The sequence below is a fragment of the Nyctibius grandis genome, chromosome 16, assembly GCF_013368605.1.
Source record: "Nyctibius grandis isolate bNycGra1 chromosome 16, bNycGra1.pri, whole genome shotgun sequence".
Lineage (NCBI taxonomy): Eukaryota > Metazoa > Chordata > Aves > Nyctibiiformes > Nyctibiidae > Nyctibius > Nyctibius grandis.
In genome coordinates, this window is record NC_090673.1 from 2,580,526 (window position 1) to 2,713,098 (window position 132,573).

The 132,573-nt window shown below is 49.7% G+C and overlaps 3 protein-coding genes across 7 annotated transcripts in view; all 3 read right to left on the minus strand.

Annotated features, from left to right (window-relative positions):
- The window catches only part of UBAC1 (UBA domain containing 1), a 22,701-nt gene extending 20,096 nt beyond the window's left edge, over positions 1 to 2,605 (minus strand). The window contains exon 1 of one of the 2 annotated variants that reach the window (XM_068413697.1): positions 2,238 to 2,605. In XM_068413697.1, coding sequence (XP_068269798.1) covers positions 2,238 to 2,375 — 138 coding nt within the window. In that variant the 5' untranslated portion in view covers positions 2,376 to 2,605. The remainder of the gene's footprint in view (positions 1 to 2,237) is intronic. The other variant, XM_068413698.1, reaches the window with a different exon arrangement.
- Positions 2,606 to 18,871: 16,266 nt separating this feature from the next.
- Positions 18,872 to 73,685, minus strand: NACC2 (NACC family member 2). Of its 3 annotated transcripts, none has more exons than XM_068413981.1 (7): positions 73,511 to 73,685; positions 65,557 to 65,637; positions 37,162 to 38,088; positions 29,313 to 29,480; positions 26,736 to 26,841; positions 26,358 to 26,455; positions 18,872 to 24,306 (listed from the first exon to the last, which is right to left on the minus strand). In XM_068413981.1, exons 3-7 carry the CDS (start codon positions 38,024 to 38,026, stop codon positions 23,807 to 23,809), a joined length of 1,737 nt encoding a protein of 578 aa, XP_068270082.1. In that variant the 5' UTR covers positions 38,027 to 38,088; positions 65,557 to 65,637; positions 73,511 to 73,685; the 3' UTR covers positions 18,872 to 23,806. The 3 variants fall into 3 exon arrangements, with proteins under 3 accessions (XP_068270082.1, XP_068270081.1, XP_068270080.1); XM_068413980.1 differs by having other exon boundaries at positions 65,557 to 65,640; XM_068413979.1 differs by lacking the exon at positions 65,557 to 65,637.
- A 16,774-nt stretch (positions 73,686 to 90,459) lies between these two features.
- On the minus strand, positions 90,460 to 94,844 carry TMEM250 (transmembrane protein 250). Of its 2 annotated transcripts, none has more exons than XM_068414078.1 (3): positions 94,676 to 94,844; positions 93,148 to 93,261; positions 90,460 to 91,033 (listed from the first exon to the last, which is right to left on the minus strand). In XM_068414078.1, the coding sequence occupies exon 3, from the start codon at positions 90,904 to 90,906 to the stop codon at positions 90,487 to 90,489; it is 420 nt and encodes a 139-aa protein (XP_068270179.1). In that variant the 5' UTR covers positions 90,907 to 91,033; positions 93,148 to 93,261; positions 94,676 to 94,844; the 3' UTR covers positions 90,460 to 90,486. The 2 variants fall into 2 exon arrangements, with proteins under 2 accessions (XP_068270179.1, XP_068270177.1); XM_068414076.1 differs by having other exon boundaries at positions 93,148 to 93,327.
- Between the last annotated feature and the right edge of the window lie 37,729 nt (positions 94,845 to 132,573).

Sequence of the window (132,573 nt, forward strand, 5' to 3'; positions counted from 1 at the left end):
ACCACTAAATTGTTACAGGTCAAGAGACAAAACTAGTGGGAAGGGGTTTTTTTTTTTGCTTTATTTGTAACAAAACCACCCATAAAATTCAGGGGAAAAAAAAAAAAAAGACATCAAAAGTGACACTTCAGAGATCAGTACACATTTGAATGTTACGGAGGGAGAAGTGGCCACCTTCCTAGTTCAAAACTGTTACAAATATCATCTTCCTCTGCTTCCTGAAAGAAGGATTTCAAAGACCTTAGGGAACATAATAACCAGCATCTTACAAGAGATGGCTGCATAAATTATCTCAAGGTGCTATCAAGATTCAGTGCCACGTACCCATGATCAGGAGTCATGATTTTTCCATTTCTATTTTTCCTCTCCATAAGACTACATATTATCCATAATGGTTATGCAAATCCAAACCATTAGCACAAAGCAGCAGAAGAGAATGAAATCAAACATCATGCCAAGTTATCAATTGTCTTCTGCCCTGACTCGCACTGCAATGCAAGCATCCATTCAATTAAGCTTCCTGATAATTAAAGGCCTTTCAGCTCTGCACATACGCATGTAATCATTACCCCACCCTGTTTTGGTAGTCTTTGTGCCACTCTTCTGCGCCGAAGGGGGCCACGAGGGGAGCACTAGGCTTCTTCCAGGAATGCAGCAGTGTGGGGAGCCCTGTGCCCCACTGCTTTCAGCCAGGCACCCCCAGTTTCCCTCAAGAAGGGTCACACCTACCCCAGATGAAGAAAACCCAAATGCAGCCCTTCTCATCCCTAAATCCAAAAGCACTTACAAAGACTATGGGGCAAGAAAACCAACATGTGCTGTGACCTGCAGCTCCTGGGGGTTCTAGCTGAAAGCAAACAACCAGCAGGCCTGAGGCAGAGGGCACGCGGGCTGCTGGCCACCCCTACTTCACAGCGTGCTCATTCCGAAAACAAAACCTTTTACCCTTCAAACAGGGGTGAAGTAATTACATATTAGAGGTATGTTCTCCTATTGCAAGTGTGTTTTACAAAAAAAAAAAGTCTTTGCAAGGCTTTGAAGACAAAACCCACTATTAAATCTGCTTTAGTAAATTGTGCTCCCAGGGATGGGAGCAGAGGCTCTTGCTTTGCCGCTCCAAAGTTACACATCTCTCAGCAAGAAATCAGCAGGTTGTGACTCAAGCTGCCAGACCACGTCGTGTTCGTTCCAGAATGACAGACTTTAGGCCAGTCCTGCTCTTGGGTCTCAACCTTACACGCTCTTGCTGTCAACCATGTTTTTGCTTTAAAGTAAAACACTGTCACGGCAGATCTTCAAAATTCAGTCCAATAGTTTTGAAACCGCTAGTTTTGGCATTTAACACCCACAAACACACCAGTGGTAACTGGGCACGTGAGTACAAAAAGCCTGTGTTGTCCAGCTCAACTTCTACAGACAGTGCCTGGGCATTTTTACACGTTTTCTCTTCCAGAAAGTGATCACAGACACGTCCATTAAGACCTTACTGCTTAGAGCACAGGGAGAGACCTGGAAGAGCCTATTATCTCCCCACGGAATATCCCGCTAGCTACTGTGCCAAGACAGAGTGAGGCTGCACCAAGACTTTTTCAAAAATGGGAAGTTCTCCCCTCACAGTTACTACTTTCCTTGTTTGTTCTTAAATAGACACCAGAAACAAACCAGGCTATAATTTCTGAGGGGAAGTCATCAGAAGCCAGTTCACCAGTCTCTTGCAACACGTGATCAGTTCATAACATGCACAAAGGAGCTGGTGGTCTCTAACTCTACCGCAAAATATACACGAAATTCTGCAACTAAAGGTTGCAGAGTATCTTCCCCCCAAATCCTCCTTTCCCAACACACAAAACTCCTGGAACAGGCATTTTTTTTCTATATGGAAGTTTCACATAATTCGGTGGGGTGGCAGATATGGCAAACCAGGAAACCAGAACACAGAAACACTTGTTTACTTGAGCTACTTTCTTATTTTTTTTTTTAAAAAAAAACGTTTACAGGGCGTTGGAAAAATCTGTTTTCTCCACACGGGACCTGCCTGCCCTCCGCCCCGACCGTGACTCTGAGCCCCAGCCCGGGACAGACAGCGCAGAGGTGCCGGCGGTCTCCGAGCCTCCCACCGTCCCGGGCTCGCCACTCCCTCCCAGTGCACCGCACGACCCAACACACCCGAGGGTTTCCCGGGAGCCCGCCGGGGGAGCCGCGAGTCGCGGGGGACGGGACGGGACCCCGCTCCTTACGTGCTTCAGGCATCGCTCCTTCAGCTTCTCCACCGTGGTGTCCTCGGGGACCTCCTCCAGCCACTCGGCGCCCTCCATGGTGCACACATGGAGCCTCAGCACCTTCCCCGCAAAGATCTTCTCCTCCTGCACGAACATCGCCCCGGGCCCCACCGCCGCCTCCGGCCCCCGCTCTGCCCCGGCGACACCTCACCAGGCCCCGGGCACCGCCGGGCCCCGCGCTACCGCCCGCCCATGAAGGTGACCCCGCCAGGCCCGAGGGGAGCGGCGAGCCCGCTCGGGCCGCGCTGGGAGCGGGGGAGCTCGGTGTGCCGCCGGCCGCGCTGCCCCGGCCCCGCCGCTCCTGTCCCCGCCTCGGCCCGGCCGTCCCTCCGAGGGGACGGGGGCGCGCCCGCGGCCGCCGGAACCGGAAGGGCGGGGCGGGGAGGTGCATGCTGGGAGATGCAGTTTACTGCGGCGGCGCCGGAAGTGAAGGCCGCGAAGGCCGCGATGGCGCCGGGCGGGGCCCCCTCCGCCTGGGCGCGCACGGGGGTTTTTCCGACGTTAATTAACGGCTCCGCGCCAGCGGGGCGGCCTGGTCTGAAAAAAATAAAAATAATTTTTAAAAAGTGTTTTCCCAGTGCATTGTGGGAAGCGCGGTCTCCCGCCCCGGAGCACTGTGGGAAGTGTAGTCCTCCCCTCCCGGTGCACGCCGGGAGCTGTAGTCCGCGGCGCTGAGGCGTCCCCGCCGGCCTCGGCCAGGCCGCTGCGGCCTCCCGGGGAGCGCCGGGGCAGCGGGAGCCCCGGGGACACCCGGCAGCCCCGGGGACACCCGGCCGCGGGGCGCCGGGGAGGCGGGGCGGGCGCTGCCCTCCGCGCCGGGCGGGACGGGAGGGCCGGGGGCACACGGCGTTCTCCCGGCCACCGTTAGAGGGGGACCGCGAGCTGCCGGCGGGGCCGCCGAGCCGCGTCCCGGCTGCCGGGCGGGGGAGGTTTTTCCTCCGCGGGGACCCGGGCCCAGCCCCGGTGGCTCCCGGGGGGCGGAAAGTGGCTAAACCCGCCCTGGGGATCGTACCGAGCGGGGCGGGCCCACGGCCACGGAGGAGCGGCCGCAGACAGCCGAGCCGATGGTGGGCAGCAGCACCGGGGCCTGTCTGTGTGTCCCGGGCCTGCCTGTCCACGTCCTGTCTGTCTGTCCCGGGCCTGTCTGTCTGTCCCGGGTCTGGCCTGTCTGTCCGGGCCCGTCTGTCCGGGCCCAGCCTGGTCTGCCCGTCTCCCACCCTTTCCAAGTGCCCGCGGGTGCTGCAGGATGGGGAGATTCATTTCCCAGGGAAAAAGTGGTATTTAAGACAAATCTAGAGTAAACCGCTGGCCGCACGCTTTCTGCCCGCTCAGTATGCTTTGTTTTCCATGCCCAGATTATTGCCCGCAGCCTGATGGGCTGTGGGGGTTTTTATGGTGTTAAATACACTGTTAAAGGGAGCTTGAAATGAAAAAAAGGGCACTGCAGCTATAGCTGCTGGATTTTTATGTATGTATTAAACGGAGCTGTGCTTGTCTAGAAAATATGAGGAATATGTCATCGTTCCGTCCCTGAGAGCGAGCGCTGTAATATTCATGTTACACGCTCAGTCTGGAGTTGGTTGAATAGCAGCTAAAGCTCTCTGGAAGAAATAAATCCAGATAGAATTAGCAGACCCAGAGACAATAAAGGCAATAAAGTGTTATGTGAGAAGGAGCTGAGAGCTGTGGAGAGCCAAAATTCAAGCCCATCAAAAAGCAGATTTAGTTTTGGGTTGTCTAAAGCAGTCGGCATTGCTGAAGCCCCGACCCAGAAGGGCGTCTCTGGGGGTCTTTAGGCTTATATCGCGCTGTGCCAGCAACTCCCAGGGGTCAAGCTGGTGATTTTCTTTCCTGTTTTCCAAGATGCGAAGGAATCCCATCCCTTTCTGCAACCATGGCTGGTGTGCAGGGCTAGGACAGCAGCTCCCGGAGCCCACGAGAGGGAGCAAATCCCCCCCTCAGCAAATTCCCTGCCACCAGCAGCTCAGCTCCCTTTGGGGACAGCCTGGACGACTTTCCCTGCTCCACCAGCTTGGCCCTGGAGCCGTGGGGTGTCCACCAGGGGAAGGCGCAGGTCCCAGGGGCAGCAGTGGGGTGGGTAACCCCAAGCCCTGCCCTTGCGAGGGGCCGAGCAGAAAACCCTGGCTCCAGCCAGCCGCTGCTCGAGGCCAAGCTCCAGCTGCCCAACACATCCCAGCCACCGAAACTACCCTGCATGGGTCTAGGAGCTGGCATGGTGCTGGGCACCTTGCCCAGGGAGAACCTCTCTTTTCTTCTGGTTACTGGTGTTATTTACTCGTTGCAACTTTTCATGCTTCACAGGGGGAGCTGGAAGTCAGGACACCGACTCGGGAAGACGACTCTTGGTGACCCCGGCAGCCACTCTCTCTGTGGGAGAGAGCAACGATAACGTTTTGGTTGGAGATATTTTAAAACAGCGAAGGAACATCAGGTGATTTCACGGCAGGCTAAATTCAGTTGTGAGCTCTTCACGTGGGGAGGCTGCGTGGATGCTACACAGCCATAAAGGGGGCTCATAGCAGTCACTGCTGCAAGTAGAAGCAATATTTGGAGATGAATCTGGAGCTGAGGCAGAAAAAAAAGGAGATTTCTGCTTTCTGGCCATATCTTGTGTTGAAACAGTGCTTGCCTAACAAGTGGAATACTTTATTTTCATGCTTTGAATGCAGCTCCTGTGTGCTTGATAAAATGTACCCATAAAATTGCAAATACAAAGCAATTTGACTACTGATGGCTAATGCATCATAACGGCTAAGGAAATGTGAGCATTTAAAAATACCCCATTTAAACGCTGGGCACTACCTCCTTTACTTGCACTATAGCAGAATAAATAAACAATATGTGTGTATTATGTTAATGTTGTCCAAAGCCAAAAGAACGAGCGCACAATGTGTTACTTGCTTTTTATGACCGATCCATTATGCCCAGAGACCGACGTGTGAATGAGAAGAGGGGGAAATCAACAGCCCTTTTCTGTTCAGAAATGGCTCCTTGGGTTTTATATCTCCAAGTGAATTATTTTCTGTGATTGCATCTAGCAGCAGGAACCTCCTGCATTACTGAGAGTGATACAACGGTGGCCCAGGGGCTACCTCGCATTATAGGGGGGGAAGACAGACCAGGGGAGGGGGGATGGAGCCCACCTACAGTGAAACACCCCGTGTAGCGCGGGGTGGTACTTGAGGAGCAGAGTAGCATTTGGGTTGACTCCTGCAGGAACCGAAGAGGAGGGGTGTGGGAGCAGGCGCTGCTGCCTCAGGTCTCCTTTGGTGCAAATTGGAGCAGTTTTGGGACTGCTCTAATGTCTACAAGTCATCTGTTACCCTTTAGGGAGGACAGGGGTCCGAGGACTCCTCGGCATGCCCAGGGCACTGGCTGTACCTCTCCTGGCCTGAGTTCTTCTCTTGCAAGGACTCTAAGGAGCTCGTTCCAGACCAAGCAGTGCTGGCGGAGCAGGGACATCCAGCTCAGGGAAATCCACACCAGCAAACCCGTGATCTCTTTTAGATTGTCTGAGAGTGGGAGGAATAAAAGAGAGTGAAAATTACACACACACACACCCCCCCCAGCTTTTCCTGGGCAATCTCAGAATTTATTGAGGCAGCTCCTATGGGATGCTACATCATGTCATCCACGACTTGTGTATCGACTCTCTTCTCCTGCTGCTGTGGAGTGAAGAAATATGATAGCAGGAGGGATAATGAAGCAGACATGTTTTCTTCAAATCAAACAGATTCTCTCTTAAGATGGGATAAAAGGGTAAAGAACTTTCCCTTCGCGATATTTTTCTCAGTAATGTGTTTTGACAATTTAATTTAGAAGTCATAGAGTAGCGAAGACAAAGTCACCCAGTGGGTGGACATCGGAGAGTTCAGTTGCCTTTGTGATGAATTGGTGATAGTACAGAGATGACAAAACAACACAGGGGGACAAGCAGGAGGCTGGCAGCACTGTCGGCAACGTGCACAGGATAAATTGAACACTACACTTCATCCAGGGTCTTCAATAGTCCCAGGCATCCCGACATAATTTATGAATTGCAATTAACGTTTTATTATGGCTCGGGCTCGAGCTGCGTACCTATTGCTTGGGTTCAGGTTTTGCTAGAGTTGTAGAGCAAAGTTTTCGTAAGTTTAAAGTACCTGTTTATTTAAATTAAAGCAATAAACATGCTCAAGAGGTTGCTTTCCTGTTTTTAAGCTGCAGAGGTTGAGAGTGTGGATTTCTTGCAGAGGCTTCTCGGGGCGCTGGCTCACGTGGCTCTCCTCCTGCTTGTGTCTGACAGCCTGTCCCAGGAGTGCCGCGGAGCCCGGGCGGGATCGCCAGCGAAGCAGCGAGGGAAGCACCAAGGTCTGTCTGTGCCCAGCAGTCCCGCTATGGGATCTTGGCTGTGCTCATCATGGCCAAGCCGGTGCCTCGCCACACCGCAGAGGAGCCCCCGCTCTCACCCGCTCTCTGAGCCCTCCTGTGTGCCGCTCCGAAGCCCTACGGGAGCCCCGTCCCGATGCTTCGAGGCCGCTGGGTCCCAGATTTATTTCTCTCTTTCTGAGACATGGAAACTCCTGGCTCTTGCCCCTTAGCAACTTCCCCAGGCAGATGGAGGAGGAGCAAGCGCTCCTGCCCTGCAAACAGAGGATCATCTTAAAAACTTCCTGAAAAGAATGTCTTAAGTTGGAAACTGGAAGAACTTGTGGGCAATATTGGTCAGGCTGTAGCTGCCAGCACTGGTTCAGGACCCACAGCACCCCGGGGCCGTGGCTGGGCAGGAGGGTGCCCTGCTTCCCCCTGCAGCACCCCGGGACGTCTCTGCCCCATCCAGCTTCACCTGCAGCAGCTGTGGCTGATACCCCAGTGCAGAGACACGCAGATCTGTTGTACAATTTAACTCTGGAATCGCACTGAAAGGCCCCTGACTGTGCTCAAAACGACTCTGCAGGTTGTTATAAATATACAAAGCTTTTTGTGGGGATATTCATGAAATTCTATCACCGCTTACCCCGGCTGGTAATGGCCTTGTTTATGTATGGGCTCTCTACCTGGCTTTGCAGCCTCTCCAAACACAATTCTATTACCTTGTTTAACTGCTCTATCAGGGTAGTACTTAGCGCTCGCTGCTCCCCAGCACAGCTCCTTAATGGCCAGGGAAGGTATCAGGCACTGCAGTTTGTGGGTATTCAAAAGAAAGTTCAAATCTCACAATGTCTTTATTTTAAAATTCATGGAATTTCTAAGTACCAACTTCTAAGCCATGACCAAATAGTCATTTCTTTCTTCAACAGCCTTTTATTTTCCCCTCTTTCCCACCGCCAGTTAACTTGCTCTCGCCAGCTTTGTGGGACCTGCAGCTCTGCGGATGCCCGTCCCTGCCTGTCCCACTGCGGGGGCCCCCCGCCACCCTCTGGGTTCCCACCAGCTCTTCTTTCCCCTGGGAGCAGCTCACAGTGAGCCCCACGCGGGGACAAGCCCAGCCATCCCGGGGGGCATCACTACAGGGGGGTTACTTGGGGGGTTTGCAGGCGGCGTGGGGCGGAGGAGCAGAGGAGTGCCAGGGTGGGCAGCAGCCTGGGGAGCAGAGACAATTAGAAATCAGGGAATATTTAAAAGGATGTGACAGTACCTGCGTGGGAAGGGCAGCAGAATGACACCGCTGGCGGGGCTGGGGGCAGCACTGGTGGAAATCATCCTTCGAGTCCTGCTGTATAATCAGAGTTTTGCTTTTCGGTACCGCATGGATCCAGCTCACAGGTTTCTTTCCTAAAAGGAGAAGAAAAACCTTTCAACTTCATATTTAAAGTCCCGCTTCCCACGCATGCCAGCAGAGAACGATGAACACCCACATCTGCCCGCCACTCCCTCATCCTTCAGGTGCCGTTTTACCCGCGACCGTCACCGCTGCGTCTGGGTGGCAGGAGGCAGCCGGGAGGATTTGCCTCCTCTTTCCAGCTGATCGAGAGCATTTTCTAGTTTCCTCGTTTGTTTTGGCAGAATGTCACAATTTAATTGTTGGAAACAAGAGCAGGAAATATTAGCATCACCATCACAATAGGATTTTAATTTAGCTTCAGGACAGAAATGGGTCTCTAGCAGAGTGCCAGGCTCCAGGATTGCCTGCGAGCACGAGGAGCCTGGAGTTCGCCTAATAGTTTGCACGACTGGGGTAATTCTGTAGGGATGCGAGGGACTTAATTGGGCTCGTGCTTAAACATCCTCGTAATGCGAGGCACGCTGCGTGCTCTCGGCGTTATTATTAAACAGCCCATTTCACTTTTTAATGATCATCTTGGATCACCGTAACAGTGATCAGCAAATAATCCTGGACAAATAAACATCTGTCTTCAGCGTTTCCACAGCCGGGGCCACTGCTGGGCTCTGAGCCTGGCTGGGGGGCTCATGCCCCCAGCCCCACAGGAGCCCCACGTGCCCCCACCTCTGCCCAGCGCCCTTCATCGGGCTGGAGGCTCAGAGGTCGGGGTTAGTCCTCAGCACCATGTACCCCTTGGGACACCAACGCCTGCCCCGAATGCCACCGGGCTGCACATGCAGGAGGCGTGTCACCGCTGGCCTTGACATTGAGGTAAAATATGGGGCATCACTAAATTATTCAGTTGGTGAGAGGGGCTCTCAGGATGGTGCGTTGCTCTTCTGCAGTGTAATTAATAGTCTTTAGATTAAATATGAAATCATTTCTAGTCATTAATAATTTAGCCGCAGCGTGGCGATCTTTAGAGAGCGGCAGCACTTCATATTCTTCTCGAGTATGTTGCCTGAACCGCTTTGGGGGACGCCGGCCACCCTTTCATCCATCTCAATTACAATTGCTGGCTCCTCATTTCCTTCTTGAATGTTGTTTTGCAAAGGTGTAAAACTCTTCCACTCCCTCTTCTCCAAAGTTGGTGCTTGACAGCAGCAGCGTGTCCTGGAGAGGAGGGGCTGGAGCTGCCGTAGCGGGGAGGTGCAGATCCAGCGCTTCCCAAGGTGTCCGTGCTGGAGCCCTGGCAGGCACCCTGAGAGCTTCTGGGTTGGATTTAGCTCGAACGCAGCTTCCACCATCCTCACCGTGGGACGGACCAGCCGCGGGCCCCAGGAGGGGTCTGAGTGTGCCACCAGTCCTTGCCGACGTTACGGAGGGAGGTGGAGGGGTGGAGAAGAGCTTCTTGTGGCTGAGGTGCCTGCGCCGCTGCCGTGCCATGGCTTTTGCCATGGTGCTGGTGACCTTGGCCATGGCCGACCTGCCAGCACCAGTCCCAGCTCTGTGTTGTGGCCAGGCGCACTAACCTGGTCCCTGTTGTTTCCAGAAAACAGGAGCTGACCCAACTCTCCTCCATCCCTTCCAGCCCCCAGAAAAAATCCGTGTCCTGGGACATCTGTGACACGGTTGTGGCTGACGGCGGATTTATGTGCAGCCCCAGTGGCTCCCAGCAAGGAAAGCTCCCCGGCACACACAGAGAGGGGTAACAGCCCCGCTCCTCTGCCCCTGAACCGGCTCCAACCCTGTGGGTGAAACACATGAGATGAGCCATCCCCATGGGGACAACCCCCTGCCTTGCCTTAGCTCAGCGCAGTCAATGGGAAAGGGGGAGGAAAGCCCTCTCTGCACCCCTCTGCAACGCTGGTGGGCTCCAGCGGGCGTGCGCGGTCCCGCTGCGCTGGTGCGGTGGGGTGAGGATGCCCCGGAGAGAGCGGGGATGCTCAAAAGCAGGGAAAATCGGTGATCTGGGTGGCTAAATGCCCCCGCAGCTGGGTGCCCGCTCCCTGGCTCTGCTGCCGAGGGCCACCCATAGCAGGAGGAACACTTTGGGGTGCCAGGCTGGGGCTGTGCCAGCTGCCGGCGGCAGCCCCGGCGGGACCTTGCCTTTCACCGAGCGCCGTAATTCCTGTTTCCAAACAGCAAACAAACGTTAGACAGCTGCTGCAGCAAACCGGGAAATCAAAGCCAAGTCCCCCGGGGTGCCGGCAGTGGCGAGCAGGGGCGAAGGGGCAGGATGCGGCCGACCCCGGCGCGGGGCAGGGAGGTGCAGCCCTGGGCTCGGCGGGGCGAAGGCAGCAGCTTGGGGGTCCCGGCGAGTCCCACCGCCCTGGAAAACGCCGGCGCTAAATGTCACATCTCCCAGGGAGCCCTAAATAACGGCGCGGCTGCTGTAACCTTTCCGGAGCCCTCCTGATTCACACTTAGCTGCTACAGTAGGATAAACTTGTTTGCGCACCTGGCTGTGTTTTAAATAGGTTTAATTCCTTTGTGCCTCCCCGCAGCTCCCTCCGATGACTAAATGACTTGTCAGCTGTCGGAGGCTGAACGCTGCCGGCTCCAGCTTGCCCCCGCGCTGGTCCCCCCTCGGCAGCATCCCCTGGAGCCGCTTGGGTGCGGAGGGGCTTGGCCAGATTGCAGTGCTGGCCCCAAAGCGCTGCTTTCCATGGGGTGGGAGGACGTAGGGTGATGGGGTGAAGGGGCAGCCAGAGGCCAGGGACACCTCAGGGGGTCAAACAGCCTCCGGCAGAGCCCCACAGTAGCGGGCACCCTCCCAGGAGGGGCTGGCCCCCAAATCCCCCATCCATCCCTCTGCCGAGTAACAGGATCCCCACATCCTACAGGGAGAGCGGCCGGGGCGATGGGTGAAGGGCTGTTCTGGTGCTGGCAAGGAGGGGATGATGCTGGGGCTGGATCCATCCCCAAATCACCCCAAAGATGCTGGTGTCCCCCCCGCTGCTGCCCGGGGTGCAGGGGGGTGCTGGGGTGGTGAGACCCCGGCATCCTCCCCGCCGGGGCTGTGGGGTGGTACCAGGGTGGGGATTCCTTGTTAAACCAGACACAAAACCAGGCAGGGATCACCAAGACCTGCTTCATTTTGGGGAACAAGTTGGTGCTGGCCCTTCTGCACGGCTCAGCGGGATGGGAGAACAGGCCCATAAGGGAGCGTGTTAATGAGTCTGGAAACCTTCTTTTCTGGTATTGCACACTCATAAATGAATCCACTTTATAGAGCCATAGCAGAGAGGAAATGACTATTCGGAGCCTGATTTATCTGCTCAAATGCTTTGTAGTACTTCAGATTAATAAAAATATTTAATAAAGAATCAAGATGGTTTATCTGTAATGCAAAGAGAATCACATCCCCTGTATTGTTATTACTGAAAAATTGGAAGCAGGAAGAAATAATGATATAAGCTACTGTATAAATGACAAAAATACCCATTCTAGTTACATGCATTGCTGTACAATCTTTTTCTATCCTATAAACATAATATATTCTTATGCCTATTTCAACTGATTCAGTAGTCATATGCTGCATTGTGCAGTTTAATACCATCCCATCCTCAACAGCTCTGGCAAGTGATTAAATAAGAAATAAATTTTGCTGTCATTGCATTTAAAATCAAATCAAGGATCATTTGTTACCCCAAACGAACCAGTTATCCTTCTCTGCTCGTAAGCAGGCTGCTGTTTGCTGAAGCATTTAGAAATGTATATATAGTAAACTCTTTGCATAATGGCTTGTACTGTAATGTGATCTTTATGAGCCTGCCGCTCCGGAGCCACTCGGAAGAACCAATAAACAGCACATTGCTTTTTTAATTTAAACTTATAGGTATGAGACATTTCATATTCCCCTTATATTTGTCTGAGCCTCCTTGGCTGTGCCTTGGGGCTGGGGCCAAAACTTTGCCTTCTAAAGCTGCTTTAACTGTGGCTGAAACAAAACCTTGCTAATAATCACAGAATCAATGAGGTTGGAAGAGCCCTCTGGGCTCATCGAGTCCAACCATTGCCCTGACACCACCCTGTCAACTAGACCAGGGCACTAAGTGCCATGTCCAGTCTTTTCTTAAACCCCTCCAGAGATGGTGACTCCACCACCTCCCTGGGCAGCCCCTTCCAATGTCCAATGACCCTTGCTGAGAAGAAATTCTTCCTACTGTCCAACCTGACCCTCCCCTGGCCAAGCTTGAGGCTGTGTCCTCTTGTCCTATCGCTGGTTGCCTGGGAGAAGAGGCCAACTCCCACTGCGCTACAACCTCCCTTCAGGTAGTTGTAGACTGCAAATAACCGTAATTTTAAAGTCCGTTCTTATTAGGAGATTGTGTCTGACCAAATTTCTTTTGCTGGCTCATTATTTTAATTTCCCTCCTTCCCCCCAGAGTTGCCGTTTTTCCACCACCTCCACGCCGTGATCGGGATTTACCAGGGAGCAGCTGCTCCTCATGGGCCTCCTCGCTGGTGGATGAGCCTACAAAGCTTCAACAAACAACCTGCCTCGTGCTCCAGGTGTGAGAAAAAGCCTGCGGTGGGAACCTCTTCCCTTAGAAAGAAAGAAAATGAAAGAATTTTCATTAAAAAAATGAGCATTGTAAGAAAAAGGGGGTTGCCTGGGGTGCCCTGCACAGGATCAGGCATCGCCGCTGGCTCCCGGCCCCTCGCCGTCAGCCCCGTGTCTGCCACAGACCCCGCCAAATCCGGTGGGTAAATTATTTGTTGCAAATTATTTGCTCAGCTTTAATTATCAAGTTTTGGCACCCATTAGTTAAACCGGTTAATTTTATTACAGAGAAAACAACAAATCACAAGGCTGACAATAATGAGGATGAACAGGCATTTAATTATCCTTGTTCTAGACAGAACAATTATTAATTTTAAATTGCAAAAACTCATTTGAAAAGTTTGGAGTCTGGAGAATTATCGCGGGCAGCGTAATATTGCTGCGGGAGATCTACGGTCAGCTGTTTCATTAATACCGGTAAATCAAGCAAATCAATTCCTTCACCAGCCTCTTCCTCCCCGTTGTAAAACTCAGGAATAAAACTAATAAACTTTCGTGGTGGGTCTTTGTTCAAAGAGGTCTGGTGGCTCCAGAGCAAGGCTGGCCCAGAGTCCCCCTCCCAGCTGCTGGTATGATGTCCCCAGGTGAGGATGAGGAAGGTGTGATGTCCCTAGGTATGATGTCCCCAGGTGAGGATGAGGAAGGTGAGGTGTCCCTAGGTATGCTGTCCCTAGGTGGGGATGAAGAAGGTGTGATGTCCCTAGGTATGATGTCCCCAGGTGAGGATGAGGAAGGTGAGGTGTCCCTAGGTATGATGTCCCCAGGTGAGGATGAGGAAGGTGAGGTGTCCCTAGGTATGCTGTCCCTAGGTGGGGATGAAGAAGGTGTGATGTCCCTAGGTATGATGTCCCCAGGTGAGGATGAGGAAGGTGTGATGTCCCTAGATATGATGTGCCCTGGTGGGGATGAAGAAGGTGTGATGTCCCTAGATATGATGTGCCCTGGTGGGGATGAGGAAGGTGTGGTGTCCCTAGGCATGATGTCCCCAGGTGAGGATGAAGAATGTGTGATGTCCCTAGGTATGGTGTCCCCAGGTGAGGATGAGGAAGGTGCGGTGTACCCAGATGGGATGGGAGCAGAGGGATGGCACTTGCACTCACCAAGGCACAGCGTGGAGGATCCCCATGACTTTGGGACACTGACGTTCCCTTCCCTCAGGTCCTGCCCTGAGCAGCTCAGCGTTGAGGCAACCTATAGGCAAAAGGAGGAGGAAAAAAAAACCCAACAAAAAAAAAGTTGGGAAAAAGAATCTGAAGTTTGAAGAAACAAATGAAATCTCATCATTTATCCCCAGTGGTCAGTGGCACAGATAACATTTTTCAAAGTGTAATTGCAGTCAATTGTACTTTCCCCCCAGTGCCCGTCAGCTCGTCTTAGCTGGCGTGATAAATGTTAGCTTTTAAGCAAGAATGGATTGATTATTAATAGCTTAGATACCAGTTACAGGAACTGCAATAAAACTAGATTTTAATTTCCCTCTCTATTAAGGAATCTCATGTTTCATTCAACGCAGAGAGAAAATAGGGGTTTTTTGCAAAGATATTAGATTTACTGCTGCTATAAAAGATCATTGATGCACCTAATGCTGGGGGTCTGTCTGATGGGTTTTTTCACCAAAAGGCAGCGTGGGGGGTCCTTTGGTGGAAGGGGGTCGGGAGGGGATGCTCTGGGCAGCGTCCAGGCGTTACCTTTAAAATAAACATTGCTTCAGGTGTCCATAGCTCGAGTGTCTTTGATGGCAGCAGAGCCCAGTGCCGGCTCCTGATCCTCCCACCTCCCTCCCGTGTGCTCCTCAAAAAAAAAAATCCCTGCAGAAAAATCACTTAATCACGTTTGGGCTGTGATTTGTGTCTAAATCAGGAGAAAAAGCATAAAAGCTGCCTCGACTGAAGAACATAGTTGTGCATTTTAATCTCTTATAACTTACTTTTATGATGTAATTCTGAATTATGTTATTGCATTTGTATTTAGAGAGCACACCAGATGGTGCATGCAGTAACACTTTGAATTAGGGTTTCCCAAATACACATTAAATTTAGATTTAATAAGACAGTTATCACATGGGAATTAAATACCAATTGATTATTTATAAAATATCACAGCTCAGCAAAGCGCGCGGCTCAGCTGTCTCCTTGCGCTGCAGCTGACGTGGGGAAATGCACCTTTGGGGAGGGACGGGGGCTCCTGCCCGGCTCCGATGGCCACTGGCCTCCCCGGCTCCTTGCCACCTTGTCCACCTCCTTGGCAGCGATCACAGCTCAGTCACTGCTCGAGCGGCCCCGTTCCGTGAAAACATTTAAGATTCTTTCCTGTCACTGATTTATTTCTTTTTATTATTATTATTATTATTATTCAGAACCGCAGTATGCTGCTCATATACTCTGGGTAATTTACTTTTCTAATCAAATTGATTTCCATTCAAATGAATTCTCTTGTCCATCTCTATTCCAGTAATGTTATTTTAAGCATAAGCTGTGTCTCGGTACAAATGTATAATCACCCGGGTAGATGCAGAGGGTATCGTCGTACTTTACGGCGAATCAAATAGAAGTGAAATTATAGAAGCTTTTAGGCGCAATAATTTATGTGTTGTAACTTCTGGTTGGGCCCAGCGAGTGAGATTACATCCCCCTCCTGGATTTATCTGTCCTCTTGGTTTGTGGCTCGGCATTTCTGCCTGTTTTTTTTTTTCTTTTTGTCCTTGCATCGAATTAGACTGAGCTAATTCCTCTCCCAGAGGGAGCAGAGCCCTGGTGGGGCAAGGGCTGGGCGAGGGACCCTGCCCCAACCCGGCAAGGACCGGACCCCCCACCGAGGGTCTGGGGTCCCACCCTGCTGCCATCGCCCCATCCCAGACAGCGTCAGCCGGGGCCAGAAGTCAAGTGTCCAGCTCCCTTGGCCGCCCTCCTCCAGCGCATCCCCCTGGTAGCTGCCTGGTCATTACCCGCACACCGGTTGCAGCTTTCCTGCAGGAACATGTTAATTGCCACCATCGCTGGCTGTCACCCTCCCAGCGTGACCCCGAGGAAGTGGCCGGCCACCACGCTCACACCCCACCCCATCCCTGCCACCCCCTCCCCATCCCTGCTACCCCCTCCCCTTCCCTTCCCCAAACCCAGGGCGTTATCATGACTATTTTTATTACCACTCCTAAGCTATGCTACAGTAACACCCCAAAGCCCCCCCTGCAGCCCTGCTTGCCAGCACTGATTTACGTGCCGGTGGCAACCTGAAGCGCCCAAGTCAGCGCCGCAGAGCAGGGCAGGCACGGCGGGAGCGATGCAGTTCCTACCCTTCACCCTTTATTTGTATTTTCTGTCCTGCACGATATATATCAGCCCTCGCCGGTGCTGGAGAGCCGCTCCACAGTCTATTATAAAACGGCTCGGTGCAAAGGATGCATATAAATAAGAGAAGCCGTGAAGTGTTCCTCAGCCGCTGGTGCAGGGAGCGCTCGTGGCTGTGATTTATAGCACCTGCTCCGTGGGCCTCCCTGACATAAATCTCACGCTTCATGAGAGTATGGAGTTAGGGAGAGGGAGCGGTGGCACCCACAGGCACACGCCATCCGCGCCGTCCCCCCCGTGCCACCCTCCCGGGCAGCGGTCTCAGGGAAAGGGAGGTGAGCCGGGACAGATCCAGCTGTACCCGGTGTCTTGGCTCCAACCAGGTGCAGCTCTTGCTCTCTCCTCTTTCCCATGGGGCTGAGGGCAGTGATGGTGCTGGGGTCATGCAGGACCTCAGGGCTGGGGTATCCCAGCAGTGCAGTGCTGGGATACTGCAGCCCCCAGCATCTGCTGGCCACCCCAGCTGCAAAGGCAAGGACCAACACCTTCTGCAACAACCAACATCTGCACTGGCCAACGCCATCTGCAGTGGCCAACGCCTTCTGCAGTGGCCAATGCAATTTGGAATGGCCAACACCTTTTGCACCAGCCAACATGGGTGTGCCTGCCCAGGGCTGTGCCGATCTCTGGCCGTCATGGACAGAGTCCTGGCCAGCTGCCTTCCAGAGCCTCCTGCTTTCCCCTATCTACAGCTCACATTTCAGGACCCCTCCAGGCACCCAGGAGCAAGTTCTTGGCCTTTTTGGCTTGGCTGGGTTTGGTTGCAGCTGGGTGGCCTCACCTCCTCCGCCGTGGTGGGTGATGAGCTCCCCTCCGCCCTCCTGGGGTGATACATCAGCAGGAGGATGCCCATACAGAGCAGTGCTGGAAAAGAGGAACTATTAAAAAACCAAAAAGCGGCCTAAATCCGCAGCCCAGAGGGGACTGCAGCGGACAGAACATCTCTCACTCCATTTGTGCCGCTCCTCCCGGAGCAGGAGGGAGCCGCTGGGCACTGCGAGAGACCTGGGTGTATTTCTCCCCCGCCGTGCAGGGTGGTGCGGTGCCCCTGCTGCCCTGGGGCTGGTGGTCCCTGACCCCAGCACCATCCTGGCCGTGTCTCTGGGAGCCCACGGTGGGGACAACCCGCACCCAGGGCAGCCCTGTAACACCCTGGGGCCAAAAACCGGCAGGGTGGAGGTGAAGAGCCAAATTCAGAGAGCCTGAGGAGGTGCAGCGCTCTGGTGTCTCTCCCTCCGGAGCAGATCCTGAGAAAATAAAGACCCGTCGAGGCTTTACAACCCAGGGCTGCCTCCCAGGAACCAGCTGTGATCCAACAGCATCAAAAAATAATCATTATTTAACGCCCCAGGGAAGAGCGCGCCCATGGGTGCACCCACCGCCCCGCAGCCTCCTGCCCCTCACCCGGAGGGTGCTGCCAGGTGGGGGGGGACCAGTAGCAATAATATACAACAATAGCAATAAAAATAACATCATCAACGTGACGAGGACCCTTCCTGAATCCGCCCCGCGCGCGCTCCCCCCCGTTTCCCTCCCGGCTGCCGCAGTGCGAGGCACGGTACAGCCCGTCCTGCCAACCCCCCCACACGCCTTCCCCACGCCGCACATTTCTACGGCAACGTCGTTTACTCGGTTAAATAACTCATTTATCTTTTTATACTCTCTGCAGATCATAATACACCCACTCTGACAATACCGCACACCAAAGACCTAATTTTAGAAATGGTGTTTATAAGTAATCAGTTTGAAATATTGGAGCGGGCGTATGATGGGGTTTGGTTTTTTTTTTTTCCTCTGAAATACTGACGTTTGCAAGAAAGCTGCTCGTAAGGAAAATTCTGATTATAACAACTCATTTAGAATAAATCAGTTTGAAATGGTTTATATAACAGGGCGGTATGTGCCGTACACGAGCATCCAAGTTTCTGCGTTTTTCCTTTCAGTGAGATGAGATTAAATGAAACCCCAAATGCAAGTGGTTTGGGGCACTTGTGGGTTTGTTGTGTTTTTTTTTTTTTTTGCTAAGCAGAGGAAATGCAGCTTCTCAGCAATTTTATGGCCAATTGGGTTGGGGAAAAAAAGAAGACAAAAATTACAGAGAGCAGAATTACCACCCTTGTAGCTCCCAGTCGCCCCAACACCCCCAGCCCTCCCTTCCAGCTTGGGGGTCCCTCGCACGGGCATCTCAGCCTCTTGGGCTTTGCTGGGGGCTTTGCAACCCTTTTCCCCCCTCCCCACCCCAAAGACATCATCATCCCCCACAACATCCCCATTGCCTGGGCAGAGCCTGAGCCAGGAGCCCCGGGGCAGGGCTTGGACCTCCTGGAGCAGCTTCCACATCTCACGGAGCATCCCCACCCGCTGCCCGAGGCCTGGCAAACTCCACACACGTGTCTGTGGGGAGGCAGCCGGCAGAGCTGCCCCTGCAACAATAACTTACCTGGCTGTATTTTGGGAGCCCCGCTGAGGTTTTCCCTCGGTGAGCAGGCAGGAGAGGCTCAGCGGAGCAGGGAAGCGGCGGGTTGGGCTGACGCTGCATCCTCCGACCTGGGCCCCGCTCCCTGGCCAAGCACCCGCGCGCCGGTCCGGGGGCTGTGAAGGCACTTTTAAAAAATACTAATAAATAAATAGAGACGGGAGGGAGGGAGCGGGATGTGTCCAGAAAAAAAAGCCAACAGATGCCCAAGCCAGCTCAGGTGAGGAGGGGAAGAGCCCAGGGCAGGGACCTCCGAAAACCCCCAAAATTGGGTAAAAAACCATCCAGTTGGCCAAGGCCGGGGTTTGTTTCACACCTTGAAGTGGAGCCTGGTCCCTTGGGGCAGCCCAGGGATGTGGAGCCCCGTCAGCACCTACTGACCCTTCTGATCACCAACATCCACCACCCAGAAAGAGAGAAACCAGAGCAAAGAAAAGCTTTTAATTGTAATTTACTTTATTATTTTGTAAATGTGAATTTTACAAAGCGTTTTACAATTAATGATCACATTGGGGTTTGGTTTTTTTTTTTTTTAAATGGATTTTTCATCATATGAAAACAGCTATGAGCACAGATCCAACTCGGGGGGGGGGGTCTTAATCTTTTCTCTGTTTTTTTTTTTTTTTAGTTACTGATATATCGTGTCAGCCATGGCTACAAAATAACAGTCTTAACTATACAGAGTAAGAGCACATAAATACTAGTGAATAATGCACGATTAAAAAAAAAATAAAACAAAACCCAAAGAAGCTAGCATCGTTCGTGGCTGAGACAGTCGAGGAACATAATTCAGTGGTACTGTGAGATTTCCTTACAGCACAGAAAGTATTTTTAACAGTCATGAATTACAGTACTACTTAATACCCTATGAAGACGCTTTAAAAACAACCTTGTACTTTAAGTCCTTTTTTTTTTTTTTCTTTTCCCCAAACATTCTGTCCAAAGGATTAATGTTCTATTTGAATCAAGTGCCATCCAAATGTTCAAGTCAAAAATATTTATACATTTATACTCAGTCGTTTTATTTATTTATTTATTAATTTTTTTAATTGTCTGCTAAAAATAGTATTGCAAGTTTTGGCTTTTACCTTGACATAAAAATGACAATTTTTTTTTTTTTTGTGTGCAAAACGCTTAACAGTGGAAGAAACTCACCGGAGGAGCGGAGGGGTTTCCAATGTGAGTGCGTTAGAGCTGAGCCCCCCCGGGGGGAGCGGGGCCGGGGGCTCCCCGACGGCGCGGGACGGTTCGGACAGCGGGAATGCCCCGAACAGCGGCTGAAGGCCGGGGGGGCTGCGGACCCAGTGCCCCCCTCCACCCGCAGCCCGTTATTTCCAGAAAAACAAGCGATCTGAGCAAAACCCCGGGGGCTGAGGATGCTCCAGCTGAGCCACGGGCAGTTCCAGTTGTGGGCGGTGGGTCGGGCTGGACCCCTCGCCCAGCCGCGGGAGAGGAGCCCCGGTGCGTGCCGCCCCCCGGCCGGGCTCCCCACCACCGGCCCCGCAGCCCCCCGGGGGGGGAATTTCTGGGGTGAAAACACAGTTAGAAGAATTAAACCATGGAGGTGGCACGAAGGACCCGCTCCCCATCCTCGGCCCCATCGCTCCCACCGGGCGTCCCGTGGGGCACCGGGGGGTTCGCCGCGACCCCCGGCCAAAGCGGGACCCGCCGCGGGCCGGGGGGAGGCCGAAGGTCATGCAGCCCTTCTGCGAAGCGGGACGGTGCTGTTAATTGGCGCTAACGAGGAGAGGGGCTGGCTCCTACACTATATGGCAGCTGCAGGTAACTCGGATGCTTACACTCCGTTTTCTTTAAAGGTGCTTGGTATAACTTTAGATATATAATATACACGTAATATTGCTAATAGTCAAGCATAAGAATAAAGGTGCAGACATACCATAAATACTGTTGATTTTAACACTACCAGACCTAGATGAATGCAGTTTCCTATTCACATTACAAAGCAGCCCCGAATTCTATAATTTAAAATAGTGTCGTAAACAAAGAGGAGGAAGGAGTCGGTCATGATCTGATCTTAAATCTGTTTTTCCTTGGAAAAAAAATGATCAAAAAATTCTAAGGCACTCAGGAAAGCCGCATACAATCGATGGACTGCTCTGTTCTCACCGTACATTCAGTATTTGAAAGGGGTTACTGGTTTTTTTTTGTCTTTTTTTTTTTTTTTCGGACGAATACAATCATTACCATATAACATTTTCAAACATATTCATTAATCCTCCACACACAGGAAACATTAGTGCAAAATGCTTGCCCTCATCTACCAGATAAGGAAAAAAACCCAACGCCCTTCACATTTGAGAAGTTTGCCTTCCTAATAATAATAATTAATAAAATAAACAAACCCAAATTAAAAAAAAAAAAAAAGGAAAGAAAAAAAAAAGAAAGAAAAAAACCCCAAAACTATACAGGAAGTTGTGCTAGGTATAAAAATATATTTTTTCACTGTGCAACTTGACTCTCTTCAGACTCTCTGTCCCAAGCCATTCAAGTACTGCTGCTGCTGCCCCGCCGGCCGGGGCTGGGCGTGGGTTTGGTCCAGAATTAATCCCTACGGCCAAGTGCAAACCCCAGCTGGGGGGCTCGGCCTCTCACCAAACCCCAGCAAGTGCCAAAAAGGAGGAGGAATCCTCTGCGATATCTTTAAAATATATATATATATGCGCACACACACACAGAAGGGACGACTTTTGATCTCCGACACCCGGATCCGCTCCCAGCTTGCCTCAAACTTTTGGCAAACCCAAACTTTTGGGGAGGCGATGGGGGATCGGGGGGGTCCTCAGCCAAACCTGACCCCCCCGAGGCGCACCAACCTGGCCAAGCTGCCCAAGGCTGGACCCCTGCAGCCGCTCCCGGGGGGACGGGGACATCCCCAGGGCCGAGGAACTGGACCCTCCATCTCCTCGGGGATGGCTGCGGAAGAAGCCCACCCCGAGCTGAGCTCTCTGGTCCCCCTGCTCAGGTTTGTCCTCCTCCCGCGGCGCTGCCGGGCGGGGGACGAGCTGCTCCGGCTCCGGGCTTCGGCGAGAGCGTGGGTTTTGTTTGCCGACGTGGGTAAAGTGCAAATGGAGCCCCCGGCCGCGCTCGTCCCCGCTCCCCTGCAGCGTCGCACACCTCCGCACCGTGCCACCACCCGCACCGGCCCCGGGCATCGCGGTACCCAAGCCAAGCCGTGCCAAACACTGAGATCTGGGCCAGACGTGAGGCACAAACCACCCCAGCACTGATTTCTTTTTCTGAGGGCCAGGAGCAGTGGCACAGGCTAAGCGCCGGACAGCTTTGTTATTAGGATGCAAAAAACTGCTTCAAGTATCGAAGAACACAAAACAAATGGCCAAAAGTTGGGTTATCCTCTCCCCCCCTGCCCCCTTTCCCCGTGGAAATACAAAGAAGGAAGAAAACCCTGAGCAAAGCCATCTGCATTCAGGAGCAAAGCAGGGAAGGACAGAGGAGCGCAGCCACAGCAGCCTTCAGCGGGACGCTCCGTGCACCTCGCACGTGTTCATAGTCCCAAACGTGTTAAAGAACGAGCTGCAAACACCATTAAAGCAGGTTGTTTAGTCACAGTAAAAATAATAATTAAAAAAGAAAAAGAAAAAAGCCATACGCGGCTCTCACGTCGCTGTCCCCATCCCTCGGGGGCACCCCGGCCCTGGCATCCCCGCGGGTGCCCAGCATCCCTCTGCCCAGCCGCAGCCCGGTGGCAGCACCCGGGCGAAGCTGCAGCGACCACAGAGGGACCGCGGTCCCTGGGGGGGTTTGAAGGGCGAGCGGGCAGAGCCGGCGCAGGCACGAGGCAGCGAGCGGGGGGTGAGCTGGGACCCACTGCCCAGGCTCCAGGGGCGTCCGCGGGTCCCATCCCAGGGCCCGCACCACCAAGCCAAGGCCAGCCGGGGCCACCAAAGCCAGCACAGCCTGGGGACATCAGCTTTCAACAAAAAAACCCAACTAATAACTCACATGGGGCTTCTCCCCAGCAAGGCCTGTCTGGAGGACGAGCAAGAGGCGAAACTCTTCCTCCTCCCCAAAACCTCTGCAGAGAAGGGCACAAAGCTAATTTTCTTTTTTTTTTAAACCTTTCTGCATCCAATACACTCCAAATTATTACCCAGTGAGAGCCTGCCTGGCGCGGGGCAGAGGGGAGGGGGCGGTGGGTGAGCCCCACGCACGGGTGGCTGCACCGCGCTCTGCCTCTGGTGCGGATGCTGCCAGGAGCCGACACCAAGAGCCCCTGGCTCCAAGAGCACCCGCCTCCAAGAGCACCCGCCTCCATGCCCTTTGGAGCAAGAACAACGTGCTTTCCGTGCTTAGGTTCCTCTCCAGAGCCCATCGCAGGCAGCTGAGGGGGGCTACTCCCCCCAGCAGGAGGTGGCCCCGGGACTTGGTCCGCCTGCCCGCGCGCCCCGTTGCCCCGAGGCGATGGGGTGCAGCGGGGTGACACGAGCCCCTTTGCCCAAGAAGCGGGGGGACGTGAAGGTGCAAGCAAGAAGCAAATGAAAAGGAGTCACTGGGAGGGAGGGAGAGAGAAACCAAACCCAAAACCCAGCCGTATCGGGGAAAAAAACCGACAACAACCACTACACCGGCCAGGGTCTCCACCTGCATCCCACGCAGTCCTCCCGGCACGTGCAAGCCTGAACTCCCGTGGAACCATCCCTGCTCCGGGGAACCAGGTAAAACTCCCCGAGACAACGACACCGAGCCCCCGCCAGCCTCCGGCAGCGGCTGGGCACCGTGGCACCCTGCCCCGCAGCACCCACGGCAAGGGGCTCCCTCCGACACCTGAAGCCTTTAACGATTTCCCCCACCCTGTCCCACTTGGCTAGAGCCCTTCTGCTCGAGACAAACATCGCCAGTCACAGCACTTGTACCCTAACACACCTCGCTTTCCTGGTAAGTGACGGTAAAACTTGCTTGAGAGGACAAGGTTAACGATGGCTTTACTTCTGAGCTGAGTAATGGATGGGGTGGTGATGACAGGGGGTGGTGGTGGTTGGGGGGGGTGGCTAGCTTTTCTCCTCCCCTTCTTAAAATAAAGGAAAAAAAAAAAAAAGAAAAAAAAAAGAAAAAGCTACAATCTTATAGACTAACCTCAGGAATATCAAAAAAGGAGCCCAATTTTTTTTTTAAGTAGGTCGCCACAGACCTAGTCGTTTACAGTATAACGAATGCGATTATTTCCTTCATAAATTTTAAATACAAGCAGAATAAAAATCACATTTTTTTCAGGCAACAGTAGCAGTTCAGTAGGTAAGTGGCTTGATCACATTTTTTTGTTTTGTATTAGTAATGCATGCAAGCAGCTTTAGTATTACAGATCCCTTATAGGTCATGAAACGTTTGCTCTCTCTATAAAGTCCCTCCGTAAGTACCATCTTGTCTTCTCACGGGAGTTTCGGGCCGGCTGGAGGAGCCCGAACCTTGTTCAAAAGGTTGCGGAGTGCTTTGGGTATCCGATGCCGCAGCATCTGTGGCAGCTGCCTCCTGTATGACGGAGCCGGCGCCTTCGGCATCCTCGCTCTGTTCGAAGGACTGGTTGGATCCGTTGCTCAGCTCTACGTTCACCGTGTTAGTTCTCAAGGCTACTATAGTTCCCGAATCGCTCCTCCTTTCTGCATAGATGCGCTGCTCAAAGACCTGAGCAGTGTTGGGCTGGAACTCGGGATCCAGGGGGACACTGTTTGTGGTGGAGCCCATGACCGTGCGGTACATCTCCATCCCCTCTGGCAGCATGGACTTAATCTTCGGCAGCCAGCGCTTGCGGACCCGGCGGGCGTTGGTGCACATATCGGCTGCTATAACATTCATCTCGCTTTCCTTAAAGCTCGGGGCAAAATTCTGACAATACACTGCAAAGACAGGGATACACAGAGCTGAGGATTCAGAGGAAGCAACACAAAGGTGGCTGCACGGTCGCAGCCTCTGCCCTGTCCTAGAGACCTGCTGCAAGGCTCCGCGTGGGCACGTGCCACAGAGTGGAGGTTCACCCAGGGGCCAGAGCTCTCGCAAGGGGAGACTCACAGACGTGGACTCCTCAGCTCGAGACAGACACAACCAAGAAGAGAGAAAACCAGAAAAGGCATAAAAATCACAGGTGGCACAGGGAAGGGGGCTGGAGAAGGACCACATGCTCCCCGGGGACCCAGCGAGCCCCAGAGTTCCCAGGCTCCTGCCTGCAGGACCAGCCTCCTGCCGGAGCACGGCACCCACAAGCAGAGGTGAACACAGCAAAGGTCAACACGACCTCCTCAAGAGCAGATCCATTAATGGCTCTTAAAACCACGGTGGTGCAGGCACAGCTGCGGGGCTGGAAAGGGTCAGAGCTGCTCTTGAGCGAGCAGAGGAGATTGCCTGAAGGACCGTCCTCCGCCTGTCCTGCACCTCGCACCAGCCACCGCAAGGCCACCCAGCACTGCACGGACCTCCAGCCCGAGTAGGGCGGCTGCTCCAACATCCACCACCAGCACGTCAGCTGGCACGTATCCTGCAGAAGCCCAGCAATGCCTCGGCTGCAGCCCTGCTCCTCCACGGGGACCAGGCACCTGACGTTATGGAGCAACATCATCACGCTGCCACAGTGAGCAATTATCAACTAAACCTCGTGCACAGGGTGCTTCTCTGCAGAATTCAGGCAGTAAGAAGTCATCTTACGCCCTGGCACATGGCACCGTGTCGTGGGCACTGTCACAGCGATGCCTTTCCAACCTCTGAAACTCTTTGCAAGCCTCAGCAGGGGCCAAGGGTGGAAGGTCCGGACCCAGGGCTCTCCAGGGTGAAGCTGCTAACAGGGAGGCTGCCTTGGGAGAGCACCACGCACAAGCTACGTGCAAGCACCAACAGCACAGTTCAGCGATTTTGTCTCTATGTATTGAACATTTGCCATTTTATCCCTTTTCTCTACGTGCTACAGATCTCAGAGGGTGGCTGGAAGGCCCCTGGAGTTCAGTAGCACAGCAACAATTAGGGAGAGGAAAGATATATCTTCCAAATCTTAAAAATAATAAAAAAAAATTGCTTAGAGTTTCATTTTCCAGCACAATAATATTTACATGAAGATTTACTATCCAGAACCCAGCGAGGGTGAGAGAACACATTGTATGTCAAGCCCACAGCAAATGGGCTTTGCTGCACCGACCCATCAGCGTTTCCTGCACCACCCAGGTCCTCACTCACCAGCAGGCACCTTTTGTCCCACGGCACGCTCCTTGTATTAACCGTTTCTTTCTGGCACCTGCCATAAATAACTGAACTACCTTGATGGAAGTAAGAAAACTCTCCTTTTCTTGTACAAACACCAGGCGCTGGGCACAAATACGCACAGTGGAGCCGGTAGCCCTGCACATCCCAGCCCTGGCTAACATCAGGGTGCTGGGTACTCATGCAAACACAGAGGATCTTCCCTGCAGGAGGGCAGAAGGGGTGTTAAAGAGCTGAGCCTTTTGTACCCCCAGCTCTGAGACAGAGATCTGGCAGAGCCCTGCACTCAGAGGGACCTGAAAGCGAGCTAGAACCTGGAGGCATAAAAGCCAGCACATAGAGACAGCCTGTTTCAGCAGCATCAAGCTCCGGATGTTGCCCAAAACATAATTTTGATTTCCTTCTTAGAGCACCTATCAATAAAACAATTAACTGCGAAATTAGTGCTTTAAAATATAGCAAAACAGTCAAGTATCAATAAAGTTTTATATCAAGATACTGCCAAACAAATTAAAAAAAAAAATATATTCACTTCAGCCCCTCAAAAAATGACGCAAAATAAAACCAAATTAATTTTCCTATAAGCTAATGTCACCACATATAGTTCCCACGTCACGCAGCAGAGATGCCCTTCCCTGCTTAGGTTTCGGCTTTGCTCTCGGCCCGCTGTTCCCACAGAGCAGCAGCAAATCTCTCTCCTTACATTTGACTGCGTTCAGGACCCTGCTGTCCAGGGGCTTCCTGCTGGGATCGCTCGTGGAGGACCGGATTCCAGTGCCGCAGCTGTTGGCAAGCGTGTTCCTGCAAGAAAGACAGAGGGAGATCCTTACAGCGGGGTCTGCAGGGGACAGCCGCCGCCCCCTCTTCCCTTCGGGTTCTTACGGAGGGATCACCACGCTACATGATTTTAAGGCAAAGAATTGGAAAACCCGGTGCTCAGGTTCAAGCATCGTTGAGAAAAAGCACAGAAATCAGCGCAGCGCACACAGAGGACGAAGCACTCACGACACATTATCTATTCATGTGGTTAAAACACCAGAAAATAAACCGAATCCCTCGGGAGAGCGCAGAGAGCACGTACCGATCAAAGAAGGTGGCCAGAAGACGTCTCAGAAGGACCTTGTGTTTGACACCAGCACATAAGTGGCAATTCATCAGCTGCCCCCGGGTGATGTAAACACCTGAGCCTGGAAGGGTGGGAGAGGGAGAACCCAGAATTAAGCCCCCGCCTCGCTGACAGCACCGCCTCCGAGCCACGACACCGTGCTTGGTGCTCCTCCTGCGCCAGCCATCCAGGAGTGGTGGGACACTGGAGGGAGCGGGCTCGTCACACGCTGCTACAGAAGCCCAACAAGGACGGCAGGGCTTTGGGAAAAGCCCAGCAGTCCCCTGGGGCCTTGGCAAGCCCCAGGGATTAATAATTCTTAATTTTATCCGTACAGAAAGGAAGTCTATGGAAACCAAATAAAAGGACACTCTTTTTTTTTCTTTTTTTTTTTGCAAAGACACACAGTGCGAGGCTTTATTCTGTGATTTTATATGCACAGATCAGATTATTTATTATTTCTGAAGGAAGAAAGCCCCAATCCATTTGGCCTTTTCCCAAGTGAAAGATTGTAGAACATATAACTAGAAAGAAGGGAAAAAACCCGCTCTAGCACAGGAAAGGCACCCGGTTACCCCACAGATCTAACAGCTTTCAAAAATCCCAGCCCATCACCTCTTGATACTTCTGGTGAGGAGGGGATTTTCCTTCCAATGCAGAGGAACTGCTGACTCCGAAACACCCTGCCTTGTTCTCTGGAAGAAAAAGGAGCCCCGGCCAAAGCAGCTTCCCACGTCCAGGGGTCTGGCAGTGCTTTCCAGCAGGTTTCTTAGCAGACACTTTCACCTTGCATGCAGCTCACTCAAACCTCAGTATCAGTTGACTGTTACCCTATTTTTTAAGCATACTGTTATACGAGAGGGTTTTGGTATTTGCTTTTAATTAAGACTAAATAATGGGTCGTATCTCCTCGCCACGCTCCGCATCTGTCCATCAGATGTACAGCGACGACTGCGAGGCTCGTTGAGACCCTCTCGGAGAGAGCTGCTGCAGTTTGCAGAATCAATCGTGGCGTGAAAAATCAGGGACAAAAGGAGAATACTCCGAAGGGAGAGCGGAGGAAAACTTTCTCTGCAGGATCCTCCTGCATGCTCCGGGGTCGAGCGCCCCACCACGTCTCACCAGGTTTGAGACAGCAATCAGCTGCAGAGCCTTTCTTCAGCAGCACTCTTTTGAGAGATAAGCCATCAGAAGGGGAACTTCACTCTAACACACAAAACATAACCGAGGCAGCCACTATCGGTTACAGATATTAATCTACTTTTTTTTTTTCCAGATTGAAAAATGTAAATCAAGCAGAGCTGCCTCGAGCCAATTTGCAGCTTTCACTGTGAAAATAACCTGCACCACTTGATGGTTTTACGAAGTCTCACATAAAATGTAAATGGGCACAAAATGAATATTCCAGATACCAAATAAATACTTGTGGTTGTACGCTGTGCTGCGGCGTGCGCGTTTTACTCCTGCCTTCCACCAAAGACCCGTCCTCCATCAGATGGAAACCTTTCTGGGCATCCTCTGAAATCCTTCTACAGACTGAAAATAAAATCATGCTACTCAGCAAGAGATAAATGACCAGAAAGAAAGGAGAACTGATTTGGATTGATCGCACTGCCACACGTCCTTTTTGTGCAAAGGGCTTTACAGGTGTGAATTAAAGCTCCTCGCCTGGGCAGCAGGTAGGGGCTGGCGTGCAAAGATTGCTTCAGCTGAACATCACTATGGCCAAGGGAAAAAGCTATAAGCTGAGAGGACCACTGCAGCAAAGGGAAGCCAGGGGGAACGTATAAAAGCAGAATATAATTATTTAAACTGGTATTTGATGTGGACACCACAGCTGAGCAGCGCTGGGGGTACGCGGGCTGCAGGCTGGCACGGCCACTGTTTCATGGCTACTGGATTTCACTCCTCATCCAGCTCTACACCACCAGCATCACTGAAAGCCAAAGAGCACCATCTTCCACCTCAAGTTGGCCATAAATCCTTTATGGAGTAGTGAATCCTTCTGATATTGTAAATACCCCAAAAACTGAAAATAAAGATCAACAAAAGGACCAAAACCGATTCCTTCTCTTCCATCCTACTGCAGCATTTCACAGGTCAGTAACACACCCAATTTTTAAAAAAACTTTTACAGGTTTTTTCAAAGCTTGTTCACTGACACAAATTTTACCTCCATTGCTTTGTAAATCTTATAATGCGATGGGTTTTTTGGTTGGTTTTATTTTAGATCTGTGCATCTAAATCAAAATACAATTGCGATGCAGCCCACACCAATCAGGAAGAACACAAGCTGGAGAATTCAATTAAAATGCTAAATTAATTCAATTGAATAAATCCTGTTAATGACACATTTTTCTATCAGCAAATTAAAGGAAACTTAGAACTTTTTAAAAGATGATTGGTGATGAATAATCCAGAAAGACACATCAAGGGCACACAAGTTGCACAACTCCAGTAATGGTGCAAGCAAGATGAAGAACACATTTCAAGAAGGACAATATCAGTAATCTCCAGGCATTGTCAAGCAAAGAAAAGTTACCCCCTCGTTACCTGCAACGAGCTCAAGTTTTTCTCCAGGATCTCCCTCTGAGTAGAGTTTTGGGTGGCAACGGTATCCGATTTGACTGATAAGACTGGCTGGGAGAGCAACTAGATCCCGTCGTATGAGGACACAGGAGCGATTCTCCAGTGGGATCTGCTCTGGCTTCTCTTGAGCAACTTAAAAATTAAAAGGGAAAACCATTAAAACAGTTTATTATGCAGGCACAACACTAACAGAAAGTCAGGTTTTGACTTTTTCAGGTAGCTCTGGGAAACGTTCCTCCCTCCAGCAGTACAACCGTTCGCCAGGGCTATCAGCTGCAGGGCAGATGCCACCTGACAGCGTGGAAAGGTCCCCTGGTCTCCCCCACCATCTACTGCAGCAGTCTCGAATGTGCATTCGGGTGCTGCGAGAGGGATTCTTGGAATCTAATTATGCTTTAACTTTTGCTAAGTTAATCACTTATGAAAACAGGCAGCTCTGCAGAGCTGGCATCGTTCTGGAAGCACAGCATACGGAGCTGGCTTCCCCCAAACACCCCCAGAAGAACGGCAGGTTACTTCACCGGGGGTTTCTAAAACAGGCGATAAATTGCCTGGGTTTGAGAAATACCTGCATCAGTACCATAACTACTTCTCTTGATGTTTTTTTTTCCTGCTGAAGTTAAAAGCCAGACTGTGCAGATACCCCCTGCACCGAGAAAGGTCACCATAATCTCTGCCGAGGATAGCACCCACCAGCCACCTTCTGCAAACTCCAACTCACCTCCCAAAGCGCCTTCTCTTACTCTGCCTTTTCCAGGCTAACGTTTCCTCTCAGTAACAAGAGAGACCCCAACCAACAAGCCAAAAGATGTTATTAAGCAGTGGCTTCAAAACCAAGTTACTGGGTTTTGCCAGGACGCAGCTGTGACTTGTCCCAACACACCATCCCTGGAGCCCACCACCGCCCATTAGCAACCGTCAACGTCGGGGTCTCGTGGGCATACAGAGAATTTGCTTTCTAAAGCACATTTACAGTGTAAGTCCACAGGTTTGCTTAAAGTTACAATTTTTGACAGCAAAAGAGGGCTGACACAGGTGTGCATCAACTCCAGCTGCACTGGGACACGGTGGGAGAAGTTAAAAATCCCGAGTTGCAGCCCAGCTCTGCAATATTCCATCTCTTTCCCCAAAAATGTTGGATAACACGGCAAGTGCCATGCATAAAATCAAACCCAGCTCTGTGCTTCGATATCTACGAACACAGAGAGAAGAAAAAAACCCCTGCAATTAGCGTTTCTGAACTCAAAATATCTCCTGCTCGAGAGGTGTCTTTTCCTGCAATTATCTCGGCGTTCTGGGGGCCGCTTTTCCTCTCTCTAGATAAAATAACAAGTTTTGCAGACTTGTTGCTGCAGTAACCGAAGGGCGACAGCTCCCGTACAAAGGGAGCAGTGTTCTAACTAGGCCATGCCCCGCGACGCCGTGCTGTGCCGTGGCATCCCAGCGCAGGCCCGACGCTGGAGCCACCCCCTCCCTCGTCGCTCCCGGAACACCGGGAGGATGTCCCTTGCTCGGGGAGCTGCACCCCAGCATTCCCTGCAGTGATTAAGGACCAAAAAGCAGCAGAACAACTCACACGATGTTTTTAAACGAACCTCTCTTGCCACCACGGCCCGATTATCTACGCAAAGTGCTTCGCAGTGCTGGTGTGCAGTCCCATTGAACGGCCGCCAGCCATGCCCTCCTCCTGCCCGCTGTCACTGAAGAAATTAAACACCTACGACATCCAAGTGGCAAACAGCTACAAACCCACCTGCTCTACCACTTTCCACAGGCAAACATTCAATAAAAAAATATTTTTGGCCCAAAGAGATCCTAAGGGGGCAATAATGAGGCAGGGAAGAACAAGATCAGCACGAGCACTGTGTTCATGCTGCCTTCCTGGGGAAATTCTGAAGGATTTGGTGTCAAACCCATTTCCAGAAAGAAAAGGAGCTTTTCAGGAAGTCAACGCTGCCGCGCTGGCTGGTGACAATCCTGCCTTGAAGAAATTCTTTGCTTTTGAAGACATTTCACTTCCGACACACGGAGCCATCGAGAAGTTTACATTTCATCCTGTGAAATCAAATACTTCAGAAAACTTGGGCTAAAAAGACCAAGGGTAACTCAATCCACTCGTCTATTTTGGTTACATCTGTCCTGGCTCGCTGTCTATAAATCTCTTATTAAACATGGGCATGAATCATTTTTTGGACTTTGTTTCCATTAAAGCATTTGCACAAATTCAATGACACTAAACAAAAACGACTGAAGATTTAGGCCTTTCAGTGCCACCTCGATTCAGCAGATAGCAATCGGTTATGTAAAGGAGCAGGAGACAAGAGACACTTTGGTCCCATGTTTCCAAAGAAAGCCAGTCTGTTTGGCCTTTGTGCTCTGAAGAACAGGATAGTATTTGCTTCTAATTAATTTGTATCTTCAGAGGGCAGCAGCTCCTTCCCTTTCAATGAAAGGGCAAACAATGTGAAGTATTGTTTAATACAGTTTTGTTCTCGACCAAGAAAGGAGCCTACCAGCCAGGAGAGAGGGGCAGGAAATCATTACAGAGGAAGCAGTGAGAGCTGCCAGCCAAACACTGGTATATTTTATTTATTCAGATATATGCTTTCATCTCAAACTTATGTGGATGCTGCTGCTGGCAACAAGTGGTCCAGAATGGGAAATATCACGGGCTTTCTGGCTGAAGAAGCAACCTCAAACCAACTCACCGGTCCATGCTCAGAGGAAAGCTGGAGTCGTGGGAATTGCTGGTGCTCTGTGGCTCCAGGCTGTGCATGATGCCAGGGGCACGCGTCCTCCTCGTCCCTAAAACGCACCATCTGGCTCAGAGGTCCGTCACACCACCTTCTTGCTGAGCCTACGATGGTTTTGGTGACACCAGGACGGTTGCACGTCCTGCCCGAGGTGCCTGGGACCAGAGATGCTGAGCCCACACAGCTCCCATTGACCCTCATGGTGATGGGCAACAAGCTGCTCGGGCGAGTGCCCCAGGTCTGGCAGCGCTGGGAATTGCTGGTCGCACGCATGGCACCAGTAGTCACTAATTTCCTTAGTTCCTGACAATCCAAACACCAGGGCTTCAAAATTATTCATGAAACCCCAATCCCCACCAGCCTGCGTTCTCCTCTTGACCATTTACTGGATATAAACTTCAATATACTCCCGTGGGTAAGAAACAACTATTTCCGTTTTAGAAATGGGGTTCTGAGATACAGAAATATCCGAGTGATGGATTCTCACCCAAATGTTGATGTTTACAGAGCCCCAACACGGAACCACAAGTCACAAGTCCTGGTCCACCACAAGAGCTACAAAACCATCTCCATCTGCTCCACCACGTATGCAACCACGGGGCTAATTCTCCCCTGTTCTCCACACGGTGAGAAGTTTCTTTTCCAACAGCAGTATTTTACGTTTTGATCCCATTAGCCTATTTTCCACTGGCAGTGGGACTACCCCAAAAATAGCATCGCCAGCATCTGCCTGCGTACGTAAACCTGTGCCACAGAGGACACACGCACGCACCACGGGACAGATATATGATATAGTCCCAACCGGGATAGTTTATATTTTACAAACAGCACATTTATAACAACGCACTGGAATGCAGAGATTTGATTTGTGACCTATTTATACAGGGAGGTAATCTGGAATTAGCATAGGAAAAATATTACTGGTTTATAAATACCCCTATCTTGCCTCCGCTTCAGATCTCAGCCAGGAGTGAAACATCTGCCAGCCTAAAATTAAACATCTGTGTTTTATGGTGAGGAAACCGGGACTAGAAGTTTTAACGCCAAAAAAGGCCCGAGGCTGCGTGGCCCTGGCGCGGGGCTCTGCCCAGCACCCCGCTCTCCGTGCCGGGATGGGTGATGCTGGAGCCCCTCATTGTGGATTCTGGGCTGTTTCTTGCCCTCTTTCCTTACTGTCAGGAATCAGAGGCCAGGAGAGAAAACTATTCTCTCAGCTAATTACCACAACTATTCTATAATGGCTATTTTAGATGAATTTTTAATGAAGTGCGCTCTTGTCAGTTCGGGATTTCATAACTTTCAAGTCCAGCCTTTACATTCCAGCCATTTGCTGCACAAAGATTTTTCCTCTGCCCTGCGAAGGAGGAGGACGGACCCTCGCGCAACTTCTCTTGTGCCTGTCAAAAATCAAATTAACGGCATCTGCTAAGCAGCGAGCTGACTGACAGGAACGCGGCTCCGCGCAGAGAAACGCTGAGCATCTGCAAGTCCTGCTGAAACCCACTTCAGATCAGGCCCACGACGCTGTAATTAACGAGGATAAAAATACTTCGCTTTTGTTTAATATTTTCTGGAGTTGTGCGCTCCTCAGATCAGATGCTAGAAACCTCATTAAGTCTCGCTCGTGTCCTCGAGGCCCGCACGTTCTCCATAACCAGACCTAGTTACAGAATAAGGAGCCATTTTACCACGATGCTCCCACACTGCCACAGCAGCAGGCGGGCGTGGGGATGGCAACGGTGACACCAAGGCCACCGAACGTGGCCAGAGGCTGGTGGGAGCTGAGGCACCTTTTCCTACATCCCTCTGCAAGCTGCCACCCTGTCTACCAACACCTAAACCTAACCCTCCCATCGGCCGTGCTTAAGACCGGACTTATCATTTATCTGCCACTCATTTTGCGGGTCTGACGCTTTTCCTGCTCCATCACATCAGTGCCACCACTGCAAGAGGCACATCGCTCAACAAGACCTTCTCCTCACTCCCTCTGCCACCACCAAACCCTTGGCCAAGGTGACGATGTGCTCCTTGGCTCTCTGATCCCAGGTTTGGAGATTCAGCATCGTTCTGACTATAAAAAGGGATGAACAAAAATCAATAAAAAACCCCCAGCCTTGAGGCAAGGAGAGCCTTCGTGACCCCCTGAGCTCAGCGGGGTCCTGCCGAGCGCCTGCCCCTGCCCTGCACTGCCTCGGCCTCGGGAGTGGTGGGTGATGCTCAAGGTGAGCGATGCTCAAGGGAAGCGAGGAGCATCAGCCACCAGCATCCCACCACGCGCTCGCCAGCATTAGCTCAGTCAACGCTTCAACTGGGGAAGGAAAAAGTGGAGAAAAAGGAAGGAAAAAAAAAACCAAACCCTCTCTGAAATTCAGGGCTTCATCTGCTGTGCTCTTCTTTGGCTTTGTTTTTGTTTTTACAAGCGGGGCTCTTGGAAACCTTGGCAATCGCTGTTTTAGAGGGCTCCCCCCTCCCCCAGGCCTTTGTAAGGCTGTCGGGATCTACATGCCAGCAGCAGGATTAGCTGGCTTCTCTCTTCCATCTTATGGTTTTATTATTCTGCACCTTTTGAGGGTACAGTTTATCCTGAGTAATTAAAACACAGTTAGCTGTACAAGTCCAAACCATAATGGAATAGCTTAGGGTTTTTTTTTTCTTTTTAATCTCTTTTTTTGTGTGCCCTCTTTTCCAGGAAGCCCGACACTGTAGCTGGCTTATTTAAAACAGGAAACTCCCTTGAAATGTGCCGGTGCAGAAGGGATATTTTAGCAGAAATGTGGTATATTAGAGCCTTACAGCGGGGCCAGGCAGCACCTGCCTCCTCCTCGCATGGCCCCTGCCTCGGCATCACGACGCGGTTCGAGTCTTCCCCCTACAGAAACCAAGCAGGAAAACTTCGCTGTGGGATGCCCGGCTCCGACGGTTGCAGCGTCTCCAGTGACACCTGAAAAAGCTGCTCCTATTTTCCCTTTTCCAACTGGGATGGCTCCTGCACCGCAAGAACGAGGTACAGCCTGAGAGCTGCTGCCTGCACCGTCCGGGGCTGGTCCTGCCCTCGCCTTCGGAACTGGTTTTTGTTCTGTCACTGCATGAACTGGCCCCGTGACAGGGGAGGAAAATACCGTGTCCAAGGGTATAATCCCACTGCTCTGAAGAATAATGCTGCGAGCCCCGGCGCTGAAGGCAAACCCCCATCACTCACCGCACGCTCTGCAGCGGGGAAGTGCAAAGCGAAATAAAAACAAAACCAGTGTGAGGGAAAACAGCCCGATTTCTGCTCGGTCTGACTCTAACAGCAGCCGGGGCATGGGGCCCTGCTCCTGCTGGGTGGGCGGCTGTGGTGGAGACCCCAACCTTGTCCCCATCCCCTGATCCCACTCCACCCACCCGCTACCAACCGCTGGGACTTGAAGCACAGCAGAGAGAGCAGACAGGCTTTCGAGGCTCATTTTCTACCACTGGCTTGTCCACTTTTCTCAGCAAATATTTCTAATATTAAAATAGTAACGTGGCTACCAGTATGCTTTCCCCTTTTTGCACGTGGCTTGGTAAAAATGCTTGGGAAATATTGCTTATCTACTCGCTACCTGGCAGGGGGACGTAGCAAGGGGACGCTGGGCTCCTGCTCTTTGAGATGGGATGGGACAGCGTGTGGGGATGAGCCCGTTCTCAGTCCTAGGAAAAGCCTGGCTTTAGGTAACAGAAATGGTCATATTTGTCAAATCTTCTCCCTTGCTTAAGAACAAAATCAAACAGCTTTGAGGAAAGCATGCCAGCTCTTCAACAAACGAGAGTTAAATATTTACAAAAAAAAATTCCAGCAATTTCAGCGCAGAACCGCAGCGGGGAACGCGGCTCCCAGCGAGAGGATGCTCCGTGCGGCCGGAGCAGGTGGGAAGATGTCCCTCCCCGGGGAGTGCCCGCGGATCAAAGCTGCTGCCACAAACACCTGCAGCTCCGACGGGGAGGCTGAGCCTGTGTGGGATGCTGCAAGCTCCACGCTCGCAGGATGCTGTGAGCTCCACGCTCGCGGGATGCAGGCACACCACCGACCCACCCGGGCATCTCCCGCTCCGGTCCTGAGCCCCGGCTCCACACCCCTCACCTGCCCCTGCTCCCCAACAGGGTCCGAGCCCTGCAAGGTGCCCGGGGCAGGGGTGCACGCCCGAGGAAGCCCTCTCCTGTGCGGGAAGTGAGAGGGAAGGGGCCTTGTGCCCCTGCACCAGCCCTGGGGCTGAGCCGGCAGCTCCCGGCTGAGCACCACCAAAGTGAAGCCACATCCTCCAAGGCACGCCCAGGGACTCACCTACAGAGAAATAAAACAGCATCGAGAGGCCCCCCGATTGCTTTTCCCTTGGTGACAGCGATGCGCTGGGCAAGGCTGGCAAAGGAAAGGGGGGGTTGCTTCAGGCAGTGGGGATAAAAGTCCTTCTTTTCTACTTTTTGCAGATACTCCTAATTAACAACATCTATGAAAATGATGGATTTCATGTTTTTCTCCCTTCCTCCAAATGTCATCTGTTCACCACTTTTATAAAAATTTTATTCTAAAACACCAGGGCAGAGGGAACGTGCCCTGCACCTCGGTGGAGACGAACTCCCAGACTGACCGTCTAACCTCTACTGGGTTGGCAAGGGCTGGTGCTTCCCTTCTCGTGGATGGCCATCCATCTCGGAGGGCCCACAGCGGGTGAGCTCAGTCATCGCCATGGGATGGGTGTCACCACCACACGGCTCACGTAACCACCAGGCCACTTGTCAACAGCCTCAGCCAAACACCAAAGGGCTAAGCTGACCATGGGGGATGATGTAGCCTCTCTTATCTGAAGAGCCTCTCAGCAGGGGACACAGCCCATGAGTGGTGGCATGGGGGGACCTGCCCATGCCACACCTGGACGCCAGCACCAGGCCTACCACGTGCACCGCGCTATGTAAATAAACAAACGAAGCCCCCAAAAACAAAAGCCTGATGAACAAGCCCAAAACCACCCATGCTGGCTGGAGAAGGACCAACCAAGCCCTGAAGGAGAGCAGAAAACCCAAGGAGAGAGACTGTCCATTACCAGAGTAGCCTCCCGAGGACTTGATGTACATCTGCCCGTACTGCTCCTCCACCATGGTGTCATACGCCTCGTCGTCCTCCTCGTCCTCCTCGTTGTGGTAGGAGGTGGGGCTGTCGGTGGTGGGAATGCTGCTGGCGCCGGGGCTCGTCCGCTCCCCCTGCGAGTACTGGACCTGCTGGACGTTGGGAATGAGGGTGGCCAGGTTGGGCATCCCATAGTAGGAGACGCGGGAGAGCTTCAGGGGACCGGCGTTGGGGCCGCCGCCGCCTGTCCCCTCCCGGGCGCCGGGCTCGAGGGGCCGCTTGCCGGGCAGGCCGGGCAGGGCAGCCGCCTGCAGCTCGAGGTTCTCGTGTTTGACACGCGTGAGGAGCGGGATGGGCATGGAGGGGGACATGACGTAGGGCGCCGAGGCCGACTGCAGCTGGTTGCAGGGACTCTGCGGCTCCGAGCTGGGGTCTTCGATCATGGTGGTCTGAGAGTCACAGTGGGGAGAGCTGACCTTGAACATCAAGTCCGTCCCTTTCTCCACGATGTGCTGGATCTGGAGGAAGCCCGCTGTGTACATCACCACCAGCTGCTCGCTCGCCGCCATGGTCAGCTTCCCGGTGTAGCAGAAGGAGAGGATCTGCTGGAAGCACGCGGCGGGGACGGTGCCCGGCAGCTCAAAGGCATTTTTGCTGTTCCCACTGAACAAGTCTCGGAAGTAGAGGCTGCTGGCGGCCAGGACCGCCCGGTGCGCCTTGAAGGCTTGGCCCTTCACCACGATGGAGACGTCGCAGTAGAGCCCCAGCAGCCGCTGCTCGTTCAGGCAGCCCAGAACGGTGTTCCCAAAGTTGGGAATCTCTATGTGCAACATCTGCGACATGGCTCAGGATCGGCTGGAGCTCCTCAGACATTCAATGCAGGAAGATCCAAAGTAGGGCACATCTGAAAGACAGAGAAAACAGGGAGAGAGGCACAGCGTCTTTAGACAGTTCACCAAAGCAGGCAGAAGCAGAGGAACCCACCTCACCCGACATCAAAGGCTCAAAGCTCCGAGAGGCGACGCGGAGAAGCAATCGCTCATAAAAATTACTTATCGATGTTTTCAAACGACGTCGGAAATGCTGTTGGTGGATGGCAAAGGATATTCCAAAAATACAAGTATTTTCTTCAAGTCGTGGTCTGTTTAAATAAGCACCACCGACTTATATCCCCCGGGGGGTTTTACTTTATGCAGGAAAATCTGAACGGTAAATGGGAGAGGAGCGAACAGCGAAGCACACGTAAGACAGTCAGACAGATCTCGGGTACCGTTATGTAAGAAACACAACAACCAGCAGCTATGTTGAAACTACAGAAAAGATATTTATAAAACAATATGCCATTCTGCCTGAAATAAATACAGGATTCTGCCCGAGCGACAGCTCCCAGGGAAAAGCACTTTGAAAAGCAATCTTCCCATTTGCGCCAGAAAGAGGGAGCGTTTCAACAGTTAAACCCCTTCTCAACAGATTTATCCTCCAACAAAACGAGGCTTATCTCCAAATTAAGCCAGATATTTGAGCCCCAATAAAACAAACCAACGTGCCGCAGCGAGCCGCCGACCAAGTTGTCTTCTTGTTTTTCTCCCCTCGATGCGAAGCGGGGCAGGGGGAGCCCCAGCCCAGCCCCGACCCCCCCCAGCCCAGCTGCATCGAGGACCCTCCGAGCAGCCTCACACGAAACGGGCTCGAGGCGACGGCTCCGGTTTCGCATCCCACCACGGGCAGCGGTACCTTTTGGCCGTGAGGATAAATCCTCCTTCCACCGACCTAAGAACCGGAGCGCGGCGTTGGAGGGGAGCTCCCGCGCAGCCCCCGGGCGCTGGAACTCCAGCGAAGCAAATCACTGCGGATTCACCGGCACCAGCCGGAGCCCAAACCCCCCCGCAAGCTCCACGCAAGAGTCCAGGAGATTTAAAATCCTTTTTGCCTTCAATACTACTGAAGAAAAACTATGGTTAACTAGCACTGAAAGCTCATAGAACAATACTTTAAAAAAAAAAAAGAGAGAGAAGTTTATCTAAAAGATTTTTAAAAACCTCCTCCAAAAAGAAAATAATAACCTACAAAGAGCTGCTCTGTTCCCACTGCTGGGGGAAAAAAAAAAAAAGAAGTCCTATCTGCAAGGCCACGGGGTAACAGGAAGAAAAGGGAACACACTCGGAGCCAATTTAATTGTATCTGCACGGTTTAAAAAAAATTCTTCCAAGCGAGGAAGTTCCCGGTCCCCTCGCCTGGCCGGGAGCAAACGTACCTTGGGCAGCCCCGTCCCCAAGGGGCTCCGCGTCCCCCCGGCTCTCCCCGCTGTCCGCAGTAACGCTGATCGCTCAGGGGAGGGGAAAGGAAAAAAAGCAATATATACTCTCAAACCCTGGGTTTGTATCTGCTGTAGCTCAAGCTTTTACCAAGTCAGATCTCCCCGGCAGCGCACAGCATCTAAATGAATAGGCCGGATGCAGATTAACATTCAGGCTGCTCTCTGCGATGAATAGAGCCCTTTGATTAGGGACCTGAAGTAAATGCCAGTTTCAAACCGAAGCTTTAAAAACAGAGAAATATCAGTGCCAGAGGAATGCTCCCAGTGTTGGTACAAGACAGACTTTTGATGAGTCACTGCAATGCAAACAAAGATGGCAGAAATACTGTACTGTATGCTGATGAAATGCTTAGTGGTGCCACGGCAACTGAGACAGGTTTTAAATTTATAGTGCAGTTTTGCATATGAATTACGCTGTAAACTGCCTCCCCTGCCATCTAGTACATCCAGAGTGTCAAAGCATTTAAACTATTCCAAACAGTCTGCAGAGCTGGCACTGCTGCTGGTTAACTCCTGCGGTCGGAGGAAGGCACGGTGAGCATCCCCCAGCACTCCCCAGCATCCCCCCAGCATCCCCCCAGCATCCCCCCAGCATCCCCCCAGCATCCCCCCAGCACCCCCCATCATCCACCCAGCACCCCCCCAGTATCCACCCAGCATCCCCCAGCACCCCCCCAGTATCTACCCAGCACCCCCCCAGTATCCACCCAGCACCCCCCCAGTATCCACCCAGCACCCCCCCAGTATCCACCCAGCACCCCCCCAGTATCCACCCAGCATCTCCCCACCCCACCCCAGGGGCTCCCCAAAACCACCTGCCCAAAAGGACGGCTTTGGGAATGCCCAAATCTGCCTAAAATAAAGGTGCTCCGTGGGCAGCCACAGTCCTGATCCGCCCCCCTCAACCACCCCCCCATCCAAGAAAGCCTTTCAAATGCAGGAAAAATGTTTACCCCTTGGGGAAAGCTTCTTTCAGTCTGTGGCTGAATCCACTAAAAGCAAATCCATTTGCTTAAGTAATGAAATCCTAGTCACATTGTCTCCTGGATTCAGATTTTAAATTACCTTCGCATTTATTGAGCATGTTTGGTGCTTTTTGCTGGGAAAGAGGGTGGGGCCTCACTTTGCTTACTTCTCTCTTGCCCAGAGCGTTTTTCTTGCTGCCGTTGCTCTCGGATTTGTTGCAAGGGCTCTGCTCAGAGGGTCACACACAGTTAAAATTTAAGAGATGAGAGGTGAAGCCATCCTTAGAGGAGGATAACTGTAGGGAGTGCAGACGGGTGCTCCGGCACAACCCCTCCCTGCTGCCACCATCCACACAGATGTTTGGTGCATTAAGTTCAACTCCACAGCAGCAATGCTGCCGCTCCCGAGCGCCCAGGGGCTGGCTGCCTTCCCCTGCTCTTCCAGCAAATGGCACTAACACGTCTGCTCTGCATCGCGCAGGACCCGCAGCCTCCCTGCCCTTGGCAGAGCTGCGACGCTCCCAGCTGAGGGTCTCCAGGAGCTCCATGTGTCAGGAACGCTCAACGGGTTCATCCAAACCCAGTGTGAGGTCAACGAGATCTCTGCCTGGTGTTGATGAGGAGGCTAAGCCACCGAGAGGGAACCAAGGTGACATCCTGCGAGGAGGTCAGAGAAGACACCATGACAGCCAAGCCCAAGAGCCCGAGACCTCTTTCAACCACAACACCGTCAACCTCTGTTGGAGAAGGAAAGGAGTCTGCTCTGGCAAAAGCAGATCCACTCTGGATCTGTGAAAATTACTGAAAAACAATGTGCTTCACAGAAACAAAACTTCACCACTCAGGCACCTGAAGGAAGCCTCCTCCATGGTGACAGCAGACCACGGGTGGAGAAGGATCTCCTCTTGTCTTCCAGCAAGATCTCCCTTAGAGCTGGAGGGACCAGGCAGGTGCCAGGTGGGACCTCCTTGGACCCGCTCACAACCCCCTGCCTCGGAGAAACCCAACAGGGCAGGATGAGTGGGACCAGCCAAGGACAGCTTGGTAGCACAGAAGAAACCAACTTAAAATAGTTATCAATTATTAATATTGCTGCGAATCTGCTCTATAAACAAGCCAGGCATGCCAGGAGGAACCCACGTGTCTCTCTAAAAACACCAAAACTGTGCCGGTTCAGGATACATTTAAGCCAGTGAGAAGCACCAGCGTGCCCCAGCCTAGCAAATTGTTGGCAGATTTCGTGCAAAACCTCCCACGAGACATCCCAGTTTGAACCAAGATGCTCCACACAATGGATCCCTCCTGAGGTACACCTTCCACTGGCCTGACCACCCCGAAGGGATCCCACCCCAAAATCACATCACTCAGGCTCCCGGTGGCCTTTTCTCCAATTCCAGCAGATTTCGTGCCTGCTGGTCACAAAGCAGAAGAGCGAGCAGGCGAGGTTGCCGCTGGCACTCGGTGACGGTCTAAACCTGCAGTTTTCCTGTAGAAAAAAGGTCCTGAAATGATGAAAAAAGTAACCGTGTCTGGTCTAGAAACAGCACTGAGGAGCACAGGTAAAGCCGTACCAGCAAGCGGCAAAAGCCCAAACCACTTCAGCAAACCACAGGCCAGGACTGCTGGATTTTTGTTTCTTCCTCCCTCTTCTGCCCCTTGCCTTTTTATGACCAGAATATAGAAAAACAAACCAACTCAAAACCACCAACAACTCCAAACCCCCTGAAAATCCAAGAAATAAAAGGCGGCAGTCTTGAAAGCCAAGGAGAACCTGCTCACCACCAGACCTCACATCCCCCAAAAACAACAGCAACAAAATATTGCTGTGACTAGAGAGCGAATGCAATAACGCTTGATAATGTCTAACTTAAAAATCTCTGCTATTAAATATGATTTTTTTTTTTTTTAACCAGAGCACATGGTTTGAAATGGCTTCAGCCCATTTGACAGGGGAAGAGCTGTGCTGCAGGAAAAATGACCTTAGCAATTACCGATGTAAACTGTATTTTGCAATCTTGTCTCTCGGGCTGAGCTGTGCCCCAGGGTGCAGGAGGAGCCCCCAGCGCCATCGCCACCCAAAAATATCCAAGTCCCCTTTGGGCTGCCATGACCTACAGGTGACAGATGATGAGATGGACCGTCCTACCAAATGGGAAAACTTGGACAAAGCTGGATTAAAACCAGCCAACCCCCCGGTCATTTAAGATACATGACTGTTCAAGCAAAACATCATTTTGTTTTCTACTGGCAGCCTCTTTTTGCAGCTCTTGGATGTACCAGGACAATTTGTCTGCATGATTTTTGTAAAGTCATAGCCTTTGTCACAAGATGTTCATAAAAAATGCAGCTGTTATTTGATACAGCTTCCAGGAGAGTTTGAGAATTCTCAGTTTCTGCATTCATGTGCTTTGAGGGGGGGAAAAAAAATAAAGCAGGTTTGCTCTTTTCTAAGCTATTTTCCTGCTCCGAGGCCTGAAAGGTCGGGGTGAGACAAGAACAGCAAAGGAAAAAAGCATCGACCTAGAATAAGATGCTGGCATCAGAGCTCCCCCAGGAGTAATCAGAAATAATTAGATAATGTATTTAGATTGCCTTTTCCTTAGCCAATGTACAGACTCAGAGACTTCATCCCCACCCCAAAACCCCCCCAAAACCTGCCAGGTCCCAAGTTTCCCGCAGGAAGGTGCGTGGGGCAGCAGCTGGGACAGGGACAAAGGCGGGGGACAAACCTCCGGGGGTGGGAGACAAAGCGGCTGAGGGCTTTCACCCCCACGCAGCCAAAGCCCCTCAAAAGAAAAGAGCTGAAGAGTCCTGCCCTCGAAGGCCCCAAAGGGTCAAAAGAAACTTCCCTTTCTTCTGTAAATGAGGAGAGAGGGGAAAAAATCCCACCCTTGGATTTGAGGTTGGCAGGGGGACGTCACCCACACCCCTCAAAGCCACCCACCACCCTGATATACCCCCAGTCCCCTCCAGGCGCAGGGGTGCCACCCGCCCAGCCCTTCCTCCAGGGTTTTGGGGTTCCCCTCCCCTTTAATGAAAAGGAAATGCACTTTTACATAAGCCCGAAGGAAAATACGCAACAGCTAACTGCAAAACTCGGTGGCCAAGTACCATTCCCCGAGCGCGGAGCTGCTGTAACGCCTCAAACACAATAAATAGTTAAATAAAGTCAAATACAACGCACTTGAGGTCTATGCTGTGCATAACCCCCCCCACCATGCACCACAGGCTGCTGTGTCGGGGGACCAAGAAGCAAAAAAGAAAAGTCTTTGCACCCCCCAACCCCAAAAACGTCGGGATTTGGGGTGAGAAACCCTGGGGAGGGGAAGGGAGAGGGACTGGGGCACAAAGGCGAAGCGCCGCGAATGCCTGCGCAGTTTAATGCCCGTCTTTGGCAGGGGAAAGAAAACAAGGTTAAGTTTGGTAATCAAATGACAGTCATGCCGAGACTGCTTTTCTCTTCTGCAGCATTTGTTCCTGCAGCTCCAAAGTCTTTATTTTTGAACTGCTGCAAGTGGCAAGGAGCGAGCAGTGCTAATGCACCTGATTATTATTGCAGCAGCCAGTGGCAATGGGTGAAAGAAGATTATTTCTGCCTTATTAAGACAGCACAAACTGAATTTGCAAATATTACTGAGTAACACGCAGCGGACACGCAGCACGGAGCCACCTTTGCTTTATCACCCTAAAAGTTCGCACGAGAAGTAAAGACGCGGAGGCTCGGGCAGAGGAATGGGGGGAAAAAGGGAAAAGTGAATTAAATTAATGAATTAAATGACTGCTGCTGCTGCAGCCCAGCTGGGCACAGGCAGCCCCTCTGCCAGGGCAATCCCTGGGGACCCTGCACAGCCCCGGGCTCCATCCTGCTGCAAGGTGAGTCTGGGGCAGCCTGGGCACAGCACCGGGCACCCACCCGGCCGGGCTGCTGCCTCCCAAAGGTGCCGTCACTCAGCCAAGGCGAACCGTGGTATTGCCAGTATTTTTTAATTAGTTGGTTTTTTTTTTTTCCTATCTATCGCTGATTTTAAGAGCTCTCAAAGCAAGGAGAAGCAAAAATAGAAAATGCAACATTTTAGGGTTTTTTTTTTTTTGCAGATTGCTGTAAGGAAAAGGAGAAGGGAGAGAAATGGATTAAAAAAATACAATTACTCTGCAGAATTTAATTTTTTACAATCTAATAAAAGCTCAAGACCCCGACTAAGTTACGTCCACCAGAAAGCATAGAGCACCCCATTCCCGTGCCTGCTGCAGAGCGTGCACTGCCTGCATCCCATCGCAAACATTAATTCACATCCGTAACACATCAAAAAGACAAGTGCCATGCTGAATTGTATTCTCCTCACTCCTAGCACAGAACAGCAGAGCTAGCAATATATAACATGCATGACTCAGTCCTACCATCGTGCCACTACGGAACAGAAAGCCTTAAAATAAAGTAAATATCTTAAAAAGGTCAATTAAAAAAGCTTACAAAACATCAGACGCGGCTTCTTGCTAGAGCTCATTACCTAGTATGGTGGAGCTGCCTGTGTGTTTTTTTTCTTGTGCAAGTTAGTCTGTGAGTCAGCATTAACACACATGAGAACATCAGGAATACTGCCTAGTTCTGATGCAATGGAGGTTGTAAAAAAAAAAAAGAAGAAGAAGAAGAAATCGCGCTCCGTTTGGACAGGAGCCTGTAATTCAATTGCCTTTACTTTTCAATTACTGCATAGCCTACCCTGACCAACCTGCAGAGGGGAAGGAAACTTTGCTTACATCTCTGTCTTTAAATTAATGACTTTTACTTTTGGCTACAGCTTATTCTCCCTGCTTTAAAAAAAAAAAAAAATAGGCATAATATAATTAACCCTTCAAGGGCAGCTGAGCCCTTGCAGCCAGCAGGATCCTCATGTTTTTGTTGAAATTTCAGCACTGGGAAACAACACTGCCAAAAAGTTCTGGCGAAGGAAGACATTTTTACATTAAACTTTTAATACTCTCTAAAGCGAAGCTACAATTGCATCTGAGCTTGATCCTTAATAGAAATATAAGCTTGCAGATAAGGAAAGTTATAGACTGCACAAATTTAACTCTGTACTTCCAGGTCTGTACAAGCAAATACTAGATTGCACGGGGTGTTTTTCAAAACTGAGGTTTCTGGTCATTGAGCAAAAAACCTGAGAAAGCTAAAATTTGTGAGATGAGGTGGTCACCTCAACCCGATGCCCACCTTCCCCAGGCTGATGGGGACAGCAAATTTTGCCCAAAGCTTTGGAATGTGACTATTTCTGTAACACACCCTACGACACCCCCAGCCAGCACTGCAGCCCAGGATATTTTTTTAATACATATATATATGGTCAAGTACGTCTTCAGAGCCAACACCAACATCTCACAAGCTCTGTGCTGCTGTGCCACAGCTGAACAGCCAACATCCCCAGGGAGCCCTGCTGATGCACAGCTCTAAAGCACATACATTGCTTAAATTTGGGGGTTTTATGGAGCCCCAAGCCTCACGCAGCAGAGGTTGGAGGTGAGAAAGCCTCCCCAACGTTCAGGACATGCTGCAGACGCAGGCTGCAAACTCGGAGCTGATCCCACGCCAACGAACTCCGATTGACCCACCAAAATAAATAGGTACAGCTGATGCATACGGATTAACAACCCAGTGGATCACAAGCAGATTCTAAATCCCAGTTCAGTTTGCTGGTTGTTTTTATGAGTAGACACAAGCACTATAAATATTTTTTTTTAAATACACAAGTATAACTAGTTATTAATGTTCATTAACCGTCAAGGAAACCCCCTAGTATTAGAGATCAACCACTTTGCAGCTTCCCTCGCACGCAAGGGTCTGTCTCAAACCAGTATGAGACTGGTGGTTTTTTTTTATTAAGCATGTGGGATACTTGAATACAGATGAATTGAGTTTTAAAGGAAAAAAAAAAAACAAAAACCCAAGCAGCAGCTTCTGGGCCAAGTTCTCGTGTGCCAAACTTTTCAACTGCCACAGCACAGCTCGACAGTGTTTCAAAAGAATTTAAGCACTGTTTTGAATACTGCTGACAATCTTCCTCATCAAAATTTGTAATTTAAATACCTCAAATCTGAAAAGCACGCTCCCTGGGGCATGCTTCATTCTCCCTCCCCAAGCCCCACTCAGCACAAAACCTGTCTCTCTCCATAGCTGGCTGGTCTCTCCCCCACCTCCGGCAGCCCCGATCCCCCCGGCATCCCCTCGCCGCGTCCCAAGCAGAAGTTTGTTCTTCGGATTACCCGTGGATGAAATCTCTGCACGCGCTGCACCGCCCAAAACCACCGATACTTTCCTCTTTTATAACTACGACGCTGGGTTAGAGATAAAACCGTTCCCTGGTTTAGAGATAAACCCGCGCTAACCGTGCCCAGACTCCTGCGGCAAGAAAGGGTTAACGCGAGGAGCCCCACTTCCCAGCCCTCTGCTACCCAGGAGATAAGATGTTCCTTCAAATGTGTCAATAAACCCCCAAAATAATTCTGTGTCAGTAAATCTAACGGGTGGGGAACGGCAAAATGAATTTCTCGGGGTCTGTGCGATGCCACAGGCAGCAGCTCCATTTTGGCAGGAGCGTGTTTAAGATTCCCTCCCAGTGCTGCAAAGCACCTTGAAAGGTCGACGAGCGCTTTCACATTCTCGGATCCATCCACAACGCTGCAGCAGATGAAACGGACTGACCTAGACGAGAACTAAACAGGCTCTGTGAAATAATCCATCACCACCCTTGGCCGCAGCCGCCTTTGTCACGGGCACGCCTGGAAATCGCACGGATCCTGCGGCCGATCCGGGGCTCAGGGGGGTTTAAATCACGGCCCCGCTCTCCTGGGATGCAACCAAACCCGGCACCGATAGCTGCAGAGCTGCGGAGACGGCACACGACATAAACCACCCCCCTATTAAAGTGTGTGCAAAGCCCCGTGCCCATTACCGAACTCATTAAAGACGGCGATACTTTGTAACATACTCTAATCTTTAATATTCATAGCTCGCTTCATTTGCATACCATGCCATAAATAGTTGAAGCAGAGGTAAAACACAAAGCGCTCTACTTGCATTTCTAATTATGCCTAAAATCAAATGTAAATCACAACACAGCCGAGACACAGAAAATATTAAATTTGCTGTCTCGCAGTTAAAAATTTTTAAAAAAAAAACAACACAAAAAACAAACTAAAAACCACACGCACAAACACGATTATTTTTAAAAAGAAAAATCAAAGGGGCTCATAGGCTTGTGTAGCGGGGATGGCACCGGTTTAAGAGGGGAGCTCACACGTCCCAGCCCTGGCGCTGGACCCCAGCAGCAGCCCTGGCCGCGACCCCTCGGGCCAGTGCTGGCCCCAGCTCATCGCCCCAGCCCTGGAAACACCGTGGTCACCACCACGCTGGGCTGCAGCCGCTTGTTTAACCTTGGTCTCTGAAGAAACAACAGGAGCCCTTTCCTCTGGGGCAGCTGGGAAAGCTGATCTCCAGCAAAGGAGGCAAATTTGAAGAATCAGCTTGAATTTAAACTTGTGCTGCAGCGTTGGGCTGGCTGGAGGTTGGTGCTTTGGCATCGCGTGGGAGGGGGCTGGAAACTCCTAAACCCTGAGGTTTAATGAGAAAAGAGGTGTCTCGGGGTGCTTGCATGCAGCAGCTCCCAGTCCATGAGAAACACATAATTTCTGTTCACAACCTCCCGAAACCGCTGGCACCCACCGGCGTCAGCCCCACAGAAAGGGCTCACGATGCCATTGAAGTGCCGGTGGCACGGTCCAACTTGGCCCTACAGAGCCGGGTGCCCTCCAGGCGCATCCCAGCCATCACCCCTTGTCACAAGAGCTACAGCAAACACACTTGCCTCCTCCAGAAAGGGCACTGGGGTGGCACGGTTAGTGGCTTGTGGGACTTCAGTCCCCAGCCACCGCGATCCCAGAGGGTCAGTTCTCACGACAACTCTCAAGTTACCAGTTTTTAAGGAAAAGTGTGGTCCTGGTGCAGCACAGGACGAGGAGCCGGGCTGTGCTCGGGGAGGGCAGAGCTGAGGCTTGGTGCCCTCACCTGTACAATCAAATTAATCACACTTCCCCCACCTCACAGAGGCTCCAGAACCCTTAATATCTGTAAAACAACTCGATATCTTCAGATGAAGAGTGTTATTAGCAGATTACTGCCAATGGCATAAATAATTTCCCTTTAACAAGCTTGCTTCTGCATCAGGCACCAGGGTCCTCTTGATTTTATGGAAGCCCATCACCACCAACACGTGAAAACGCACGTTTTTAGCTCAAGAGTGCTGGCAGGGGCACGGCGTGAGCTCGCACCCGTGGCCGCTCCCCATGAGGTGGGTTCCTCGTGGCTGTGACCACAGGACCTGCTGCAGCCCCAGCCCAACCCTGGCCCTGCTGCCACACTCCTGCCCTTCCCCACACTGATCTGACACACCGCTGCTGCTCCCAGGAGGCCCAAAACCTTCCTCCTCTTCATCCATCTCCCTGTTCCTCCTCTTCATCCATCTCCCCAGAAGCTACTCACAACAGAGAGACACAGCATCCACAGCACTCAAAATAAAATAAAGTTTTACAGATTTATGTCCAAACAACTTAATTAAAATAATTTTTTGTGAAAGCAGGATGAAACCCGCGCGTTTTGGGAAGGCGCGAGGCAGAGGAACGCGGAGCGAGGCGGCGCGGCCGGCGTCCTTCCCCACTTACCTTCCCTTTACCGCTGGGACTCCAGCTGCATCAACCCACTACATCTTAATGAAAGGCTTTTGCGGGTGGCTGTCCCCAGGGAAAAATGCATTTTTAAGTCACTTGAACCGAGACTGATTCTGAAGAAAGAGCCAGCTAAATATCACCGAAGGGAGCCGGGCACCCGGCAGTCGCCCGGCCGGGAGTGCGGCTCCGAGCCATAGCCTCTCCCTTATTAGATTTTTCCCATCTTACAAAAGGCTTAAAGAGGCTTCTGAGAATGAAAAGCTGAAGGAAAAAAAAAAATATGTGTATCATCACCACGTCCTGCTCATACGCTGGGTCCTCAAATGCCACCAGTGAGCGGGTTCGGGGACCCGTGTGAGGGTCTCCCCTGCGTCCCCCCACACTCTTGTCCTCCCCTGGCACTACAGATCATCCTGCTCCCTCCCCAGACTTGTGTCCAGCTCTACAACAATATTGCACTGGTTCTATTAAAGAGTTAAAAGGATCTTTTCTGCAATATCGAATTCCAAAGAATTCCAGAGACGTCACTACATTTAACCCCAAAAGGTGAGCGTTTGCTCCGTCCCCCCAGCCTGCGCCGAGGGAGAAGTGAAAGCGAGCTGCTCGCAGCCTGCAAAGCTTTTTTGCTGTTCATATGTACCCTGGCATCTTGCCCGGACCTATTTTTAAGCCCATTTACTAGAAATCCCACAAATTAAAGGAAATACGGATAATGTTGTAAGAATCCTTTGGGCCAAATAAAAGCTACACATAATTTTCCTTGTGCATCAGAGTAAGATCCTTAACCACAAAAACCAGATTTCCCCAAAGCTCTTTTGCAACAGCGAGAGAATCTTGTTTTGTAAAAAGTTGCTTTGATTCACTCCTGGATTACAGGGAGCGCGGCAGACACCGCTGCCTCCCGGCCAAACCCGGAGAGGTGATTACTGTTATGAAACACAAAGGTGTTAGGAGAACACAAATAAATTAAACATCTCTAGCTCCTGAATGGTGACTATTAATGACAGCAAAGCGTGCAGAAAGTGCTCCTGGAGAGAAGCTGTAGGATGGTTATTGTTTTTTTTTTTTTCTCTGCATAGGAGACTGGTGTGTGTTCTTATTTTCTAGGTTCTTTTAAACCATATGTTCATGATGCTCATGAAGGGCCAACATGCTGAAAAGCCTCCTCCAGCACACCGCTGTCCTGGGCAAATTCCTGCTTGGCACACCCCAACCTCACCTTATCCCAGCTCCGAGAAACCCCTGATAACCTTGTTCAATCAATCAATCAGGTTGGAAGAACCCTCTGGGATCATCGAGTCCAACCATTGCCCTGACACCACCATGTCAACTAGACCAGGGCACTAAGTGCCATGTCCAGGCTTTTCTTAAACCCCTCCAGAGATGGTGACTCCACCACCTCCCTGGGCAGCCCCTTCCAATGGCTAATGACCCTAGACCTGTTTTGACAATCCATCTAATAAGGAGACCACCAAACTCATTTCACTTGTCCTCATGCCCAAACCTGACCTGTTCCAGTCAGGCCAGTCACCACAGACCTGCTTCTCCATCCCCATCCCCATCCCTCACTGCATCCCAGTGCCACGGCGGGGCTGTGGGGCTGCTCCCGCCGCTGCCCACCTGCACCTCCAGGACAGGGATGGGATGACACCAACATAAGCCGCCCATCATGCCAGCGGTGATGGGTCTCCACAGCATCTCCTCAGGGATTTGATGCAAAACAGTGATTTTAGACACAAATAAATCCATGCTCTGTATCTCTGTATTTCTGTAGTTACAGAGGGGTCTCTCGTGGGGTGAGCACGAGGGAGGGGCAGTGCTGGGAATAACTGATGGATCTTTCTGCAGAAACCTCACCCACCGCTCTGGAAATCTCCATCCTGGACGAGTGGTGCGGGTGGCTGGAGGCACCCGTTGGGTGTCAGCCCCCTGTTTCCCACGGGCACCCAGCAAAGGGAAAAGGGGAGAATGGCACCGACTGCTCTTCCCCTCGGTGCCCTGCCCTGGCTGGAGGAGGCTGCTCCCTTCTCCTTCACCCCTTGCCCACACCGGAGCATCCGACTGCAGTGTCTCCTGTTCCACAGCCATCGGGAAGGAAGGAGAACACCCGTGTTTTATACAGCATCCGCAATTTTAACTATACAAAGACTCCATCACGTTAAATAAACTCAAGTAACAGCCCTTGTATTTTGGTAGGATTAAAAAGAAACCAGCAACCAGACACATGCTTCAATAAAACTCATAAGACAAGCAGAAACAGCCCCAAAACACAACGGTAGTGGCTAATCCTTGCGGGGAGGGGATGAGGAGAAGGTGCTTCATCTCCAACAGCGATAAAGCAAAGCGAAGCAATCATCATTAAACCCGACTCTCCCTTCGCTCTTGTTCATCCCCAGCAGCCGCTCAGAATGTCTTCTTCGCAAATATTACAGCTTCCTCTTAAAAAGAAAAATAATTATGCAGGGGAATAACCACTTCTGTTCTACAAAGGCACAGATCTGAACAGTTAAACACGCAACTTCGGGAACTTTTCCAAGATTTATATGTTTTGCATGGAAAGCAAATGTGTTTTTTTCCTGCCTGGGAAAATATTTAAGCGCTAAGTTTATGAAGCCAAGTCCGTTTATTCCTGGTTTATGTTGCTGCTCGGATGGAATCTAATTAGTGATTTAACCAGCAGCGTGGGGATGCGGCGCTGGCCGATGCCGCGAGCCCCCGGCTGTGCTGGTACCCGGCCCCGGGGACCCTGGCCCAGAAATAGGATTTCTCCACGGCTCAGGACGGCGGGATGGAATGAAGGACGGCACCACAGCACAGGCTGAAGGATGGCACCGCGGCCACCCTTCCCTGGAGCATCCCAGGGAGGTGCCCAGGAGAGCTTGGCCCCAAACTGGGGAACTCAGAGAACAAGCCTTGGTCCCTCATCACGGGCCAACGTAGGAGCAGGTGAGGGAAAAAAGCCCCAAAGGGGTTGGGCACCACGTGCATGTGAGAACGGGGTGACCCCGAAGAGCAACCCCAGCTCGGCAGCATCATCCCCAACATGCAGTGCTGGGAGAACGGGACGAGAGCAGCCCCCGGGCGCTCACCTCCCAGGACAACACGAGGGAATATGGCCCACTAGGGCTTTCCACGCTGAGAAAGAGCGGCCACGTCAGAGCTGGGACCCGCCACCTCCTGAGGTCCCTGCCCTGGGAGCAGAGGATGGTTTGCACGCCGGCAGCCTTCCCCCCCCTCGCCCAACAACCCTTTTCCCATTTCCAGGGAATTGGGAATGACAAACATCCCTGTTCTGCCAGGGAACTCTTAGCCTGGGAATTGCTCCTTATTTCTAAGAGGGGCTCGTTCCCGCCTGCCCCACAGCAACATCAATTAAAACATGATAAAGCTCTGAGATCTGTTCAGACCCGAGACTCAATTACTTGCTCAGACACCTGGAGACTTTTCACCCCAGACTTAAAGTCCTTCATTTTTTCACAGCACTACGGCGAGTGATTTGCCTCTATTTTTCCATTTATTTCTGTATTTTTGAAAATCTTTCTGGCCAGTTAAACCAGAACCCTGCCGATTGCGAAACCCAGGAAATTTGCTGCAACGCTCTGTAACACTTGCGAGGCAATTAGCCAAAACCTCGCACAAATAAGCTTTTTTGCCACACCGTTCTAACCACCAAGCATTAACCCATTTTCTTAGGAAACAACATCTGCTGAAATAACTTCCTAATCTAGGAGCAGGCGTGGAAAAAGAGCCGCTGCAAGCAACTCTTCTCCATGGTAAACAAAATTTTCAGGCAGAGTTGTTCCACTCGGAGGGGCTCCAAGGACCAGGGCTGGTTACACAGACCCTCTCCCCAGAATATTTATTACCTGGTCAGGAAAACTGACTCAGATAGGGTCGAAGCTTTCCCTGCAGCACTGATATGCTTAAGAGACGGCGCTTCCCTGGCGTAGCCCACGGCAGAGGCGATGGTACAGCACCCTGGGGCTTTGGGACAGGGATTTGCACCCCTGAACCCAATTGTTGTGGGGTCTGAAATCCTTGGAGCGATAGGAGCCGCGTCCTATCGCTGCAGGAATAAATCACAGCACAGGCAGGACAGCTCCTGGGTGATCCTTGGTAAGAATAAAGAAACCACTGGGCAATAAAGCAACCGTTTCCATTTCCTACCCCTGCTTTTACATGGCTTTTCTTCCTGGGAAGATGTCAACATACAGTGAAAATTAGGCTTCATGATTTGCCCTAGGAAACAGTTATCACATACGGATAAACTGAGGCAGAGCACAGTAACGTAACCAACACGACACAGCGAACCCGCGCTCGCCGGCACCAAGACAAACATCACGCTCGATACTTTTCCTTATTTCAGATTAAAACAGCAGCTACGCTTCTGTGCTATTTGTTATAACTCATCCCCTCCCTTATTCTCCATCCCTGCGTTCTCCCCCATCCTGAAAAACCAATAAAATAAAATAAAAAGCTTCCTTTTGGGAACGCGGCGGTAATAATGCTGCTACCATCTGTTGCTAAGTCCAAGGACCTGCACAGGGAGCAAAGAGGCTGCAAAGCTGAAAGGGAGTCAAGTGTGTGCGTGGTTTTATGGAGAAATGAAATCCAGCTTTAAACACGGTAAATCGGAGACTATTCTGAATCACCTCTTGAATTTTTTAATGCTACTCCTGGGAGCGCTGAAGGTAAATATGTTAATTTGACTTCAATCATGGTGCAGGGTAAGAAAAAAAAAGCACACTGTGTTAGTTTAGGGTACCAAGTCTTAAAACTATTCATGCATTCCTGCATATTTTATACTCAGCAAATAAAGTTCCAAGGTTCTATAAGGAGGCTGCGAAATTATTCTGAGTAAGCAATAATGAGGTGTGCATTATATAAGGCCGATCCTAATGGTGATCTATTATTAAAATTGGAGAGTTACAGCAGCTACATTTCAAACCGTCCCGCAGCAGTTCGTCTTCTCCAGGCAGGGAAAGCAGCGCCTGGGGAGGGAGGCTGGCGAGACAGCGCGTTTCATGCGTGGTTTACGGGGTAACGGCTTCGTTCGAGTCATACCCCAGGTCCTTGGGGTAAATCTCTCCAATATTTCTCTAATTAACTCTTTCACGCAGCCTTGTCCAGCCGCTCAGGCACAGTCACGAGCCACGGCGGGTTCATATTCCCAGCGTGTTTAATTCTCTGCCTGACGTTTCAGCGTAACGGATCTCCCCAAACACACCAGGCATTAAAAAATTAACAGGGTTTCACGTTTGTACATCTTGGCGATCCTCGGGGCTATCTTGACCCTTGGTTTCTGCTGCGATACCCCGCTTTGGTTGCAAGGAGGATGGGAACACGACCAGTAAAACCCGACGTGCTTTTCCTACCTGTGCCTACACTCCTGCCAAATCACCTCCAGGACCTCGAGAAAAGCAGCGTCACGACATCCACGCCGGACACACGGACCACGTCGGCATCCAACCGCGCCAAGGGCAGAGCGCAGCATCACATCCCAGCGATGCTCCTCAGGCTCAAGCCTAACTTCGCTTGGTGCTGGTGGGGGCTGGACCTGCTCTGCCCCTCTCCCAGCCCCACTCCTTCCCGGGGTCAGATGCTTTCCAGAGACCCAGAGAAGAGCCCCATGGTCAAACCTTGGCACAGGGCTGGGGACTGGCCCCTCACCTCCATGGGGAATCACCAGGCGCTGCAGGACCCGTCCCAGTGAGCAGCGTGGATTATAAAAACACACCATCACCCCTCAGCTGCTAGAGAAACAAACAAAAAAAAAAAAAACAAACCCAGAGTTTGGCTCATTTTGCTCCTTCCTACATCTTTTGGTGAGAATCAAAAGGAGCCTCTGGGGGCTGTAAATCTGTATCTGACAAACCCCTACAGAAACAGGCACATCAGGGAGCGACCAGGCGCTGCAGCAACGCCGGCGTCTCCACGTTTGACCTGTCACAGCTCCATCTCGCAGGGCTCACAGACCCCGAGCCCGCGCTGGGAATGCAGTGGTCTCACCTCATCTCCTGTCCCTTGGAGGAAAATTCCCCCTCGGTTTGCACGAAACGCAAAATTAAATTTCCACTGCGTTTCAGAGCGCCTTGCCAGTGTGCAGCCAAGTGCTTTTTTTTTAAATGAAATTTTTCAGTAAGTTTCGATCCCAAAGGCAACGTTCTGCCCAAACCAAAGGATAATGAAGCATGATAATTTCAGGAGAAACAAACTTAGTCTGAGACCTTTCTGTGCTGAAAAAGCATCTTAAATAGTGAGGAGGTCTTTGCTCTCCAGGCTGGACGAGGCGCTGGGAAGCACACGAAGGCAGACGGGATGGAGGGGCACAATTGCCGGGTGTTCATGGCATCCACCTGCTCTGTCTGCCCATCCCCTGCTGTACCACCACCCACCTGGGCCGAAGGAGTTAACAACCCTTCTGGGACACGGCGTAACAGGAGACAGGAGTTAGTCATCTGGGCATGTCCGGATCGGTATGAACCCGGAGCTGCCGTATGAATGAAGTTGCCTTGGAGATGCAGCCAAAACCAATGACCAGATATTAACTTTTCACAACGGGCTGCCAAGAGAGGCAGAACACGCAAAACCAGCAGGACGACAGCTTCCAGCGCTGGCAGGAGTATCCAGATACGATGGGAGGGTCCCCTGAGCCCCCCCGGAGAAGTAAAACCCTGCACGTTTTTGCTCAAGAGGCAGGAGAAATTTCCCCTTGTAAAGCCAAGCAGGCCAAGGGCTACCAACGAAACCCTGGTCCTGGACCTCACGGGGTGGGTAAATGATGCGTGGATGCAAGATGCTGTCTTCCCTTGGTCTAATTTTACAGTTGATATTAAAAGATACCAACACCCAGCTCCTTCCTTCTTTCTGGAACCAGCTTCATAAGCAGAAAAAACAGCTACGGGCACCTTACACAATGCAGCCGAAACGAGATGTCATGAAACAAAAACATTCACAAGGAATTCAAAGGATGGGCTGGTGAAGGATTACACATCAGCAAACATCTGCCTGCCTAACCCCAGCCCTTCCCCTCCACTTCCAAGGGCAGTTTAGGAGGTGGGTGAGCAGGAAGGAGCAGCTGCCCCGGCCGTCTGCTGGGCTCCTCCGCTGGCACCCAGGGTGGTAATTTGCCAGGAGGAAACCCACCTTCAAGCAGAGGTTTCCCCATCTCAGCTCAGAGCAAGGTAGCTTCCAACGGGGCATTTCTCCCACCCTGATGAGGTGGTTGTCCTGGTTCTCAAGGGCACTGTGCGAGGGGGCCAGCGGGTGACCAACTAGAAGGCACCAGGTTGCCCCAGCAGGAAGAGCATCTGCTAGAGCCCATGGGTGAAGACCACGGGCAAAGCTCAGCTCCCCTGGACCTCACCTCCCTCCAATCCCACCGGAGCACTGACCCATGGAAAGAAACAGCTTTTCAACCATGACAAGGCTTGCATTGCATGAGGTACATGGGTGCATCGTTCCCTCCACCCCGGCCAGGCAATCACCGCCCGCCGCTGAAGGACACACGCTGTCAAAGGGCCACACCACGACCCCCGGTTCCTGACCCAAAGTCTCACCTCTGAAGGGGGAGATGCCTTTCAGGCCCTGCAACGTACCTCACCAGCTCACACTGGGAATGACTTACAGGGGAGGGTGGGATGCGGGAGAGCCACGATCCCCCCACCACGGCTGCGCTGGACACGAGACCCAGCCCCACCACCACCTCCACCGCCCGCCCGGCCCATGGACGTGCTGCAAAGCTGCCCTCCAGGTTAGTCAGGACATCACAGGGCTGAGCAGCGCTCGCCATCGCTCTCGTTAGGAGAGCGTGAGATGAAACAGACAGATTCATATTAGAGCCTGAAACACAGGCAGCTCCCGTTCCCACCCGCACGCCAGCCCCTTGATATTTTTTTTTTCCCAGAAGGAAAAACAGAAGATGCTTTCCATAAGCAGACGATTTCAGCAGCTAATTTTACCATCACTTATGGTCGACTAAGATTTCATGCTGACTATATTAATCCTGTCAAATTTCAGAGTGAGAGAGAAATGATACTGTATATTTTATGGCTGCAATAACTTCTAAGCCATTAGACATGCATGCTGACATGAAAGTAATCAAATTGATTTTTTTCCCTACTACAATGAAGAATTTTGCATGAGCAAATAGTCTCTCTGGCACAGGAATGAAGCCCCAAGAAGCCTGCCCTCGCTCAGGAAATTAGGAAATCGCCATAAGCCATCGTTCAGAAATTTGGGTATTCTGCTTACTCACATGTTATTGTCACCAGAGCTGAAAGGAACGTGTCAGTCAACCAAACGATCGACTAAAGCCAACGTGAGGGATAACTGGAGGCTTTTGAAGCAACATTAACTACTGCAGAAGTCGCAGTTAATTGCTTTCCCAGCATCGAAGGCTCCACCGCAACTTTTTTAACCTCATCAGACACACCGAGCCCCTCACACAGGACAGGGGCTTGCTGGCCACTTCTCCAGTGTTGGGTATACAAGCCAGAAGAGATCAGAAGTTGTTCTTTAGAGGGCTCCCCAGCAAGCCCTGAGGACCTGGAAGTATTAACGGCTACACCGCAGGTGCCAAGAGGAAGGGCTGAAGCCCTCTGTGCACACGTGTGCACGCCAAGGCAGGGGTCAATGAGAGAGCCTGTGTGTCAGAAGGTCACCTGAGAAAACCAGCTTCGTTTTCAGCCTGGCCCCTGCTCCATCCCTCTGCAGAAAGCAGGGAGACAGATCATTTAAAATAGTTCTTTAAATGTAAATAGGCTTTTAATTATAAATTCCACTCGCTTTGTGTTTTGTTGTTTTTTTTAAACCCAACTCATCTCCACACTCGAAACCAGGAAGCCCTTCTTTGACTTACAGCAACTACCTAAAATTCTAATTTAAAAACCTTTCATCCAACACATTTGTAAAGTTCTAGAGAAAGACGGGTCACAACGGAGCCCGCGATGAGCGGACAAGGCGCAGGGCAGAGGTGAGGGTGCGGGGTGTCCCCCACTGCGTGCGGGACCCCCCGTGCCAGGGCACCCCACGGCCACGGCTCCAGCTAGCGTCACCTCCTGAAATTAAGAAAGTAGAGCTGGTTTTGGGGTTTCTTTTGGTTTGGGATTTTTTGGGGGGGTTTGTTTGTTTTTTTAAATTGCATACACGCAAACCCTTTCCCAACAAACCCCAAGCCAGAGCCCGTCCCAGCGCACTGAGCACCGTTAACCAGCGCCCACCAAAGGGGCCCCCTCCGCTGCCCCGGTGGTTTATAAGGACGCCAGGTCCTGGGGCAAGCCTGGATCTGGTGAGCTGCAGCTCCCAGAGGAAGGTGACTAGTCAGCACATGAGACATGAGCCACAGCCCGCAACCGGCTTCACCTAAACCGCAGCGCCTGCAGCTGCCCGGTAGGAAACGGAGAACCCTTTGAGCCAAATCCTTACAAAATTGTGCTCTGAAGTTATTACCCAAATCCATAGTTTCGCAAAGGTAGGAGAGGTCTCCCGGGAGAGGCGGCGAACAATATCCATGAGTTTCTCATGACCTTACGGAGATTGCCATGACAACACCGCTCCGCTCCTCCAAACACGGATATATTCATTTGCACTAGTGTGATGGAGAATAATTAGAGCGAGATTCCCCGAGCCGGGGAGCCCGGGAGTCACAACCGCACGGCGGCTCACGGCAGCGGAGCCCGAGTTTCGAGGGAAGCAGCCTCAAATTTAAATGTAAAAGAGAAAACCCACAACACTCTTTGGAGCCGCGTGACCTAATTCGTTATAAAGAATGTCAGTTAGCAAACCTTTTAAATAAAACATTAAGCCAGAGGTAATTTGAAGCCTTGTGGATTTTGTTTTACTCAATTATTTTCTAATGCTTCAAGTTCAAGAATAAATATGCAAAAATAAGAAAAAAAAAATACCAAGGGTTTCATTTAATTCTTTTTCAAAAGAAATTAAGACATCCATACTAAACCAAAATACCCTCAACCAAGCCAGATTTTTAATTAAAACTTTTACGTCCTACAAGATTCTTCAAGGTTGTAATATCTGCTTCCACACCCGTGAGCTAGCATCACGCTCCCAGAAGGGCGAGCCCGTAATTCACGTTAGAATAACCCGTGCTATACATTAGTATAACTTATTTCCAAGACATATACTCAAAAATTAAACCAGGTTTGAATATTTTTTTTCCTTGCCCACAATTTACATAACCAGTTGCAATTTTCACTCTGTTGGGAAAAGTTTCCCTCCAGCAGACACAGAGACAGCAGAAGATCACGCTGGCCTCTGCTTTGGTTTTATGAATGTACAATGATAAGAATGTGGTTGGGGTGAGGCAAGTAGGAACTTAAAACCTGGTGAAGAGCAGCAGAGGATAAAAGCCACTGTTGATAGGCACAGTCTAATATGAGGTTAATTGGGCAAGGGGGGGAAACAAAGGGAAGGAGCTCGATGAGTAGCGCTGCAAATGCTCTTCTAAGAAGTATAAAACCCCAAGAAATTCTATTTCTTCACACTGGAGCCCTGCTTACCTACAGAAAGCATAATTGAGAGTCTAGAAAATTTCACCTGTATTTTAAAAGACTCTGAGGTCTTCCTTCAGGCTGGCCAAGCTTTTCCAAGCATTTTGCCCCACTCCTTGCAGCAGTTCAAGGGAACAAAATTCACTCTACCCCATTGTTAGGGAATACTCGCAGATATATTTCCAACTGGAAATACGAGGGGAACACGGGAAGAGAGAAATCAGTTGTCCAGCGTGAGAGATAACGCTGCTGCCCTGGCTAAACCCAGCCCAGGCACGCAGGCAGCAGGACAGGCAGAGCCAAGGACAGGCAGCCCCGCAGCGCAGCCCACCTCGGGGACGGAGCCCACCTCGGGGACGGAGCCCACCTCGGGGACGGAGCCCACCCGGGACAACCCGAGGAGCGGCCACGGCAAGTCCCGGGACCTGCAGGGACAGAGGCTCTCGGCGGGACGGCTGCTGGTTGTTCCTCAGCCTGTATTCTGGGATAAGCAAATACAGCCAAAAGAAGGAGTCCTTGGGAGCCAAAATAAAGAAAGTTTAGCACTAAATATTTGATTTTCATTTGGCAGCATCACCGTTTTCAAGAGGATACCAGAAAGAGATTTGCAGAAACATGCTTAACGTTGCTCTGCTAGCAAATCTGCTTTACAAAACATTGGGGAAACGAAGCAACCCAGAAGATACAAAGATTCCTTTCTGCCACCACGCTTAGAGTAAAACACCTCACTACTTTGATTCATCCTTCCACGCAATCTTTTAAAAAAATAAAAAGCCGTCCTTCCCCAGTAATTCGTTAAGTGTGTTACAGTGTCTGTCTCCACACTCAACCAGCAGCTCGTTACGGGGGTGAGTGGGGTACTGGGGGATGCCCAGAGCAGTGCCAACTCTTGTCATCACTCACTGCCACAATTATCACATCACCACCACACCCTGGGGCCGCTTTTGGGGTATTAAAAGTTCTCTGTGCCACCGAAATATGGTATTTCGTGTTGGCATAAGGTACAAACAGTGGTACCCAGCTGGGCACCATCGTGCACGTCGCACAGATACATCCACCCGCCCAGGGCACTCCAGCCCGGCTCTCACCAAGGGCTGCTCCTAACGATCAGAAGCTACGGATGAATCTATTTCTCTGCAGCAGAGAATAAACAAGGATCAGTATTCACCCGATCCTAACAGGGAAACCCTGCAGCTAGAGGTGGAGTCAGTCAATGCCTGAACGTCCAGCCTAACTTGCTGGACGAATGCTAACTACGTCTTCCAGCTTATTTATCTAATTTGCGTTGATTTTAAAATATTGAGTTATCTAACCAGAGACAAAAAAAAGTCTGAAAATTTCCCATGCTAGTGAAAATCTCTCTGCCATTTTATGATGCTAGAATTCGATATATATCTCTGAATATTACTGACTTTGCTCAATTCCATTTGTATTGAGAAACGCCTAAAAGCAATTCAGGACAAAGGCCACAGTTTTTCAAAATGATCTTAAGGGCTTGAAAAATGGGGTTCTACAGTGCACAAGCCTTTCCAACCCTGACTGCGATCTGCAGCCTGGAAGTATTTTAGTCACTTAAGCTGGTTACAGTATTTATTAGGGTCTATTTTTGTCAATCAGTCTATAACAAGAGAGAACAGCCGATGCCTATCAAACAATCCTCTCGACTTTAGTTAGCAGTCTGGTTTCTGTATTAGAAAGGGGCAGCTCTGAACTGATGCAGCCAGTTTGTAACAAAAAAAAAAAATATATGGAGGAGGGATGAAGGCAGTGGCAAAACCCACGACCAGGATCTCCTCCAGGAGCAGGGTGATGCTCAGAGAAGCCCAAAGAAGACCCCAAGGCTGGAGCACCTCAGGGCAGGAGCACCCGTCCCTCCATGGGTGTCCCTGATCCAACCCACCACCCAGGCAGTGCCCCTCGTTCAGGACGGTCTCGCTGGTACCCACAACACGGAGCCTTAGAGCGCAATAAATGCCTGATGTTGGACGCGTGGGCAGCGTGACACGGTTAAGTGCACTTCAGTCAGGGACCTACAAGCTGGAGCTGTGCACCCCTGCGCGCTGGAAATACCAGAGACACCACCAAAGAATTTCAGAGAGCAGCGAATAGCTGAAAATTAACACAGCCCATAACAACGAGCAGTATGGATTTGAAACAATGATCTAAACACTAAAAACCTCCCTGCCTTTTCCTGAACCCACGAGGTACAATATTCTCCCTGCTAACCCAGCCCTCATTTTAAAATTCATCTTTTATCAGCTTGAGTTGAGAAAATCCAGCAGAAAGGCACAAATGGATTGTGCTAGTAAGCAGAAAAACTGTTACATCTTCTGAATGTAATTTTGCCAAAAGCCTCTGCACAATTTTTTTTTGTCACGCTTTGCATTATGAAGGAAATTTCTTTTTAGAAGAACAGGAGAATGATTTGCATAATATTCTTTGCAAGTTAATATCAGCCTCTGATAATGATCTCTGCATAATGCAAAAACGTTTGAGAAGACTGTTACAACACTAAGTAATCATATTTTAAATTATGTTTCCCTTTATAGAAAGGTGTTGCAAAAACACACAGACATGAAATCTGTCTGTTGAAGTCCCAAGAACCACCTGACCATCTTCCCACTATTCTACTGTTACAGATTGCAACACTGCCTTTCAAAACCTTACAAAACAAATTACACTGCAACAGTCTGGCTTCACAGAAGGCAGAGCTTTTTCCTGTGCCGATGCTCCAGCACATCCCATTTCACAAGAGCTCCTGGTGCACCGCACGAGTTAAGCAAGGCCCTAGGAATGGAGATGTAACACAATTAGATGCACCGCAGCAATTAAAGCGGGTCCTCCCGCCACACCATGCCATGCCGCCGAGCCACAGGGTACTGGGGCATACCCCAGTTGCCACCAGGTACTGGTGATACTGGTTTACCTGGGTTTCTTCGTTTGCAGCGCGCTGGGAATTAAGGCCGTGCCACCACTGCCACGTCCCCGCTGCGCAAGAAGGTGTCCCCGCCGGCAGCCAGCGATCTTCCCGAAACCTCCCCGAGGGATGAGGTGTTGTCACAAGATCTCCGCTAACGCCATCGTTCATGCCTAATTAGGTCAGGAACCGAACATAAAAAGCAGAGGTCTGGGAGGAAGCCATTGACCCAGGCATGCCGAGCAGCATCTTACTAGATGTGGGCATCAACTATTTCCCTCAACCCATCTCCAGCGGGGGATGTGGGTGGGAAGCTAATGCACTCGGATATTAAGTGCTTAATATGTCACTAAGACTTAACGACCACAACCAAGTGGTTTAAACCCGAGCTAGCCTTCCCTGAGCTAAAATAAAACTGCGAAAGGAATTCAGAGAGGTTCTTGGGACAGCCCTCGCACGACGCAACAGCACACAGGAGTTGGACACTTCGGTGAAGCAAAGACAGATGACGCTTTCAGACCGATCTATTCCTCATCACACAAATGATGTAACGGTCTTAAGGTTTGGAAGAAAGCACGAGGCGGGATCCACGGCGTAGGTTGCGCTCCCGAGAGCGAGTGTCCCAGCCTCTGCCCATGGCGTCCTCAGGGCCAGAGGGAAGCACATATAGTCCAGCTCGCGCTACCCACGTCTCTCACACACACAACAGGGCATCATTCAGCCTTGAGGGTGGGTGGGTTTTTTTCCCCACCTACAAAACTAAGTCTAAAATTCAAATACCAGATCTGTGCAGTCAAGGCACGGAGAAAATAGCCTCTTGCAAGTCAGAGCGAGCTCGGCAAGGCAGTTGTCTCTGCTCCACTGCTGCACTTGGTATAGAAACCATAATAGAGACCTGTGATCGTTCCTCTTCCCAACAAGTCCTGGTAACTTGCAGAATTTGTCCAACAGCGACAGGCGGGAGAAGAACAACCAGGGTAAGCTCTCAGACCACAGACCAGCTAGGAAGTGTTCAGGGGAGCGTGTTCGCAGGCTCTCCTTCCTTGGTGGCGTCGGCTGTCGCAGTGTCATCAGCCTGTGTACACGCTCAGGTGATTTTGCTGGTCCTGCAGCACATCAAGTCTTCACACACCTCCAAAACTCGTGTAATGGTGACGGGGTCAGGGCGCAGATCGGCTGCTGGAGCCGCAGATCTGGTGCTGGGCACAGAACTCGTTACAACTCTTTAATGAGCAGATTTAAAATCAGCTGACTGGGTTTGTGGAGACGCAAGCTGTGACCATGGCAAGGAAGCCTGGCCACCGGCTTGCAGGGGTGCAATTGCACAGAGAGCCCACGAAGAGGCGGCCACCCCGCGCATGAAGCCACCACCACCTCCAGCCACATCCAGCCGTGTCTCCAGCGAACAGCAGAAGAGTCTCCATGAACAACAGCGTGGGCATGAATTTCCCACCTCTCCGAGTACCAGATCAAAACTGATCCTTCTTCAGGATGCTGCAGTACGGTGCGTCCTGGGGTGAAGCCCCTAACGCCCTGACCGCTCAGGGACACCGAGCGATGCCAGCACCACTGGGAACTTGTTTTTCTTTCAAAAATTACAAGCAAATCTCTCCCTTCCTTCCCCAAACTGACATATCCATCCATATCGGTGGGTGGTACCACCAAATGCAATTCATATGCCCCCTACCCACCTCCTGCGTGCCTGACGGCCATCACCTGCACACCAAGAGAGAAAGGTGCTCTGAAGTCCCAGCAAACACCGCAGCTGTCAGCATCCGTGCTTGGGAGATCACAAGGGTGTGGGAACCGCCTCAACCAAATATTTCTGCTGCTAATGCTGCACGTTGTGTTTTACATAACACATCTGAGACACAGAGGAGGAGGTCAGGAGCAGGCTGGAGGGTGGGGAGCGGACAGCCAGCTCACCGACTGCCTGCGAGACACCCGAGTCATCTCAACAGCACGAACCCGTGCTGCACAGTGGAGGGAGGCTGCGAGAGCAGGGCTCATTCGTGTTGCTTTATGAATATATTGCAATGGAACTGTATCGAAACCGCTTTAAGAATCTGGGGGTAAATACCAGTTTGGAGGTGTGAGGCCTGCATTTGATTTCAAGGTGGTATAAAATCATGACTTCCACGATATAAAACCTTACAAAACAGTAGTAAAGGCTACTGGAATATTTTTGTTCTTCAAAAATCACTTAAAAAGCAACACGACGCACTGTGGACATCACCAGTGGACACACGTGCCACTGTAGTGGTCCTCTGTGTTTTGTTGGTGGCCAAGCAGGAAAAGCATCTTTCTAAACAGCATCCATTGGACTTTGGTAAAAAAACATGATCAGTGGCGTTGGTAAGATCTGTGAGGCTCGGTGACACCCAAGCAGCTCTGGTCGACCTGCAGAAAACCATCCGTGGAGTGCGAGTGCTGCCAGGGCTGCTCAGCTCCAAGCCCTGCCCTGCACGTGACTGCTGCCTCCGAGGACACGCAGCGATTTCATCGCTTGGTTCCCCCACCCTCTCCGAGCTGCACTGCCGTCCCGTCCCACCCGCACCAGCCTCAGCTCCCTCCCAAAGAGCAAAAAAGTTAAGTCCTCCCTTCTGCATCGTTTCTTGTACAGAATCCAGATCAGTCAGCAAGTACTGCAGGATACACCTCCCCGAAGGCCACTCACAAACAAGATAACAGCCTGTTTGTGATCTTAAGGGGAAGATAAATGAGGAAACTTCCTAAATTTGATTGTAAAAATATTCATGAAGACACCAAGCAGCTCAGGTACGTGCAGCTGCTCGCTGCAGAAGCACCCACTGACTCCCAAGGAAACACATGGGCGCTTGTCCAAGTTGGTGAAGGGTCTCAAGTGGGGACGTCAGCAGCCTGCGTAAGCCCAGGGAGAGGGATGGACACTAACACACGTATTAGTGACAGTGGGACATCAACTGACCTTACTCACAGCTGTGAGGGGCTCTGAGAAGGCAACGGCTCGAGATGCGCCCGGCTCTCGTGCTCCTCTCCAGGCTGGTGTCTGCTGGGGAGCAGAACGGGACAGCGTGTTATGGGCTCTTCCCCAAACCTGTTCATGAATCTCCAAGGGTACAGGGCTAGAAACCTCAAGCATCCTGTGCAAGGATATAAAAGCAGCCTGCGTGCTGAAATCAGCATCGCAACCTGGAAGCAGAAGCATCGCCACCGTTAGTGGATCTGAAAACCCACGCAGAGCCAAGCCACCCCAGCTGGCAACGCGGGGTCTCCAGCCCTCGCTGCCCAACCCCAGGGTAAACCAGCCCTGGGCTCGACGCTTACACTGCAGAACCAGAGCACTACACGGACATTGGGCTCAATCTACATTTTTACAGTTGCACAATGAAAAACACCAATAAAAAAAAAAAAAGAAGAAGAAACAAACCACCCAAGAGCCATCTGAAAGACCGGTTATTAGATTGCTCGAAATGACTTGAAATGAAATTCCCACAGATTTTATTGGACTACTCAGCTATTGATTCTGGTGTGCTTCTTGCTCAGTCTGCAACACAGAAATTCACCTTGCTAGAAATCCCACCTGCACGCTCTGTGCTTCACGGCTCGCTTCACAAGGCATGAACCCGGCCCCAGGAAACTGCCATCGTCAACAGCAGCTGGAAGATGACAGCTCCACAACTTCCAAATTTCTATTTAGCCTTTTTCTTTTTTTTTTTAAATTCACACTTGCAGCATAAACACAAGCTGGGCTCCTACTCCGCTCCTGCCTCATCGGGACGTGCTCATCCTTCAAGTTGCAGCTCATCCACTCGTGAGGTGCATCGCTGCCTCGTTAGCAGCACCCCCGCCCTGTTAACAAGCCAGTGCTCCCCCCCATGCTGGGAAGGCCAGCTGCGTCCTTCACTGAAGGACCTGCCCTTCCCCATTTCTCCAGCATCCCAGCGGAGGTGCGGGAGATGGGAAGCTCTGGGACAGCCCAAGGCTCAGCTCTGGAGAAGGCATCGTGAAGCCAGGCAAGTTTAAGCCTCGGGCCGACCAGCACGGGGTGTTGTGGATGGGCTGGGGGGTTGGCGAGGCGGAGTGCAGCCCATGGCCCCGACGGAGCCGTGGCACAGGTCCTGGGAGCTGTCTGATGAGTCAAGAAGTCCTGTTGTTCGATTCACTACACAGCCTGTGAGTTAGTCAATCCTCCTCTTTCGCCTACCCCGCAGGGAGGGGGGGGCTGGCCCCCATCCAAACACTGCACAAGCTGCAAAGAAAATATTTTTTAAAAAAATCCCCAAACAGTTAATCTGTAGAAATACTATTTTGGAGGGACGGGGGAAAGCTGACGCCGTAACAACTGATTACTTGCTCTTCTCCCACTCCCTTCCTCCGAGAGCCCTAAAAGGGCTTCCCACCGCCCCGCTCCGGCCCTTCTCGCGTTACGCTCCGGCAAACCCAAGAGCAGCGCGGTGCTCGCGGCCTGCCCAAGGTCACGGGCACGGCCACAGCATGCCGTGGCTCCCAGGGCTCTGCCCCGGCCACCAACCCCAGCACTCTGCCCCGGCCACCGACCCCAGCGCTCCCGGCTGCGGAGCACCGGTTCACGGACACGACCTGCGCAGGACGCAGGGCAGCGATGGGGCTGGGAGGGGGGTTTCTCTCACCTCCATCTCCACGGACACCCACGCAGAAGCTAACACAAGCTTCCCCACTTCTACTTTCTTAAAAGGCTTTTCTCTTTCCCTCCTTTTCTTCCCCCCAGTTTTTAAAATCCAATTATAGCTCAGCGCTCTCAGCAGGGGTCAGTGTGGAATAAGAATCGCCCGAGTTAATGGACGTAAGACCAAGAAAGATTAATGCTTAAATGGTTTCAAAAGTTGTATGATGCCAATTTCATTAACATTTTAATTGTAATGTATCTTTTTAATCTTCTTTCACACTAACGGTTTTATATGCTTCAAAAAAGAAAAAAAAAACTGCTGACAACAAAAATATCAACATACCAAAATTAACAGACAGAACTGAGCGCTGTAATGGGAACTGAATGAAATGCAGAAAACCGTGTTAATGATGCATTAAGAGCAGGGGTTGTACTCAGACAAGAGTCAAAAATTCAGCACTACAGTTGCATGCCCTGTCTGTGCCTTCCCCAGGTATCCAGCACGACCCCAGATACGCGTCTTTTAGCGGGGCTGTGCAGAAGCAATGACCCAGGCAGCATCATCAAATGCATGCACAGATCTATCAAAAAAGTGTGCTTTGAATCTGGCAATTCACCTAATTTAATCACAGCGATACACCGGAGCAGCAGATTCGGAGGACGCTTCTGCTGTGGTCATTTTAACCACCTTCAAAGGTATAAATCCTCACTCCCCGCGTCTCTTGGGCACCTGGCCATTGCCTTCTGCATGGCTCACCTTGAAATGCCAACCCTTTATTTATACACCTGCACGTTACACCTCTATCCAGCATAATCCCTTCAAAGCTTAGTGCCCTGGAAAGCACTGAGCACCAAAACATCAGCACTCCTTCGCCGTGTCATCACCGAGCAGTGTCTCCTACAACACCTCTGCGAGGAATTATGTAATTTCCAAGCCTAACCCTTGTTTTCCTAATGCTTCACATAACTGGAGCGTAAATGTTTGTCCTATGACAGGGAGAACTGGCATGTAAAACACGTACCCCCACACAATGTATATATATAACCCAGGCTGCCATATGCTGCCCCAGTGGGCACCACGACAGGAGCCGAGCCAGCGCTGGCACCCGAACACAGGACCCTTTCCACGCAGCCGCTCTGCCACCGAGCCCACGAGCCCCACTCAGCCCAAGCTCGGTCATATTTAGCTTGCAATTCTTCACACACCCTACTCTTCATCGCGCTGCCGAAATTCGGTCTCCAGACACCCAGGGATGAAACACATCTGGCTCCTCTCCCCAGATCGATAGATCCAGAAGAGCCCTGATGGCTACAAATGAGATGCTGCAAAGAAAAGGGGATCTGTCTTCTCCTGTTTTTGCAAGTGATTAATAGATCCTGATATTGGCTTTATTGCTGTGGGGATGACACCGGGAGGTGAAGGATTTAATCTCATCCCAGTGACTATATATGGTCACTCTGATGGAGTCACCTCCCTCCCCACACGCTCCGCTGCCCTTCGCTCCTGGCACTGGCCGCCGAAGCAGACCGGCAGTGCTTGGGCACGGCGCCGGCAAGCCAGCGCTCAGCACACTCCCCACGTTACTGTGCTCTCTCTCCCCCTTTCCCAATTTTTTTTGGCTTTTAAAAAGCTTAAATTGGGAGAAAAAGAGAGAGAACACAAACACTCTGGGGAAAAAAAAACCAAAACATTTTAAGAGTACTTTATAGAGAATTGTTGCACGGGGAAAAAACAACCCTATCAAGTTACTTATGTACAGTTCTTAACCACTTAGAAGTTTTTTTTAAAAAAAAAAAAAAATCAACCTTTTTGTGAAAAGTGTATCGATTTATTCAGCCCACACACCCCGGGTTGTCACTGGAGGGTAGCTTGTGGCTGCCGAAGCAGTCGCAGTGATTTCTGCCCCCCCATCCACCCACCTAGGGGAAAAAATGCACTGAAATATTTGTCTTCATAGGAAACGGAACACAAAAATGTACTTGACGTGCAATTTTTTTTTTTTAAAGTCTGATGGGAGGACCTCCTAAAAGACCGAAGCCAAACTGCGACGCCTGCGAGCACATACAGCACGAAACACGTGCCAAGGGCTATTTATCTTCATTTTATCCCACCAAGCTGCCAGCTTTTGAGGGGGTCTAGGTCAATACACCGAACAACTAATCGCTCTCATCACCACCGACCCCAAGGCCTCCTCCTCAGAGGAAGAGCTGGCGTCGTGCAGATCCCAGTAGCCCCCCGTCCCTCCTGCCCTCGCCCGTCCGTCGGTCCATCTGCAGGGCAGCCCTTGCCCCAGCTGAATCTGGAGATGAGGAAGAGTGTGGTACCTTCCCAGGGCTGAAACCCCCCGCCAGGGAAAAGCAGGAGGGAGCTCTGCCTGCTCCTTCCGTCACCCAGGGCTCTACGTGGCAGGCTCCGTCCCAGCAGTCCCATTTTTATTACCTCCGTCCCCACTTAGGAGGAACCACATGACACAACCGAGCGCAATCCTGCACAGCGGAGCTCGCCCGGGGATTGCGTCTCCCTCCCTGGGACTGCAGCGTTTTAGCAAGTTTTCCAGCATTTATGGATACAAAGACCGTAAGATGCAATATTTTTTTAAATCTCTGTTCTGCCTCCAAACATTTGCTTAAAAACAAGTTGAACTTAAAAAAAAAAACAACCCAAAAAAATCGCTAATGAATCACAGCTCCTAGCAAATGAGCAATTGCAGTTGACACAATGAATTATGCCTGAAGCAAGCTGGGAAACATATTTTGCAAATGATCTCATCCACAGGCAAACCTGGCATGACACTTGATTTGCTAAAAAAGACACAAAGCCTGTCAAAATTCCTGTCACTTCGCAAATAAAGTCAGGTAGAGAAAACCAACGGCCTCACCCTCTTTTAAGCACGCTTCACCTATTTCTCAATCGCTCTGCAGGCTTGATTTAAAAAACCAACCCAAACCCACAGACCAGCCCTTGGAGGTGTGCCCATCCCAGGTGGGTGCTGAGGGCTATCAGACGAAGCGTAGATGGGCTGGGAGGCTGCTCTTCAGGTGGCAAACACGGGCTCGATTCGAAGGCTAATTGCAGCAGAGACAATGCTCTCTCTGGCCATTAGGTACGGCCGGGAACTTAAAATTCAGTTTAATTTCCTCCAGCTGAATGCCTGTATTTTACTTCTTTCATTGCATTCAACTAAGCTCAAAGAAATGTAGGAAAAGGAAAAAAAAAAGGCAATTAAAGCGCAGCCCCCCCTGCTCCTCAGCATCCCTGGAGCCCTCTAGGACCCTCTCCAGGACCCTTCAACCCCGCACAGCCCATCCCATTTCCCCACCTAAAAAACCGCCTGGCTCAGAAAACCTGGCAAAATCCAAACCCATGGCTGGAGCCTCCTTCTAACCCCATTTTGTCAGGCCCGGGTATTTTTAAACACAGGGATGGCACAGAGCAGAGCACGAGCAGAGTCACGTCACCCTTTCGTGGTGTTTGTCCCCAATCCCCGCCAGCCTCCGCCACGCGCCCCAGAGCCACGTACCAGCTTAAGAGCTCGACGCCAACAGAGCCAGCCCTCAGATCCAGCCCCGCAGCCTGCCAGGGAAATGGGGCTTTAGGAGAAGATAGGCTAAAATAAATATTTCCATTCCGAGGCGAGATGGTTTGTGTCCCCCGTTGGGGAAGCACACGCCGGTCTAGAGGTTCCTCTGAAGCAAACCCAGATCTGAGCGGGCTCTCGCAGGGGATTTCTTGGCACTTCTCCCCCAAGTGCCGACCAGCAATGCCGCCTCGCACCTCCCAGCACCTCGGCTTGGGATTTGAACCAAAACCCAGTCCGAAAAGGACTCACCTGGACTTTGCAAGCAGGCTCCTGCAAGTTCAAGGAGAGGGGATTTTTCTTTCCTGGACTAACTAGCAGTGAGGATGCTCTACACCTCCCCAGACCCGCAGCACGACCGCCCCGTGGTGATGCCCACGGGGATGGGGACCTGTTGCCAGCACTCGTTGAGAGGAGTCAAAACCTGGTCCCCTGCTCCAAATCCAAGGAGACTCCCTTGGGAAAGCACGGAAAAGGCTTCCACATGACAAAAGGGCACTGAAAACACTGCTTCCAAAGTAACAAGATACAGCATCAACACACCCATCTTATCTAATGGTGTCCATCTCCAAGGAACAAAGGAGGAGTCTGGGAAAACCTCGAGGAGACCTGAACAACCCAAACCAAGGGGTGCCGATGGTGAGCCCATGGGTGATGCCAACAGCGTGCCCAGGCCAGAGCGTGGGCAGGAGGGGCCGAAAGGAAACATTTCCCCCTGGGCCAGTTCTTCATCAGCGGAGAGAGCGCGGCCCAGCCCGACGGGTGAGCGCCCAGGGATGGGGACAGAGCCTGGGAGCCCAAGGTGTCCCGGGGAAGCTGGCCCTGCCCCAGAGCACAGCCTGCAGGTTTGACCCCCGCGGGGCCCTTCAGATGACGCGGAGCCCTTCCTCCTCCTCGTGCACTGACTGACGTCCCACTTGGACCCCACTACTCGTATTATTCAGCAAGATTTGGAAGTTTTATTTGACAAATTTTAAGTTCTAGAAATCCATCCCCCCCATTAATGTTCAACTATTACCACTTTTTGCCCATGAAGCCTTAATCACAAGGCCTCTGCAGGAGGAAAAACCCCAAACCCCCGTAGCTGTAGCTATGGAAGGACATTTATTCTCAGGAGGAGAAGGAGAAGATCCCTAATTATTTTATATTTGCTGCTGACTTCAGATCAAACTATTATTACCTCCATTATCCACACCTTGAGGTCACAGACTTATTGTCCTAGGCTGGGCAAACAACATCAATTCAGGTAATCAGGAAAAGCTCAGCTTTATTCTTTTTAGTTGAAGGGCTTTATTTAATAGCAGGCTATGAATAAGGCAGGTAATTCGGGTTTAGCCGTGCTTTTGAGCAGGACGGGTCCTCTCAGCCCCCCTGGCACCTGGCGGGCACCGGGGACCCCGCGGGGTTTGCAGAGCCGCTGCCGGAGCCACCCCAGCCCCGCCGCCGCTATCACCGCCGAGGAGCCAAGGTGCCGCGATCATTCCCGTTTGTTTACCGATTTCAGCTTCTCCTCCTGTTTAATATTTCAGCTGGAGAAGGTAAACCGGCACGCCAGCCCCTCAATTACACGGGGCGACGAGGCAAACATTTGGCAGGCACGAAGCGCGTCAAGCTGCCCGCAACCTCGCAAATGCCTCCTGAAAGGAGGAAAGAGAAAAAAAAAAAAGTGAATATTCAAATTAATGACCCAGCGGGTAATGGAGCCTTGGCTGGAAGCGATCCTGCGCTTGGCTGCTGGTGGGGCCGGGTGAGCCCGGCGGAGCGCAGCACGCGATGCGCTGCTGCCCGTTTATTTTCCTACAGCAGGGAAGATGTTTGGCGAAGTCCTTGAGCACAGCAAACCGCGCTTCAACTACAGCACGCTGCAGACTGCAGCAGGCAGGGCAACGCGCTGGCGCTCGCCCAAGAAAACCCCAACCACCGACCCCAATTTCTCCCCACTCAGGCACCAACAAGCAGGTTGACACTCCGATGGGTCTCAGGTGCTGGGATGGGGGGGAAGAGCCGCCCGTCCCACCGCAAGCCCCCAGCCCCAGTCATGCGAGGAGGGCACTGGGCACCCCAATGACCTCGGGGATCTTTCCCGAACTCCAAATTCAGGCGTTCGGCCCGGTTTTGGTTTTTAATATCTCCCCTTTCACAGCGTTTCCCTCCCCCCTGGGGAGAGAAAGTCCGAGCCTGCGCCTGCATTTAGCCATTAAAAAAAAATAAATAAAACATCCAGGCAGCCCCGCAGCCTCTTCAGAAAGGTATTTCTAATAATAACCCGATTTTCCACGTTCACGCAAGACTCGAAAACACGGCAGGAACTGACCCCCTTCACCCCCAAACCCCGCTCCGCCCGGGCAGGGGGGACCCGGCACCCTTGGGTCACCCCTTCCTCCTCCCAACACCCCAAAAATATCCCTTCGCCCCCCCGGGTTGGCTGAGCCGAGCCCCCCCCGTGGGTAACGGCAGCGGGAGAGCGAAGGGTTAAGGTTAAAGGCGCGTCTCCCACCCCCCTAAAAGAAGCGGGGCGGGGGGGGTGCGTGTTGCAGCTTTCCCCGAGTTTTACCATGGGGGGGGGGGGTTATAGTTATTAAAATATAACGGGGGGGATGCTGGGTGCGTGCGGAGTTGCGGGTAACGCACCGGCCCCCCCCTCCCCGCTGCCCCCCCGCCCCGCCCGGGGGTCCCGGGGTGCGGGCGGCTCTCACCTGCGGGGCGCCGGCCCCATGGACGCTGCCCTGGGCCTACGGCGGCGGGAGCCGCGGTGCCGGCGGCGGCAGGAAGTGATTCCGGCCGCTCCTCACATGGACTTTCCCTGACCTCGCCCAGCAGCGCCGGCACCGCGGCCGCGCACCACTGCCGGCCCCGGCGGCACCGGGACGCCCCCGCGGCGGGGGCGGGGGGAGAGGGGCGGAGGCGGGAGGTGGGACCGGGCCGGGGGGGGGCTCGGGGGGGGCCGGTCCCACCTCCCGCCGCCACCGCCCCTCTCCCCCCGCCCCTCCCCGGGATGCCCCCGCGCGGGGGGAGGGACCGCGGGGGGCGGGACCCGCGCACGGACACCCCCCCCCACCGCCCCCGGGGCAGCGCTACGGGCACGGGGGTCACAGGGGGCGAAATCTTTCTATTTTATTTTATTTTATTTTATTTTATTTTATTTTATTTTATTTTATTTTTTTATTTTTATTTTATTTTTTTATTTTTATTTCTGTTTATTTTATTTATTTTTAGTTTATTTTTATTTTATTTCAGTTTATTTTATTTATTTTATTTATCTTATTTTTATTTTATTTTTATTTTCATTCTATTTTTTATTTCAGTCTATTTTTTATTTCATTTTTTCCTTTATGTTTTATTTTATTCCATTTTATTGTTTTTACTGTTTTATATTTTATTTCATTTTTTATTTCTTTTTTCTTTTTTACATTCCTTTTTCAATTTCATTTTATTATTTTTCATTTAATTTTATTATTTTTATTTATTTTTATTTACCTTTATTACTTTATTTTATTTTTATTTTTTAATTTAATTTTTTCTTTTTTGTTTGTTTCATTTTTTTCTTTTTTGTTTAATTTTATTATTTCAATTTTTCCATTTTATTATTTCTTTTTTGCTTCCTTTTTTATTTCATTTTACAGACCTGTGCTGACCCACAGCTCCGCAGACCTCCCGGGCTGCCTCCAGCTCCGCTCTCCTCTCCCGTACCCTTTTCCATAAAAAGCCTTTCAAGCCCTACAGACAAAAGCCGAGTCACCTGAGGTGGGACCGCCCGAGACTTGTGGGCAAATTTCCACTCCAAATTTCATCCTACAAAAAAGTCATTCTGCTTTGTTGCTTCTCTAAGCCCAAAATATTAAAATCAGCAAAGCTATTTGCATGATGAAAGCGCAGCGTTAGCCCTACGCCTTCTAAATAAATTTCAAAGGAACAGCAAAACCCTCTTTAAAGCCCGAGCCTCTCTCTGTCTGCTTTGCATGCAAGATCGTGTCAGAACTTCTTTGAATCTGGAAGTTTCTGTTCTCGCACGCTCTCGAACATTTATCATTTCGAGGCTGCCTTAAAAATCCGCAGCAGAATATCCCCATATTTTAAAAATCAGCGCTGGATGCCTAGAACTGCTCAAGGCTGAGGAATTTCATTAGCACTTGACACTTTAAAAAACAGTGTCAGGTCAGGACAAACACATTTTCTTTGCTGCGCAAGATAAAAAAATCTTATTTTTTTATTTTTTTTTAGAAATGATGCATGAGAAATGTGTCCCCAAACTGTGTTTGGAGACAGAGCAATCACATACCCTTAAACTGCGACGTTCCCTGCTCCCCTCCCTTGTTTTTCATTGACGCATCTCAACACGATGCTGCAAACGCTCCAGCACCCGCGTGGCCACCTGCTCGCAAGGAAATGGGGACAGTGGTGGCCCATGTGGCCGCTTTCCAGACAGAGCGGAGCCGATAAGTTTCATTCCAGCAGCAATATGTAAAATATCCCCTGTCAGAGCTCCCCGACCGCAGGAGATGCCCTGGGTGTGCCCAACTGGGCCACCGCGACCACCTCCTGGGGCTGTGGCACTGCTCCTCGGGGGCAAACATCCCCTTGTCCCCGTGGAGGCACCACAGCTCGCGTTGGAGCATCCCCGTGTCGCAGAGGGCACAGGGACACCGTTGCCCCCCGACGCTCCGTTGATGGGCGACGTTTTCCCGCAGGGATGGGTCAGTGACGTGGATTTCGGAAGCGCCCTGCACCTCGTCGAGCTTCCAGCCACGTCCACGGCGAGCTGGAAAGCTCCTGCCCTTCCCTAAGTGCTCGAGCGGGACAGAAAACCCGAGCTCGGCGGCTCGCCCAGGGCCTCCCCCGGCGCTGAGCGCGCGGAGCGCCTGCTCATGCCTCAGCCACGAGAGCATCTTCCCTCCCTGCGGCCACGGACATCTTAAAAATGTTCTGCGACGGAGAAAGAAACATTTCTTAAGTACCATTCGATGTCTCGGAATGGCTCCAGGGCTAGAGGAAACATGTTTATTTACTACTACGCTGATGTTAATGCAGAACATTGGTTCAGCGACTGGAGGAAACAAAACAGGCAGCATTTTCCATAATGTCTGCAAAGTGTTCTCGGGCTGACGAAAATATTTTCTTTCTTTCTCTCTCTTCTCTGCATTTTTTTTTTAATCTAGCATTTCAAATTGAAGAATGGCTTGAGGGCTGAAGAAATCACTTGATAAAATACCCAACATTTACATTCTTGCAGAAGAAAAGCTAACTTTTTTTTTCCCCATCTGAACAGTAGTTTAGTGAGGCAGAAGAAATAATCCCGCAGTATCCCGCGTCCATTTAACCCTTCCTGGCTGCAGAGCTTCAAACATTCTCTGATTTTGTCCCTTCTCCAAATCCTGGGCTCCAAGGACACCGAGAATGGTTAAAATACACTTTGCATCCTGCTCCCCCGTTGTGTTTCTGACTGCTGGTGTGAGGGAGCCGGCCTGGCTGGGGACCCGGCTCAGAGCCACCCAGGAGCCCACGTAAAGCACCAACCTCTGACCGAACCAGGGAGCAGAGGACAGATTTGTTTTGTGCAGAGATGTGACTTTCCACCAAACTCGGTAATAAAGACCTGCAAGATCTTCCCAATCTTCCCACCTCCAGACCAGCTGCCACGGGGATGGCCACCGAGGCGTGCCACGGCCCGGGGCTGAGCTGCTCCCCACTGCTTTGCCGCTTTGGGAATCACCACGAGCGCCCAGCGGAGCGGCCCCGGGCTGGAAGGGAAATGCAAACACTAAGAGGTCTGAGAGACTCATTTTCCTGCAGCAACCCTTCAGAGGGCTTCGCAAAGCAGATCAGTCGTCATATTACGACAAATTTTTGTAACTGGGACAGAAGTTTTCTCTGTAGGTAGAAACAGTCTTATCTACCCAGCCCAACACACGCAGCCGATATCGGCGTTGTGCTGCGAGCTACAAGGCAACCTCGTAGGGAGAGAAAATGACCTGCTACCAGAAACCTGTGCTTCGATGGTACATTTATCTGACCCCTCAGCGAGGAACTGGTGTGCAGAGGAGCGAGGAGAGGACACCACAGCTGTGTTACAGCCATATAAAGTTCCTTGGGATTATTAATGTTATTAATTTTATTAATTTTATTATTAATGTTACACCATCATGTAACAGCAAATGACAAAACAAAATGTATCAGAAACCCTTGTTTACATCCTGTATTTATTTATGGCAGAGGGATTTGCCTTTCCCTCTCCCCATCATACCAGACGATGAGTTTTGCTTGTTGTGCTCCAGCCTGCAAGAACAGAGACGTTCAATGTCCTTGTACACAACTAAAACACTCTGAGTGAGGAAAGAGTTGGGTCCTGGGGGGATTTGTTGCAATCGGTGTAGTAGAGCTGAGTGGTGTGGGAGGATACGTAGGTTCTGGCCATATAGAGCAGTCAATAGGTACACACCTCTCGGCCCCAAACGCAGGTGTTACACCTGCCATTCCAATTGGAAAATGGAGATAAAGCGGTTAAATGACAACCTGTGGCCATCCCAGGAATTTATCTGCTGGCTCTGCCTCGTTATTCTCCTGCTCCTTGACCGCTTTGTGGTGTCTTCATTTCACTTCCCACTCCAGAATTACACTCTGCTCCCATTAGGGAGCCTTGCTGGCGTGTATTTCACTGGGAAAGCTTTAACCCTGCTGCAGTAAATCTCTCCTGGGTCACGGGGGGTCTCATTCCAGCCCAGCAATGTTTTCGTGTCAGCCCCGCAGAGATCTCCCGGGAGGCCCAGGGCTCCGAATTGGCATTTTGACGGTGTCTGAGCTCTCTGAACCAGACCGTGACCCTGGGAGATAACTGCCATCGCCGCCCACTTGTAACATCCGTAATTGCGATTGCCAGCCGCGATCAGCCCTGATGGACAAATCTTTGCTCAGCCAAAGCTGCAGAACACAGGGACACAATTTCTTACCCAAGAAAGCCTTTCTTTTGTTGTCTTTGGTGGCTGTTCAGCTCAGTTTTTTCCTCCACCGAGTATTCTCCTTTCCAGCTTTGAACATGGTGTGATGGCCCCAGCCATCCCAACCCTCTGTCTGCTCCAGCTCATGTGATGCCAACCAGAAAATGGGAAACACCGCTCGCAGGCTCTGCCACCTCGCTCTGGGCAGGGCTTTCGCGCAGCAGCATCCCCAGTAACGTGATGAAGTCACTCTTGGCAGAACACAACCCATGGCTGACTGGCAGTTCCAAGCAAGGTTTTGCCCATTTTTTAAACTCAGGCTATTTTTGTATCTCTTTTGGCAGAAATCAGGAAGGGAAAAAAGTAAAAGAAAAAAAGTATTGCGTTTGATGCCTCCCTCTGCTACAGAGGAAAAATGTAAATTTCTTTGGGTGACAATCGGGCCTATTAGTGTTATCTGCGCAAATATGTATAGTTACAATCAAACCAACTTCTCCCCAGGATAAAGGCTCCACGTAATTTGTTCTCCAGAGCTGATGGAGGATTTTAATATGGCAGCTACAGCAAAAAGCAGATCCTGAAGAACTCTTACAAGGTTGGTGCATCGCGCACAAAAGATTTCCAAAGCGACTCCTGGTGCTGAAGTCAAGCCAAAAGTCTTCATATTTCCCACACAACCAAAGTGTGATCTTATCACGGGAGGGCAGTCAAAGCCTGTGCACTGGCACAGCTCCTTCGCTATTGTTGAGAGTCTCCATTCGAGAAAATGTAGTGTAATACTGATCCCTCCCAAAGCGTGTTGTTACTCTTTATTCTGTATTTGCCACCATTAAAAATGGAGAGGACAACCCAAGAAAAGCCATCACTTCAACTCCCTCAGGACAGTGCTCTAAGTGATGAGCGAGAGCTTCGCCAGCCAAAGATCTATTGGAAAGAAGACTTCAGCCTATTAATTTTCCAGGTTTCCCACAACAGTTTTGAGAGCTTTTGTTTCCCATTGTTATAAGACAAATTTCTAATCCACTCTCCATTAGGAGCTCTGCAGCGATGTGACGTCCCACCCGGCCCCCAGACTCATCCATCGTCGCGGGATGTCTTGTACCTGCCCCACGGTGCTCCTGCTCCCGGCTGGGCTGGGCTGGGCTGGGCTCACTGGCACCAGGCAGAAGGAGGAACTGGAGCACCAGTTAATGCACCCAAAGGCATGGAAAAAAAACCTGCTGTGATTTACCCACACGGAGTTCAATAAACATTAGATCTGATGGCATTCATCGTTTTTTCATAGCATGCTCAATTACTGCTTCAGTTATTGCTGAAATGACATCATCCCTGGCACAGGAATTGATTGATTTTTTAATGAATATTCATATGGCATTTCAGCCAGGAGTAGGCATTAATATTCTAAGAAAGAAGAATGAAACGTACATCCTAATTTAATGAATGATTGTAAACATGTATCTGATGGATAATGTGACAATGAGCATTCAAAAAGGCATCCACAGCCACCTCGGGTGCTTTTCGTAGGGACAAAGGGGCAGCCGAGAGGCAGGCAGGGCAAACGGGGCGAGGGAAGAGGTGGGACAGGGCCACCGTGCCAGGATGCTTCTGCCCAGCTTGTCACGACACAGGTCTCCTGTCGCTCGGGTCGGGATTCTGCACACAGCCCAGCCTGCACCTTAAATGTCCTGAGATAAATCACTTAATTATTACTATTAAATAGACAACGGTTCCTGACCCCAGGTGATACTGGGGCTGCGATGTGGTAAGCGCTGGAAAACACTGATGAGAGCGAGCTGCAAAGCTCTCCCTGAAGAGGCAGGAGATGAACAAGGGAGACAGGAGCCAGCACCCATCCCCTCTGTGCCTGCTGGGTGCTGGGCACCCGTCCCATCCCCCCGCCAGTGCCTGCCGTCCCACCCCCCAGATCCCGAGGGGCTTGTTCGAGCTGGTCCTGCTGCGAGAGCGTCGGCTCTGCGCTCTGTGGAGCTCTGTCATGTTCAATACCCTTCACCGTCCCACCAATTCAAGGCTGGCGGTCCCCGAATGCACGTATATATGTCAGACACTCTTAAGATGTCTCCCTGTTCTGAGCACTGATCCTTTGTGAAGGCAACAGTTGTAGAGCTTAAACAGCGACAAGGGGCTCAGCTCTCCCCCGCCTCGTGCCAGTCCCAGCTCTGGAAAGCACTAAAACGTGGGCTCAGTGCATCACTGCTTAGAGCCTCCTAAACAGGCGTTTAATTTAAACGCGCGTTCGGTCCCGTGGGGAGGGCGCACACCTGAGGCATCCTCTGGAAGCCGGGCTTAAATCAGGGCATCGCCATTAAAGTCACCGAGGTGACAGGCATGAAAGGCTATTTATACCCAGCGGCTTTCTGTTGTGCAAGGGAGAGAACAGGCCCTTCTGCTGACAAAGCAGAAACGCGCCTCATCCCCACGTGAAATGCAAAAAGTAACCCCCTAAATTCACCGCAACCTTCGCAGGATCGCAGCCACGACCGCGCTGAAATCCCCCCTTGTACTGAGAGCGAGGAGCAGGGACCCCAGTGGGTACTGAGCTTAATTTTCCCTTCCCTCTCCAATCAAATCAACCACTTGCTATTCCTCTTAGCAGCTGGCAGGGGAAAAAAAAAACACCTTTGCAGGCCAGCTCGTGCAACTCTGACTTCAGAAAACAGGGGATGAAACCAGCTCCATTCCCTCCAGCGCCCGGGAAGAGCAGCCCTGCAGCCAGGGCTCTTGTTTGCGCATCGAGATGCGTGGGACCGAGTTTGCAGATAAAAATATATACAAAGTTATGCTTGGTATGGAACAAGCAGGCAGTAGCTTCTGAAGGCTTCCCAACATCCTGCTCTTGGCTCGCCGCCAAAATACCAAAACAAAACAAAATTCAGTTGGCATCTCTGCAGATTGAAGCAAGTTTTCTTTCCGCAGCGATTGCTGAACAAACGTTTCGATGCCGTGCCGCCGCCCCCGCCCCTGCGCTCTCCCCCGAATCATGCGCTGGAAGGATGGAAAAGATGTTCAAGGTCACGGGCAGGCTGTGAACAAGCCCAGCCGTTGCCCACCTCTGTCCTCTGTGGTTTCACTGCACCGTGTCAACCAGTGCAGAGCACAAGCCGAGGGTGATGGGGGCATTCACCCAGTGGGACCTCCAGCAGTGGGGTGGTTTCTCCAAAGGGGATGAGCCACAGGGTTTGGCCCCACTCACTTCTTGTTATGCTGGGGGCTTTCAGACCCCCCCAGGGAGGTGCAGCTTGCACACCTGGGCTGAATTCAACCCCTTGCGCTTGCTGTTCGCATAGGAAAAGCAAAACCATCTTCCTGATGGTCCCAACCACGTGCTGCTCTCAAAGGCAGCGGGTGGTTCTGTGCAAGCCAGGAAGCCCGGCAGCGACATGGGAGCTACAACGGCAGCAAAGTCAGAGAAAAAAAACCCAGCAAAGGCCTGAAATGAAGGACTTCAGCATTTGGCCTCATATTTCTCGTGCTACACACCGACACAAAGCAACATACATCTTCTGCATGTACACACATTGCAACTTGACCCTATGAGCACCTCTTTCGAATGTTTTATTTATTTCCCCACGAACAGGCAGTTTTGTTTGAGCCGAAGACAAGGTGAAGTCCTGACCTCACTGAAAGCAGTGAGTTTGCCATTGACTCCAGCAGAACGAGACGTTTATCCAGAGCTATAACCAGGTTTCAGGTCTCGGTTCTTGCTTCAGTTCCTTGTTGGTGCTTGATGCTTTAAAGAGGGAGACCAAGAACCCTATAGCCCTTTCCTGCATGCCCAACATGCCCAAAGAACGGAAAAAGCAGCATCAGTCCCCTCCTGCCCTCTTTGGTAAGCAGTTACAGTCCTTGAAGCATGGAATTTGCTTGCCCTTATTGTGGTACATTGCTATCATGTCCTTATTGATCATAAAAATTATCCCGTTTTCTCCAAACCAGGCACCGCACTCACCCCTTTGGGAAGGCATTCACCACGTGTGAACATAGGTACCATTTAAACAATCTCTGTGGAAACCACCCCCCTGCTATGGCAAAGAGACATGCACTCCCCTGGCTCTGGACTGCCAGATTTCAGAAATACCTGTATTTCGGTGACTCTGACCTGCCTAGTGCTGCAAAGCCCCAAGCACAGCCCCCTTGGGCACAGCGAGAGCTGCTTTGCAACCCAGCCTTCACGTGCACCTGGAGGAGCTCTCTTTGTGTAGCGTCTTAATCAGCACATAAAATGCTTTCAGTGAAATGCTGCCTTCTTCTGTTTATTTGTCACAACTGATGCTCTGGTGAAGAGTAAATAGGAAATTTGTTGGCAAACCAGCACGACCAGCTTGGTTCGTTAGGAAAGGCTGGAGGACAAGAGAACTGCAGGCAAGTCCCCAGCGTGACTCGCGCTGGACCCTCAGTCCTTGAAGCTCAGCAAGTTGTGCTAATCCTGAAGGGACATAAATCTCTGCTAAACTCAACCTGGCAAACCCAAGACAGCGCCTGCTTATGTAATTCTTAGCAATAAGGACTGGGTTATTAAAAGGATGTGGGCTGGTTAAATTAATATATGCACAAGAAGAATTCACTGTCAGTTTTGCTAAGAAAACTTCATATTTAAAATTCAGCCCATTTCAGCCGAGCACGCTGCTCCCCCCTCATCCCCAGCCCTGCTGCGTTGCACAACGCCGGGTTTCGTGTTTGCCACCAGCCAGTTTGCAGTCAGCCTCACATGGAAAAGAAGGAAGTAACAGTGCCTGCGCTGCGCAGAACTGCAAGCGAACGCGTTTCCAAGAAGCTATTAAGCAGCGTTGATTTGAAGTTTAAATGAAAAAAAAAAAAAAAAGAAAACCTTGGAAGAATTTTTCTTGGCTTGGAGCTTTCTATGAAATTCAGATTTTAAGTGAAACGTGTCCAGGCAACATCAGTAATGCAGCAAAGCCAGGCTGCACACAGCGAGGCGGTGTCTCGGGCTCTGACAGATGGAGCTGGGATCCAAGTCCTCCCCAGTGCCGGCCACCCTCCAGTCCCCTCCCTGGACACTGCCCCCTTCCCACAGGGCTGGCAGGAGGAGCTGCCCAAACGCCCCTCCCCAGCCAAAGGCTGCTCCATCGCCCCCCGAAGGCCCCCAAACCCTGCCTGGGGTTGGTTTTGGCCCCAGATCACAGATGGCATCAGGGTCAGCCCCGCGCTCACCCGGCTGGGCTGGCCAGGGGTCCCAGAGCTGCGTGGGTCCCCGCGCCCAGGGGTGCGGGCAGGACACTCACCAGGGCACGGAGGGTCCCTGTGAAATGGCTCCTTCATGCGGGGTGGGCACAAAAAGACGGGCTTTTTCCTTCGGAGGTTTGCGTGGACGAGGCCACTGTCCCCTGGTGGCTTCAGACACCCTTGATGTCAGAATAAATGAACAGGCACCGTTAAAGTAACTGCATTAGGCTTTTAAAATATACATCGCTGTGATTTATTTTTTAAACCATTGCTCATTTTTAGAGGCAGGGAGATAAGACTCCTCTGAAAAAAAAGCTCTTTGCCCATCTAAATTCTCCCCATTACTGAGCAAATGGTTTGCAACAACAAATTTATTCCGCAGTGTCTCCTGTGCTCTTTTTTTTTTGTTTGAAAAAGCCACAAACAGATTGTGATTCTCTCTAACGGATTCACCATCTGGGAAATTTTTCATGCAACTCTTTTCCTCACTGGGAGCAAGTTACTCAGAGGGGAATTCCCAGCAGAGAGCAGACTCTGAAGGGATGGGTGGTTCATTTAATTAGCATGCATAATGTCGATGTCCTTACTCAGGCAAAAGTCTCACCGGGGCCAATATGAGATTTTTTTTATTTTTAAAAAAAACAACCAGCTAAGGACTTTGGTATTTGTCTCTTGGTGTTACATACAGCATTTTCCATGCAGGGGAAAGTTGGCTTTTGGATGTAGTAGAGACTACAGCCTTGTGCATCCAAGGTCAGGATGGGGCCCTTCCAGCCGCCGTCACACGGCTGGGCGCTGGCAGGAGCGGCGCTGGTGGCAGCGGAGCAGCTCCCTTTCACACACTCACCCAGCTCGGGGAACATCCCGCGTTTTTGGAGCGCACGTTCGGAGCCAGCAGAGTGTGGGGTGGAGGTCAGCGGGGGAAGAGGCTCTCTGAAACCCAACAGCATCAGCTCAGGGAAGCGTCGTGTTTATACAGCCCTTGTGCGAGTTACGCGGTCTTTTCTCCCCCTGTAGATGAATTTATTGCTCAAGAAAGACGCGGGAGATGCAGGGATGCTCCTTTCATCTGTGCTGACTTAAAGCTGCTCCCGTGGTAAATCAGCACCGAGACAAGCCTTGAAGCGCAGCGCACACGCGGTCTTGATTTCGAGCCACCCGAGCGGAGAGCTCCAGCAGACCCCGACAGCCCAGCTCTGCTCTCACCTAAGCACAGTTTTGATAGCTGCACAAGATCTTACACTGAGCAATTTTCACTGGCTCATTACTGGACAAAACTTCGCTTTGAACTGACACTTTCTGGGCACGATGACTGCTTTGAAGCAGGAAGACAAAATTAGTGCAGAGAGTTGGCAGGTGAAGAAATGAGAGGGTTTGGTTTTTTTTTTTCACCCCAGCAGCAGAGCTGTCCAGGAGCTATGGAAACCTTGTTTGGCTAAATAAAAACGCAAAAAGATAACAAGGCTTCATATTTTCCAGCAACGTCTTCACTGGAACAGCATGCTATCTGTGTGTGCTAGAGGCTCCAGAATAGCCAAAGCTGTTCCTGAAAGTTAACGTGCTGTGTTATTTTCCACAACTGGTAGTAAATGCTGTCTCCTGCCTCCCCAGGAGGGACAGAAACAAAATCAGCAATTGATGAGAACCCTGGGGAGAACTACAATGAGCTTTCATCCACGTGAGCCCCTTTAGGATACGGGGTTGGTCTCTTCTCCAGTCTGTTCCCAGTGCTTTTGTGAGACTTGCACCTGTAGATGGGTCAGAACCTGCCCCCAGCTTGCTTTTATGGGAAATGGCAATCCTGATCCCAAAGCTGTCCAGACACAAGCAAAAGGCTCAGCTTTTGGAGCACACACGGCGAATAAGCAGAGCTTGCTGGCACGGCGTTGTGCCTGCCTTTGAGGAACCCCGAGGCTGCTCCCTGGGGACCCCTCAGGCCGCGGCACCAGGTCATTCGGCTTCCCAGCCTGGGCCAGTCCCGCTGGCACAGTGAGGTGCCCAGGGTAGAAGTTCACTCTAGGAACTGGGCAAACAAGTTCTTCCCTAGGTAAGGGCAAAGGCTCAAGAGATGTGTTTGAAAATAACATTAATAATAGAAAAGGCACATTTATATAGTACATTCCTGAGCCTTTGACTGTCATTGAGTCCGATACTCCACAGCACTCAACCAACTTTGCCATCTGCCAGCGTGCTAATAGCACCAGCCACAGTTTTGAGCACTTCTTACTGTTTTCTATGTAATACTGAAAGTGAAAACATATCTACCCTTGCCCAAATCATTCTCTCTTTTGGGAACCTCCTTCCCCTTTCTTTCAAGTCCTCCACAGTGACTCTTCAGTCCGGATAACAGAAAGGAGCATCTCATACACGCACGGGGATGTGGGCTGCTCTATCCACACAGATATTTATTTTTCCTTCTCAATCTGCGATGGTTCTCTCTGTGCCGGTTCCCTGAAGCCTGTGCCTCCACTGGCTCCAACCTCACCAGTCGCTGGAGAACCAATCCTGTCCAGCATCTATTTTAGGGTTTTATGCTGTGCACATCACTGCAGTACTTTGCACACAAGAACAACAGGAATTACAAAGTCCATCATAGTAAGAATATTCCTCTTTACTCCCATAGGAATCATCACAACTGTCTGCTGAAACAATACAGCTCTGCACTGCAAGCTCAGCTCCACGCACGGAACGGAGGAAAGACAGCACCGTCTAGTATTTAATTGATGTGCACCTCAGCTCCTCCCCATCACTCAAAACACCCACAGTGGGCAATACAGCCCCCTCGCTAGAGCCCAAGCCTAGGAGCCAGAAGGCTGTGCTGTACTCCTGGCTCTCCTCCTAACTCATTGCTGAACGACCCTTCAAGGACATAAAAAGAGTTGTTTTACCCAACTCTCAGTGAGGCATAACCAGAGAGGGCCTGATTCTCCTCTACCATGTACTTGCTCCGACTATTTGCACCAGTGCAAAGAGAGGAAGAGGATCTAGGACACCCCCACGTCAGAATGACAACAGCACCATACGACAAAACTCTGCCTTTTTCTTCACGAGCCATCAATCCATCAACATGTTAAAAAAATAAGTTTAATGTAGGTGCCACGTTTCATATAGAATTTAACAGGCACCCAAAACACCAGCTGGTGTCATGCTCTGAAGAGTTAACAAGGTGAAACTCCAACATTTCAGTCTCGATCATACATTCACAGGCTAAACAACAGGCCAAGGCAGCTTTGCCACCGCACGTGCCATCACCCCTGCTCTTAAGCCTGTGCAACGCAGCCGGAGCCCTTCTGTCACCCAAAGACCTGGAAAGCGCTGGGGTGAGCAGGACTCACGGGGGAAGTTCTCCAAAGGGGCTGGCATGGACACGCTCGCCCAAATCAGTATTTCTAGTATTTTTCCTAGTTACTTGAGGACATTTTTAACCCAGTAAGTATAATAGCAATATTTAAAGCCCAAACATGGAAAGAAAAAAAAAAAATGACAGGGAACAAACCAGCTGCTCTCGCTGTTCAGGATGGAATCGGCATGAAGGAATGCTGAAATGAAAATTTCAAAAGATTTTAGAATTACAGCCATCTACATAGTAAGAAGGGAAGATTTAATGCATTTTGGAGCCTGATCCATCCCTCCCAGCACTGATGAATTTGGAAAGAGTAAAAAAATCTGAAAGAATATGAACATCCCCAATGGTGCACAGTTCACAAGTACCTGCTCAACACAAAATATTTCTGGAAAATATAATTATAAGCCACTTGACTCTCGAAAAGCAGAAAGTTCAGCTTCCCCTGCTTCTTGTATTCTATGAAGTTTGGTTTCCCCCTCTTTATTAAAAATGCCAGGTTTTTCAATTAAACTAAATGGGGAAAAATAAAACCCCGGCTTATTCTTTGCATATACTTAATACAACATTTATTCTGCCTCTTTCTCCCTCCCTCAGTTGTGGCTTGGCTCCTCTTGAGCTTGTAAGAAAGTTTTAGAATCTCAGCTCCTTGAGAAAAAATATTTTGGCAAAGTAATCCTAAAACCTTTTAAAAAAAAATCTCAAATTTAAAACCATTGAATTTAAATTCTGAACCATTACCAAGATCTTACTTATTCTGCAATCTCCTGGGGATGTTGTGAGGTTTAATTAGCTCTAGCTGGAAAACGTTTTGAAGAGGAAAGTGCCATAAAGGTGCCAAATACTGCTCCACTCATGGAGATCTAAAATGTTCAAATTATTGCATCATAAAACAAATAATTTGAAAATTAATTCCTCTTCCTTGCCAGCGCGACTTCAAAGGGACCTCACTTCCCTCCCTACGCTGGTCGGATCACACCACTCAAGCGCTGCAAGGTGTCCTAGTGCTGGTAATGACCAAGAATGAGAGTATTTTGAACTCCCCAGCACCTTCGAGGCCTCCTTCTCAATTATTTAACCTTGGGGTTTTCTTTGTGTGCAGTTGCAGACTTGAGATTCGGGGCATTCTGACAGCAGGTACTTGGCTACCTCTGCAAAATACGACTGCGGAATAATCACCTCCCACTGTCTTCTAAGCAACATAGCCCCGAGGTCTCTCTCGAGGAACATTTGGCAAACATTACTCTTTTGTGACTCGATAAGGACACGTACCTTTTCCTCGGTATGCACCGCTGAACCTGGATGCAGAGGGCTGATGGGGAGTCTGTGCAATAAAGCAACGAACCGCGACGCAGAAGCCCTCGTTTGTTCCGTTGCCGCTGCAGGAGTGTCGCGGAGCAGATCTGGACTGCTTAAAGACCCACCGCCAAAGGCAGCAGCAAAAGTGGTTTTATTGAAGTAAGGTGTGGTAAAAGTGAGGCTTAACAAAGTGCGGTGGCAAGGTTCAATCTGTTACTTACTGAACAGAGGATTTAACGATTCAGAGTTACCAATACAAGATCCTAATGCTCTGGGACACAAGGTGATGCGCAGTACCAGTCGCTTACCAAAGATCTGCAGTTGGTAAGGGGTCTCTCAACCTCAAGGAGTAACCTTGAGAGGTGTCCCAGCTCAGGGGGAGATCACTGCCGTGCAGCCAGCTGCTTAGCAGGGAGAGCTCAAAAAAAAAGCTCACTCAGGCGGTCGTATTTATGGAATCAAGTGGTTGGCTCATAGTCAAGTTACATGTGATACAAAAGGTAAGTATGAGACTCCTTGTACCCACAACCTCCTTTGTTCCTTGACCAAATTAGTCTTGGAAGAACCACCTGCTGTTCATGTGTTAATTGCATGATCGGTGTTCCGGTTTCCAAGCTCATATACATCAAAGCTCACCGTGTCACCCTGTTCCTGTGTGGGTTTTCAAAGAACGGGTTGGAACTGGAGAAGTTCACGACCCCATCACAGCCTAGACCTTTACTGCCTTTGGAGCCTGATCCAAACTACCACCCGCTAGGTCAAGCGATTGAATGTATCTGTCACAAGAGCACCCACCAGCTGAAGCAGGCACGGGTGGGGAATGCAGCACACACAGACCACAAATCACCCTTTTATTCATCATTATAACGAGTGCTGAAATACAGCCACTCCAAGGGGAAACAAGGTCCTACCATCCAACCAGTCTCCACGCTGTGCCTCCTGCGAAGGGCGAGGGAGAGCTGCGCTCAGCTGTGCCTCGCTGGGGTCCTGGCTGGTCTCACAGCTTGCACCAGGGCTGTTTGCTGGCCATCTGTAACAGGTTTCCTGCAGATATTCTTGAGTGCAGCCATCCCAGGAGTCCCACAGTCTGCACACCAGAGCTGCAATGCCCCAGGCTGACAGCTGTACTGAGGAGGAAAGCATTGGGCTGGGAACTACTGGGAATTCCCACTGCCTACAGCTCAACCTGTAGCTCAGACCCACAGGGCACTGAGGACCCGCAGTCCAGAGAGCGAATGCAGAACAAGGCTCGGGGGAGCTCTACAGTTAGGAGGAAACTTCCAGACACCAGTTTGTGACATACGCTGACACTACATCTTTCCTGCAGAAGCAGCCTTTGGCTCTCGTGGGGCTCATCTAAAGTTCACACCACCACGGCCCATTATTTATTCAGCTCTGCGCGTTCAGCCTGCATTATCTGTAACCCTTGATAAAGACAGAATTTCTGGGTTTGCTTTAGCTTTGGGCTTCAGACAGAAGCTTCTCTATTTTGCATCCATAAACCTACAAATCAAAGTATGTCAGCAGAAGACTGCAATACTCACAAGCTGAAATAGGAAGCATCCTTCCCTGTGTGCAGACTGGCTTCGTTCTCAACCACATTCATACCTCAGACCAAAGAGATCATAAAAGAACAGTCACGTATTTCCAGCCTTGCTTATTCCATTATGATCGACTCCACTGATTTCACAGGGTGGGAGGGGGAAAGGGTCTCCATCAACTTGTTTTTGAACAGTTCTTCAAAGAACACACGGAGAAGAGCAATATTCCATTATAAAGAAAAGCCCACAAAGAAAAACAGAATAAAAATAAACTTTAGGCCAGCTTCTGGACTCCATAAATAAAGAGTTACTTGACGGACTGCAGAGGAACGGTCAGAGATCTTAGATCAAGACCAGTAAAACTGAGCTTAATGTTTAACACCCTTCTTGAGCTGTTAGTAAAGCTCTCCGGTGATCCCGCTCTCACCGCTGCAGAGGTAGGAGAGTGTTTTCTGTAATCGCAGAGAACAATTATCACCATTTCAGATTGCACTCTGCTTTCAGTCTCTCCTAGGTAAGACAGTCTCATCTCACCATACTCCATATGACAGAATTACCTCTGTGAGAAAACTGGGACTGATCAATTCAGGGAAAAGTAGAACCAAATGCCAAGACCCAAACACTATGGACCACTGCAATGGATTCCCCTTCACCATTGCAAAACAGCAACATATTTGCCATGACTGGGAGTTTCAGGAGCACATGGTACCAAACTCCGCTCCTGTCACTCCCGTGGATTTGTTCTATCAGGGTAAGACTCAATTGCTCAGCACTAACTGCCTGAAAAGGACAAAGCCTTTCAAAGCTATAGAATTATGTTAAAGTGAACAGGACAGTACAGTGGGTCAAATACAAACCTTGCACAAATCTAAAAACAAAATAGGAAAAAAAACCCCACCAACAAATCCCCCACACTCTGTTGAATTCGGCCCCATATTCTTAGTATGGAATATGCAAAATGCAAACTACATAGAGAAAGGGTAACACTGGCCAAGTAGGACACACATTACATGCACGTGGGGTGCAAAGTTATCTGGCTTCTGTCCTCCGGATAAATCACTGCCTTTTTCGCGTCCACAGGAATGCCACAACAGCAGCAAGGTAGGCTCCCATGGCCTAGAAAAAACTTATATTAACTTGCACTGTGCAAAGAAAAAACACCCCATCAAGTGTTGCATTTTGATAATCAAAATGGCACCTCAACCCTCAAAAAAAATACAAATTCCAGAGACAAGTACGTTGATTTATCAATAAAGTAGCACTGACAAATAAATTAATTTATATAAAAAAAAGGTATTGACACATTTTGGGGTAGAAGAAAAGTCACCTTCTCAGCCCACATGCGCTTGTTTTATTTACATATCCACAAATACCATGAAACACCATCCCAGCCCCCCCACTAGCAGCATGGTCACATGAATTCCGTAGATGAGCAGTTCATTCATGAGGCTGAAGTCTACTCGCCTTCGCCCCAGTAAGAGGAGGATGATGGAGAGTTTGTACTGGAAACGCAGAAAGATCCGGATGCCGAGGTACTGAAGGCAAAACAAGATAGAGAGTGCCACCCAGAGGATGGAGGTAAAGAGGCTGCAGCTGAAGTACAGCAGGAATCGGATGAATCCATACATCCATCGGGATTTGAGATAGATGTCGAAATTGTTGTACTTGGTGCGCACCAAGTGAGTGGTCCTTACCGGGCCACAGGCCGAATGCAGGCAGGTCGTGTGGGGGCCGTGGAACGAACGGACCCGGCGGGGAATGGGGATTACAGGCATCGGGCACCCCACCAGAGTCCCAGGGCAGGATTTACAGGGCACATATCAAATATTATCCATTAACATGGAAGAGATCCAACAGCCTGGGAATGCTAACTCTCTGCTGAATTTCCAGGAAGGAAGAGACCTGCAGGAGGGCAGAGAAGGAGAACACAGTTAAGTAGCCCCAGCAGGAGGGGAGGCAGCACGGCAGATACTCTCCGGCTCGGTGGTTACTTACAACTGCTTTGCAAAACTCAAACTCTTTGCTTATTGTTTACCAGGCAGACCTATAGAAATACAATTCTGTTTCCATCAGCACCAAGTCAGATTCCAAACAGCTCCCTAGCAGCATGCAACGTCAGCACTAGTCGTAACCTGTTAGAAGCTTTACAGTGTTAATGCAGGAAAGGGAAGAACTTTGTTCTGGAATTACCCTGGCTAATTCACAGATCCTTCTTAACCAAACAGCTGTCCTGCAACAGTCCACCCATGCGAGTAGTAATATTAATGCATGTGTTTGCATTGGATCATATTTCTTTTAAAGAAAAAAAAAAAAAAGTTCTCCAAGGACTTTTGCAAGTGAATTCTACAGCCCAGACACAGCAGTGAGTCCAGATTCCTGCTCATTTCAAAACTTGGCAAAGCTTCACCAAATAAACAAACTGAAAATAATGGAAGGTCTTGCAAGAACAATGAGGCAATCATGTTTTTCACACTCTACAGGATGTACGTCCCCTTGCTCACCGAGCCTTGCGGCCTCACTGTCATTGCATCCAACGGCCAGGCAGCCTTTCAAAGACATCCACTAGTTTATTTCTCCCTTTGGGACCCACAGAGATAAGTGAAATATCTTGATCTTCTGGAGTGTTCAGGATTTATAACCTTAACATCCTTCCACACACCCATTGTTGTTATGTGAGTGATGAGCAGTCGCCTGTTAGCTGCTCTCTGCTTCACCCCAGGCTCATGATGTGCCAAATTCCGGGAATTATGAAATGACAATGTGCTCATCAGATAATGCTAGAAAACAGCAGGGACTTCCCCAGCCTCCTCGCACACCAGGCGTTCAGATCTGGGCAGATCTTCCCTTTGTTGAATGACAAATCCTATTACTCTTAAAACTAAGTTAGTTTAGAAGTTACTTCAAGAATTTTTTACTTTGTTACTAACAAAACTAATTGCACAGTAAATTATAAAGCTGCAGGAAATTGTACTTTGATATCAAAAACCTTCCCTGATACAATGTGCATCACTGGGTAAGTCTCTTCACTGCTTCCTGCCTCAGATTACATGTAAATGGAAATTGCAGTTCTGATCTCTGCTGCTTGGCCCCAGTTCTAATTCCTTTTCGCCATCACTGAAATTTGCAGGCAATCTGTTGGCTCTACGTGAATCACGGGCTAATAAATAGGAGTATGGGTTAGCTTATGATTAAGGAATTTAGGAAATCAACGTCTGTTCTCAATTATCAAAGACATCCTCATAATTTTAGGCACCTCTTTGCCATAATTTCCTGTTTGTAGAAAGGAAATACTAAGCAGCTCGGAAGTGTGTTACAAGAATGTATTTTGCAAGACACATAAATTGGTCAGATACTAAATGAACACTGCTTAAAACCAACATAGTTTTATGCCTGGAACATGCAACTGAACATGCTTCCCACATGCTGCATATATACTGCTGAGCATTTGTTTTCAGAGGTGTGTTTGGAGGACTAATTAGAAAGGTAAGTTAAAATCCACACACTCTGGATTCACAGCATTCCATTTCTGACGGTGCAGTATCTCCTCACAACCTCTTTCACCAGGACACAAAAGACAGTTTATAATTTTCCAGCAAACTCTTGCACAGCTTCTTAATCTGAGTCCCTGAGCAGCCCTGGGGAAATCAGTGCAGATGTTATTAGAGCACTCGGCAAGACTGTGCCTGAGTGACAGAGCACAAACCCCGCCTGTGTAAGCTGTAGCTTGCGGGGGCAAATTCAACACGTTGGCTTCGTGTCTGAGCCCTGTTTTAGAAGGGGAGTTTTGATTCTGAGAAAACCTTCAACAGATGAATCCAAGAGAACCACTCAAACAGCTCAGCTGCAGAAACTTATTCTTTGTGAATAGCAGCAGCTTGTTCCCCTTTACTGTGCCCACCACATAAACCAACAGCCTTTGGTAGGTTCATGCTCTTTAGGTAAACTCTAATATAACACCGGAACAGCTACGAGCAGAGGGACATTGTGAGAATAAAATAAACTTTCTGAAATATTACATTTTTCATGGTGCTGCCATCCACTCAGCAGAAGGTCGGTAATCCGCTGCCGTCTCTGGATGCCACTTAACTCTTGTAACAAAAAAGTGACGTTCTCCTGTGACACCTGGCCTTCTAGGAAGAGGGAGAGAAACTGCTAAGGTGCTTCATAGACTCACAACACTCTACATATGAGTTGATCTAAAAGATAAAATGAGAGAATAAGTTTCAATTTGCTCATTCTTTTGTTAGAAAGTTCAAAATTACCAGGCCCCTCCCCAAGCATGATTTTTTAATCCCATAAAGATCCTAACAAGAATCACCCAGCTTGTATTCAGTGCTATCCACACAGACAGGAAAGGGCAAACCATGGATAAAGAGCTCTTGTCAGTCACCTTCTCCTATCACAGAGCCATCACCGTCCACCCAGGGCTAAGAAACATGATGCAGCAAGCACACACAGCCAACGTTTTCCAAACCAAACGTGGAGGGGCAGTCCCCCAAATCTCTATGTTGGCACACAATGCCTAGAATTTGGACACCCATTCCTCAAGGTCCCTTTTTTGAGCCTTTCTGTTTTAAAGCACAGTGCTGTGAGGCTGGAAAACCACGTCGGTCTCTTCTGGGTGTCATCCTACAGCTCAAAGGATTCCAACTCTAAGGCCCAGGCAACTTGGTGTCAGCCATGCTGCCGTTACCCCAACCATCACATTAATGATGGCCTCATCAGGAAGTTAAAAATCTGAGCGAATAAAAACTATTCACTTTGGTGAGTTTTCACTCCCTCTCCTTTAAAAATGGAGGGTATGACGAGAAAGCTACCGAAATACAGTGCTACTTCTCTTCATCTATCACACCCATTCCTGGCAAGGTCTGCTCTTGCTCAGGGTACTCATGGAGGAGGAGGGATGACAGAACGACAGCAACGTTCACAGATGACAGGACCATCAGTCAGAACCAGCGGGACCAAAGTGTTCCAGAAGGAGCCAAACAAGGTTAGGGACAATGACAAATAAAGGTTAGTGCTGATAAAAGAAAGCAGGGAGTACCGGCCGGAGGGGAAGCTGGAACTCCTCCTACATCCTACCAGATCCTAAATTAAACCGCATTGACTTGGGAAAGGAACCGCAGGCAGGAAGCTCAGCCAGCGCTTCCCTGTGGCCTGCGAGGTCGGAAGTCCGGCCCAGACAACGCCGAGCCCCGCCGACCGGGCGGGCACCGACAGCCCCGCACGGCCACCGGGGCCCGGCTGCCCTCCCCGGGGCGGTACGGCCGCCGCTCACCGCAGGGAAAGTCGCGCCCGGCCGGGAGGCAGCGCCGGGGGCCCCGGGCCCGGCCCGCACCCGCAGGCCGCGCTGCCACGCGAGGCCCAGACCAGCGGGCGCGTGGCCGCGGCCCACGGCCCCCGCGCGCGGTGACCGACCGCTGTCGTACCCCCGGCCCCAGCGCAGAAGGGGCCTGGGGCGGAGCCGCCCGCCGCAGCAGGGCGAGGCCCGGGCCGCCGCCGCCTCCCGCCGGCCCCAGCCCCGGGGCGTCGCCCCGCACTCACCGTCCTGCCCATGGTCCCCCGCCGGGCCGCGGCCGCCGAGGCCAGGCGCCCCGGGCCCGGGCTGATGGAAGGCCCGGGCCTACGGGCGAGCGCCGCAATGCGCATGTGCGGGGAGCAGCGGCGCTCCGGTTCCGGCCGGTGACGGCGGCGGCGGCGGTCAGGGAACGGCCGCGGAGGCGCGCGGTGATGGCGTCATCGCGCCGCGCCCGCCCCCGCCGGCCGGAAGCGGGAGGGCGCCGCGTTGCCCGGGCAACACGGGGGCGGCGGGGGGCGGCCTGCGGCCGGCCGTGCGGGCACTGCGGCGGGCCCGGGGGTGCCGCCTCCGGCGTGTGGGGCCGGGCAGGGCCGGCAGACCGGCCTTGGCGGGGCCGATGGAGCCTGGAAGATCGTTTGCGACGTAAAGCGGGCCGGCAGCGAGCACCGCTGAGGGGATCGTGGGTCCGGCTCAGCCCGTCACCACCCGCAGGGGCTCCGGCTGCCCGCGGCCGAGGGCTGGGCCTAGTCCTGAGGGCACTGAAACATCCCCGGTAAAAGCATCACCTGCCGTTGCCCGGAACGAGAGCATGGAAAGATTTCCTCATGTCACTCGTCGGTTGAACCTTTTCTGACCGAGGGCGGTTTTGTGGCCGGGGGGTGCTGCGTGTGGGCTCAAGGGCCAAATCCAGGCTTGCTGAGCGCATGGGGCTGCATGGACAGTTGCACCCTAGGAGTCCATGTCCTGGAGAGCCCGTGTGCTCCCCGGAGAGACCCTTCTTCTCTCAGGGCCTCACTCCGCTGAAGGAGCTCAGGCACTTCTAGACAAGGAAGGCGGTAAAATCGCAAATACAGGAGAGACAGACGTCTGGAGAGGCCAGAAAGATCCAAAACGTTTCTAAAAAACAAACGGGTGGAGGAAAATTCAAAAGCAATATATAAAAATAAGGAAAAGAAAACTCCTCCCTGCTGTTTTTCCTCAGATGTAATTAGGAATTACTTTCCGTAATGGAAAGAACACAGAACTTTTTCATTGGCTCCCTGCCCTGCTTGCCGTCTAGGCACTACCACGGTGGAAAAACATTAAATAATAATAACTCAAGCCATCTGTCAATACGAAGACCTGCTGCACTGCACAGGCAGTTGAGGCACCAGGCCAAATACCTCCCAGCCTCCCCACTGCTCGCTCTGCTCTGGTTCCTCCTCATTCGCCCGCGGCTGCACCTGCCCTGCAGAGCAGTTTTATTCTGCAAATACAATGAGGGCCCTGAGGTGCAGGATGTAGCTGAGGTAATAAGCGGTGGTGTACTAGCAAATTGCTGTTTCTGTGTCTCCCGCGTACCTCCTGGTGGGAGGGAGAAGGGAGGCACAAAGCCCATACATTTTCCCAATAGCGTGAAACTGGGAACATCTGTTCGGTGACTAAGATAAGCAGGAGAGCCACGTTCCATTTATTTCCCTCCGCCCTTGCCTGGGACTGGAGCCACAGCCCAGAGATGGGAATTTCAACCCAAGCAACAAAATTATGAAGGTACTTTGGCTTTCCAGCTTGGCCTTGGAGAATTACGGGGATGCTGCTGAAGGCAAGTGCTGCAAAGGGGGCTCCTGGCATCCTGCAGGAACACCTCAGGGTGGGAAAGGAGGTCTGGAGGCCTTTCCTGGCCTCCAGGAAAACCCAGGCAGCTCCACTGAGCAACCCCACAACCTAAACGTGTGTGTAAGGGTGCGACACAGCAGCATCAGTGCCGAGACTGACCTTTTTAATTTCTTAAGTCAGCATGACAAAAAAGCCAGACAGCCCTATTCACTTTTCTGCCTGAAATATTTTGACCCCTTTGCTGCTAAAATGAATGTGTAGCTTCATAAAAAATAAACTGTCCTCGGGTCAGGCATGAATCGAAGCTTTGACATTCAAAGAGATAAGATCCTGAAGGAGCACTTGTGGTTCAGCCCGAAGGGAACCCGCCCACAGCACTCCGGCAGCGCTCGGCGCTGTATTTCTTCCCTCTGCTAATTTTACTAAAGACACAACTCATATTCCTGTTGATTGAACAGTTTTGTGTTGACAGCGTTGAAGATTTGTGATGGAACTTATCATCAGCCCAGAGAGCGGGCCATTAGTACTAGTCACAGCGGCCAGCCAGTGCTGATATATTTTATGGCACGCTTCGAAGACAAACATACACATTTATATGTCACTTGTTGCAATATAAATGCTAACTTGTACTTCTTTCAAAACTTTTAATGAATTGTATACATTTCACAAGATTTATGGCATGAACCGAATGGCTCAAAACATTACTTTAAACATATTTATCACTTTGGCAACAGAACAAAAAAAATCTGGAAGATATTGCGTTTAGAAATAAATCATAACTATATGCATCTTAAAAGACTTTATTTCGGTCATTAATAGTTGATGCCCCCCCCCCTGTGCAGGATTTAAAGTTAAATTATGCAAAATCAAAACCAAACCTTATAATACTTAATCAAACATGCATAAAACTGTCAGGGCCAAATAAATTCTCTCAATTAACTTGCTTCAGATTGTGATTGCATTTACTAATTTAATCAACACTAGAATAATTTGGAGACTGGGTAATGATAAATTACTATGGTGCTGCACATGAAGGGCCGCTAAGGTGGTGTGCTGAGACAAGAATGCAAGAAACACTTTCCAGGCTGAGGGCAAAAATGTAACAGCTGAGTTGTCACAATCATTTTATAATAGAAACATCTTCTTATCCCCAGTTTGGGGGGGGATTTTTTCCAGTAAAGACGTTAAACGCCTGTCATGGATGGACCTTGTCTGGTTGAATGACTTCAATGTTAGCCCATGGAGTCCATCTCCTTTCAACCTGAGGTGGGTGAAGTGATCTTTTACTCTGAACTGCAACTCCCAGCCCTGCTTTCTGGCACCGATTCGTACTTTGGCTTCGGTCAAGTCATTTAGGCTGGAGCTGGAGCAACAACCCTCTAATGCTGAGATGTCCTTTAGCTCAGTCCTTTTGCGCTTTGAATGGATCTGCACTTACAATAAAATGGGTCTGACCCCTGGCTAGAAAAGCTTTCAATACTATTACTTGTGGAGAGCTAAACATCTCATTTTTGCAAGCGTAAGCAAGGTTTTATGGAGAGGTTCTCATTTACAGGTTCATGTGAAGGAGGCTGCAAGGTATTTGACCCTATAAAATACCCGGACCTCTGAAAATGAGACCTTTATTTGCTCTTTAACCTTTCTACAGCTGTTTTACAAAAAATAACAATGTCCATAGAGCTGCTGTAGGAATGAACTCGTCATTGCAAAACTCTCCCTCGCTCCCATTCTCTTTTTTACTCTCTCTCTGCAAAATATATTTTCCAGAGGCTAACTGACCATTTTTGCCAGCCTTTTATTCGAAGCAGGGATTGTGCTTTATAAATGTATAGCTCCCAGCACTGTTTGGCCACCAGTAGAAATCAGTAAATTAAAATCTGTGTGCTGAAAAGTACATCCAGAAAGACAGCTAACAAGTTTCCTTCGGTGATCCAAAACCAACTACTTCCACAGTAATTCTATAGTGATATAGACAGCCATAATTCTTAAGGTCTTAAACTTAATAAATGTGTTAACATGCTATTTTTCAAACTAGCATTCACTGCTGCCTTCCAGTTGTATCCAAAAACACCATTCAAAGGCAACGGCATCTTGTGTAAACCCCCCTGGGGTTTTGCTGAGCCAGCCTGTAAAGCTGAACTATAACAAATTAAGGAATTAATTCTTTCCTTTTCCTTAAAAGAGATTTAGGGTCAAGTCTGGGCCTTAAATTTTAAATGTAATCGATCCTGCCTGCAAATCTAAAGTGCAAAAGCTTGTGAAATAATTTTTCCTTATTACTTCTTTCCAGATCTCATCTCTTAGCTGAAATGTCACCTTTAATCAGTTCGAAGGGATTTGCATGTGGTAAATAATGACGCAGTATATTAGACTAATCAAATAAAAATATGTGTGGCAGAAAGTGGAACTAATTCCCACTTCGGCAGCACTGCAAAACCCGCGTGCAGCCCCGGGAAGTCAGCGGGGCTGCAAAGCGGCAGCCTTGGCTCGTGGGGTTATTTGGGGTTTCGGTAGCATTGGAAAGCGAGGGAGGGGGTGATGTACACGTGGGGTGATGTACACACGTCGTCACATCCCCAACTAACACCGCAAGGTGCCAGGTACAGATGGAAACCCCAGCGCAGATGGTGCGGTTGCAGAGCACAACGAGGGCAGGCTGCTGTGGCCCTGCAGGAATCCTGCCTCCTGTAATACTTTTATAGATATCCATTTTACAGGTGACTTGCAAAATATAAAACTAGACCAGTCTGCAGTTTCTAAAGAAACAAATGATCCATGTGAGGCACGGTGAGGCAGCAACGTTTGATGTACTCAATATACGTGACACATCCACATGCTTTCTGGCATCGTAATCTGCCCAGTGCTGCCACCAGCCTTCGCTGCACTAAAAAGCAGGCAAGTCTGGGGGCTGCTCCGTGGGGCTGGGGGCTGCCTGCCTTCCCTCTGCCCCTGCAACATGGAACAGCACAGAAAAACCAGCACCAATGTAGGTTGGGATCCCAGTGAACCCACAACAGGTTGGTATACATTAAAAATGCATGTCATCCTCTAGTGGGGACACTTAACTGCCCCAGTAACATAGCGAGAGACAGAGCCTCACTAGCCCGGCGGTTGCCCCACCTCTGGAGAACAGGAAGGTGATTATTTTAGAGATGCTGGAGTCATGGAAGATTCCTGCTGACCTCCAGGGCCTGGAGCAGGAGCCAGCTGCACACATATGGTGGGTGAGAAACTGTCTCTAAAACAAATGAAAATAGAATCGGCCACTTTGCCAGGGACAGGACTCCTGCCAAAGCTTGTTGCTGCATCATGTTGGCTAGCCCCGATCTGGCTGATGTCAGAAACTGCCTACTGTGCAGAAAACTCTCATGGAGAAGTGTCATGATTGCCTTCTGTTCATTTGTAGGCTAGGTCTAATGTAAGCACGAGGCGTTAGAACAGACCCCATCCCTCTCTGCCTTGTGAAGCTGAGGTTTGGTGGGCAGGCTCGGGAAACCTCCCAGCTCCTCTGGCTCTGCCCAGCACTTCTCACAGGGTGATGTTTCAGGGCAAAGTAACACCTTTTCTCTGGGAATCTCACTTCCCTGTTTTTCCATTCAGTAACTATGTGTCTCAAATAGTGTCATTGTAGCAGCAGAGTCCTCTTAAACTCATTGCATGGACCCATCAGGAGATCTGTCTGCTCTAGGGTCATTTTAGCTACAGCAACCTGCCCTCAGATCAGCAGCAGAGCTGGGGCAGGTCTCATCTCTAGCATTTCCAGTGCTCCCATCTCTATTTTCAGAGGTATTTTGACACCCCAGGAGGGTGCTCAGCACCACACCAGCACTTGGAACAGAAAGGCTTTGGGGCAGGTGTATTTCCCTGAGCCCCCCTCCCTCTCGTGTGAATCAATGCAGCCATCTACTCCGGGCACTGGCTACATGTCACATTCAGAGGCAGCACTCATTTTTCTGGGATCAAGGGAAAGCAGGGTTTGCCTGTGTTTCTTAAGCATCACTACAGAGCATCAGTCAGCGCCCAAGCCCCCACGGGCCGGGATTAGGTGTCTTCAGCATCCTTTTCAGCACTAGGGAGTTCACAGGGGCAGGAACCCTCCGGTGCTTTTCGTTAGGGCACACAAAATACGTCTGTAATATTTTAAGGTCAATCACTGTAAGGGTTCTTTTCTTTATTATTATTTTTTTTAAACCAGCCTGGAAGCGCAGGTAACTGCCAGCCCGACCCCTCGAGTGCAGCACAACGTGCTGGGGCAGCGCATAGCCCGGAGCCAGCCCCGTGTCCCCCCGCGGCGTGTGCGGGGCTGCGCCTGCGGCCGCGTCCCGCGTGGCGGTGCTCCTGCCCCGGGGATGCGGCTGCGGTGCCGGCACCGGCGAGGGAGAAGCGGGGAGGGGAGGGGAAAGCAACTCCAAAAAATGCCAAGCTTTGAATTCAGCCTTTAGCCCGCACTCGGGGCTAAACAATAACAGTTTTTCTCTCACCCAATGTCCCTTCCCCGACCGAGGAAGAAATTGGGAAAAGGAGGGAGACTCATGGGTTAAAATTGAACAGATTTAATAAAATCAAGAAACCAATATCAATGATAACACAAAAGTATACTTAGCTACAGAGTTGCAGCAGGTCGTTCCAGGAATTCCAGTCGTTGGGAATGAGGAAAAGGGGATGGTAGAAGAGAGGAAAGCAAAAAGAGCCCCCTCCTCCCTCTCCAGCTTTCCCTTTTGTAGTGAACTTGGTGTTAATGCTCCAGAACACACCTGTGGGCCAGCCTGGGGCAGCTGCCCTGGGTTTAGCTGCTAATGGCCCTGATCACCATGGCTGGCCACAAACTGAAACGAAAATCTAACAGAAACTTGATTCTATGAATTTTTATCTCATGAAACCAGGACAGTTATGCAGTGAGAAGCCTCTTCTCCAAGGCTTTGCGAAGACCCTCTGCAGAGCAGAGGTGGTAACCAGGCACGCTGCCCCTCTCCTCGGTCCCAGGGTGGTGGCTGTCCTGTCCCGTCCCTCCTGATGTACCCAAGATGCGAGATGGAAATGGGGTGCATGGGAGAAAGACCCTCCGTGGGACCCCCCTGCATTGTCCGTGGCCCTGCAGGGCCCTGAGCCATCCGTGCCTCTGGTTCCTGGGGGATAAACCAAACTCATTTGTGAGGGGCAAACTTTGTCCCTTTTGCTAAGCTGAATTTTGCCCATGTGCTCACCAGGGAGTCGGCACTGGGTGCCCAAGGTGTCTGAGGAAGAGTTTGGCCTCAGTTTAGCAAAATGCTTTGCTGACAGTTTGAGAGAAGCTTCTGGTGCTTAATACAGCTCAGGAGTGGTTTTGGCATCGCTTGTGCTTAGACTGTGGGGTGCAAAGGAAAAAATGACTTTCCAGTTCCATAACAGCAGCAACATCCATGTCAATAAAAATGATCAAGAAAAAAAGAACAAAGGATTTATAAGACAAAACTCTCTTCAAATATATCCACAATTAATAGCAGTGTCTTTTCAAAGACCCTGTGCCCGGTGGCGGGTGCCCCTGCAGCACCCTGCTCAGGGAGCGCGGCAGGGTGGATCGTGCTCCTTTCTCCCTAACTTTCCTGAATTTTTTTGCTGGCAGATCAGCCTGGAACTTCATGGTGCAACATTTTGTAATCAAGAACATGGAAGAGACAAAAACCCGAAGCCCTCATCAATCACAGCCTGGCTCCTGGTACAATTAGCAAGTTCTATTATCTTAAGAATGACACTTGTAGCACAGAGCAAAGCAAGGCGCACCTAATATTATAATACTGCATGTAAAAAAGGGAAGGCTTGAATTGCATTAGCATTGCATTAGATTCCCATGACTTTTTATATCAGCACTTGTGAGTTATTTATGAATTCATTTATTTACAAGGACAGCCCTTTCTGCATTCAGTTGCCATGGTTGCTTTAACTCCTGTATCCTATTAATTCTGGATGTTATGAAATAAACATAGATCAGACAATCATTGTGTGGTGGGTTTTTTCTTTTTATTATTCTTATTTTACAGTTTGATCCCCTGTGTCCTGGCCAGAAAGGCTTTAACACCAGGCATCTCTCCGGAGCACCCGCTGCCAGATGGCTGGGGAGGTGATGTTGGGGCAATTCACAGAGCTCTTCCCCCCGCCACAGTCCTTTCTGCCACAGAAATACAGCCTGGGCTGGGGCAAAGTGTGGCAGCTGGTTGCGAGCACTGAGCCACCCGCTTTAGATTGAGGCAGCAAGTGGAGAGCAGAGCTGGGAGCTGAAAAGGAATTTAGCAAGGCCAAGTGTTAGCCTGCCAGCCCGTGTGGGCAGCACACGGAGGCATCAGGCACCCTCGCCTTTGGGAACTGCTGCAAAATCTTTCATGATGTGCGTTAGGGCTTCCTGCCTTCATCCTGCAAACAGTCTGGTTGCCCAAACCGTGGAGCTTGTGTTTTGCCCTTTGGAGAGGGCAAAGGTGCCGTTTGGGGAGGAGGACAGTCCTAGAGCCAGGATCCCAAAGCCAACATGCTGCAAGTGTTTTGTAATAGAATTCCACAAGAAAATTAAATCAATTACTGAGTCTAATAAAGCTCTCAAGGTTTTTAATTAAACTAAGTTTTAATTAAAGCAGCACGAGCCCATGCTCTTTTGATATTCTGCGCGAGACCCCAGAGGATTGCAACCCCTTTTTGTAATTTACATGGGCTGGATCAATCACTGGAGTCATGAACATGTGAAAACTTTGTCAGTTTTACAGGATGAAATACTCTACGTCAGCCTGGAAACCCCAGCAGCTCGGGGCTGGGAGAGGTGTACAGCTTGGGGTGACCCTCCTGCCCTCGGCAGAGAGGAACGAGCATCAGCCTGGGCTGGTACAGTCCTGGGAAAAGTCCTCTCCCAAGCAAAACTCCTGCCATCTAATCCAGGAGGCTGCTGTTAGCGGGAAGTTGTAAGAGCTCAGTAATTCCCCCGTGCCATATCAGAGCTGGTACTTTTGCCTCCTACACAAAAATGCCCCACGCTTCCCCCGGCAGTGCCTGTCCCAGGCTGCTGCTCTGCCCCGGGACACCCCAGCAGCGCTCGTCCAGGAGACAGGCAGGAAAACTGCAGGTGAACCAGACCCACGTCCTCCAACCCAGACATCTGGTAAGTGGCCCCAGAATGTTCTGCCTCTATTTTAGTCTTGTTTTGTACACAATATGCCCAAAACATGCTTTATTTCTTAAGGAGATAAGGATCTTTATGTAACCCATTTTTCCTTAACGCTAAGTCCTTTGTCAGGATTAAAGAATCCTAAAACATCTGTACGGGCTTGGGTGGCAGATGTATAGAGAAAGCAGCCTAAAATAACACGGAATATTAACCTACTAAATGAGGTATTAAAAAAATAAAATAAAAGGACCCTCTTGCATTCTTAATTATAGCCAATTCCTGACCCTGGCTACCATGATGCAGGTGGGTAACAACAGTGTGCCATCCGCAGGGATTTCTATCTTAATGGTCCAAGAATTTTTATCTGATGCCAGAACTCAACTTCGCCAGGAGGAGCAGAGCTGCCCTGCGAGGTGTGTCGGGTCCTCCCGAGCCGCTGTGGGGCTGCATCCATCCGTCAGGAGAGCCGGAGCAGCCGGCTCAAGGCACGCTGTGTAACGCCTCCGGACAGCAGCCACTTCATTTAAATTTATTCAATACTACTTAAAAATCAGTCCTTTGTGTTAAGCGGATTGAAGGACAGACACTTCAGACGGGAGGGAGGTTTGGGTGAACGGGAAGAAGGAGAAACTCTTCTCTTGGCCTCGCCATCCTGGCCCCCAGGTCGCCCTTGCCGGAGGAGAAGCTGTGCTGGGCGCTCGGGCGAGATCCTCCCTTCTGTCCAACTCCCACAACATTTCCCCTCTTTTTAGTGGGAATAGCATCACTTTTCCTGCCCAGGGAAGGGAAGTGCTAAGTGCTGAGGATTATTAATTCAACTTGTTCAGCCTGGAAGTTAAGGTGACCTGGCTGGGGCTGCTCAGGGCTTGGTCAGTCGGGTTTATGGTCTCGACTCTGGCGTATCGTGTTTCTTCCCCCTTCATTTTTACGGATTACTGCAGGGAGCAACTCTTTTGACTGAACAATTTGTCCTTCCATCAAGAAAAGAGTTCACGAAAAGTGCATTTGCTTAAAGAAGTCAGCAAGGAGGAGTGGGGGGCACATTCACCCACAGCGTGTCTGCAGAGGGGCCAAAGGGAAACCTGCCTCCAGCTTCACCCTGGCAGGGGCTGCCCCTGCAATACTGCAGTGGTGGGAACCAGCGTCCTTGTGCTGCTCCTGGCCACCACCGTGCACAGCCGGGCTCGGACCCCAGAGCCGAGGGGGCTGGCAGGGAGCCCCTCGCCAGCCTCACCGGTCCTCGAGGCACATCAGCGGTGTCCAAGAAAGGCTGGGAGCCGTGGTCTGCTCTCCAGTGAGCGCCCAGCAGGGGCTGCCCCCCGCTAGCCCTGCTCCTGACACCGCGGCTGCTCGTTAGCTTTAACAGCTCGGCACGGATGGATGGACGCTCGGCCCATGGATGGATGGCTGAGAGCACTCAGTGACTGCTTTCCCAATGTCTTTGCCAATACCTGTGATCAAACTTGATGCAGTTGAAAGTCTCTAGAGCAGGTCAGAAATAACCTGCAGTGCCTTGGCCAGTTAGAGCCCCCCGTTAGCAGCCTCTCCCGTCCTCATCTCCCGGCCCATTTCCAGCGATCCATACAGGTCCCATCAGTCCTGGCCACAGCCAGCTCCCTCCCAGCCAGCCAGCTAAGGCCATTAGTGTGATTACTGGAGGTCATGAAGTTCAAACCAAAATGTCAATTTTCATTTGGAAGAATGGTCCCATTTTAGGAGCAAAGGGATTTTTTTTCTCTCTCAAAAAGACCCCGACTGTGAAATCATTGCTCCCCAAAGACTTGCAAATTTCTGGCCAGCAGAAAGGTGCCAATAGTTGCTGGAGCCAATAAAAAGATTAACAAGGGTGACCGGTGCTTTCCTCTTTCCCTGCACTCAAAGGCTCTGGGGCCTATTTTGAAGATATTAACCATTGCCTTTACCTTCTGCACGTTCATCACCGGGTTTGGGGTCTTTATGGATTTATTGACAAGACATTGCCATTAATCTTACCCGCAGAATGCCAGCCTGGGAGTCACTTAGGTTACATCACCCCTTCAGACAGGAGCATTTAGCCCAAGAAGTTTTAAAAGGAAGGTTGCAATAAGACGAAGTAGCTGGCGGGTGAAGTTGAGTGTTGCTCTGCAAGGGCCTGGGCAGGGAGAACGTCCACCGACCAGCCTCTGTGAGCTCGTGAAGGCAAAGCCCTGACCTTGGGGAGGCAGCTGGGTCCTGCTCATTGATTCAGCGGGGTCAGGATGCCACCCCCATGCCCCGGGGTTAATGATCCACATCTGGGAGCAATTTGTGAGGGCAGAGAGCCAGCGAGAAGACGGGTGCCAACCCCACTCCATGTCCCAGGCAGGGGTGGTACAGTGAGGTTATTGCAAATTTTAGATGTCTCCTTTCTGGAGAAACTCCAAAGAGCCCCAAAAGGCCTCGGTCACATGGGGCTGCTGTGGGGAACGCTGGCTGGGCTGCTGGCACCGCGGGGTGGCATGGGGTAAGGCTGGGTGGGCTCCTGTCCACCTAGGAGGTGTCACGCTTTTAAGGTGGGTTTTTTCTTCTATGTCATTGTGTTAAATAATTAAGTCTGTTCCATCTTTACCTACTGACAATGTGGCACTTAATTAAGTGGTTTAATTAGAAGCTGGCAGCTTTAATTAAGTTTAGGACTGTAGAGGTGACTGGGAGCCTCCGGCTGAGTCACAGAGCCTTTCCCTGGGGGAGCAACATGGGCTGCTGGCAAGGGAGAAACCTTTGCTCCCTTGTCCATCGTCCTTAGCCACACCAGGGAGGGAACCACCATCCCGCTACGTCTCCGCACCATCTCCCCACCACTGAGGGGTGGGTGGTTTGGGCACCCTTTGCTCAGACATTTAGGAGAGCTGAGGTCTTCACTAGGACCATGGAGTAGGAGGGAGACGGGAGTGGTCTGGCCAGGCAGATGGGTGGGCTTAGCAGGAGGTGGGTGTCAGGAGCTGCAGGCTCTGCCCAGTGGGTGCCCGTGTCTTCTCACTCCAGCTAAACCTGCTGGACACCCAGGGTGGATGGCTGTGAGCAAGACAGGTATCGGGGGTGAAGGCTGCGGTGGGCTTAGGAACAGCATCTGCAATTCAAGACCATGCACGGGGCTGTCCAAAAGATGTATTGCTTTTTAATAATGTAAATATGTAAATATTACTGAGGTGCCATTAATCCTCATTGCCTCAACACGATACCACTCTTAAGAACAAATGTAATAAGATATTATTAATATGCAAAGTAATAGTACATTAACCTGACTAACACCAATAAATTGCAGAGCTTAGCACAGAGCGAGACGTGGCTCCCGGAGCAGCCTGCACCCCAGGTTTGGCAGCACAGAGCAGCACCAGCCCTGGTTTGGCCTGGACGACCCCTTGCCCTGGGGAAACCAAGCAGCTGGGAAGGAGCAAGGAGGCCCTGGGAGAGGAGGTGGGCAGGAGCAGGCTGGGCTAGGCAGACCTTGCTCCTATCATCCTTACCTTGGCGCAAGAGCCCTCACTGCTGAGGCTCCTTTTTTAAAGCCTCACACATTTTCCTGAGGCATTTCTTGACCCCTCTCATAACAGATTTGTTTTAAATCCTGTTGCAAGTGTGTATGAGGAGGGAGAGCCTTGCTGGTCCCAGAAGCACGGAAGTTAACCCAAGCTTTGTGCCAGCTTTCCTGGCTGGACTTGCTGAGAGGTGGCCGAGCCTTCCTCTCTCCTGTTGTTGGATTTGTCTCCGAAGCAGCCATGTCTGTATCCACAGACCCAAAGTCCAGCTCTGTTAAAAGCCTCAACCCCCCAGCTCTCGCTGCCTGCCTTTGGTGTGTGTTTCCTCTTGAAATACAAGCACAAACAGGGATTAAAAACTGGAACAAGCATCCTGATTTGTATTTGCCAGGCTGGGAGAGCAGACTACTGTCACCTTTCCTTGGCCCTGGCAGAGCAGCCTCCAGCTTTGAGCTCTGCAAACAGCGAGTGGGAACGGGGGGAGAACACATAGCAGACCAAAAGGAGCAGGGGAAACCATAAAGTCTGAATTTAGGGCTTGAAAAGGAAATTACTCTGTGCAAATGGCTGCTTCAGTTCAAATCAGCCCTGCCTTGTAAATCCTGCTCATCCTTCTCACAAGGGAAACCCGGTGAAATAACCAATATTTCAGCAGCACACAGACTTCTGGAGACCTTCACCTCTCAGTGTCCTCTGAGCCCCACACCCAGGCGTGGGACTGGAGAGCAATTCAGGCACGAACATGGCCATGGTTTATGCAAAAAATTAACCTGTTGCCCTTACTTGGGTCAAAGTAATTCCATTTAATTTGGTAATCTGGGCCCTTTATCATTAATGAGTCCTTGGGGGGTGGGGGTCAGAGCATCCCTTTTTTGGCTGAAGAGAGCAGCAGAGATTATTGTTAATATTCAGGCTGTTCAAGAGAGCAGAAAGACCTTTTGCTATTGACAGCACTGCTGGTTTTCACCTCATTGGTGAACGGAAATTGCCAAATTAATCTCTCATTAGATCTGAAATTAATCCTCACTTTCACGATTAATGAACCTCAGAACCACAGATTTACCTGGGTAGAGTATATTGAGAAATTGTACACAGTAGATGTCTGTAAATAATCATGATTATATCCAAGAAAAGGAGTAAAAAATAATTATTCTTGGTTCCTCTCTGTAGAAGAATTAAGTGGTGAACAGTAAAATTATCAGGCAGTAGGCTGAATTTTTTTCCCCCCGAGCGTTAATGAATGGTGGAACTCACTGCTGGAGGGGGTGTTGGGTGAGTTATCACTAAGAAGGAGCTAGAAAGAGCCTACACAAATTTGTGCATTGCATGTCCACCTACTGCTTTCAGCCCAGGAGGTCTCTAGGCGGTGGGGTGCTGGAGGGGCAGCAACAAACAGTGGGAAGTTGTCCCTTTTTTTAAACTCTTCCCCTTTGCATTTGCTGATGCCTTATTGGAGACAGCTCTTGGGCCAGAGGGCAGCTGTGGATGCTCGCGGGGCAGGTTGCAATATCTTGCGGGGATATCAATTAAACCACTCCAAACTCGTGTAGATAAGGCTTTAGGCCAACCAAAAGAACTCCAGCTTATTTTCCCGAGTGGTTTCTGTCTCTCTCACCAATGCACTCCCTGCCTGCTCTGCCAGACCCCCAGTGCTGCTCCTCTTCTTCCTCTTTCTCAGATAATCGGAGCAGCCAGTTGGAGCTCACCGTGTACAAACCACCTTTCCCTTTCCAGAACGTGAGCCTTCCCTTTCCTTCCAGGGTTTCTTTTACGCATCATCATTTTAGTAGGCCCTATTGTACTGGAAATCTGTTTGCCACATGTTAGCTGGAGCTCATCTGCTAAGATCCTTGGTTAAATATTCATGGAGAGGTAGCTATTAAACTAGGGCCAGGAGCTTAGGTTACCCAGTGGAGATGAGAAGGGTGTGCTGGCAGAGGAGACCGACTCAATAACGAGTTAAAAACCCTCATGGAAACGACTTACCCCATGTAAGGTCTGGGCATGGAGAGGTAGGAAAAAAATCCCAATCACATCATGCTGAAATGCACTAATTACCTCAGTGTCATCGGTTAAAGGGTGTATTGGGCAGCAGGTGAAGTCCTGCGTGAGCTTGTGGCCGTTAAAGAAGCAAGAAGGAATTTCCAAATGTGTTGAGCTTTTACCAGAGGACTCGCACAGGCTGCGTCCATGCCCACACGCACAGGGCAAGGAGGTGGTTTGGATATGGAACAGCATCAAAGCTGCCATTCGGGTGCAAATAGACATTAGAAGTGCTGCTGCAGCGAGGAGGTGATGCTCAGGCAGGGCAGGGAGCGTCACGGCTGGGGACAGGGACAGTGGCCTGTGCCTTTGCAGGAGGCGGCTGGGGCCAGACCACCCAGCAGGCTCCTCTCCACCGCCTCCTCCCCGGCTGTTGGCTCCCACAACCCAGGGGCAGGAACAGGGAGGGCAAAAGGACAAGAGAGCAGGAGCCAGTCTGGGGTGTTGGGTAACCGGTTACCTGAGCTCTGCCTCAAGGTACCTTCCTCATGAATAGCCCGCAAGCGCTCAGCCGAGCAGCGACGCGCGAAGCTGGTGAATTATGCAGGGCGGCGGGCTGTGCCGAGCAGATGGCATCGCCGCTGTAACGTGAGCAGCCACGCTACACACAACGCAAAGCCCGGCAATTAACCTTTGCGAAGGTTTCCTCTTGTCTCGGGGATTAAACCTCCTCCAACCCCCCTTACGCTCCACTCCTACCTGAGAGAAAAGAGTAATCCCCCAAATAAATAAGGGAAATAGACTTCAATACCTCCAGCAGCCCCGGGAGGCTGTCACACAGGCTCCCAGCCCTCCACCCCAACACCGGTGGGTCTGAAGAGTCATTTTCTGCCTCCCTCCTACATGGATCAGCGCAGAGCCACTGCAGCTGCAGACTGCTCGTGCAAGCGATGCGACAGCATGGCTCGGGAGCTTGGCACTGCCCGGACCCCATGCCATCCCGTTATTTTTCTTTGAGATGAATCTTTGGCTCCTGAGGATGCCTGGAATCTGTCTGGGATTCAGTTTTTATTTACATCCCCAATTTTCAGCATTTTCTTCTTTCCAGAGCCTCTCCTCCTGGAGCATGAGCCAGGGTTGATTTATGAGAGTGAAATAAAAGGAGAATGAATAATTTTTTAAATGAAGAGAGCAAATTTATCTTTTCCTCTTAGAGTGAAAAAGATCTCCAAAGTCCCAGTAAAAAGGTCTATGGCCATGATTACTGGGTTAGAAGGAGGGTGGATAAAAGAGAAGGGGACAGGGAAAGAGCAGCCCTCCACAGTACAGCGCAGGTGAGAGTTTTCGTTCATGAACCTCTTCTCCCCGAGCCCAAGCTTACAGCCACCTCACAGCAACAGCCAACACACTCAGAAACCTTTGAGCCTTCAGCCTGCTCTCAGAGAACAGGCAGAGTGGATTTCACCCTTCGAAAAGCAACTCCAAAGAGGGTTTGGGTGGGCAAAAAGACAGAGGAAAACTGGAGCACGTTCCCTTTTGCTCCTCTGTGCTCCACCTTGGCAGCAGGCTGGTGACCACACAGTGCGGTGGGGAAGGAAAACATGAACATGGGCAATGATTTACTCTTTAGAGGAAAAAAATATGTATCGCATGCCAGGCCTTCACCCTCGTGTATGACAAAGTCTATTATTTTAACTATGATATTTAATCCTCTTCGTAATTAAACTGATTAACTCACAACAATGAAGTCTATATTGCCTAATACTTTTAATTAACAAAGTGTTGTACATATTCTGGCAAAGCATTACTGGCAGGCTTCCTATGCAATACACTTAATTCTGTAATAAATTATTGGTACAAATGACTAAGATACATTGCACCCTGGAAGAGACTGTCAAGAGAGAAGGACTTCAGACTCTTGGTCACAGGATGGACCACCACGGAGCAGAAGAGATGCCAGATCCTTTCCTCACTTTCTGTTGTGCTCTGCAAAGAGCACAGTGTCTGTCCCCACCGGGGACACGGGTGCTTCTGCAAATGGCAATTCTGCTCCCGACGTCAGAGAAAGCCAAGACAGTTTCTCCATTGCTTTCCAGGGATCCTGCCTAGAGAAATGACATTTATCTCAGCACAAAAGAGAACTGTCAGTAAAAGGTTGATATTTTGTACCACTGGACCTGGAAGCTTTGCTTGTTTTCCAGGTGACATCCTAATCCGATTCATGCACGGGGATTTTGCCTGCACCAGTTTTTAAAGATCTGGACTGTTGCTGCTGAACAAGGTGTTCTTCATTCAGGATCTGCTTCAGAGGGGCAAAACAAGGTACAAAAACGAGCCTGTGAAATCCAGGCACCAAGGTCAGAGAGGGATGAAAGTTAGTTTTACAGTTAGCATGAACTTTAATGCTAAATAATCACTTAGCTCAGGGAGGTGCCTGAGGAAGACTACGGGAAGATGAACTGTGTGCAAGTACAGCAACGCTAACAGCTACAGCACCTCCAGAAAGACCTGGCTACAGAGTCAGTTCTGCTCCTGCTAGTCCCAGTGGACAGTGACTCACGCTTGGGTTCATCAATGACCCCAGGAAGGAAAAGCGTGGGGCTACCAGGGGAAGAAAGCACCCAAAATGGAACCAGCCACCAGCACAGCAGGACTTGGCCCTTGGGGCATGCTGGACTTCAGGGCAGAGGGATACATCTCTGTCAGTAGCTGTCCCCATAAAAAGTCAGTGTAGAGCCTCTGGAGGAGTTTTCTGTGGGTGGGCACGCTGGAGCATCTGTCACCTCCGCGTGGCCCTCCCAGAGCAGAGCAGCCCGTGCCTGCGCACGTGCCTGGCTGCCGAGCTGTGAGGTTAGAGGTGACTGCTGTTTTTATGAATGGTCATTAGGTCTGAGAAGGAAACTACGTCTTGTAAAGTAAGGATATGAAGGTTAATGGAAGGATTCTATGTTTTCCCAGGTTTCTTACAAATTAGTTAAGAGACAAATACCCTGGGGCCACATGCAAAGCAAAATTCATTCCTGCAACTTTTATTGGATCACAGTTGAAGAACCTTGTGGTCAGAGGTCATCAGTGTTGCTTTAAGACACAATCACTGAGGTCAAGCTAATTAGCACCAGGGATCACATCACAGGCTTTTCCCTTTTCTCTTTGTTTCCTCTCTGACCCCTGATCAGAGCCTCCCAGTCACCACTTGTCTGCAGTTATCTGTCTGACAGACCCCTGGCTCAGCTCAGACACTCAGCTGAAGAAACCTTCAGGTTTCTTCCTCTTTCAGATCAATTTGCAACCAGACAGGAGACAACCTACAGCAAACACAACCGTATCCCTCTTTCCAAATGGTGCCAGCTATGCCTGCAGCTCAGCACAACAGGTTGGGAAAGGGATGTGGGGAGCTGGGAAGGAAATAGGATCCCCCAAATCAGAGTTTGTGTGTGGCATGCCATTTTGTTGTGGCAGTTCTCATACACACTTATATCCAAAAATTATCTGTGTGGAGTTGACATTAAAGGATTGTTTTGAACATTTAGAGGTCAAGAAACTAGGACCTCCGTGTCAGAGCACGTTGCCTTGTGTTTCTTCTGGCTGTGCTCCCTCTCCCCTGTGAGGACACCAGATGGGCCACTCAGCCCCGCTCTGCCATCTGATGGGGCTGATGCTGGTCACCTATCCCAGCAGAGCCTCAGGGACCAGCAAGGGACTTCTGTGGGCATCAGGGAGGTGGCTGGAAGACAATGGGAATACGCTCTCACTTTTCTGTTGTATTTGTTTTGTTATTGTTTATTACGGGCTCTCACACACTGCTCCTGTTTGCTGGAGAAGCACACCCATAACTGGTAATGGTGGTAAAAGCCCCACAGCAACAGCAGCTGAAGGGTTTTTAGCAACCCCCAAATGTGTGCAAAGACTGGATTCCTTGCCTGACTTTCCCTGGGATGGCCCCGCAGAGGCTGTGCTATGCAGAGATGCTGTTTGCTCACTGACCCAGGGCCAGGCATGTCTCCCTCTGTCCCTTCTGTCCCTGGGCAGTGTGGGCCAGCACCACTTCTCCCCTGACTGGCAGATCTGAGCCCACTGTGCTCGGTCAGCACATCACAATGATGAGTTTCATGCAAAAGCTGAGCCTAGCCCCAGTCTCATAAATTTGTTATGCATTACATCCAATTAATGTAAATTATTACAGTGTCTAAATAATGGCCCTGCCACCATATAAGGGAATAATCATAAGTGAGCCTGCAACTTCCCAAGGTCCAACTGAATTAACCCTTTCCCCTGACTCCACTGGACCTGGTGTCAGAGCTGGGTACCAGCCCTACTCCTTCGAGTCTGCCTGACCCAACGCTCTTATCACCATCCATGAAGGTCTGAGCAACACCAGAGCAATCACAGCAACCGCAGCTGCCTACTGACAAACACAGCATCTGTCCTTCCAGTCACCAGGTGAGAGACTCCCTGCACCTCTTGCTGGGCTCTGCTGCCTCAACAGAAGACACTTTGAGAGGAAGGCAAGATCCTAAACTGCTACAGCTGAAATCAACAGCAGGGTCAGAAGAGTGACCAGACATTCGTTACATCAGGGAAGGATGTGGATGGAGCAGTGGAAGAAGAGAAATGTGCTGTGCTGGGGTACCTGCCCAGAGAGGCCAATGTTTTACCTGACCGAGGAGGGCCGTGCTCAGGAGCACAGGGATATGTCCTTTATTTCCAACTCTCCCAGGCACAGAATGAGTCTAAACTGACCACCTACATCCCAGGGAAGCACAGCCAGAAGGTAATGACCCCAGCACCACCAGTTCCCACACCTGCCTCCCTCCAGTGTGCAAAACACACCCTGCCACTGTGGACACGGAGCTCAGGGTGGGTACAGAGCATCGCCTGGCCGGGCAAACATGGAAATGTAGTCCTGTCTCAGAGGGAGAATTAATGTGTGCTTTTGGGGGCCAGTGGTCGGAGTGCCCCAGGCAGGGAGCTTATGCTTGTCAGAAATGCCTCCAAATGCCTGTGCTGCTGAGACCTGGAGGGACCCTGGTGTGCTTTTCAAGGCAGAAGTGATCATCAATGTTTGCAATAATTCCTGGCTCAGATTAAATGGAATAAAGGCACGAGTTCAGAGCAATAAATAAATAGTCCTCTCCCTGCCTCAATGTGCTTCTCATGGATTCATTCGCAAGCTTTCCTGTGTCTTCCTCCTTGGCTTGCTTGTGCCCAGCTCCTCCTGGTACCCATTTTACCTTGGCAGAGCAGCCCACAAATCATAGTGACACACCAATCAAGAGATCCGGAAATTTTTACACCACTCTGCCTCTTGAAAGATGAGTCACCTTCTGCACCACATTCCTGGGCATCCAGATAAATCTGTCACAAACTTCTCCTTCCCTCAAGGCACAAAATTCTTTCCCTTTTTCAGTAGAACTGTATTGCCTCTTTTTAAGCTCCTCTTTCTTGCCCCAACACACGTTCACACCCCTCAGCCATCTCAGTATATTTCTCCCTTTGTTCCCGTTTCACTGACAACTTCATCCTAATAGTCTCCTCAAAGGAATGATGAATGCATAAGCTGCATATTGATCACCGCAGTGATTGATTACTAGATCTCTTTGACAGATGAGCCTACTAAGGTAGTTGCCAATATGGAGGTATGGATGGCAGGGCCCCCTTGTACAACAGTCTAATGGTATCTGACCTGATAGGGCAGAAAGGCAACTCCCTCATTTCAGCAGGAAGAAAGGCCTCTTTATACTCTTTATAAAATAATTCATAGGAAACTTAAAACACTCAGACACAGAGAGATTGCAAATGGGGAAATATGATGGATTATGGGTTGAAAGGAGCCGACTTCTGGAAGCTAAATTGATCCCCAGGAAAATGTTTTTGTCTGCTGTGAAAAATGGGCAATATCTCAGCAGCTCTGGAGGGCTATAATCTGGAAAATAATTTGCTTTTGATTTCCTTTAGTTTCATGCAGGTTTTTTTTTTAAGTTGGTTCCTTGCAGGCTTTGTTGCTCAGCTGGGAGAATCAGCGATGAAACAGGCAAGGGATTAGCCATGCCGACAAATACGAGCTGATCCGTACTTATGGTTATAAAGCCCTCAACCCCACCCATTGTCACTTATTCCATGGGAGATGTTTCATCCCCTGCAAGAAGTACTCTGCCAACCAAAAAAACTCAAGCACGTAATTGAATGTGAGCGTATATGTGAGAAGTTAGAGAATATCCAGCTGTAATCCCGCAGAGCCCTACAATCAACTGGTGCACGTGTTACGCACACACGCACACTCATTTTCTAAGTGTTTCTTGATTGCCATGCACCTCACTAACAATCAAGAAGATGGTGCACAAGGATTGCTCAGTCTCCTTACTCAGTCCTTGCTCAGCAAGAAAACCTCTGTGTGTGATCCTGTGAAATGGGAGCAACACTTTGCAGAGAACTGCTGGCAACAACCAACTGTGCAGGGTGAGAATCCCACCATCAGGGAGGCTGCCGGGGTCTGTGCTTCACCTGCTGAGCAGCTCCACTGCACAGCTCTGGCTCCTTCCCAGCATTACAGAAGTGCAGGGCAAAACAAAGAGCAAACTGACTTTTTCTAACCCCCTCCAACTCAACGTGATTAACGCCTGTTAAACGGTCACGGTGCACAGCTCCTCAGCGAGGCAGCTACGGCACCACCCCCATTTGTGGGCAGGGAAACTGAGGTACAGAGAAATAACGAGTAACCTCAGATCTCAAGAGCTTGAGCAGGACTGACTCTGGGCTCCCAGAGCCAGCTGAACCCACAGCTGGGGTCAAAACTGAGTGCTTTACTGCTTCTGCACTTCTAGTCCCAGGCGTGTCCTGCCTCCCTGGCGTAGGGGCTGGTAAGAGAGAACACAGGAGTGGTCAGTAAAATGCATTTAGAAGCTTCCCTTCAGAAGAGGAGTTTCTCTTGCTCTCATTTCTTTAATGAGCTTCCCATTTCTACTGCTAATAACGAGAAATGTTGTTCTGGCAACAACTAGAAGAGTTTTCTCTGAGTTCAAAGTGCTAAGAATAAAATTTATAGAGGTATAGTTACAGCCTCTCAGTGCCTGGAAATTCCTTGGCAGTAGGCTTTTGCTCCAGAGAAATATTGAATCAATGGTGTGCTAACAGCTTGGGAGCCCATTACAATAACACGCATACCTTGAGTCCAGACAATCAATAACTCAGCAGGATGCAGCTACCAGAAAACAACAACAAATTCATTAGATTTCCATAGACTATACATTTGGTGAGTAATAATCAGTAAGTAGAAATGAACCAAGCCTGGAGAGACCACTGAGCCAAATGGAGATCTTTTATTCATGGCTTCAACTACTGCATTCACCAAGTAGGATGTTTGTGGAGGGCTTCAACCCTCTAAATATACATGTGCATGTTTGTCTTTACACATATTTCTACCGAGCTCAGTTATTTTATTGTTAACAGGACTTCTGTTTGCAGAGGTTTTTCACAATAAGCCTGTACAGAGGTCCAGTAGCAAAAGACTGTCAGGCTTAAATTTAACATCTCTTATTATTTGCACATTCCTACTTCGAGGTACAGCCAAAGATGCCCTCTGCCTATCAGTAAATATAGTCCAGAGGTCAAGTCTTTCTCAGTTTACATATTACTGCTGCTGGCTTATATTCTTAGAAGTCAGCCAGAATTGACCTCTGGCTGTATAAAGCACTTGGAGCATAAGAGCTCTCAGGACAGCAGAACCACAAATCACCAGGTCCAAGTACTACAGTTTTAAGGCTACTTCCACGCTATCTATACAGCCAAACTGCTGTTTCATTGGAGAGATCTAAGTTTATTCTTCTCTCTCTAGAATAAAGAGCACTTTCCTTTCTTTTTAATCATAGATACCTATCAAAAGTTGATTAGCTCTTTGTTGCTAGAGAGTCTATTAACTAAAGCTAACTGATAAAGAAAAGCTTGCAGGTGACACCCGCACACACCGAATGAATTCATTCGGGCCACGGTTGTGGCTGTTCTACCCCTCACAGATTTGAGTCTTACGTTTTGCCCAACACCTTTACAGAAGGGGAAGGGGCACAATCGATGATCTAAATTACACTTGGCTAAATTCAAAGCAACCCAACTTATTCACCTAAGTGTAAAATTAGACCAGGAAACAGCCCTAGAGCATTAGAATTTTAAATGTTTCTCGCACTCATTTGGTAGGCAATTTCTGAGGAGCCACATTTCACAAGCTGGTAGCTGATTCTATCTACTCAGGTATTCACGTCTCCTATTCTTGACAGATTTTAAGGAGCCTTTTTCTGAATACAAGGTTTTATTTAGTAGTAATTCTTCCTTTAGAACAAACTTGAGCTCAATCTACTTAGACCCCTATAGCTCAGAGCTTCTAAGGATATTTCTATAAACTAACATAACTTATACCTGCCAGCAATATCTAGGGTACTCATTTGCCCTCCTTTAAAATAAATTCTACTTTTTAAATCCTTCTAAGATTGTACCTGCCAGTAGAATCAGCCCCTGCAGCTTCACTAAGACAGAGAATATTTGGTTTATTTGGTATCTGCTTGGAAAGGAAAGGAAAGAAAAGGCTACCCTTGCCTGCCAGTCTCAGAGGGCTTTTCCCAGCCTCCAGTAGAAGGCTGGCTGGGAAGTGGTGACCAGGATTCACCCAGGGGCATTTACACAGTTGTGGGCTGTAAGGAGAGCCCAGAGACACTGCCCAGACAGCATAGTTCTGCTTGGGAGGAGGAGGTTTAGCAAGCAGGTCTAATAAACCACATTGTCCAGAATTAACCCAAAACTTCTGGAGATTTCACACCCATCCCTGCACCACACTAACCCAAGCTGAGAAGAGGCAGGCAGGAAGGATTATCTTAAACGAAGATACTAAAGATAAGGCTGTGCCTTGTGTGCATGAAGAACATACATTAAGTTGCTCCAAGAACATATGTACCTATGGTGGCGTTGGGGAGGATCCACAATTGTGAATTCCATTTCAGAGAGACATTTTCATATGTATGTGGGGAAGCGTTCAGCAGTGTCATGAAGTGATCTATGTCTATTGCCGTCAGCAGCGCGGCGCAGTCCAGGCACAAGCACTGCACTGAACTTACACACTTGTGCACGTGGAACTATTTTTCATGGAATTGATGAATTCTGCAGTGACGTTCATAGCAGTAGGACACATTATTGCTGCAATATATGACTATCGGTAACACCTACAAGCCTTTAATATTCCGCAGCTGAACTGGCGAAACAGAAGAAAGTTGCTTGTAAATGCTTAATTCACAGTTTAACTGGATAGTCTGTCAAAATAACTCTCAGATGTGAAACCTCAAGTAGGAAGCCTCAAAATCAGAAAAATGGAAGGAACTTCTTGATAAATGTTAAAAGCATTTTAAAGAAGGAGAAAACTAATAGAATACTCCGCTTTCACCCTCATCACAGAGTTTCAATTAGCTCTGTCTGTACAGCTACCTAATCACAGGCTTTCCTGCAGTCTTAGAAACTCCATTATCTGCATAGTAAATATAGTAGCTTCAAGCGAGAGGGCTTTGTGGGCAGAATATGGCAGAATGGATTCTGCCCTTCATTTTCTCACTATAGGAAATGTTTCTTGCTTATTTCTATTTCACACTTCATTTATTTCGATGGGAGTGCTGGTTAACTGCACGGTGCTTCAGGATTTGCAGCTGCATTCCCTGTTTCTATCCTTATCTCTATGGATAAAAGTTGCTCACCATCAGAATGCCCACTCTCAGGTACAGATGCAGGCCCCAAACCTCTGAGCCAGCCTGCAAGTTAGTTGGTGGCAGGAGAATCACAGACTTTGAGGAGGAATGGACAGACATGGTGGAGTCACCATCTCTGGAGGTGTTTAAGAAAAGACTGGACATGGCACTTAGCGCCATGGTCTAGTTGACATGGTGGTGTCAGGGCAATGGTTGGACTCGATGATCCCAGAGATCTCTTCCAACCTGATTGATTCTGTACAGCACCAAGCACCATGCTGTCATCATGCAAACAGGGAGTAATAGCTGCAGAAGCAGCAGCACAAAGCAAGTGGTCAACAGTTTAAGGGAGCTCCCCCTCTCCAGGAAGGCAGCGATCCAGCAAGACACATCTTAGTTTGCATTCCCGTCCCTTGAATCGCCTGATAGTTCATTGCCTGAAACACTGTCCAAGGGTTTGGCAGGAACTTGTGCTTAACAGCAGACTCTCATAGGAGGCACTTGATTATATTAGACAGATAATTATTGATCCAGCTATAGTTTATCCTTGCTGCCTAATTTCAATAAACAGCAGCTTGGGGGAATTAGCAAGGGATTCTGTTCCCCCTCCCCCTGCTTCTTCAGGATTTGTCAGAAACAAGATGATTTATGTGTATTCCAGTAAGATTCTCGTTTGTTGGCAGGCTGCGGGGATTGTTTGGGGTTGGAAGTACTAAGCTTTTATATTTAAATGCTTCCATGCAAGTATTCATGGGTCTCACTGCCTCGCATTGTAATATCTGAATAATAACTGTGACTTATGCAAACCAGTTTTCAGCTGTTCACTGTGATAAATTTTTCATTTTAAGCAACTCCCTGCCATCCCAGGGAAAAAAAAAAAAATGATCTGATAGGCAAGAAGAGTGAGATCCAAGGAAGGTAGTAATACTCTTCCCTTTTTAAATAATGCACAACTCATTTCTGGAGCAGTTTCAAATGTGTTGCTTTCTATTAAGCACAGATAATATTCTGAAGGTGTTTCCCCCCTCCTCTCAGGTGAGGCTTTTGGAATAACAAAGCATAAAAACACAGGTCTGCCTACTACAGCGTGGACCACGGCCTGGCTGGGCAAATATCCACAAAGCACAGGCAGGACAGCAAAAGCTCTGTTTGGCACAAAAGCACCTGGGAGAATTATTTCCCAGTGCTGTGTGCTGGTATAGCAGCTCCCCCACCCCATTCGAGACACACCTGTGTTTTTACCAGTGACTAGAGTTTCTAGAAGCAGCAATGCAGGAAAAGCACTGCACAAACACGAGTGAATTTCACTCACTTGCTAAATAACTTCACAGTCACTTGATTAGTTACTTTACTTTCAATAAAGGCTTCAGGACAATCTTTTTATTGCACTAACCTTTGAAAACTGAAAACTAAAAAAAAAACCCAAACCAACCCTCTTCCCATCTTAATTTCAAGGGCTCCTTGAAGCTCTGAATCATAGCCCTTACTGTAAATTGTACGTTTTGTCTGAAAAACATGCGAGAAGGATCTGCTGTAGCTGGGAATCCCAAAATGAGCTGTAAAGCTGGGCTGGCACAGCCTGCCTGTTTCCTTTGACCTCCCACAAAAGGACTAAAGCCCTTTTCCAGAAGCTTTTGCAGTGGTTGAGCAAGAGAACAACCTTCTGACAGGCACCTGGCCTTGTTTGAAAGACTTCAGTGGCGAACATCACCACGGCCCATGGGAAGTGAGCCCAGCAGTGAATCACTAGCACAGCACGGCCTGAGAAAAGCTAAAAGGTCAGTCAAGAATTCTTGGAGTGAGGCAGTTTTCACAAAATATTGAGGCTCTTCTCGAAAAGATCCTGTGTTGTTTTTCACTCTTGCAGTACAAGGGTCTAGGATCTCCTTTGGTGAATATTTAGCAAGCAGCATCTGCAGCATCTTAATTACAGTAGCTGTTCTCATCTTAATCTCTTGCTTCAGAATAAGGTTAAGTGTAATCTGTCCTAGATTCTTATACAGATGGTTCAGTTCTTAAATACTTGAGAGGAGTTTAGTCGATCTTTAATTCCTTAATCTGGGAACCAAGACCAACCAACACGATTCTGAGTGATATTTTACCAAATTTTACATGAAAAATGTAACACATGCACACCCCCAACAGGGGTTGATTTCTTTTCAGTATTTTTTTTTTCATTCCAATGAAAGTTGCTGGAGGCAAGAAGATGCACACATGATTCTCCCTTCCTCCCATTAACCCCAATAACTCCACAGCACTATGGATAAAGAGCATCTCAATGGCAGGAGAAGCTGGCAAGTACCTTTTTCTTTAGTTGAAATACAGCAGTTTCTAAACAGTTCAATTATATAGTCAACAGCTGGGTTGTTTTTTTTTTTAATCTATAGCCAGATTGCTGGCATCACCAAAAATACAAATTGTGATGAGACACAGATTTCCTTTCTGCAAGAAATCTGCACCTAACCAATTATGATTCTGGCAGGGAATGAACTAAGACACATAATGGCAGTTTTCAGTTAGGTTAATATTGAAACAGTACAATTACAGCTGTGAAAATTGCTAATATAAAATTTTAAAACAAAATTTTGATTTGTAATTGTTTATCTGAGTCTTGATCCAAACTTCTTGACCTTCACGCAGCTATAAACAAAAAAGGGTAGATTTTTCACTTGGAGTAAGGGAATAAAAACCACAAGGGTTTTGACTGCACTTTTTCTTTTCTGGTTCAATTCCCCTTCACAAGCTGTGTTTATTTCTCTTATTCTCAGTATTGTACCAAGGGAAACACAGCTGAGACGAGAGCACAGTTACACTAGCTGCTCTGCACTCCTAGCAAGAAGTGATGCCAGCCCTCAAAGCAGCCAGATGAAGTTGTTTCAACCTCAGGTGTCAAATGAAATCACAGCCCCAAAGTCCTGCAGCGGAGTCAGCCCAGGGCCCCACATCTCCAGAGTCTCAGCCTGTTGTCCAGCACACAGCCATTCTTTTCAGAGGAAATAACTGTGTGTTCACTTCTTTAAGCTAATAAACACTTCACCATTTTAATTCCCCAGCTCTTGGCTTGTGCTTATGATTTCAAGCTTTGCATTCAGTAAGACCCTAAAGGAAGCTCAAGAAATGAGCTCCCCGATACAGTCACTTCTCTTTGCGAACTCTTCCAGAAGAGGCTCTGCCTATGTTGACCTTTGGCAAGCCTCCAGGGAGGACATTTTGACACTCTTTCTAGCAATCCCAGTAGTTCCACGCAAGAATAATTGAGACATTTTATTTCCCCTGACAAAAACTGTGTTTGCTTTGTGAGCATTTTAAAAAATAACCGTGATGATGCTCCTAACGCTGCTCTGTGTTAAAAGCAGCTGGCTCTGGAGAGCCCAAGATGTTCCTATTAAATGCAATGGTCACAGTTTCTGCAGTACACCAAGTGGCACATGGCAAAGGCACACTGGCTGCTGCAGGCACGGCCAGGTCTCCTACCCATCAGCAGGAGGTTACTGCACAGGCTCTTCAGGCAAAACTTGTGACAGAGATGACAACAAGCTGGTCTGATCAGACAGAAATCGTTCCACAGTGAAGAGAGCTTAGAAGGGCCCAGATGAACCTTCTTTTCTGGGCATTCCCCTCTTCTGTGTGACAGTCCGGGGCAGACTGGGAAAGCTTCCCCACACACCGCATCTCCACGCATGGGAGAGCAGGCAGCTGAAGGCGCACTAGAGGTGCATCCACCCCATTTTGAGCACTGTCCATAAAACTTGTGCGTTGCTGAATGACCCTGATCGTGAGCACTCCGGTTTGAGAAAGATCACCTACATACTTTATGTAAATGCTACCTCTGTCATTACAAATAGGTTTGAGAAAGAGGGATGACACTGAGAGGGATTCATTCTGAAGATAGAAGCGCCCGCCAGAGTGCAGCAGCAGAACCCGGGGTCTCTTTGTTGCCCCCTTCCTGGGCCAAAGCCAAACCGGGGGGCTCTGAGGGGCCCCTCACACGCAGGATACTTGCACCAGCCCTGACAATGCCCCCAGAAGCCTCGAAGCTGCGTGTATTAACGCATTGATCTCTGAGTTAACAGTAATCTTTATTTATCTCTCCTCAATAAATCAGCAGCTCCTCAGGCCGAAATCTCCTCACAGGCCTGACAGGGCCCCTCCTGCGCCGTGCCTCCCTGCGCAGGCTCCTTGTCATGGCCCCTTCCCCCCCGCACGCTCTCAAGTTCCCCAACTTCCTAATGGGCCACTTGGCAAGCGGCAATTTTTCTCCAAGATTATAAATTTCAGCCGTTGCCCTGATACAGCAGATGTTGGTCTTCCAGCTCTCCTCGATTGGTCCCCGGTGACAGGAACCGATCGATTTTTCGCCTCGGCCTGCGCGGGCGGATTAACACAGTGATAAATGGCCGAGGATTGATTTGCACTTAACTGACAATTTGGTGAACCTGTTCTAAAACCCCGAGGTTTGGCCCCGGCAGCGGGGTAATATACGGCCCGATCGATGCGGCCTGGCCCGGCCTCGCCCCGCCGCCCGGCTGAGGCGCCGCAGCGGGCCGACAGGGGGCAGCAGAGCCTGCCTCACAGCGGCCGGTAGGGCCGTTACAGCGTCATGGCGCGGCCCGGGGCGCCCCGCGGCCTCCCCTCGGCGCGGGGGTGGGACGCAGAGGTGCAGGCGGCCTGTCTGCTCCCCGTTGTCACACCCTGCCAGCCACCGCCACCTCTGAGGCTGCTGGGGACAGGCCTCCAGCACACCCATTCCTGGTGTGATAGCAGGGACCACGCAGAGAGAAAGTCCCCAGGCCTGGGCCCTTGTTTCCACACCACATCCACCTGCCCCACCGAGTCCCAAGCTCTCCTCTTGTCCCCTTTGCTCTCCGTGCTCCAACTCTTCGACAAGCCCCATTTTGTGTGCTGCCATCATTACTGCTGGATAATCTTACCCCACCAGGCTCAGTGGTGGAGCTCCCCTTGCCCACCTGCTCAGGGAGTGGTTCCAAACTCATTACCTCTGGCTTACCTGCAGCTTTATGTTTATCTTAAATGTAACATAAACTGCCCCCCAGGATCAGTCACCCGTGACTATAGGGCTTTATGGACAAAGCAGGGAATTGGATTGCTGGCAGTAGTGAAAGTAAAGGACAAGAAGGAAGTTAATTAACAAAAACTACAACCTCTATTTGCCTTTTCTGTCATCTTTTGTTCTTTCCTTCTGTTGTGCCAAATCCCAGAGCTTTTACCCAAGCAATAGCCCCACTACATAGTCTGCATTAAGAGATGATAAAAGCTCTGTGCAATTCCCGACAGTGGAGCAACATGATCCTCCAGTATTTATCTATTATTTATCAGCAGGTACTTTTAGAGTTGACAGGAGAAGCACTATGAAGTCAACCTGTTGAACAACTCGATTCAGCCCTATCTCATGTGTATGAATTTTCTGAAGGGCCATGTAACTGTGTGGCTGTACCCACAGTGAGCATGACCCAGTCATCCCCTAAATGTAAAGGATGTCCGAATTTGAACTTTTTTCCGATAGCTTTCCAATTCCAACTAACCCAGGCTTCAGCTCCAGCAACAGCATCCAGAACTACCCCTGGATTTCAGTCTCTAGGTTACAACCACAGCTGCTAAGCCTGGTGAAATAAATTGCAAACAAAGGTAAATCCTTCATCTTGAAGAATTACCTTAGGCCTCACACCTTCTCTTCCCTCTCACCCCAGGGAAGTTGGCATAAACTCTGCAATGAGTTTAGGCTTCCGAAATAAAAGCGGGACCTCAGACTTGATAAGCCAATAGTCTGGTCCAGCAGAGCAGACCCTGCGTCCCCGTAACCATGCTGCACACGCACGGAGCCCCTCTCCCTGTGATTGCAGAGCTCTTCTGAGTAATGGAAGCTCTGAAACTAATCACGTGGACTGCAGCAGGCATCCCCTCGCAATGGGCTCTGACACTGCCAGGCAGCCCTTCCTCTAGGGCAATCGGGCTTCACGAAGCACACCGAGATGAGGCAGTGGTAAAGCTCTGATTGAGGGCAGCGAGTTTCATTTACATCTGCCTGCTGCACATCTAACTTGCAAACCTGGGCTGCTCACCAACTTTGGGTTCTTTCTTCAGGACAGAACTGTTACTGCTTTCTCCTTTGCTGCACATCTTGGCTTTGAAACTGCCTGGATTACTAGCCACTGGCCACATGCTTTACATTTATTTTTGAAGCGGTGAAGGGACATTTCGCTAGTGCAATAACAGTAGAGCAAAGAGATGAAAGCTTCCCAGATTTCTGTGTTGTTCTTAAAAGAACATAAATACAAAGCAATAAGCTTTTTTTCCAAAGTGCAAGACCCGTCTTCAACTCTGCTTCAACCATGGAGGCCCAGCTCTACCAAAAAATTGGGCCCACCTTCCCTCTAAGGCAGCCTTCTGGGCTATTTTGTTACACTGATTATATAATGGAACAGAGATAGAGGCGCAATTAATTATGTGGGATAAAGAAAAGTTCTTTCTAATGTCACCTGTAGCTTTGTGGCATCTCTCTATTGATTACGCCAAAGGGAAAATAGTAGATTACAAGCCAAGTCAGAATACACCGTCAAGACATTTAATTGGAAATGAAAAGACAAGTTTACTAGTTAATTAAGAACCATATCAAAAGGAAACTAAAATTACACAGAAAGAAAAGCTTAAAATTTCTCTGTCCCCAGCATGACCCATACTCCTGCCTGCAGTTGCTTTTGTATTCAGTGTAGACAAATCTTTGTGTTCTTTGCCTGGAGAAATAGGAAGGTAGCTGATAGTGCCAGTAAGCAAAATAACTCTGTATTCATTTATTATGCCAACAACTTATAACTCCTTAGCACAAAGAGGGTTTAAATAATATGTTTAGTAATTTTATTTCCTTATGCAAGAATCAGTGGGTTATGTAGAAAGATTGTGCTGCTGACACTGCTAGACTGGGCTAGACAGTTTCAGCATGGAAAAAGTTGGTGAGTGCTGAGCATTAGGGTTTTAATTATTGGACACACACAAATCATTTATTAGACATCGATTTGTTCTTTAAGAATGTTCTGGTAGTGTGAAAATAGCTGGTAATTAACCTATGATTAGATAGATTTACCTCCCTTAGCAAAGCAGGGGGATCTCTGAAGGCTTACATTTATCAACCATTTCACTGTTAATCCTCAAAACAAGTCAAAAGCTCATACGGCCTTGCTGGAAACACAGAAATGTCCATTTGAAAAGTCAAAAAAATTGTCAAAATTCTCACTGTCCAGAAGAACCAAGAGTAAGGATTCCAGATTCATAAGATTTAGGATAGTGCCTGTGATTTTATTAGATTCCTCAGCTGTATGGGAAAGAACAGACAGCTAATTGGATCTTGGGTGTTCATTAGCTGTTCAGAAAAGCAATATTGGTAGAAAATAGCTGAATCCTCAGAACAGCAGGAGCTGTTGGTTTGAGAGGGCTTTGCATAATATACCACAACATCAAGTTCTAAATTCTACAGTGGTCCTGAGCCCAGCAGCTGCCAATATCCAGCATTTCTGTGGAAAATGCAGTTTATCAAATATGTGTGAGCTCAGGGAGAAAAGAAAAGGCTTAGTAAACATCAAGCAGTATCTTTATTCATCCAAAAATGGAATGCTTTTTCCATTAGATGGTTACTACTGGTACCTATTTCAGCTACAGTTTTCCCTGTGCTGAAGTTCACTGTTCTCTTAGAGAGTGTTTCGTTGTTCTGGATAGGAATATTTGGGGGGAAATTTGAGCAAAGTGACAGAGGCCTTTGTGAGTTCACTTTCTGAAGCTGGAGGTGTGAGGTGGCAGCCTCTGAATTTGTGCATTCAAATCATCCCAGAAGAATTATTTCCATAACAGCTTTCAGCCAAGGATTTCAAATCACCTATAGCCACCAATGAATTAAGCTTCCACCTGGCAGATACAGAAATATTATCCATCATTTTAGAAAAGGGAGATTTTGAGGCAGTGCACTGCTAGGAAGCAGAACCCACACTTTCCAGCTCCCTGTCCTCTGCTTCATTCTCAAGATCACCCTTCTGGGGAGCAGGTTCAAAATTAGGCATTTTGGGTAAAATCCCAGGCTCACTGAAAACAAGGAGCAGACATCTGCTGGCTCCTGTGGGGTCAGGGTTTCACCCAAAGGCTTGAAAACTCATCAGCTGATAAGTTATGTTTACTGCACTTTTACAATGGAGCTCTTAGGAAAGAGACTTTCCTTTAAAAATAAACAAGAAGGAACAGAAATCGACCACTTCATAATCAGACAAGTCAGTGCAGCAAATGAGACTGGCTGGCTTGAATTTCTCATTCGGATGCTATTCAATGCCATTGTTGTTTCTGAGAGTGATGGTGCAGCCAAGTCTGGAAATGAAGGGATTTGAAAAACAACAGGAAGAAATTCCATATCCCCTACCTGTCCTGTGAAATGTTACAAGAGACCTGGGATAATTATTACAGGGCTGTACCGATTGCAATCTGGGTCTGCACCAGGTGACAAAGGGTTAAGCCCGAGTTATTTTGAACAATAGATTTCACTTTATTTTCCTGTGTTTCCTACTTTGCAGACTTACATTCTGAGGCTTTACTACTTAATCCCCACTGTAGTAATAAAATTTTTTAATCCTGTGTTTAAAATATGAGATTTACTTGTCAAAATCTGGATATACAGCAGGAATTATAATGGCTGTTCAGCAAAAGCAATTCCCCTCCAGTTCAGGCTGGTGTTTGGAAGAGTTTGTCAGGTGCTTTGTGCTGGCCCTGGAGGTATGTGCATTGCAGAGGTCAGAGAAGCTTTCCCTTGGCACTGGGGACACAGTAAGTTCACAAGCATTTCATAGGTACCAGCTCAGGTTTCCCATTTCTCTTCTGTTTTTTTTCATCCCTCCATTCTGTCAGTGGTGTGAATGGTAACATCATCTCCCTCAGCCAGCACCTGCCAGGCAATGACTACTTGGCAATTAATGGTAAAGTTTGGCCAGAACAGAAATGCAGAGCAGGTTTGCCATATCAGCATCTCACAGCCACACTTGGGCAGCACTTAGCTAAGTCCTTTGCACAAGACTTGAGTGAGGGAGTTTTAGGTAGTGAAGTGTGACCTGGAGAAGATACCAGGAGAGCCCTGCAAGCCTTCAGAGATCACCCACCTGCACTGAACACACTAAGCAGACACAGGATGGCCAGACCTCCTCAGCATGGGCACTGCTTCAACCAGTCAAGGCTAAACTTTAATTCAGGAGAAGTATACATGCTGATAAGGAACAGATGTGGTCTCTAATACAGATTAACATCCAATTGACAGCACTGCCTTTCTGGGAGGGTGAATTCCAGGCTGAAGGATAGACATGACCTGGCCACTTTACTATTAAACTTGAAATATATTCCTCACTTGAACAGAATTTATTTTCTTCACCCAATATTTATTCAGAGCTGATTTGGAATGTGCCACCCACACCTACCAATCTTTTGTTATAGTAATGTGACAGAAAAGATTAAACTCCTTTATGTTTTAATGCAGTAAAATTAATGCCAATATCACTGAGCTGTTTAGTGAATTCTTAAACAGCTGTAAGTTCTCATACACATACCTAGTGTACAGATATTGGCATAATTCTGTTTCCAACAAATGCATCTCTGGGAAAAATGTTAAGTGGTTTTGGGACCAATAAGCTGGGAATGTTGTATTTGTCACAATGTCACCTTTCCAGGAGACACTGCTGCCCTGCCTGGTGCCTGAGAACTGCCTTGATGGCATCTTTCTGGGCAGGCAATGGGGGCACACTGCTGGCTGTCCCACCCAAATCCAGCATCCAGCCCTGCTTTTTTCCCCTCTTGGTTAAGCCGCTGCTTCATCCAGGCAAAAATCCTCCAAGGAACACATCAAAAGCCTTTAAAATGCAATCAGCCCTCAGCTGAAAGTCATCTCACTCAGTTATCCTGACTTGAAAACCTGTGCCACAGAATCAGCTGGGGGTTCCAGCTCCAGTGGCTTGGTGAAAATGAAGATATTTTCCCTGCCTCATTGGACCCAGCACAAACTCCCTTCCCGGCACATCCAGATGCATCTTTGTCCAAATACTGTGACCTAAACTGCAACAAATGCAGCCAACCTTTCCATCAAGAAAGGCTTAATTTATTGTGAGCAAAGAACAACAAATCATCAGCTTTCAGATTTATGGCCCCCAGGATCCGAATTGACCGTACAGCAAAGCAGCCTTTCCAGCACTCTACTCATTTCTTTAATAAAGTTGAAAATGTAAAATATGCATGCATGCAGAGCCACCCGATCTGAATTTTATGTAAAGTGCACAATAAGTTTATGGATGATAGTAACATATGACTCCTTGTAATTTCATTATGTAAAAAGACACAGTTGGGATCTCTTAGGCCCCTATTTAAACATTTATGAATTAAATAATAGAATGTATGCAAGACTGGGGTTGGGTAACAACATTTTCCAATAGGCAGAATTGATGGGGAAGGGTTTTCAGTATTTTATGAGGCTGTAACAATCTTTGCTGCCCAATTAGGAGAGAGAATTCTGACAGGGAGTGAGAAAAAAACAAAGGAAAACAGAAATCTGTCAAGATGGGAAGAAAGCAAAACTTAGTGCAAATTTAGGACCCTGGAACAAACCCACCCTGAACTTCAGATACTTCTAGGGTCAGATCTGGGTGCAAATTCATCGTCTTGCAATGTCACTGTGTGAGCTCTTCCAGGACACCACCAGGCACATCCAGCTCTCTCCTCTCACACTGCACCCTGTTTAGGGGATCCCCAGAGGTTGGTGGTACCCAATAGCCACAGGTGGGCCCCTGTAGCTCCCATCTATGAATTCAGAGCACCTAATGGGTGCTACAGCAGCTGCATGCGTATACAATGGATAAGCCTTTGCTATAGCTTGTCAGACTAAAAAAAATAAATGTGTTCATGCCCTGAGTCTGTTCAAAGATCTTTATTTAATTTCATTAAGCACCTGCCATGAGTTTCTTGTAAAATAGTTTGGTCACCCTGGCAGTATAACCAAAGAAGGAAAAGGATCAAGTGAATTTTGGTTTTATGATGGTATGCGTGAGACATTTCATGCCCTGAGTTAAGTAAACTCTAACCTGTTTGGGCAATACCTTTGGTCAATAGAAACACCATTATTTAGACTATCACAATCAATAAATTGGATTTTGCTTTTGCAAGTGAAACGGCTGTTATTTTTCATGCGGTTTGTCAATAGGCTCTAGGTTATGAGATATATGAAAGATATTCTACACAGGCCAGAGAGTTATGAGCTCTCAGGCAGATGAATTATTTAAGTTCTTTTCACTTCTATAAAAAATACATACAGAGATGGCCAAAACAGGTGCCATAAATTGTGTTTTTGATGTAGGATTTCCATCTTTTCTTGTCTGTTCTAAAAAGCCTGGGTTCTTTGTACTGAAAATCCTTTTACCATTTGCATCCATGCAAGGAAAGACAGTATTATACACTGAAATAACATCCCATGAACTGGACTTACAGGTGAAGACTTACTACACATGAGAACTGAGAGGCAAGAGAACTGTGCGGTTCTGGCTGGAAGCTGGAGGGGAAGATGTAGACTTCCCAGGCTGAAGCCTTTTCTTGTCCTGCAAGGGTAGACATCCCCAACATGGGGATGCTGCTCTCTACAGAGAAGTAAAAAGCACCATCTTCTAACCGAGAGCTCTGGCAGCCATCCTCCAGGATATCACACTGAGGGATCAGGAGTGATGCTGCTTCCCAGGACACTTCTGACCCCTGACATGCAGCCCAAGGAAGGGCTCCAGCTCACCAGCACCAGCCCAAGCTGTTGGGTCAGCCAGGGAACTGCAGTGGCTGAAGACATTGCATTCCTTCCCCCTTGCTCTCTCCAGAGAGATTCACAGCTCCAGGCCCCAGTGTATCACAGCCAAGGAAAAGGCAAAGGGCAGGGTTTACCTTCCATTTTTTCCTGACATCTCCCCCTGCCATTCCTGCCTCTCTGCCAGTCTGGAGATTACCTGTCCCCACGAGCTATTGTAAAGAAACCTCAGCAAAGGAAACTGTAAATCATTGCTAACAGAAATGAGTTATTTGAGAACACAATAAAACCCGTGTCATCTGGACAGAGAGCTCTTATGTCCCCATGGTTTGTCTTCCAGCCTGCCCCTTCTCTTTGGCTTCAGTAATTCTCTCTAGCCCTCACACACTGGTTCAGCAGAGGTTTCTGCCCTACCACTCCACTCTGACATGTTCCATTATTTAATCTTAATGCACTCCATATACCTCATCAGCACGCTCAATATTTTTTTTTCATTCACAAGTGTGCTCAGAAGAGCCAGGGCAGAGAACAGGGCCTCTTTGTTGCCAGATGCCGCAAGAGGTGAGTTCTTACATCCAGTCTCATGTATTAGGATATTGCTTCCTTTTCCCCACCAGCACATGCTTGAAGCACTCTAGGACAGCCTGCTCTGCCCTCGCCATTTCCTTATCCAATCCACTCTAGTTAAATACGTTTTTCATAAGGAGTTTTAAATTATAAGTCTAAATGAGGCCAATAAATTATACTTCATAAAATCCTGTGCACATCATTTTCTCGCAGAAAAGGCTCCAAAGAAATATTTTCCATGCCACCACCTATGTTCCCATCCCTTTGCAATATAACATTTATTCTAATATTAAAATGGCAGCTGCTCTATAAATTGTGAATCATTAGCACTCTTCATTGATTTTTCCCTTGCAGCCTGCAACCCTGGGCAGCAACTGCGTGTGAATATCAGTCTATTGGATTGAGATTCATATCCTATTTGAGGGTCAAAGACCGAGACCTCATGAGCTTGAACTTCTATCAGCCTAAAGCTGATCAATATTTGGAGATATATTTGATCCTGGCTGCTAGCACAGATTAAGTGGCCATAAATACAATCAAAAATGTGAGGCTGCTGGGATAAGTGGCTGGGGAATGGGAGCGCAGCCGCACACATGCCAGCTCCAGTGGGCTTTCTGGGAGCAGGGACGAGCCTGCAGGTGCTTCCTCAGCCAAGGCTGGGTCCTGCACTTTTGGGGAGGGGGCTGGAGGCTCAGCACCACTGATGGAGGAAGAAAGGAGGTTTGTAACTTCAGGGACCTCAGAGACAGGGTGCCACATTGTTTTCCAAGGTTGGTGTTCAGGCTTGGACATGGGACCCCTTCAAGTTCCTGCACAGTCTGCTTGCAGGGTACCCCAGGAGGCAAGGAGGATTGCTCCTGGTGTGTACCAGAGCCAGCTGCACAACCACCCCACGCTCGGCTTGGCTTAGGCACCACAGATGGGCACACCACAAGGATTAATTGGAAAACATCAAACAGAAAATAAGTTCCTCTTTTTCCTCCTGTCTCACCTCTCACTCTCCTCCGTCTCCAAGTGATACTTTAAATATATGATTTAAATGACCTATTAAAGAGGAGAGGCTCATTCCATTTGAGTATATTAACAGTGATTCTGTGCTGGCCGAGGAAAAAAAAAATCCATAATCATAAGCCTTAAAGAACAATATCCTTCGAGGGATTTTTGTTTTCCCCTGTAGATAATGTGAAGCCTTGAAAAATAGATATAGAAACAGAAAGGAATAGGCACATGTTGCACTGCTACAGAGATCGTGGCACTCAGGGAAATTACCTCCCTATTTTTAGGCATGTTTACAACATGCCTATTTGCAGTATTACCTTTGATCCTAAACTCTGATTTAAATGATTCTTTTAAATGCTTGGGAGATCCAGAATGGAAATAATTAGAGATGGCATGAATCCAACAGGACTCTGAAAAAGCAAAGGACTAACTCTCTGCATAAAGTGGTTGTAAGAGGAGATGTAGGATGTAACACGTGTCTGGGCAAGCAGCAAAGGGCATGAGGCATCCATCCCTCACCGGGTGTGGGGAGGGACCCGTTGCACCACTGGGGCATCTGCAGAGCGCAGCCTCCTACACCAGCATCTCCCCAGTTGACTTCAGGAGAGAAGCCACCGTCTAGCTACAG

What these genes read in the sequence shown, in the direction of transcription:
- NACC2 (XM_068413979.1), bottom strand. Translation starts at nt 38,026, where the DNA reads ATGTCGCAGATGTTGCACATAGAGATTCCCAACTTTGGGAACACCGTT. An exon ending in CTGGCCACCTTCTTTGATCG is followed by an intron (nt 26,456 to 26,735) that starts GTACGTGCTCTC and finishes TCTTTCTTGCAG; the next exon opens with GAACACGCTTGCCAACAGCT. An exon ending in GGTCCTGAACGCAGTCAAAT is followed by an intron (nt 24,307 to 26,357) that starts GTAAGGAGAGAG and finishes CTGTCTTTGCAG; the next exon opens with TGTATTGTCAGAATTTTGCC.
- TMEM250 (XM_068414078.1), bottom strand. Translation starts at nt 90,906, where the DNA reads ATGCCTGTAATCCCCATTCCCCGCCGGGTCCGTTCGTTCCACGGCCCC.